The 144,179-nt window shown below is 42.9% G+C and overlaps 1 protein-coding gene and 1 long non-coding RNA gene across 11 annotated transcripts in view; both read right to left on the reverse strand.

Annotated features, from left to right (window-relative positions):
- Positions 1-8,624, reverse strand: part of TSHZ2 (teashirt zinc finger homeobox 2) — a 234,176-nt gene extending 225,552 nt beyond the window's left edge. For both annotated transcript variants that reach the window (XM_075108960.1, XM_075108961.1), the window contains exon 1: positions 7,759-8,624. In XM_075108960.1, coding sequence (XP_074965061.1) covers positions 7,759-7,798 — 40 coding nt within the window. In that variant the 5' untranslated portion in view covers positions 7,799-8,624. The remainder of the gene's footprint in view (positions 1-7,758) is intronic.
- Positions 8,625-25,024: 16,400 nt separating this feature from the next.
- LOC142064049 (uncharacterized) lies at positions 25,025-102,538 on the reverse strand. Of its 9 annotated transcripts, XR_012662966.1 has the most exons (5): positions 102,332-102,538; positions 82,708-82,836; positions 60,065-60,221; positions 27,761-27,965; positions 25,025-26,292 (listed from the first exon to the last, which is right to left on the reverse strand). It is a non-coding gene; the product is annotated as an uncharacterized LOC142064049 (long non-coding RNA). The 9 variants fall into 9 exon arrangements; XR_012662967.1 differs by lacking the exons at positions 25,025-26,292; positions 27,761-27,965 and adding an exon at positions 56,962-59,139 and having other exon boundaries at positions 102,332-102,527; XR_012662965.1 differs by lacking the exons at positions 25,025-26,292; positions 27,761-27,965 and adding an exon at positions 56,962-59,489 and having other exon boundaries at positions 102,332-102,527.
- Between the last annotated feature and the right edge of the window lie 41,641 nt (positions 102,539-144,179).

Genomic DNA, 144,179 nt, shown 5'->3' on the forward strand with positions numbered 1-144,179 from the left:
GCCTGTGCAAAATTGCCCCTTTTCTGTTTTACATGCATGAGTCTTTTGAGAGAGATGCAGGAAGGGCCAGAAAGCTCCTTAAAACTTTATTGCTCTTCATCTTTGTCAGGTGGGGATGTGTATAAGAAACAGCCTATTCTTCCCACTACGCAGTCCTTCCTGCAAGTTTTTTCTTCCTGTTTGACCTATCCATTTTAAGAGTTCCCCAAAATGGGAACGGAAGGGCTGATCTGGATTACTTTTCCCCATATACTCAGTAGTTTTGCTTTTCTATAGGTACCTAGAGCTAAGGATGCCTCCCATAGTCACTAGCATCGTGAGCAACTTTAATGAGCCTCAGTATCACTAGATGATAGCAGTTTACAGAACTCAGAAAGCAATAACATACAGCTATCATAGATACAAGCCATAGAGATGAAAGAAAGAAGTCAGCATCTCATTTGCATTAATACAATAAAAATACAGCATTAATGTTGCTAGTTGTAAATTTTTTTTCAATAAAGTTGAGACTGATTATGTCTGGAAAAAAGGCAGGCTGTGCATTCCTCATAGGTCTTGCAACTGTTTAGGCTTTAAAGAACAGTTTATTAACTTTCTCAATTTAATTGCCACTACAAACAATCTCCACAAAACTGCAACTGAAAGCCACTCCTCAAGAACCGATGGTCTGATTTCTCAAAACTGCTTTGTTTATAGCAATACAAATTCAGAGCTACGACTCACCTAACTGCGCTGCATCATTATCTTACGTATTTTGTTTAGTGGTATTATGTGTATAATTATATACGCAGACACATACACCACTTCATCATCAGAATAAGTCAGAAGTGATATTGCCAACCTTGTGCGTTAAAAAAATCACAATGCACGCCCTCAGAAATCATAAGACTAGCTGAAAATTTTGAGATGTTAAAAACAGTCACTTTGAGAATCACGGCATTTTTCTTCCGGCATAAGAACTCTTAGGCTGTGTGTTTTCAAGCTCCTTAGTTCTCCATGGCAAGGTGTTTAAAATAAATTTTCATTTTAAAATGCATCTTGGGCGCTTGCATGATCACCAGACTCCAGGAGCTGCGGGTTTAAAGAAAATAAACACCTTCGGTGTACACAACTCCAAACATCACAGGAGTTTTAACATTTGGGCAAATCTTGGCGGGATAATCAAATATTGCTCTAAACAACAGAACTTTGCAGCTCATATCAATAAGACTAGCACATCTCTCTCCCAGGCAGGCGTTTGTCTCTCCTTTTTGCAGGTATATATGTCTGCAAACCTGAAGAGGGTCTATTTCCAATACCTTTAGGACTGTTTGCTCTGTTTAACTGTGGAATTTTACCAGTGCTTGGGACCGACGGGTGCTGCATGTTACAAGCTCTGTATTCTTCACAATCTAATCTTGTCATTTTGAAGCTATTGTTGTGACTTTGTTTTTCCTAGGGCAAAGGGGGAAAACATTTCTTTTAAGGGAAACAAAGATACTCTTCATTTTTCTAAATGAAACACTTAATGCAACACTTAGATCACAAGACCAGTTTTTCCACTCCTTTTTGCCTGAAAAACCTCACAAGGTAATGGATGAAAAGCCAGCAACAGTTAAAGAGGGATGTGTAAATCTAATGGGAAACAGTGTGCTTCTATGATGCGTTTCTCCTTGAAACCTTAAAAAATACACCATTTGCTGTCAAGGTATTTCTGAGTCGCAGAAGCCGTTATTACAACATGGTAAAAATGACTCGGTGCCAAGATCCAACAGCCCCGAATGAGAGGTCACCTTAATGAGAAAGAACTGATTTTAGTCCCTAAAACTACACGGAACTTTTAGGCTTCCGATTTGCAAAACCGCCTTCATGCATTCGCTTGAGAGCTGCTGCTCGTGTGCACAACGTAACGCTGTACGTTAAAAAAGGGATTCTTAAAAAGACCGTATCATCTACTGGTATCAAGAAACAGCATTTGATAATTAACACAGAGAATGGAAACGTGTTTGAGAAGTGAAGTTAGCCGAGCAAGCAAAATATCTCAGTCGTACAGGCTTTAGAAAAGAATAGCATGCAACCATTAGTAACACACATTACAAGCAGAACTCTCCCTAGATTTAAGGCTTAATGGTAGAACCTGGTCCCTCTTCAGAGGCAAAATATTAGTAACGAAAACATGTATATTTAATTTCATAGCTAAACAGCCCAGTCTTACAAAGACAGTCTTTACACAGGCCAGTTACCCACTGAAGCAAAGTGCTGAGTAAGAGCTGCAGAACTGGACCCACTCTCATGTAAATTATTGTAATTAAATAGGTAATGAAAAATCACTGCTCTTGCACGAATGAAATGTAAGACTTCAGCTGAGAGTGTAATGTGTTTCCAATTGACTCCTGTATCAGATTCGGAGACAGATGAAAATGTCTCTCTGCTTGCATGAGCACGCTTTAGAGGTAAAACTTCACAAATATTTTCATTTTGCAGAGAAGAGGGAAAGGCAAAGGCTTATTTTAGCAGTAAAGTCAGTAGGAACCCCCTTTTTTAAGACATAGTATGGTACACACATGTCTCAAACTGAGAGGCATTAAACAGAATTTGAATTATTTTACTTTGCCTTTGCTAGTAATACGTCATCCGGTAGAAGGACCAGGCCTTACTCTCCCCTCCACTAGCTGACATGATATTTTTTTTACATTTGAGCTCTTAAGATCTGCACAATAGCTTAACACAATAAGTGTTTAGCCTCTGGTTCCAACTGTAATTGATAGAGTACAGTTCCATTCCCTCTGCTGCTGCTAAGTTGGGAATTGCAGCCACAGCAACTGACAGCTTTTTTTTTCCCCCACGAGTCTGGAGTTGCTCTCTGGGAGTGATGTCCTCATCGGGATGGGAAGTAAAATGAGGGGAGAAAGGCTCACCCTGGCCCAGCGCTACGGAGGAACTCCAGGGACCTCTTCTAGGGGAAACAGTTACTTGACCTGGGTGCTACTAACGAGAGCAAAAACCAGGAGGAAAAAGTGCCGGGAGGAAATACCAAAATCCTGCCGTTTCAAAGAAAATGGGCTTTTCAAATAGGGAAGCGCAGAAGAGGGAGAGCATTTCTGCAAAAGAATTTCTGAGGATCAATATGTTTTTAAAAGTGCTATAAAATTGCGTCATTTACTGATGGAAACATCTTTTCTATCACAGTCACAGGGGCTGAACTCCTGGTGAGCCCCACGCTTTACGTAGTGATAATATACTGTGCTTTGATATGTGAGAGTAAAATTGAAATAAGGAAAGAGTAACTAAAACAAACGTGATTCCATATTGTCCCATTCAGGTCTGAGTTTTGACATGGGAAAAAATTGCATAGCAGCTTCGGGCTTAGTAGCCGATTCCAGAATTCAACGCAGATGGCGACTAATTTTGGTGCCTCTATACTTGCAAAAGTACCTATTTTGGAATATATTTAATTAACCAGGATTTAAAGGCTCCTCTTGTTTGTGAACACCTTGCCTTTTTTGTCATCTGTCAGCATCGCGGTGTGCACAGTAACTGAAAGGTTCTGAGGCACGAGCTATTTAGGTGGTTTTGATGTGCACTTGCTTTTCTGGAGGATGTTTAAACAAAGCAGTGCTGCCATTTCTACAGTTTCATTCAGTCCTGCTTGCTTGGAACCTGCCTCTCTTGCCCCTGTGATAAAGGATACAAGTAATACTCGAAAAGCCACAGCGCTCTTGGTTATTAATACATGTATATATCGCTTCCTTTCATCGCAGAAATATACCTGTCGGACCTAGCCGGTCATTCAGTCTGCTCTCTGTAGACGCAGAATTTTACTTTCTAAATATGTTTCTGTTTTAAATAACCTTGTACTACTAAGGTGCGAACTGCAGCTTTAAAGTACTGACTGTAACCGTCTTCTCTTTGCTGCTCTGTGAGGACTCTTCCAAAAAGAAAACTGCGTTATTCTGCAGCTCCAACACACAAAATAAATGCGACCGATATCTGTTTCTGCTGTACTTTTCCAGAGCTTTGGTTCTTAGATAGCCTACTGGGGCTGGGAGAGAAAGCAAAGAAGAAATACAAAATTGCAGCCGGAAAAGGCGTTCAGTCCAGATCCCTCTTTGCAGGCTTTAAAAAAGCAAACTAGCAATTCATGATCGCAAAATAAAATATGCACATTTAAACAAGCTGCACGGGAAAGGAGAGTTTAATCCAGTGAAATTGTGTTTGAAAGCTATTTCATACCCCTAGGAATAAAATCTGAATAGCAATTCTGCTTTGCTCCCACCCTTTTTCCACCCTTCTGTTAATATATTACCATTTGTTATGGAATCGTTACAAGACTTCTGCCCCAGAGGTGGCTGCATTTCATTGAAGGATGAAGTACTTTCTGGGTCTGAGTCTCTTCTTACTCGCAGGAGCAGGCAGTACTCATTGCAACTGCACTGATGCTGCCAGTAAAGCTATTTTTGATTTGCACCTGAGCAAGAGAAGAATTAGGCCCACAGTTTGCAAAGCCCTTTGTGATTCATTTGGGTGAAAGCTACAACACAAATGCGTTGTTTATTGTAAACACAAGTATGATCCTAAAGCAGGCACTGATATGATGAGCTGTAACTAGCCTGCTTCAAGAATTATCGAAATGGAAATGACAATCTCAAAAAGGAAGGACGATTCAGAAAGATTCGGCCCTGGGAAGATCGCAATGCATTTGACATGGTTTCAGTGTTGATGTGAAATAAAGTGTCTCCAAAAGTGTAATTTGAGATCAAAAACGCCCATCATCAAACACAAACAGTGCCCCATTTATCCAGCTACATCACCCCGTTTCATTGCAGTGGTCTGTAATATATTTCTTAGGAATACAAGGCTTAAAATTAATAATAGAAAAGGACAAAATTGCCATGTATATTTCTCTGGATAGATTCTCATCTAGCAGCAGGACTTCACTTCTGATTCACTCACTGGTTCTCTCTAACCTTTACATTATTCATTAATCAAACTAGAAACCTGCTTTCAAAGTCAGTGCATGGTAGTAATTATTTACAGTTGTGCATAGTATTTAATTTGAAGCAACGACAAAAGCAGGCATGTCCAGAATCATAAGCCTTAGCATTTTTCTTCCGTTGGAGATGAACTATCTAAAGAAGCTAAAAGTTGCAAACTTCTCTTCAATATCTCTGCTGCCATCAAGACAAAATGCAGTGCAACTGATACCTTTGAACTTGTACCACTAAAAATAAATAAAAGGGAAAATTAAGGAGCATATAACGTATTAACTCCTTTAAATAAAAGGAATAAGAGGCTTTGCTCTCAGCCTTGATCAGTGATTCATTTCCTATTGCACAGTCTGTCTACTGTCACTCTGAGGTATTTTTCACCATACAAAACAGAACCTCAGTGCTATCCCTGAAAATGAAAGTCAGTTTTAAGTACTATATACAACAGGCACGTCTGCTCTTTGAAACCCCCCCTGCTCCCCGCTAACACACGAAGCCAACTTCAGAGCAGGAGGACTACTGCAAATGTATAAACCCACTTCAAACCCATTACGCTGGGTGGAACTGGACTGCATTTGCAGTATTTTGCTCACCTGAAACAACAGCGCTCTGAGGACAAATATAATCAAAGAAACGCACCGCTGAAGAGCGATGCACGTTTTATAATGAGAATAAGAAAGGACAGATGTGATTGTGGTCCTTCAAATTTCTACCTCGTCATAAGGATTCTCAAAAACACTGAAGCGTTCTGGATGAAAACATGTCTTACTGTATTCTCAGCAGGGAAATCCCAGGAAACAACAGCCTGGGCTTTGCTCGCAGAGATTTACTTACTCTGTAGCCTATGTTTCTAAAAAAGAGCAGGGTGCCCCTTCTACGAAAAGGCAGTACACGCATTCCAAGTGAAAATTCTACTTTAAAAACAAAATAGAATGAAGCCTCATACTCCTGACAGGGAGAAAAAAGGAGCAATTCTAGCACTGTCACTGTGATGATCAGCATCCATGAAAAAACAGCTATTTATCCTGCAAGTTGAAAACGTTAATGCCTTATTCTGATATCACCTCTTTGTGAATTAAACAATAATAGCAACTCATCAGAGAGTTCTTCCAAATACAGATACACACACACGCGCGCGCACACACGCATTTCTAGCTTGGCTGTTATGTATGGTTAAAGGGGATCTTTGCTTGCCAGGAATCACACCAGCAACCTGCATAGGTGCATTCATTGGTCACATCCCAAAGGCTCTGCCTGCACACCACTGTCCTACGCCTACACGGTACGGCAAAATATGTAAGTTTATAAAAGTTATGCGTGTCCCAGCTTCTCTGAGATAACGTTTACCTTTGAATGAATCCCAAGCACTACTTTCCAAAGTTTATTCAAGTATGGCACTAAACTTGCCCATACATTTTGTCCCACATATAATATGCTACACCCAGGAAATATTCAGAAGGGGGAGGAAAAATTAGTAAACCATTTGTGAATTAAAACCATAAAATATTAGTTTTCTTGAGAGAACTCATCTGATGAAGGGCACAAAGAAAAAAAAAAAAGAAGGGAAAAAACCCGCCTACATTAAAAGCCAAACAAGATAATAATTGTGCATGTCTGGCTAAGAGAATCTAGAGGGCAAGCCTTACGTCATTGGCACTTGGGTTACCATGGTGAGTGATTTATTGATATATATCAAGAATGAATAGATCAAAGGCAGCAAGATGACAGGTGATCAATCAAATGTCAAATCAAAGCTGGCAATCAACTGGAAAGCTGATTTTTCAGTGGGTGGGTCTGGCAGAAGAAAAATGAACTTCCATATTGCGCTTCCCAGAAACAAAACCCCACCACACTATTAAAAAAAAAAAATAAAAAGCAATCAAGCAGCCTGAAAGAAAACTCTTTGAAAAGATTTACTACACAGGCCCACTCGTCTGTTTCTTTTTCTTGGCCCCCAAAAGAAAAAGAACACCCTACAAACGACAAAACAAAACACTTCCAAAGTTGCAAACTATTTTCTTCTTCAGAAAAAAAAGAAAAAAAAAAAAAGAATAAATTGCAAAACCACTTGGCATGGGCAAATATATAAACTCGGCTACAAAACAAAAGGAGGATTTGATTTGAAAATGTGGATTGTCTTCTAACAGTCAGAACGTTTCATTTTATTTCCTGTTGCAATTTTCACCACTGATGATCAAAGGCTGAACTTCCCCACCGGGTTCATCAGCAGAGACAGTCCCTGTACTATTTCAGGCGTACACAAGGCACACACACACACACACACACACACACACCCGGCCAGCACCGCCACCAGAAACACGGCGAAATACGCGATTAAACACAGCGACCCACCTCGCGAAACGCGCGTTTTAAAAACAAAAACCGCCAGGAATGGGGGGGGGGGGGGGGGGGGAGGTCAGAAAATAATAATAAATTTAAAAAAAAAGGCTAGAGCGGGAAGCGAAGGGAAGGCTGCTTTCGGTTCGGTGGGGGCAAGGGGAGAAGGGGAGCCGAGGAGAAGAAAGTTGGGGGGAAAAGTTTGGCCGGGGCGGACGGGGAGCGGGTGGAAGGGGACAGACACACGGACAGCCCGTGTCAGAGCCCGGAGCCTGGCGGGAGGCACCAAAACCGGCTCCGCGGAGTTCGGGAGGGAGAGGGAGGGGGAGGGCGGTAAATAAATAAAGATTCAGCCCGGAAAAGCAAGGGTGACCCTAAATAATAATAAAGATGGGGGTTAGGATTGGAAGGAGTGGAGAGACAGAGGCTGTGTAAGTGGATGGCTTCTCCTTACCTGCAGCCCGTTTGGGTGCTTGCTGTTTCCTCCTTGGCATCGCTCTACTTTCTCCAATCTCACTTCTGTCCCCAGATCCGAGAGCCCTGAGACGCTCCTGAGCCGTGTTCCTCTGCCTCTGCCTCTGAGCTGCTCTCCCCGACACCCCCCCCCAGCCTCCCCTGCCCCCCGCCTTCCCACTCCACTGATAGGAACCTGCTTGGGGGTTATTTTATTTTAGAGATCTAGGTTTCTTTCTTTCTCTCGCTCTCTCTTTTTTTTTTTTTTTTTTTTTTTGGTTGGCTTTTTTTTTTTTAACTGTTGCAACACTTGCTTTGCTTTGATTCAAACATCCGAGCTCAGGAGCAAATGAAAGGCGCCCACAGTGCCAGAGAACGGTAATAAATAAATAACAAAATAGATATGTATATATTAAAAAAGGGAAAGAAAAAAAAAAAAAAGGCAGCTCTGGAAAGACTGTGGGGCTGGCTGCTTCCTCCCTTTCCTCTCCTCTCCTCTCCTCCTCCTCCTCCTCCTCCTCCTGCTGGCAGGGCTGTATGGCGGAGCGGTGCCCGGGCGTGCGGGGTGTGTGCGTGTGCGGAGCGCTGCAGGTTCCGTGCTGTCAGATGCCAGGCAGTGAGTGATGTGGGAGCGGGCGGGGAGGCGCGGGATGGGAGGAAATCTGGCACCCGCGGGCTCACGCACACACACTCACACGCGCGCACACACGCGCGCACACACGCGCACACACACGCGCACACACACACACGCACACACACGCGCACACACACAGGCAGGGCGAGGCGATGCCAGCAAACATCGATCCACTGAGCAAACTGAACATTAACAAACTCCTCCTCCGCGACCCGATGACAGGATGAAATTTACTCCGCGCAGACGGGCGGCAGAGCAGTTTATTAAAGAGACAGGGCCCGCCGGCACCTGGGCCGCCCGCCGCCCCACCCGCCGGGACCACCCCACGCGTGCCCGCCCCCCGCCCCCGCCCCGCCGCCCACCCCCCAAAGCCGCCCCCCCCACCCCCCGCTCACACCAAACCCACCCCCACAGCCCTCCCGCTAACCCCAAACCCACACCCCCAACCTCTCTGCTCACCCCAAACCCACCCCCAAACCCACCCTCCCAATCCCCCCGCTCACCCCAAACCCACCCTCCCAACCCCCCCGCTCACCCCAAAACCACCCCCCAACCCCCCACTCACCCCAAACCCACACCCCCAACCTCTCTGCTCACCCCAAACCCACACCCAAACCCACGCTCCCAACCCCCCCGCTCACCCCAAAACCACCCCCCAACCCCCCACTCACCCCAAACCCACACCCCCAACCTCTCTGCTCACCCCAAACCCACACCCAAACCCACGCTCCCAACCCCCCGCTCACCCCAAAACCACCCCCCAACCCCCCACTCACCCCAAACCCCACACCCCCCAACCTCTCTGCTCACCCCAAACCCACCCCCAAACCCACCCTCCCAACCCCCCCGCTCAGCCCAAAACCACCCCCCAACCCCCCACTTACCCCAAACCCACACCCCCAACCTCTCTGCTCACGACAAACCCACTCCCCAAACCCCACCAATCCCCCGCTCACCCCAAATCCACCCCCCAAACCAACCCCTCCAACCTCCCCGCTCACCCCAAACCACCCGCCCAACCCCCCCGCTCACCCCAAACCCACACTCCCAACCCCCCGCTCACCCCCAAACCACGCGCCCAACCCCCCCGCTCACCCCCAACACCCCGCTGACCCCAAACCCACCCCCCCAACGTCCCGCTCACCCCAAACCCGCCCCCCGCACATCACCCCCCACGCGAGACCACCCCACATATCCCCGTGACCACCCCAGAGAGCCCGTCTCCCGACGGAGGGCGCTGCGGCCCCGGGGGCGGGAGGGGGGGGGGGCGGCTCGTCCCCAGCCCTGTTTCATCTGATGGCTTTTTCACTAGAATAACGGTGTTTTAAGGCAATTCCCCCGCGGGGGGCTGCGGCTGCTGGGGCGTGCACCCCGTGCTTCTGCAGGTGTAAATGCCTGCGGGGTGTTCGGGGCTGGGGGAACCGGGGACCTTCGTCTCCCATCATCTTCTTCCTCACCCCGAGGGTTATCCCCGCGGAGCAGCGGGGGGGGGGTCAGCCCGCTCGGACATAAACGCAAAGTTTGGTGAAGTTCAGGTGGAACCCGAGGCATCACGCCAGGCCCTCGGGTAGCCAGAAAGCCCTGCCCCTCCAGCAGCGGCGGTATGTCGTGCTCAAGCCCCCTCTGCTCTCCCGCTTCCCCCGGCACCCGGGTTTCGGGGAAGCGGGTATGTCCGTCATTGCTCACGACGAGCCAGGTCTCCGTCCTGGCCGACCGCAGCGAGTTCCTCGCCCTTTCAGGGAGCCCAGCAGGCTGCCAGGCCGAGGAGGGGCGGGTGACGCTGCGGCTTGCAACGGTTTTGCTCCCTGAGACACACGGAGGTAGCTTCCCCTGCCCCGTTCAGTCGTTTCGGGGTTTTTCCCACAGCTACTGTCAACACCTTGAGGGTTCAAAAGGGACTTGGGGCTGAGAGGATGGGCTAACTTCTACGCGTTCACCTATAATTTGTATAAGACCTCTTAAAAGTGGGGTTTGCAATACCCCATAGCCTAATCCCAGGGTTCGCTATGGAACTGAGTTCTTAGATACTTTTTTCTGTATTTTGGCATTTGTATCTTTCTAATGAAACTGTTGGATTTAACAGGAATAATTTGCACCCCTCTAAACCCAACCTGTTAGATCGGGCTCTGTTACAGAGCACCAGCAAGACCCACTGCGTTAGAGCCAGTGTCACTGGCGACCTGCAAACGCAGTCCCGCGGCTCCGGCGGGGAATGAGTGTCTACTGGGAGACCCCTGAGTGACCTTTATATTTAGCAGCCTAATAGGAGATTGTGTTTATCAAAGTGTCCACCTAACTGATTTTGCTTAAATTATTTGATAGCCTTCCCCTGTACAAACCCTAGCGATTTTTCATAAGCAATTTGAAAGTATTTATTGATGCAAGCAAATGCTTAGTTTGAAAGATAAAATAGGATACCACTACTATAAAATACTCATTTTTCCACTTCTGCTGAGCATAACTCACTCAGAAGTGAACAGCTCTGCTTGAATCAGTCGGAATTGCCCAGATCTTATACCTGTGTGCAGCACGTGTAAACTCCTGTCGGTGCACGCCGGGGGATTTCTGCTTTGCCTCCGATACGGGCAGGTGTAAACGCGGCGCCAAGAGGGGCCACGGCACCCACAGCATCGGGGCGACCGCCCCAGCGCGGGGGTGAGAAGAAGGGACACGCTATCCGATCTGCTAGTGCGGCACTGGACCTGGGTCAGGTAGCTCAGGGGCAGCGTGGCAAACTAGGGCTTTCTTTCCACGTCTCATCTTGCCTTAATTTGCAATTTTGAGCCCTTCAACTTCTCTGTCCCGGTTCCCAAATCATTAAAAACGGAGATACTTCTGGCTGGTTTTGTATTTCCTCTCCCCCCGCGCCGAAAGATGCAGCACCTATGAGTAGGATGGTTCGTTTATTATGAAGAATTGTCTATTAAATGCTGTTTTAACACCGTGATGTTTTTATTACCAGTTGTCCCCGGCCGTGGGACACGGCGTAACGCGTTGGGACCCTGGCAGGCGTTGCGGGGCGGGGGGGGCAGGTGACAGAGTCCCCTCAGACTTTACCCTCTCCATCCGGGATCTGCTGCTTTTGTGCAAGATGCAAAGATACAAGCTCTAGATGAGAGCAAGGCAGCGGTTCAGCGTAGCCTGGGATCGGCGAGTAGCAGCTATTGTTCTCCAGAGTCATGGCTCAAATCCAAATGCTACACACTGGGTATGGTATTTGTATCAGTGGCGTTTTCAGCCTCAACATGCAAGATGAGAAAGCCACTGTTTTTAAATGGTTACTCCTTTGGGAAGGGGAAATTGAGAAGATGGGCTTCTGAGTAGAGCACTAGTGAGATGGCACCCTATCCTCGGTGAAAAATGGGAGCATTAACAAGGCTTGGTCGAGAGGAACCCTCCAGATTTATGGCTTCCTGTCTCCACCAGCAGATGCCATTATGGCTGACAGAACAGAATGCCTTTCAAGAGGGAACTGGGGTGGGATTATGAAGAAAGGGAAAGAAAGCAAGCAGAATCTGGTGTCCATTTTTATCCACTGGTCAGAATTCGCTGATAGGTTTGAATAGGGCTGAAACTATCCAGCATTTGTGTGCTCCCCGCTTCTGTTATTTATAACTAAGTTGGTGAAGGTCATTTAGCATCTCTCTTAGCACAGGAAGAACCCATAATATTTACTGAAAGCATTTTTGCACACTTGAAAATTAGAGATAATAAAATGAACAGATAGCACTGGAGGCTTCCTTGGCTTATCCAATGGAATAATCTTGATGGGTGCTTAATGTTTACTTTGGAAATGTAGCAAATGATTCTGAAGCTATATTGAATTTTATCTATTTTTATTACATTGCAGAATAATATTTCTCTTTCCTGACAAAATGTTATGACCAGTAATAGCAATGGCAGTTATGCATGTTCAAAAAAGAGTAATCAAATCTCATGCTTCAGGGCATGAGCTGAATTCCCCACTGGGATCCGGAAGGAATTTTTTCCCCCCAAATATTGCAATATACAATCAACTAGGTGTGTTCTTGTAGGTTTTCCAATTTCTTGTTTAGGTGCAGGTTACATGGAACAATAGTGTGACCTGGGATAGCGAAAATCCTCTGTTGCTATAGCCTGGGGGGGGGGGGGGGGGGGGGTCGCTTTGATTTTTCAAAATAAAATGTTTGTGGTTTGGGTTGCATTATTGTAAAGGGAACAGACGTTTTTGTGCACAATAAGGGGCCAAATACACTTCGTGCACTTGACTGCGATAACAGTTCCCGTCGTGAGCAGTCACAATGAACTCAGCTGTGTTACCTGAAGTGCTGTGTCTCACTTATTTTTTTGTCTGTCTGTCTTTCTGTGGCTGCCATGCTGATAATTAAATGCACGGGGGGGCGGTTTGGGTGGATGCTTTCCTTCTTTTTTTTTTCCCTAGAAGTTACATGGATGTGGGTACATCTATACTCATACCTCATACATACATAACTCATCCTGAATGAAATTCATCTCGGAGTTGCTGTCCCTTCCCGCTTTGCCTACCACTTTAGAGAAAGAAAAAGTGGAAATCTGGACAAGTTCTACAAACAAAAAAAAAGCTGGAAATTATCTGGGTTTGATCAATGAAAAATTTTCGATATGTAGTATTATTGCCAGCTAAAGACATCATCAGCTTCAATGTTTACCTCCTTCTTATTCAAAATTAATGGGGAAAAAAATGATTTATAAAAAAATAAAATTGGGATTACAACAATTTTGAAAGAATCAACTTGGCAGGCAGGCTGGGGATGCCTCTCAGAAAGGAGAGTACCTTCGTAAGCTGCCCGGTGCAGCCCTCTCTGCCCACCACAGGATTAACTACACCCGTGTCACTCTTCAGGCACACCTGACCAATACGATGCAGACTCAACAATTCCTCTGGGCAACCTATTCCAGCAGCCTTATCTTTAGAAAATTTTCCTTCTGGTGAACACTTTTTGGAAACTCCTCAGTTCCTTTTTGTGGAGAACAGTTTATTTCCTTCCTCTTTGCAGCAATTTTTAATATATGTGAAGACTTATTACAGTGGATCACCAAAGAACCCCAGTTTCTTCAGTCACTCCTTGTAGGTCATGTTTTCTGGACCTGGCACGATTTCCATTGTTCTGTGGCTGGACAACATATGTTTCGATGTGCAGCGCCAAAAACTGGATGCTGTATTGCGTTTGAAACCTTCCCAGCACCGAGTGGGATTACTTCACATGTCTAACATATGACACTCCTGTTTATATGTCCCAGTTTGACATATGCCCTTTTTGCAACAGCATGACACTGTTGACTCACGTACAGCTTCTGATTCACTGTAACCCCAGATGCATTCTCGCAGAACTGCTTTGTAATCAGTTGTCCCCATCCTATATTTGAACAGCTGATTATGCATCAGTGACAACTTTGCACTGATTCATCTTGAACTGCATCCTATTTTTTCAGACTGTTTCTGTAATTTGTCAAGATCATTCTGTATTATAATGCTGTCTTCAAAGGCTGTTGCCGTTCCCCCTAGCTTGGTACCATCTGCAGATATCACGCAAAGTATTTTCTGTTCCACCTTCTAAGACATTAATAAAAGTATTGGATATTGCTGGGCCCAGGACCCGCTCTGGACATTAATCCAGCCTGACAACGGGCCACAAAGGTATAATTTTTGAATGTGATTTTCCAACCTCTTCCCCTGCAGTAACGTCATCTGGAGGATATCCCGTAGCTCACTTAATGTGAGACAGTGTTAGAAGCTTATGGAAATCAAGATCTATGACTTCCCTGTCCACGAGCTCTGTCACACTCTCATGGAACGAGATTAGGTAGGTTTGACATAGTTTTGTCCTGAATAAATACGTGTTTTCTGTTGTTCATCTTCAAAAACCATATTCTAGGCTCTTTTGGCTAGTTTGGTTATTTTGCTCCAGTACTTTCATATGGACAGAAGGTAAGATGAGCCGATGGTGTCTTCCCACCCTGCTGTCTTAAAGATAGCCGCTGTGTTCGCGCTGGTCTGAGTCTTCTCGAAACCGTTGGTCTTCCACAGGTATTCAGGGATGATCACTGGTAGTTCTGAAGTTCTTCTAAGATGAGTTTAGTGGCCTGACCGTATCTATGTGCTTCCTAAGTGCTCTTGAAATTCTTCTTGCTGTAGCCAGAGCTCCCACTATTCTGACACTGGGCTTGATTTTGTTTGCAATCTGATCACAACTGATTCCCATAGCGAAGATGAAAGCAAAAAAAGGCTTTCTTAGGGTGATCTGTCAAAAGCTTTCTCTCTTTCCTGGGTGACAGATGTAATCTTTCCTAGGACTTCTCCTGCATAGAGAAGGCACTTACCGAACACTTTTTTCTTATGGTGTTCCTTTCTAGTTGTATCTAATTTTGTGACTTTCTCTTTATAATTTTTCCCTCTGTGTTCGTGGTCACTGTAAGGCACTCTTTTCTGCATGTTTTTCACATTAAGACAAATACTTATTTGTTTATAGAATATATATTTGGGTTTTTTGTAGAAATATTCCTTGCCATGCTATACAAGAGTCTTTATCCCTGCTGGGTAGAACAGCAGCACTGGGGCAAAATCCATTTTCCCCCTTTCAGGCATATTTCTCTGCACGTAGTTCGGTTACTCCGGTTTGGTGGGGTGCTAAGGAAGGTTAAATTTCACCTCCTGGGATGAAATCCTGCTATCACTAATAATTTATACTGTGAGTAACAGCAGGCAGCATTTCCAGAGCCCCTAGCCTTCTAATCTTCAGCTAAAGGACTCACCCTTTGGCTGCAAAAAAAGGCATTTGAGTTTGAACTCCCATCTAACTGCAAAAAATAATCTTTTGTGGCCAAGTAACGAGAATTTAAAACAGTGCAATGGTTTGCACAGCTCTGGCTGCAGCTACCTTCTCCGGCCACATCTGTGGTTCATCTTCCATCACAATGTCATCAGCTAAAATATCACATAAGATCTCATTCAGAGCTATACATAAGGCTCACCATGCATTTTTTAACTATGACATCCTATTTCCAGAATTTATAATTCAGTCTTGCAAACCTACTGCAGACTGAAACAGCCTGGAAGCTCTCATTTTAGGAACCGAGTTTTCCTTCTTTAAATCACAACAAATCTCCAGTTAAAAAAAAAAATAAAAAAAACCACACAACTAAAAAACCACAACAATAAACACACCACTTTTTTTCTGAAATGAGCCCAGCAACACTGTAATACCGTTGCCCAACCGAAACAGCAAAAGCAGCTAATTGAATTGGTTTGATCTAAAAGCGGTTCATACTGCAATCCACAAACCTCCTATTTTCTGCAGTGGATTTTTGAGTTAAGTCCCTAATCAGCAGGCACATTGGACTAGTGGATTTATTTGCTTTTCTAAAAAAATAACAACATCCGTAGAATTTTTTAAAATAATAACAGTCAGCTGGAACTGGGCAGGAAATGGACTGTAGTCTCAGAAGAGTCCTTGGAAAAAGACATAACTTAAAAAAAAAAAAGAAACACTGAGAACTGCCATTTTTAGGGTGAAAAAGCAACATCCAGAAGGCAGTGTTCTTCCAAAACATTTTCCCTAAAATATCGTATATCATTGAAAAATATGTTTTAATAGATTTTCAAAAACAATTCGGTGGACGTTGAAATTCTAAAATGGACACGTTTTATGCAATGCCTGCGTAACTGCTGAATACCTTCCTGCAGAGCAGAAGTTTGAAGGTGATATCAGGGTTTTTTCTCCAGCGAATCATAAATTGGCTGTGCGCTGCTGTGACTGGGAAGGCGGGCAATGAGACGCACAAGGGCCGCATTTGGTCCGTTCCTGCGGAGAACCCTGCGCCCGCGTGAAATTCACGCCTAGGAAGGCCTTGCCACTTACAAAGACAGGTAAGTAAATATTGGGATGTCGTTGGCACTGTATTTCTCCCTTCCTTTTAAAGATTGAGTAGCCATCCAAATACAGAGAGCAGATAAACCGTGGAAAGTATATTACATGGCTGACAAAAACAGATAAACATCTCCAGGAAACTTTGGGCTAGAAGCTGCCTGCCCCGAGCAGGGAGCAAGGCGAAGGCATAGATGTTTGGGACTAAAGTTGCTTTTAAAAATGGCTACAGCGGTGTCGATTTGACAAAGTGTGCAAATACCCCTATCTATCTAGATAATTTCATTATAAAGCACCCAGTCACCATGGTATTGGGAGGGATGCTATCTGCTATGCCATTAATGAATTGTTTGTGCACCGTAAGGCTATTCTTTCTTGTATTGGTATGATTATTTGTTATTATCCTTTACAGTTAGAGAAAAAAATTATGCCAGCAATTAGAAAAATTGATATATCTGATATTTTGGGGGCTAAAATGATCTTGGTACTCCCTCAAGCCTCTGGTATCCTGCCTCTGGTAATGGCTGGGGGAAAGGTGAGGTGCTAAATACTTTTATTAAGAACCTGTAATCGTCTGTGTTGCCACTTGTAGTAAACAGTGTCACCCACTGAGCCAGACTGGGATTTGTTTTTAATGTTGAGGAAAGGTAAACGAACAAACACAGTTTACACATACCAGGCACATGTGTTTAATAAATAGCGCAGAGGAAGTTTAACTGAAATGCTGAAGCCACTAAAAGGGACAAAATGCTTAATATTATTTTAATTGAAAGATAACTGTAATAAAACAAACCTCTTATTGATATAAGGGACAAAGTTTTCGTACAGCAAAAAGCAGCAATTCCAGATGAAAAACTGAAGGAAAGCAAAAAAAATTGATATTTTTTTTTTCCTACAGAAGGACTTATAAAAATTTCCAAAAGTCAGTGAAAGCGTGTGCACACCGGGCCGGGAGGACTGAGCTGGCATTTCTGGGTGGGACTCGCCGGCTCTTCTCCAGGTGTTCCCAGTCGGCGCTGGGAACTGCCCTGCCGAGCCGCAGCTGGGGGAGCTCCGCAGCTGCCCTGCCCCGCACCGCCGCGCCTCGGGGCGGCTGCGGGGGCTGGAGCCCCCCTGCCGCTGCAGAGCCTGTCTTGCCCCGCTCGGTGCGAGCCTCCCTCAGGTAAGAGGTTCTTGGGGAGATTTTTTTTGTGCGTTTCCAGCGCAGGCCTGTTTGAACATGTGCCGGGAAGGAGGTTCTCCGAAGGAAAGAGTCTCTGGTTTTGTCTCCCTCGGGGGAGAGCGTAGCCGCAGGCTCCGGTGCCTGCGCCCAGCGTAGGTGCCCATCCTTCGTGCCTTGTCTGCAGCCAACGTGCTAACTTCTTTAGCTTAAAGAAAGCGGAGTTTTATCAGTGAATCGCAGGCAATTGAGAGGCTGATGGTGGGAAGCAAAGAGCAAGCTGTAGAAAAGGCTGAGAGTTACGAAAGAAGCGGCTCAGAATGAAAGTTTTGTGAAAGTCTGAAACGTTAAGTGTAAAAACTGAGAGACAAGGTAGGCAACATCCCTCCTAGCTGGAAACTTAGGAATGGAAAGGAGGGTGTTTGGGAAGAAGAAAGACCTATTGCTCAACAACTGGGTTTGTATTCAAAGTGTCAAAAATAAGAGTGAAAATAAACCTAGTCTTTTGGAGTCTGGAGGCGGACACTGGAGAGGAATAGCTGTATTTATGCTTACTTAAGAAGAATGCTGTGTGCTGCCCTTTAATTAAAAAAAAAATGCTGGGAGTTTTTAAATGTCTATCACTGGTCAGAATACGTTTTTCTCTGTTCCTGCATCATCAGGCATTTCTGAAGCACCTGTGTCACCAGGGGCAAAATGCCTTGGGTCACAGTGTGTTCCCTCACACCTGTTTCAGAGGACGGTAAATGAGTTCTTACAAACCCTCAGCCTCACTTGGGGTGGTACATCTCAAATGCAGGTGCTGGTCCACCCCCCCCCCCAGCTCATGGGGACTGGGGAGACCAAGCGTTAGGGTGTCACCTCGTCCCCCTCGAGAGGAGCCTCGTTACCTGCTCCCGCTTAGGAAACGTGTTCGGTCGCCCGCTGCTGCCTCGTGAAGGTGAGGGCGCTCGGCGCGCGAACGGGCAAACGCTTTCGCGCTCCCGGTACGTCTCCTCGTCTGAAAAAGATGTCTGAGGCTGTTCCGTTTGGCATCAAGAGCCTTCCATAAAAAGCAGGATACTTAGTGGGGGAATGGAACTCGAGTTTTGTGGAACAATATTACAAAAGGAGACATCAAGCAATTTTCATGGAAATTGAATGACACTTTTATGGGCCTTTCTCTACTTCTGCTTTTAATATAAACTGTATAGTAAATACAGGTGAAAAAAAAAAAACCAACCCACCTGTCAAAATATAGCTCTGTTTGGTTACCTCTGTCCATGGGACAATTTTAGTAACCTGTCAATCAATGGGCTGCTAAATAGCCTCTCCAAAGCACAATCTGCTATTTCAGACGACATCAGTGTGTCAATCATTTATTGAATCAAAGCCAAATTTGAAGCAAAGCAAGCCCAGTTTGTCAATCACTTCTCAGTATTCTCTCCACTAACCACCTGACAGCTTTTAACTTTTCACTTTTATATTCCATGCAGCTAGTTAAGATTCTTTCATTTTTAATTGGGCTTCTTTTATGATTGGTAGCTAAGCAACTAATATGTTGTTTTATATGGTAATAATGGGCCCAAACTTGAGAGCTTTCTTGACCATTCCTATTTGTTGTTGGGAAATTATTTTCCTTCAAGTTGCTAAATAGCAGATGTAGCAGAAACAGTTATTTAATTATGGGTTGTCCTGTTGTTTCTATCTATAAACACTTTTGGCACTGTTTAAAAATAAACACTGCATGCGCTGGCAAATATATACCGAGTGATTTTAACTCCTGATAGAGTCCCTTGGAATTTCACTGCTCATTTACAGGGAAAACTGGGTGCAAAAGTGAAAGGATTGCCAAAAAGGAGTTTGGAAAAATATTAGCGAAGGAGAGAGCGAGAAATCTCTGTTCCAGAATCCCGCTAGGCTTTAATCCAACCTGATCAGTTTTCAGTCTTAATTTAGGTACAATTAAATTTCTAGGGCCGAGTACAATGCTCTGAACCACCATCTCTCCAAACAAGCCAGAAGCCCTTCCTGAGCAAGCTGAGCCGGCTCTTCAGTCCGAAACAGTGTTTTGAGTTAATTAAGATTTTTCTGTACCTGAGATGTAAACCTTTTGGGTCAGAACTGGGTCCGCCAAAGGTGACCGCGAATACTGGTGTGGTTTCAGTCCTGTGTCCCCACCACGCGCAAGACGAACGCTGCTTTCACGTGTGTAAAATGATCTTGCAGCTAGCAGTGAATGTTCTTGCCTTTCTATTTCTAAAGACTGTCATCAGTAAAGCCAATGTGTTGTTTTCAGACAGAAAGAATTAACTTTCTGTCCTTTCCATGAAAGGAAGTTTGGAAAAAGAACTATTTCTGTGTCACAGAAAATTCTATTTTAGGTTCAAAAGAGTTTTCTTCATTTAATTCTTTTGCATATCTTTTTGATGGGCTTCTGGCTGTCTTTTGACAGACTGCTGTCATCTGGTTTGATCCCAAACTGTGAAACTCCAGATGTGCCCAAGAACTTGGGAGAACACGGATATAGTTTTGCAAAAAGCTGCAGTAGGTTTCAAGGCAATCTAATACCAAATATACTTCCCAGTCGTATTTGAATTTTACATTGGTTTTTGTATTTGTTTTTACCAAAGACTCAGTAAAAGAGACTGACTGACTGACAGCCCATGAGGATTGACAGTGGAGAGGCAAACAGGGGCTTTGGTGGCGTCTGGAGTGTTAGCATCCAGTCCAGATGCTAAATGTAGGTGTCTTTCCCCTGCCACAAAGCTGAGGAAGGCTCCCGAGAGTGCTGGGAAATACACCGGTACTGTGAGGAAGTGCCTCTCTTAGGAGGGAGGTCCTAGCAGGCTGCTGAGATTGGATAATTAATAAACTAGAACAAAAACCACAGTGCAGATCAACCTTTGACATTTGGTGAGAAGAGCAAGTATTCCTAGCTCACAAACGAGTTCTTAAGGAAGTGCCAAAAATACAGTTTGTTTTTTTCTCTTGATGGGCTTTCTGATGCCTGCCTTTGAAATCAATGGAGCCAAGTAATCATGAATTACTATGAGATCCAGGATGGGCATCTACTGTTCAGTGACGCTCTGACAAACGACGTGTAAGTTTTCCTGACTGCAAAAGTGATTAAGGGATTTTTTTTTTTTTATGGACAGATTTGTACTATTTATATAACTAGATATTAACAAAAGTTTTAAAAAGGTGTTTTGATCCCAGGCTGCCTCCATAGTTTGGCACAGATTGTTAATCTTGGCTCAAAGGGTGTTCAGGCCTGGCTGAACATGATGCTTAGCTCTTCTAGTTCAGGCATCTGAGCAGAGGGGAAACCCACACAACACCCACCTACACAGCACCTGGTCTGTGAATCGGCATAAGACTCTCAATGGAAGAATTAAGATGCACAAGATCATAAATATTATACCAATAAGAGAAGGGCAGGGTCAGGAAAGCCAGAAAAAAGTTGCATGGGATTTTTTCCAAACAGCTCCGTTTTGGTCATTCACATAAAAATAATACTAAGAAATGTCCTTCTGTGTGCAGAAACATCAGTCTGCCTGCATATGTGTTATTCCTCCTTTCCTATAGCTCTTCTTTAGGACCCTTTGGACCATAAGAGATGATGCTGTTAAGTGTATTCCAGCATATAATTTGCCCAGAAGCATTTTTGTGAGATGAAACCTGTTGGTCAAGAGCGACTCCAAAGCACCTACTTGGCTGAAGTTCCCAGCTGGGCAGAAATGCCGGAGCAAAGTCTCTCTGTGTGGATGTGGTAGTTTGCTTGGTCTTTGGTGCATCCACTGGAAGCCAACGACTCACTTTAGTGTCATTGATTACACAGGGTGTGCAGGGACTTAAAAGGTTTATCGAGCCACTCATCCCGGCAAGCTCACAGATCTGGGGGCTGAGTCTGTTCTTCTCTTGGTTAGTGGTAGTCCCTCTCTGAGCTCCTACCGTGGTAAGGTAGACACGTTACCTGGAACTGGAGGGAGAAAGAAGAGGAGTTTTCCTGGATCGTTAATGCTACCTAGTTCTTTATGGCACGATGCACTCAGAGCTTTTAGTGGTGCAGCCCCAGTACTTGGGCTGAGTCTCTGATTCTCCCTGCCTTATACTGAGAATGGTTCCTGTAGTTCATGGCACGGTACCGCTTGTCCCCGAGTGAACCGGGCAGGGGTCGCCACCTAAAATGTTAATATTCACCATTACCTACTTAGCAAGCCCATTTTTCCACCTGTGTGTCAAAAAGTTGATCAGTGTCAACTGCTGCCTTTGTTCACCCCTATCACGGGAGCAGCAGAAAGACAAAAATGATGAATACTTTTCTTAATTGGAAATGGAGGGAGAATTTGCAGAAACAGAATGCAGTTACCTCTGCTGGAATCTGTCCAGGATACTCTGGTTAACACGGCTACCCTTTCAACAACTAAAACGGGAGCTTTGGCTATGCTGAGTGCTTGGATTCTTTAGGTTTACATCTCAAACGCCTACTAACCAGGAGCACAGTGCAGCCCACTAAATCACGGGTAACCCTACCCGTGCCACCGGGGCGTTACTGGGAGTCCGTTCCGCTGCGGAGGGAGCATTTCCAGGAGCACAGAACAGAGGCTCTGGTTACAAACAAATTTTATAATCTAGACTTTATACATTGAACGCTGTGACTGGCGTCATTTAGAAGGACTAACTGCTAAAACTGCTAGCTTTCAAAGCAGAAAAGCAAGGCTTAGCATTGCTTAGTTAGAGGTACTTCTGATGCAAAGTGAGGCTTTCCTTGTTTGCATGTGGAAGGGTAGTGCTCAGGATGGGCTTTGTTCAGAGCGATATTTGTTCTTTAGAACTAGAACCAAGAACAAAACGGGTTAATATGCACATACGCACATGCTATGCTTGATGCCATGTAAGGAATTTAAAACCATGGAAAATCACCCTGAGAGATTTCAAAATAGCAACAAAAAATTCAGATTGCTTAATTTTAAAACCTGGCTATTATTTGTCTTAAATAGCAGACTCAGCTGTGGGCTTTTATAAATCCTAAAAGATATGCAGGATTTCATACACCTACAAAACCCATTTTTTTGTTAGTAATGGCTTTCTGATTAATTGCATATGTTCTATACTCGCAAAGTTGAAGAGTATTTGAGTGCCTGAAATTATGAGCACTTCAGCAAACCAGTGAAGATATCTGCAATGTAAACTTTACACATACATGGTCTGCCCTGCCAATGACCTTAATCTTATTCTAGCAGGGGAACACAGCATGTAATGCAGTCAGTGTTAGCTTTTTCCTGATCCCTTTTCAAGCACATACTAATAACCATGTAAGTGTAGATGCTGTTATGGGCTCAGGTCACTAGAGGATCTAATGCATTCAAATCACTTGACCTCAGAAGAAGGTGGTGCTTTCAACAGGTAACACTTGAAGAACCCACATTTTCTATTCTTTCCTGCATCCTGAGGGTTTTACAACACTTAAAGAGGAATATGAGGGCTAGGGTACCACTGGGATTTCTCTCTATTGACAGTACGGATGCTATGCTGGGGAAGCTGGTTTGCCCAAGAGGACATAAATGACTCCTTGATTTTCATCTGTGCTTGCTTAATAACCACGCAGTGGTTTATATCTCGATATTTTTGGTAGCTGTAGAATTGTGCTTCATAGTAGTCAAAGTGCTTTAACAAAAAATATCTACAACTCTGACTTAAATCATACCTTGCCAGTAATTTATGGAGAGAAATCGGCGTCACAGGTTTGTCTGTGCCTTTCCATACATTGCAGGTTGGCATGGTATCATAATAAATGAAGTATTGAATACTCTCCTGTAGCCAGTCCTGGAGACCTTGAGGTTATTCTTTTTACAGTTTTACTTAGTTAGGTCTGTCCTCAGTTTGGCACGTTGGCTTGGCTGCGTTTTGGGAGAGCCATTCGCTCCTGCTTCCAAATGCCCAGTGCCCTTTTATTCTGTTTGCTGGCACTTGTCTCTTCAAAGCGTTTCTAATTGGGTGGTTTTTAACTTGAAGAGAAATGGTTCCAATATCAATGAAAGAAGCATTATGTATAACGAAACAAGCTTAATGCTTAAATTTAACTACATGCTGAACAGATTCTGCAGTGCAGGAAATGGGCTCCGTGTTGCTGTTGTTGGCTAACTCTGATTCAGTGCTGATTTGAAGGAGAGGAATTCTTCTGTGGCCCGCAGTGCGATCCGCCAGCTTGCAGCTCGCTGCTGAAAGACGCAGAGCGACTCCAGTAACAGTTGCTGCAGGTGTTTCTCGGTGTCATGCAGACTTCTAGTGCTCTCCTAGCAGGGTAACTGCCCGAGGGTCTGTTTGTGTTTATGTTGACAGTGCCCGCTGTATGCTGCCTTGTCCTTATTCTGCTGCTACCTGACTGAATCGTGAATTGCTTCGTAACATCGCTTGCGGTATGGATAGCCCATGTATGCAGAGGACTTCTCCGTGCCTAGCTCTTAGAAAATGGGAATCGGCTATCGGGCGTCGTGGAGATGGGGCTGCGTCGTGTTAGGTACAAGCTGAAGAGGTTTCGGGGTTGCTCTGGAATGTACAGCTGACGTGGGAGCCCTGGGCTGGGTGGGATCAGCCGTGGGATAGTGTCCTCGCTCCAGGGGCAGCTCTGCAATTTGTGCAGGGATGTTGCCCTGCCAGGAAAGGGGGCTCTGGCTGCCGTGTCCGAAACGTGCCCCGCTCGCGCTGCTGTCTGCTCCGTCCAGTGGTGCCCCCCCGTGTGTCGCGGTGCGTCCCCACGCAAGAAGCGACGAGCCTCCCTCCTTTCTTCACGCTAGGGATAATGTTCCCTTTTTGGGGAAAGGGAGAGGAAGCTTTTATTGAGAAAAATGGTCCTTGACTTGAGGCAGGTGCTGCCAGTGTGTTGTGTAGAGCTGGTGTCTGTTCCAATTTTCATAATTGTGAAGCACAGGGTATCGTGGTGTTTGGCATATAAGTGATAACCAAATATTGCTCTTTGCACAACCGCATAGCCTGTCAGCTTGATCAGATGCTGATTTTATTTTTTTCCCCCTGACTCACTTCACAAGTCTCTTGAAAAATTAACTTTTGAAAACATAACTGAATACTTCATAGAAACTCCCTTTATCACTCCTATGGGCAAATTTCATTGACTTGGAATTTAAGAGCTAATTCTGCTTCTTAAGTTATATTCTCTTCAATTCACATTGGCAGCTAATGAAATAGGAGAATGCTAAGGAAATAATTAAATGTTGTGCAATTAGGGCTACAGCGCGTCAGGATACAAATAAATACAAGTCAATATATCCTTTCAGGGATTAAATTTGCCTGTATTTTGTAGCTTTTGATCTGTGTGTACCACAAACTAAAGTCTTTCAGAGCACGATTGCCTGATCCTAGGACCCCGGGTAACTCGCGTGCACTGAGGTACGGTACGTGTCGGGTCAAAAGCTGCAGGGATGTGCTGATTGCAGGCATGAGAAATAATGATCAGAGGAGAGAAAGCAAGGTCCGGTTCTATCCTTGGATTATACTTATTTATTGCAGGTGCCTTTGAGCTTCATATGGGTTACAAGCTTATCCTGAATTCCTGCAAGAGATCGCAGTTTGAAAAATGCGAAATGGTAAAGAAACGTTCAGATCAAATATTCAATATATTTTCTTTTTCCTGAAGCCGGTTGGTGGTTCGGGGGCTGTTTTCTGCCTCTTCCATCTTCCAGAGCACTCTCTGGCCTGCTGGACCGTTGTTTGGAAAGACCTTTTTGAAATAGGGAACAGTGGTGCTCACCAAAATATTATCAGGTTAATTCCAGCCAGGCTAGCTTTCATGAGAGGTCCCTGACGTTGAGCAAACCTGTTTCCTTCGCTAGGATGTGTCAGTTAGAAACACCAACTGCAAGGATTTCTTATGTTCTCACGAAAAAGGAAGGAAACAGCTGGTAAATGTTTCACAGATGGTAAAGCTCTTGGCATCTCTCAGGAGAGGGCCACCCATACAGATGGCTCATTATTTTAACATTTGGATTTTCATCTTATTAAAACATCTTTTTTTTTTTTTCCTGGTTTTATTTAGCATCATAAATTCTCTTACACTTTAGTTAACAACTCAGTGATTTGGGGGAAGTGTGTGCGCTATAAGGAACATCATTTGGCTAAAACACGTATCTGCATCATTATTCTCAGCTCTGATGTGTGGTGAGTGGACTTGAACCTGATTAAAAACACCAAATGCAAGCAAATGCTTAGAAATATGACTTTATCAAGCAAAGGTCAGCTGAGCCTGTGTAGAAGCTGAATTATTCAGCAAATGAAGAAATGTACTGAGTGAAGCAAGCAAACATTTCTATCTTGGGCATTACGTCGATTAATGCTACCATGCTTTCTGCATACGCCATAACAGACAGGCACTGCGTGTGCTGAGTGTTGGGAAATGTGTGTGTTCACAGCGTCGCTAAATGCCAGATACTACTTTTAAAAAGATCTGGTCAATAACCCAACGATACTCAGGTTTTCAGAAATGTTCGCAAAGCGAGGCGTTTGTAAAGGCAGTTCCACCTTGCATTTGTGATGGCGCGCACCATCATAAACGTGCAAATAGATGGTATGTTTAGCATATGTCATACATAAATGCCAGCTCCACACACAGTTCAGTAAATATCATTAGTCCCATTTGGCTTTATGGCAGGGGGAGGGGGTGGAAATGGTGCCAAAAGGTGACAGAACTTGCCCTGTGTGGCAGAGGAAATTGGGGCAGTCTCAAGTTGAGCTTGGGTGTCCTGGCTTTTGGCTTTAGTGCCTTGCCTTACTTGCTCCCCTGATACGAGCTGGTCTCTTCAGTAGCTGTCGCTGTGCACACGCATGATTTGAAGAAGCTGAGGCAGAGACGTTCGGCCCCTTCTGCAACACAAAGCAAGCAATAGACAGGAGAGGGTGCGGGAGAGAGGAGGAAGGAAGAGCGTGTCCTGTGTGTAATGCCAAATCTTTGGCCTCTCTGTTTTCCAGAGATTTTTTTTTTTTAAGTTTCAGCATAGCCTCCCTATGAAATTACTAAAATATAAGTTTGTGGTGTAAATATGGATCAACAATAGCACAGATTGCCGTATGGATCAGTCTATAAAGATTAAAAAGTAGCAATCGATGCATGTCCTACGTCTGCCTTGTAAATCTCGTTATGGTTTCAACCAAGGTATGCACTGCCTTAAATACTCTGGGTTCTCTATGATTAGGCTTGTTCTCTGCAATTTTGTTTTAATTAAAAATTAAATAATCAGGAGTGGGAAGAAAGAAACCCAAGTCGTCTTCCCCATTTGTATGTGCAACTCCCCATTGATCCCAGTAAGTTACATCAACAGCTAAGATTTGACCTGAAAGCTAACTACAGATATCCCATTAATAAATACAGGGGCAGATTTGTAGCATGTAAATCACTGGAGCTCCACTGATGCCGGCGTAGTTACGCTGATTTACATCACCTGAAGAGTTGGCCTGTGGAATTCGCATTCCTTCTGAGATCAAAGATGTGTCAGCAAATGGTAAACTTCATTTGTATTTCTCAGCCTTCTAATTTAAAAATAGCCAAATTGATTTATTATTAAACGGCTGGGCTTTTATGGCGAGACTTCGTATGCCACGTTTCAGCCAGACGCCACTCTTGCAGCCAAGCTGTAAATCCTTCCAAAATGGGGTTTTTAGCTGAAATGCTGAAAACTCTGTAATGCTTGTGGGTACTTCTGTGTCATATTTATAATGGATGGGCTAATCTAACCATAGCCTAAAAAACGAAAGGCCTGAAGGGCTGGATGGCTCGGAGGGCTGGCAGAACTGCTAACTTAAATTCAGTCATAGCCAGAAGTGACAAAGTTGTTACCATTTTTGGAAGCCTATGAGATGAGTTGTTGAGGCCCAGACTGTTTGTTGTCTTTCTATCCTTTGAGAAGTCAAAGAATGAGTGAGCCATGGAAGAGCCTGGTGTTCTAGCTAGCGGCTGTTGACTTTTGGTTTACACGGTGCTGCAGCTGGTACCTTCCCAAAGTCCTGCAAAGGTACCGCAATGGGCTGTGCTCATGGGCTGGGGGGCTGCTGAACATTGAGCACGGAAGCTCTAGGTAGTGAATAACCTGACATGCAATGTTCATCGGCCATGGAACGGCTGCTGTGATATGGGGAGGGGAGTACTCCCAATATCCTTCCTGACCTCCTTCCAGACTCTGCTGTACTGCTTATTAGTAAGTTTTAATAGACGACTCAATTTAGGTGTCTAAGTATTGTAGGAAGCTTATCAGAAGTGCTCAGAACTGTTGATACTACCAGGTGCACAGCAAGCTTAGATTAGACGGTACTTTGGAGCTCGTCTGGTACAACCTACCTTCTCAAAGGAGGCACTAGCTTTGAAGTTAGATCCAGCTTTGAAGTCAGATCAGTTTGTTCAGGAAGCTCAACTGGATCTTTATCATCTCAGTGGATGGAGATTTTGCAGCCTCTTTGGACAATCTGTTTGCATTGCAGTGGTGATCGAGCAGGTGGGAAAGGGAAGGGAAGATATATTTAAGTGTGTCCTTTTGTTTGATTTCCTATGAAAATAAACCAATTGCAATAATAGTACTGGTGGGTAATAAATTTAAGCAGATATCGACAAAAACCTGTTAGTGCTGATGCTATGAGGGATAATGGGACTTCTGTAATTTGGGTGAAAATGGGTAGCCGAATTGAGGGGGAAGAGATCATGGTTGGAGGACAGGTGGTTGTATAAACTCATTGGGTGTAAGGAAACTGGGGAATCCTTCACGGGTGCTCCAGCAGCAGGAGTAGCTTCAGGTGGGTCTTGCGGCCTCTTGTGTTTCAACTGACTACACGATACAAATCCATAAAAAATAGGCTATGTTAGCTCTTGTCACGTAAGTTGTTAGTGTCTTTTTTTTTTTTTTATGTCTTTAATTGCAGTGTTTAGTGTCGATAACTGAAGAGGCACAATCTCTAGCTGAGACTGAAAGCTGTTTTTTTACCATTGATGTCTTTATTTGTGATTCTAAGGTTTGGGTGTACCGTACGCTCTGAAAAAAGGCATAGTGAAAATTAAGTGAAACAGACGGCGAAATAAGGAAAAGACTTATTTTGTCTCTTCAGAGCTTGTATTTACAACAAATGAATGCCACTGTTACTTTCAAGCTCTTCTAAAATGAGTGTTTCTGATCAGGCACAGTAACAGGTATTCTAATGCTCCCCACGAGAGGTCAATCACAAACGAGCAGAGCTGAGAAGAGGCTTGCACTGTACGCGCACGTGGTCCCGTGTCTTGTGGAGGTAGATTGTCCTAGCTGCAAACAGGCTACAGGAGGGGATGGACCTTTATATAGTACAGGGGCTTGTTTTGTATCTGTTTTACCCTTCAGAAACGTGTACCCTAATTCTGTGTAGGCTTAGGTGTTATTTGCTTGCAAGGGAGTGTGGATTGCATCTCTGAAACCTAATGTGGGCATGGGGGCTCTCTTTTTGATCATTATAGGGTATGAGTGTTTTGTAATTCTTCTAGTGCAGAAGAAGCTGTTTGGTGACAGGCGTCAAGTCAAATTCCTGCAAGAGGCTGGCAGCAGAATACATTTGTCTATTTAACTGCATGCAAAACACTTGTCAAGGCAGATTCTGGTCCCCTCTCCTAAGCAGGGACTCTCGCTACCTTGTGTTCCAGATAACCTGGCAGAGAGAGGCTAGTGCAGAAGCACATGCTGAGCTGTTAGCAGGACTCTTACCATGTCTCTGGTTCTGGCATCTGCCAGAGAGAAACCTCGCTAGCACATTGCAACGGGAGAAAAATGAAAGGCAGAAACATTCACATCTGGAGGTAGACTAAAACAGAACGGTCTTTAAGACCCTCTAAAGAGATGACAGGTTGTCTTATTCTTTAATGCACTTGCCACCGTGTCGCCACGTTTGGTAGGAAAACACAGGGGTAAACAGCTTCCTTTGGGAGAGGACAGAGGGTGACAGACTGTCGGAAGCACGGTGTCGGTGAGGCTGCGGAACCTGCGTGGGCAAAAAGCTTCCTTCCCAGGCTTTTGTTCTCAGCTCCCCCTCTGAAGGAGGAAATTAGTCCTGCTTTGTCCCCCTCCCGCTGTACTTGGATGCGATCTAAGGGATTTTATTTGGTGGCTTTGGAATGTGCTATAAACCCTTTAAAAAGTAAAGGTGTGGAAGCATGGGGCTGAGGTTGTTACTCATTATACTACTGTTCTAATTACAGCTTTGTTTTCATTTGGACCCTCTCTGCTATTAAAATTGCTTATCTCATGCTGTGCCCCTCTATTTATACTTGGCATCTCCCTCTCCGTGTTACCCTTCTTCCCATTCCCCCGCTCTCGTCTCCTGCTGCCTTGACTCCTCCGCTTCCTCCTGTGTGCATTTCTCTCTGCCCCTTTGCCAATTCAAAAGCGTTATTCTATCATTTCGAGTGCTTCAAGCTACCTCTGGGGCCGTCTCCTCCTTTAGCGCTGGCTGACCTTTTCTGAAAGCCAGCCTCACCTCTTCAGCATCCAACTTGAGAGGCTAAAGAGACAGGCAGGCTTTGGCACGTGATGGTCAGCTCTGGCAGAAGCGTGCGTGTGCGTTTTGGAAGGGGAGGAGGGAAAGATGGGATGGGGCTGAAGTAGCTGGAAATGATAAACCTGTCACAAACCTCATCTCTGAAAGCTGCAGAAATATTGAAATATCCTGAAGAAGAATAAACCCCCACCCTTGAATTCATACCTTTGTCCAACCTGTGGTTTTATAGAATCCCTGCTTGCTATGTTGTCATGGCACAGATGCTTTGTACTGCCTTTTTGTTCTTGTTCCAGCGTTGAGAAATCTGTGCTATCTTAATTATTAACCTGTTATGCTTAAGTTTCATTACCTATATATTTTTTAATGTCTTCTATTGAGGTGACAAATGAAAGTGGTAGTTCTGCCACTGCTGCAGAGCTTTAACTTCAGACTCGGCACTCGCTGTGTGCCTGTAGTAATGACTTCCATAAAAGTCCTTTGATTGTTCTCTGATGCAAATTGAGATCAGCAATAATGTACCATTCTCTTTATAACAATTGTATACTGCTCAACTTCTTTGGACACCTTATTGAAGCATAAGTCAACATTAGGATAGGTTAATAAATACCATGGTAAAAATTTAAACACTTGCAAAAAGCATTACAACCTTCTGTGGTGCCGCTTATGGAAGAAGCGGAACAAAAATTGTGTCTTTCACTCAAATATCCTACTTTGAGCCCAGCCCCTTTGTGGGGGGAGTGGGGGGGTGCCAATGTGAGATGTGGTGGTGAGGGTGAAAAGGACTCAAACCACAACGGCTAGCTGCTATTCCAATTTGTAAGCCCTCCTCGTTGAGTCAGGGCTGAATCCCTGTGCCTGCATGTCTGCTGGGTGCTTTGAGGTTACAGCTCAGCCTGTTTGCATGTCCACCAGCTACAACAATGAAACTTCAGTGAAAATAAAGTTACTAAAAATGTGCCTCTCCTTTTTCAACTCTTACACGTGTGATGGGGGGAGAGTGTTGGTATTGATGATGTGAGTAAGGAAATGTAAGGTTTTATTCCCCGACTCTTGCAGACGTGCCTTGGGTTTATCACTGAACTCTGTGCCTGTGTCCTGACTGATTTACTCCACTTCCCTGTTACGGCAGAACGTTGGGAGAATTAATTCAGTAATGTTTGTGAAGTGCAAATGCAAAATAATAATAATTATCCTCTTATAGCCCCTTGTTTGTATATCCACTTCCATGCAGAAATGCCCTCAAATTGAGTAAACATACACAGATGAGCATTAAAATAAATCTGTCGGGGAACAGAGACTCGACAGCCGCGTCTTGCAGTGCCCCTTCGTCACGCTCGCCCTTACGCGCTCCACATCCACCAAGGCCGCTCCTCCGCCTTTGGGCTGGGGCAGGAGTCCCTAGCTTCTGTCGAGCTGTTTTCCTTGTCGCTCCGTTCTTTGTTTGCAGAGCTCCTGCGTGCTCGGTAGAACTTAGCCGTAGCCACAGCATCTTGGGAAAAAAAACCCCACTATTTCGTCCTTTTTATGAATGCTCTAAATATAACTATTGAAGCAAAACAATACAGTCAGATAAACAAAGAAATGCAGGCAGTGTAAGCAAAGCCTCTTCAGCTGGTCTCAAGTCAGCCAGTCTTCCTTTCTTTTGTGTGTTTTAGCTAACAGCCCATTGAGCTAACAATGAGAGAAAAGGGAATCAAGATTTAGCGCTACTCTGCACTGCTCTTTTAAAGGTATGAATACTAGTATAAAAGGTTGATTTAAAGGACTTAAAAGAAGGATGTTCAGCTAGGACTGCTGGTTTCCTTGAGTCTTCCCTGAAGAGTACTTTCGGAATAGGGTGCTCAGGGCAGTTGGGCCACCTGTGATGGTAGGATGCATGACACTTCGAGGCAACGCTGCTCTGAAGGGATTAAACCAGTTTAAACCATGCTTATAGTTTTGCTGCAACCTTTGCTTGTATCTTAACTTGCTAAACTGTCCCTGCCACTGTACCCACTGTCGTATCTGGTAGCCACAGAGTGAAGCGGACCTAGGAGGTGACCTGGCTCAAAAACCTGGCCAAAAAGGGGGGGGGGGGGGGGGAATAAAAAGGTTGTTTTAAGTTTCCTGAACTCGTTTGCCCTGCAGCCACGTCGGTAGCCGGGCTACATTGGGGGTGAAGGTGATCTGGAAGCAGAACAAGCTGTTAATGGAAGGGTGCTTAAGCCACCGCTGCCACCAGAAAATTTATGGTGGAAGTGCAACCTCACAAACCAGTCTCAGGGCACAATCTCACTCGCAGTAACAAAACAACACTTTTACAGCAGAATGAGGGACACAAACCTCATTTTCTGATTTCCCCTTTGCTACTTTGATTGCTAGCCCACGTGCCATGGCTTGCTTTTTACAAGGTAAAACTGGGGTTAGAGGGAAAAACGTGTATTAGCTTTTAAATACAAGTAATACTGTTGCATGTTAGCAATGTATTTTAAATTATCTAGTTGAATAAGTAACAAAGGATGTAATTCTGCAGACCATTGCTCTGTGCCGACAGTTCTTGGGGTGTCAATAAAGGGGCGGAAAGTTGAACCCAGAGAGTGAACTGCTGATAAAATACACAAGACTTTCAGAAGCACTAAATATTGGTGGTCTTTTCCATTAAAGTTGGGGAACAGAGTTAGGCCTTTCCAGAGCACTTTTGAAGATCCCGGTGACAGGGCAGCCAGCCCTTCTCGTGCAGGTTGGGCAGCAAGCATGAGTCTGTAACTGTGTTTCCCCTGGAAATCGCTGCCTAAGTGGATCTGATGCATAATACGTTGTAAATAGCAGGTTGCTGTGGCTACATAACAAATGCATTCGATAATTGATACTTTAAACATTCATCTGTTGTCATATTTGGCCCCTTGGAAGCTCTGGCGCTGGGTGGTACTCTGTTGCTTTAGAGTATGAACTTGTACCAGGAGGATAAATCCATAGGGCGTGCCGGTGCCATGCAGGGAGCGTGCTGCACAGTCATACTAAATCATAAAAAACTAGATAACGTATGCCTTTAAATTTCTTTGCTATTTAAGAGCCTAACTCAGGATTTTTTTGAAGTGATAAGTAGGTGATAAAACAGCAAGTAGAGTTGGCTTTGGATGCCGTCTGGCACATGCAGAACGGTGTTTTGTTAGCAAGCACCTGAGCAGGGGTTGTGTTTGAGGGAGACGGCTTCTGCAGGGCGCTGCAGGGCTACCGCAGACCTGGCTCCGAGGTCTGCGCGGCTGTAGGCGGTGACGGCAGGCACAGGGCCTGCGCCTCTGAGAGATAAGGATAATGCACAGGTGAGGCTTCAGCCTCGTTTGAGGCAGGACCCTCTCTAATAGAAACGTGGAAAGAAGGAAGATCCCATTAGCTTCCCCCACCTGCAACAGATACATTCTTGGGGAAAATCTGAGCGTGCTGGATCATGCCAGAGGCGCGTGGCAGTGCCTTGCTTGGAGATTGGCAGAGGGGGATATTGCTCCCGAAAATAGCATGTCTTGACATTATACACAGCAAAGGCCAGCTCTATATTACCGCACAGCAAATGCGCTTGAGTAACTGATTGGCGTTTCTGTAACATTCAACTTCTGTTTTAAATTATACTAGAAGCTAGGGATTTGGGGAACTTGATCCTTTAGGGTAGCTCTAAATATCCCTTTTCTTCTGCCCCTTTATTAAATAAAGGGAAGCTCTCCTCCACGTCAGTCCTCTTTTTCTGTTTGCTGAGCGAGCTCTGAGGCTGGAGAGTGGGGCTTCTTTGGAGCTGGTAGCTTTGTAACGGGTCAAGGGGCACAAGAGAAACCTCTGGCAAATTGCTGACATGGGAGAACTCCTAGGGGCTGCCCATCTGGCTATGGAGCCCATGTTTCTGCACCTGCCAGAACAAGGAATATGCTGGGGTTGAGACAGGAGAAAGAAGTAAATACAGTTGGCAAAACATCCGACACATCAGGAGGGGCATCTCCCATGCGGTGCGTGCTGTGCAAACGTTGGCTCTGGCCTGGAAATCAGAGAGGCATAACTGCTTCCCTGGAGGACTCTGATGCTTTGCTTCACCCTAAACTTGGCCCATTATTAATATCACCCATCTCCCTTGCAGAAATGATCCATTGCTTTCTATGTCATTTCTTGTTTAGGATAATGCCATCTGAGGGGATGGGATGGGCCCATAGTTAGTAGGGCTTCCTTTCTACATCCTTGACCAGCTACATGAGAATGATTTAACTTCCTCTCCTCACACCTGATTTATCTCCCTCTCCCTCTGAATAGAGGAAAGTTTCCTAATCAGAGCACTAGTTCCATGTGAACGCTTACCCAGAGTAGAACCTGGTGTGCGAGCGTTTGCTTCTGACGTGAAACCTGCTGGTTACAGAATTCAATCTAAAATATTCTTGGCTAATCACTAATTCATCTGCTTGCAATTCATTCATCTTTATTTCACCATTTACTTAATGAGTATAATAGGGAGCATCAAAATCTAAAGACTGATCATTTTTTTAAGAGCGAGCATCTGATGATAATTAATTAATAGTAGTGACAACAATAACCTTAATTTTCCAGGTATTCCCCAAAGAGAGCTGTACGTTAATTATACTTGCCACAAGGACAAATTAAATCTCATGGATTCAAGCTTTGGTTTATGGCATTCACTTCACAAGAGTGAGGAGAAAGCTATCTTCATGTAAAAATAATCTGAATTTTTTTTGGAAGCTCCTACAAATGGCAGAGATGAAGAGAAGATAAATAGTGCTGATGATATTCGGGATGACATTGGTAATTCTCAGAGGGACTCCACAGTGTAGTGTGCCAGTGTAGATGTTCTTTGCTTTTATGAAGGTGACAGACTTGACCTGTCATGTACTAGTTACACCCCGGACAGACTAGAAATGTCACAAACTGCTAACAGTTACTACATAAGGTATAAAAGCTTCTCTTTGGAAAGCTGTGGCACTTAAAAGGGTGGGGGGCAAGGCACCTTCCTGCTCCAAGGTGGCTTGGTTTTTTATTTTTTTTAAACTCTCTCCTCCCATATGGCAGTATACGTACCAGAAATTACTGGGGGCAGAAAAGGCAATTTTAGCAAGTTTAAAAATGCTAGATTAAATAAACCAGTGGCAGTTAATAGAGACAGCTTTTTGTTACTGTTTCAAAGGCTTTGTGGGGTGTGGGGCTGGGAGAATTGTTGAATTTCTTACACCTAAAGAAGGTGCAGATATTAGGACGGTGTGTGGCTAATTCTGGACTGATTTACCCTGGTGAGCGTTCACCGTAAGAGCACTTCAGCTGCTGTAACTCGCTGTGCACTGGGCTCCTCCCGCTTAAACTCAAGCTGGTGCATGACTGGAAGGAGTTGGTTACTAGACAGATGTTTATGCCGGTGTCTCGCCCTAGGTAACGCTCTAGGCTAGATATAAGCGCAGCACGTGTGTGCTTGCGAGATACTGGTCCAAGATCTGAACGTCTACATAGGCCTGAATTCTGCCCTTCGTGCCCAGCCTGGTGAGCACACCCATGTGTTGAGCTCCCAGCTCTGCTTTAGACCCACTTCTGTGTTGGATACCGGTGCAGACTCTGTTTCTACAGCAGCCAGAGGCAAATTTTGTTCTTGGAGTTGGTGGCATACCGTTAGGATTTGTGGCCCTACAGCCTTGTTTTGCACTTAGCTGGGGAATGGCCACCATATACAATGTTAAAATTGCAGGATTTATTTTCAAGTTTAAGTACTTTGTCTGTAAAATGTTATATTATCAGGCTTCATGATGAACGGGAAGCTTTTATTTGTCCTTTGCTGGCTGTTTTTATAGAATGATCTAAGGTTAGGGGTGAAAATGAAACAGAAATTATATGGCTTTGTATCGGTGGACGTTTCGTCACAACTTTGTTTCAGCAACCTGGGAGGCAAAACAAACGAGTATCTGGTCAGTTTGAATTCACTCTTAACTTCAGCTTGAAGGAGAACTTTGAAAAGTCTCTAGGTTGTTAATGTTTGGATTTGCTGTTATTTTACATGGCTCTTTGTTTTTAGAGGAAATTCAGCTCGGAGCAAAGCAAACACTGAATCTGGCTTGCCCACCCCAAATATGCAATCGTGTCTTAGTCCGCATCAGAAGCGCTTCTGCGACGCGGATGATGACTGCATGAATCATGCGTTCTTTGTAGGTTGGCGTACAGTGCAAGATGCTACGGTGTCCTAACGCACTGCAAAGAACCGAGCGAGTCAGCTGGCACAACCCTGAGCTGCAGCCCCCGGCTGCTCGTGAGCGCCGTAGCTACCTTGGGTCTCTGTGTGCATATTTGACTGTGATAACATTGTCTGGTAAAGATAAGCCGTTAGACTCGCTCTCAGGAAATTTTACTCATATTGTTTTGATCTTAAAGTCAAATATACTTGGATTAGACCCTTCCGGGGTTGACTTTGGTGCAGTTTGATTTATTACAATGGAGCTGCATTATTTAAAGGTATCGCCTCCAGTCTTCAAAGTCAACAGCTGCTGCATTGGAGGCAAGCATTGGTAATTGATGATTGAAATATTAGCTGGTCAGAGAGGGATGTGGTTACTAAAATATAGGTCAAGTTTGCCCTTGCTTGTTTATACTTCCAGGGAGCTTTTCACTCGCTTATCAGTTGATCCTATTTTTTGCTGGACTATTGAGCAAGCCCCAGCAATATACCAAATCTTGAGCAATAATTAATCTAGTTTAGCTCTTGAAGTAAAAGCTGCCACTTCAGACTAGTGCCAGCCTGAAGCCCGTTGATGCTGGACCCTCCCACTGTGTCATTTCACAGTTGCAGGACTTTAACCTCCATTAAATTGCGGCTTTTTTTTCCTCCGCAGACTAAGTAGTTCTGAGGCAAATCTCATGTTTTTTTCTTGCATGAGTCCCAAGTGAATAAAACTGTTTCTGGCTGTCATTTTTAGGAAGAAAGAATGCAACTACCTCTGTGGGGACAGAGAAATGTTTTAAGTGGATTGTAATGGGAATATCAACTTTAAAAAGATTAAGGAAATTTTGAGAGCCCTGGACAGAAGGGTTTCGTCGGGAACTCACTTCCCCTGTCTCCTGTAATGCTGGGAGACCCTAGAGGAGAAAGAAGGTGCCCAAAGAGGATGGTTGCCGGATCGCTTTGGCAAGGACGCTGAAGTTTCCAGGAAGCAGGTTAGGGATTTGCCCAGAATCAGTTAAAACTTAGGGGTGCTTCTCTGTTTCTGGAGGTTGTCGGAAATACCTGAAGACTGGGCGTTATGAAGTGTTTGCTGACAACTTCGCTGTTTGAGGAATATCCTTCTAGTTGAAAATGCCACCAGCTGAAGTTATTGCAAGTCGTTTTTATCCACATACCAACTAACCTCTACCTTCTCTCACGTATGCTGGCTCGAGTGTGAAATAACCTGGGATCCGATTGCTCTGTCTTGCTCTTGATCTGATGCCGCTTCCGCAACTTGACGTTGCGGAAGCCTCTTGCGACTGCAGTGAGAAGCAGAGCGGTCGTGCTGGGCTTTTTCTGAAAAACTAGGATGTTTCTGTAGGCTCTTCTTGGAGTCGTATACTTGAAATGAAGTCTCAAGGAAAATATGTTCTGGGAAAATAAGTCTGTAATGACTATTAAAGCTGCCTGTGAGGTGCTGTAGGACCTTTATCACTTTTTATGTATAAAAATAGCATTTTTGGAAGCAGAATAGCCATAAAGTATACATTGGTAATGTCAGTCTCTGCTGCCTTGTAATACAAAGCACATTAGAACTGCAGGGAAGCTATGCATAATCTTGACTCTCCCTTCTTTTTTCTTGCCTTTTAAAATAGACACTCAAGGAAAAGAGTCCAGCATCCGCTTAAAGGAAATGTAGAGTTAGTGAATAGCACTGGCTCAGCTCTTAGCACTTTGTTGAAGGTACCTACTGGTCTCAAGAGGCGTGACAAGCTATTTTCATTCTCTAATTTACAGGAGAGATGAAATGTGCAACCCACTACACGTTAGGTAGTGGTGAATCTGCAGTTTAAGCCTTCAGTCTTTGCTCTGCCAAAATTTTTCTTGGGGAAGAAAATTCCTGTGTCAAGACTTTGGCATCGTAGTCCAACTGTTGTTGTCTCAAGAGCGGGTGGCTTGCTTTCTTACTAGCAACACCGTTTGTAGTAGATGCCTCAGTAATTTAGGGATAACGAGGAAAGGAGAAATCATCAGTTACTACAAGCACGTCAAGGTTGCTTATTTTATTTTTCTTCCTGAATTCCACATGTGACAAGCAGCGTCATGACATGTCAGGTCAGGCTGCATCAATCACGTCCTCTCGCGTTACATCAGGAGTGCGGGATGGTGGAAACTGCTTATGGGTCAGACAGGAGACTGAGGAAACAATTTTTTGTAGCTTGAATGGGAGAAAGAGGCTGGGGGAAAGGGAGGAATCTTAAGTAAAGCACAGGATTTTTTTTTTCCCCTGAACAGATGGCCAGCCCACCCACCATCAGGTGAAGTCAGATAGGGCTGGGGATACAAACCTCATCAGATGGATTGTTATTTTATTATGCTGTAAGAAGCTAAGATGCAAAAATGTGCTAGCTTCAAGAGGGAAAGGCTTTTAGTTTAGAGAAGGAAAAACTTTTGATGGAACTCTCCAATTTCTGGGCAGAGAACTCAGTTTGGATATTTGCAGAATTTTCTGAATTTAGGCAAAAGTTTTAGACCCTATAGGGAAAAGAAAGCATCTGAATGGGAGAGACTCCTTTGAAAAGTACTCTTCATTTTGTCCAAAGCCTTTTCTAATATATACAATAATTCTAAAAAGTAAAATATCATTGATGTTGAAATTAACTTATCTCAGTGAAATATTTATCCTTGGAACTTTTAATGATATTAACTTCTTAGGTGTCCTTTCTAGAAGAGACACAATTATGGAAGTTGCACATCTGCAAACAAGAATTGTCACCCTTGGTAAAGCTCTGCTTTTAAAGATGAGCCCATCAGTGGGAACTTCTTGACTTTTGATGCTTCCTGAGAAAGTTTATAATCCCGAAAATGGATGTTCCAGGGTCATTTGAGGCTCAGCTCTGCAAGAGAAAGCCAAGTGTAACACACGGCAAATGTTTGTTATTTCTCTGTTGGTATCTGGGTCACAGAATCAAAACAGATTTCAGCAGATTTTGGCTTTATCTTTTATTTCTAAGACTTTGCTTCCATTCTTGTCAATAGCAGATTTGAATGTCTTTCTGCTGAGGTCTCATTTGTGTTGCTGTTTCGAACCATGGAAAACCAAGCTTCATCCCAACCCTGTTAGGCCAAAATGAAGAGCCTAGTCAGCTTTAACGTTTTTCCAAGCATTTACACAGCAGAATTAAGATAAAAGATCCATCTCCCCATTCTTCAGAAATAAAACCAAGTTGGTTTCTTAGTCAAATATTCCATATAGGCTTTACTGTTTTTCCCTTTTCACTTTAAACTTAACGTAAGTTTTAAGTAAGAGATTTGAAATGGAGTGGTTTAAAAACAAAAAAAACCCAAACCAAAACCAAAATAAAATTAAAAAAAAGGCCCCAATTTAGCCTAACCTTTTATTTTTACTGACAAGTTGTGATAATTCATGCTTTTTCCTCCAGAATATATTTTAATAGTACCAGTTGTGATCCTTTCTAAGAATTCCAAGCAACGCCAACAGCTGCTGCAGTTTGCAAGACAGGCAATGCGCTTTGTATTCTCATGCATCCTTCAAGCTTTGGAGAGTATTGGACTTTTTTTTATATATACTTTTATATGCCAAATATGGTGGAAAATAAACGTGCGATATCAGAATTATTTCAGCAGTTGTTGCCGCTCCATCCAAAGAGGCAGAACACCAACCAAAAAACCCCACCCCTCACTCCCTCCTTAAGCTACTGCTTGCTTGAACGGATTGGGCAGAGCACGAACCAAAGAAAAGCTGTTGGCTCGGAGGCTGTAGTTGGCACAAAGTGGAATTTCTTTTAAAAAGGCTTATTGAATGCCATTATTGGAGGGACTGAAATTAAATACAGTAAGTGCTTAGAATGTCAGCTGGATATAGAACTCCTTAAATGAATAAATTTGATACCTGGGGAGTCAGTGTTGCCCAATGGCCTCAAGAAAGGACAGCTGGGAAAGGGGAGCCGTTAACCCTGTGGCTGTCAAGACAGTCCAGCGACAAGTACTTCGCACAAACATATTTTCAAGCAGAAATCCTAAAAGATCTAGCAGTACTCATATTGAAGCTCTTGTTTCATATGTCTCCTTACCCTACGTAGTATAAATGTATATACCTTAAGCTATATAGCACAGCTGAATCTGACATACCTTGTCTAGACTCAGTAGACTCTGTTTGTCATAATAAATGCCGTTTATTTGAGTTAGAATGAGTTAGCTCTCGAAAGAAAGGAAAATAAAGGAATAACTGAGCATTTCTGCTTTCTTTCCTTCCCATTATTCAGTCTTTCTGCTCATGTAATTATGGCAGGAGTTCCTGGAGCACACCTTGCAACTTCCCTCAGCTCTTCATGTTTGTTTTTGAAATTAATAGTTGTGCAGGGCTTTTTTTTTTTTTTTTTTTTTTGAGTTGAGCTACTTAAATCTCAACTCTGCCTTCTTTACCTATTCTTTTGACCTTCCAAACAAGGTTTTCTTATTTCTCTCCTCCCCTTGTGATCTGACCTCATTAGAAGATAAAGGGTGAGCTCTTCCTCAGTTGTAAATTGGGCTTCACTTGTGCAATGTCAGCTGGCACAGATCTGACTTCTGAATCTTCCCTGGAATAAGACCTGTCCAAAACCAGAGTTCTGCAAAGATGAGATCATCCCTGAATTTCCCCAGCAGAAATGAGAACTGACTCAAACTTTCAACTATGATTAGAGGTGAACTACAGGAGAAAAAACGGAGAACAAGCTAGTTGTGATTGGCAAACACCTGGCTTATTCTTTTAGTCCTATTTTCACTGTCCATAAAGCATCTCTCGGAATGTCAGGTAATTCAAAACAGTGTATCTTAGTTTCTTAAGCTTTAAGTGATTCCTGATATTGAAAGTTACATCTAGTCATCTCTGTATGGGAAGTTTTCCTCAATTTGCTCCCTCTAGAATAAAATGCAGCCCCTAAAGTAGAAAACCGGTGCAGCCTATTGGTATAACATAGCAAACAGAAAACTGCGGTGATTAGGTGGCTTGGTGAAGAGCAACCAGCCAAGGAATGTCTACTATAATATGCTTAGCATGAATCCACAATGGTACTGCAAATAAATTTTAATGAGATGCTCTGAAAGTACTGTCCATAGCCTCATTGGTCAGGTTATGAAAATGATTATCTGAGACAGAAGTGGGGTAACTAGGAAGTGGTTTTGAATGATCCATGCCTGTACGTGCAGATGTGCCCGCACAGGCATGTTTGGTGTGTCTCGAGGTTCTCAAAGTAATTGTGGGATTCAATTATCCTCACTTATTCCCATCCTCTTTTCTTTAAACTTACTTTAGCTCTTAAACTCTGAGTGAATAAAAATGGTATGTGTCTGTCTAGCATTTGTTTTGGGTTTTTTTCCCCTTTCCAGAAAGTATTAGCATTGCAGTCAAGTTTAGAGGATGTTAAATCTTGGCTTGCTAACAGGAGGCTCAAAGATACTGCAATCTGGTCTCAGTATAATGAGCCCCTTTGTTATATTTAAATACTATCATACTATCCTATATACAGCAAAGCATTGGGATGTTTTATATTAACAATGCACCAGCGCTAAAACCTCAGACAACTCTAAAAAGGCACTAATTATTATTATTAGTGTTTTACACTAACAATAAATGTCAAATGGAACCCTGCAAACAAATAGCTACCTGTCACTAAGTGAATGAAAAGCAATCTTAGTAAAGTGAATTAAAACCCAAACAACAGAAAACTCAAGAGGCAGGCGCTCCCAGGGTGGCTGAGCCGGGGGCTGGTGCCGCTCCTCTTGCCGGAGCGGCAGCAGCGTGGTCTTGATTGTGACGGTCCTGATAGCCGTGTCTTGTCTTTGACGTGTAGGGCGCCCGGTTAGCAGGAGGTATGTGAGCTCGTATCGGCTGAAGTGCATCAGCTGTAGGAGAGGCTTAGTCGTGGTGAATGGAAGCTGGGATACCAGTGAGGATTTAGTTGTTATTTACTGTATTGGCTGCAGCGCCTGGGAGTTTTAGCAGTGAAGAATTAAAGTTGGACACTAGAGTATGTATTTGTTGTGGTGACATATTTCTCTTAAATTTTTCAGGGTACTTTGAGCGTGTCTCCCAAAGACTTATTTTTATAAATTGTACGTTTTATTTTTCGATCTTCATGTATCTTTGATATCTGATTGACGTTTTCAGGACACTCTAATCCTGTCTACTGAAGGAAGCTCTCACAGTGGCAGCTCTTGCAATCAGCTTCACAGAGCTCTCCTCAGTCTGTTTTTATGATGGGGATGAGGTCTATGACTGAAGAGCTGAAAGAAATTGAGGTCTGGTAAGTGGCAGGGCAGGTTTTCACAGTGACAGAGTTTGAATCTCACATAGACCTGTTCCTAAAATCCAGATTTGTGGACCCTGAGTCTACGCTCACACCAGCGTGAGTCCGAGTCCCCAAGGCTCGGCTGTGTTGCAAGAATATAAAGAAGGAAGAAACAAGATGAGAATTGGCCCTGAAGCCTTGATTCAGACAGCTTGGAATCGTAGGCAGCAATGAAAGCTTGCACGCTTTTAATATGGGCTATCTAAATAGATCTTCTGCAAAGGGTGAGAAAATGGGGGAGGGTTCAAAAGGCAATGGCTTTCAGAACCAGATCTCCAAGTTTCGTGCCTTTGCTGAGGCAGACCAGCAAGTTGAAGTGGGTGAAAAGGAACATGATGGACGTAAACCGAGTAGTTAGTGCTCAGTAGACTGTCCTGCATCGTGGATGACAGTCTAAATCGGTTCCAGTTATGTTTTAGATTTTCTACCTCAGTCTTTCCTTCTTGTTTTAAAAAGCGAACAAAACCAAAATACCACAGTCTCACAATGTCCTGAGCTGATGCTCCGTGTGAACAGAAACTGATATCTGTCTGCTCACCTACGTATGCAGTGCAAGACCCAACACAGATGAGTGTCTCTCCTTATACATCCTCTTTCCAGATTCATCCTCTTTTTCTCTTAAACTCTGCACACTGGAAAAAAACTTATTTAAAAAAAAAATATTCTATTCATGGGGGTTGGTGACTGCAGCGATCTGTGTTGTGATGGATCTTTAGTGCTTGCCAAATCATTCTTGGTAGGCTTGCCTCCGCTGGGTATGAGTAATGGGGAGACATCTACAGTTCCTCTAAAAATGAAAGCAGGGATTGCTGTGGTCGGATTTGGAAGGGGAAAATGCTACAAAAGTTGTCTCCTAGTGGTTTTTACCATTTGCTGAATACATGGATTTCATGGTGGGCTTTGTAGTGTTTTGAGCTTCAAATCAGGACACATTCTGTCGTGCACAGAAGTGTAGGCTTTCCTGTAAGGATACTGGCAACTCTTGTTTATTTTCCCTTGACCTTACCCAGTGTATGCCTTAAAAGGCCTCAACTGAACATCAGGTAGGACCCATTTTCGACCCTATTCAGATCCTTCTGTTGCAAGATTATTTGTCGAAACTTGGTGTTTTTTCCTGTAAAAGAAGGTCATGGTGAGGAAGAAATGAGGCTTATATTGATGAATTAACTAGAAAAGTTTGATTAAACACAGACTAACCTATCTAAAGACTTTCTAAAATTTGATATATCTGCTGCAGAACTCAAACTGCTGTGATCTGAATTTCCTCATGAATGCTGGTGTGGGATTTGTAACTTCAGTTAGAAAGGGTGAATGCAATTATTTTTTCCAGTAGTTTTTGATAACTTGTAGATGCTAGCTTGGATGTTTGCTCAAATGGCACACTTCTAACTTTAAATCAGAAATTACAAATCCAGAACTGAATGATTTTAAATTTAGTAAGGCTCAGGTACTCGCTATCTATTACAGAGGACAGATAAGATGGTTCTGTGGGCATCTCTCCATTGATACAGACTGAAATCTGGAGAGGGCTGTTGCATAAGACTTCAATTTGTCCTCACCTGATGGAAAGATGAAGGAAGAGGGAATTCATGTGACAACAAGAAATATAGTGATAATGAGAAATTTATAGGAACAAACCTGAAAACAACAGAAGACTGCAGGGAGTCAATGCAATGGGGGAGCAAAACGTCTTTTGCTGGACGTATATCCAGATGGGGGACTTGGTTCACAAAGGAAGAACTCAGCTTTCTGTGGAAGGAAGCTGAACCTCTCTAGCCATAAGCAGAGCAAGGGTGGAAGTGCTGCGCATGCAAAAGGCCCACAAAAAGGAACAGGATCATGCAACCAGCTATGCTGGCAGCCAAGGCAGCAATATAGCTGTAGGTCAGGAAGGGGGGTCCAGAGCAGATGTGGGGTTTTGCCCAGAAATGCTGAGAGTCCGCCAGCATCCCACCTGCAGCTTGAGCAATGACTAATCACAACTAAGAACACAGGGATGTTGCATCCTTGTATCTTTGTACCCTGCTCTGAAACCGGTTTGTGCAGCGATAGGTAGTGAGACGAATGTAAACACTTGCAAAGCAAAGTCAGTGGGTCACATCGCACTGAAAGTGGTTCGCGTTCCCATTCCACAGCTAAATCTGCTTCTTGGAAGCCTCGTGCTCTGCAGACTGAGAGCGAGGCGAAGCTTGGAGATAGACTCATGCAGAGGGTTGCTTTTCAACAGAGATCTCTTTCAAAATTTCCCACCAGGCGTCAGCAGCTCTTTAAGCCATGCTGTCTATTTTGAGTTTTATTTAGATTAACAAATTCCACACCCTCGCATACAAAAGCAGAATAGAGTGAAAACACAAGCTGCCCTAACAGAGCAATATCCAACAAACATTATGCTACTCAGAAATATTTGCTGTACAATCCTCCCCACAAAAGGGACTTGTTCAGCCAAAAGATGTCAGATAGCATCTTGCTAAAAGCAATGGTGCCAGTGGAGCTTGCTTCCAAGTTCATGCAGCTGATTTTTTTCCCTCCGTTTGCTTTATGCTAAGAATATCAGCCATTTATTTCTCTGAATCTCTGAACTTAGAGAAATGAGGTAGATGGACTTTATGCAGGACTGTATCTGCTCGGAAATGGACTCCTGTGAAAACAGAAGATGGTAGAGTGTGCAGGAGAACCTGCTGCTCTCTATTTTACAGATATATTCTATTCCACAGGTTGTTTTATAAATACATGTTGCTGTACTTGCTCATTTTTACGCTATTAGGCCTCCAGGAGCTGATAGAATAGGATTTTTTAAAATGTGCTGTGTGGCAGTGGTTCATTTCTGTAAGATCTGGACAACTTTTGTTCTGAAATCCCAGTGACTTTTGAGTGGCCCGTGAGGGCTTTGAACTGTGAGGACGTGCTTGATATGTTAAGGCAAAGACAGTTTTCTCTATTTTTGTAGGAGGTCTTTTTTTGCGGAAGTTTTGTCTTGTATACAAGTCAGAAATGATGTGATTAGGGTGGATTGACTTTATTTTTACATTAAAAATTGGAGATGAAGGAAGAGAAAAGGAAAAAAGGAAGGATTTGTGAGGTTTTTGATTACCTTTAGATAGATCAAGTTTGTTTTTAGAAGTAGTGTTAAACTTTTGCTAGTGGGGGGAAAGGTAATCCCTCTACTGAATTACCTGTGTGAGAAGTCCAGTGCTGTTTCTTTTGATTTACAGCGAACAATTTGTGCAAGAAGCAGCCATGCAGCATTTTAAGTGGGGAGGACACAGAGGTGATTATACAGAAGCTATTATAAAACTAAGCATTTCAATCTAGTTATCAAAATTCTCATTGTTCCCATCTAAAGACAGACGAAACAATAAATAGTGAGCAAAGAAACCTCAACTAGACCCAGACCATTTCATTAAATAATTTTTTATTTCTTTTTTTGTGTGATGATATTTCAGCTCTTGTGAACTTGCTTAGTGATTAAAGCATATACTTGTCTATCTGCTGACCATAGCAGGCTTCTGCGAAGGTGTTTATTGGTCAAGACGTGATTTTGGATTATAAGCTTTTGCCTTATTTCTTAGATTCTCAAACAGTGTTTAGTGGCAATTGCATTAAAAAGATATATTTTTTTTTCCCCAAGGATATATTGTTTAAGAGGTAACTTAAAGGCCGCTGTCGTTTGAGGGCCAAAATGTCTCTGGTATTTGTGGAACCGCAATACCACTAATTGGGGTCGTGCTTGAGACGGTCGGGGGAAAAGCAGCCAAGTTAATTCTTGGTACGATCTCTGTTATGGGAAGAAGAATCTAATTCTGACCTCGAACGTGATTTTTGTAACCATCTGTAGCGTAACGATGCTGGCACAGCCAGAAGAATCGCTTCTCAAACTCCATGACCTGGTTTGATACATTAGTTTGGAAGGGTAGGGGCAACCAAAGACGTGACTGAAGTTAGTTTTGCAGTGAATCTAGGAGCATTCCTCCTCCCACCCTAAAAGGAAAACATTAGAGGCTCAAACTTCCAAGTTGCGTGCAGTTGCTTCCTCAAAAAGCGCACTCCAGCCTCGCAAGGAAATGCCATCCCATAGGTGGCAGCTGGAGAGTCGTGCAGAAGTGAACTGGGGCGTGGATGATACGAGGATGTCAGGCCCGGAGTTCTCACCGAGTAAATTGAGGAATAATGCAGTAGTTACAGCCTACGCTGCTGTTCCTTGGTTTCTGCTGTCATTTGGCCAAGTTGCAGTCTATATGTCTTAGAGCTGCTGGTAGGATACTAATCTAGTGTAAGACTATCTCATAAGGTGAGGAGTAACCACAGTTCCCAAGACGATGGTGCACCACCCTAGCAACACGCACCTCTTCATCTGGGGCTTCTGGAGACACCGACAAGCTCTATTCCTGCAAAAATACCAATGACTCTGTATTTGCTTATTGAAAGTGCTGAAACCCGTTTCAGCCGGAATCCACATTGAAAGGCAAGAGCTGGCGCTCTCCTATACGTGTTTTCATGTCAGGGTCTTTGAGCTTTTGTCACTACAGGTTTCCAGTGGGCTTAATAGTGTGTCCTCTGTTCCTTCTCCCTGTTCCCAGCTTCTATCAATAGCATCACATCTTGGATTAAGCTGGTTCTGGTTTTAGGTGGCTTTTTTCCCCTACATTAAACATCACGGTTTTAGGGGAACTTGTCACCAGAACCGTCAATTTTGATTTGTATATCAATAGTGTTGTGTCAGTAGCCAGAGGGTATGGCATGGGGATTTCCATAAGCCTTTATTGGTGGTGTTGCTGGAGGATTGTTTCAAATTAGCTTCAACCTCATAAAAGTACAGTATAATGTTATTTCCCACTTGTAAACAAAATGGTGACTAATTAATTATTGCAGTAAGCAAAATTGGATGGTTTGCTTGTCAGAGCTCTGCCGAAACTCTGGAACTCCACAAATGCCTGAATGCTGTAAGTCACCTTTTCCTCACTGTTTTAAGGCCAGATACACCACAGGCAGATTGGAGAGGAGCTTAGAGCAGGAATGAATTTGGCTGTCTGAATATGTCTGTCTTGTCCTTGAAAATCAAGCTATTTCATGCTGCCTCATTTAAAAAGGGAAAAAAAAAGTCTATGGGACAGTTACTGGAGACTGGCTAGTGCCATGAAACTCAGATGCATAACGAGCGACAAGCAACTCCAAAGTTAATTAGTGCTTCAATCTAAAGATTTATTTTTGCTCATTAGATACTCAAGCTGTTTGCGAGATGCAGGGAGCAGATTTGGTTGGAATATAGCTTCACTTTCCTTGGCATTTTTGAAGCCATGAAGGATTTGGGGGTTTTAAATATCAATGAGTATTTCTAGAAGGTTATGAAATACTTGTGATTCAAGAATTTTAATATAGCTTTTTAGGGGATACATTATCAAAATATTTTTGTTAAAAAAATAAAGATATACTTTTTTTAAGGGGGGGGGGGGGGGGAGAACGTTCTACCAAGAGGAGAGTTAGAAGGCCTTTTTAGTTTTCCCTTTTTATGCACTCGGATACACAGCATGTCACGCATGAGGATTAGCAATAGTACGAGGCAAGTGTGCAAACCTTACCGGAACACTAGCGCTTGATATCCACTTTGCATCGGTGCAAACAACTGTGGAAGACAAAGGGCAAATGGAGAAAAAAGATCCAACATAAAGGCTCCAGAGAGCTGAAGGAAGCTGATTAATCTTCTGCTATCTTACGACTTCGTATTAGTAGTTTCCCTTATCACACATATTTATAATCCATACCCCATGTATTTAAATTGCCGCTAACTTGTACTTTCTAAATGCCAAATCCGTGAAGGCTGCCTTGCTGATGTCCCTTTAAAATCAACTTAAAATGACATTGTAATTTACACCACTGTTTGTCACTATTTAATTTTCCCTGCCGCTCCCATTAGTCATACCTGTTCACATCTGTTCTGAATTTATCCCTTTCAATCTAATTTATTATTACTTTCAATGCATGAAAATCCAAACCAGTAACAAATTGTCCAGGCCGTAAGTCCCATCCTCGGGCATGCCTAGAGCCCAGAATTTGTTGATATTTCCCTTCGATATCCTGGGGTGCAGGTGTAGGTGGGAAGGAAGCGCTTTAATCCACTGACCAAAGACTTGAGGTGCAGGGAAGGTTAAGGCCAGGATAAGAACTAGACAGCTTTCTGAAGAGACCGGTCAGCTTTCTTAAGGGAATGGAGGTAATTAATGCATTACACTCATAAACTGAAAAGACCTTCAGGAAGAAAAAGATTTACGGTGTTCTAGATGGTAAGTCGGTGTCTGCTCAACAAGCTCTTGTGAGGAGGCTGGGATGCAGCTGTTGAATCGATAGTTGGGAAATAATTCTGGAAGGCACGTTTCTGAGCGCGAGGAAGGAAAAGCAATAGGAGAGCTATTGAGATGTGCCCCAGGAAGAAAATGAATGTGTCGGGTTTCCCACGAGACAAGAGAAAATCTGCACTGAAATTTTGGAAAAATGGGAGGGCAAGAAGCTGAAGGAACAAGAAAAAAAATCTTGTGGCTGTTAAACTTCTACCGGCGGGGGAAGGGGACACCGAATTGCTTTGAATTTTGCCTCATGGTCATTCATGATCCCATTTGGTTTATGGGATCTGACACGCACTGTAGGACAACAAGAATTTTGAGTCTTCCATATGTTAGTTTTGCAGAATAGCTGTATCCGCTCCACGATAATGAATGTCCGTTCCTGCTTATGTCTCTAAGATCCCTTCAGTCCCTTAAGCGCAGGGCTGTGTCCCAGGGCTGCGCTGGGCAGGGAAACCTGAGCTCGGCACGTGAAAGACCATCAGCTTCCTCAGGAGTTTCTGGAGCTACAGGTTTGACCTTAGTTTCTGGATCTGGATTGTGAAAATAAAACTTGAGGCTCACTTGGGTGAGCTTGCAGGGCTGCACGTTCCCATTAAGGAAGGAGATGGAAGATCCCAGAGCAGGATGGGCATCCTTGGGTGGGTGGGAGGATTTGATGGTGATGTTTGATACGCGAGTAGGATCTGAAGGCGCAGAAGCGCTATTGGAAAACCACCTGGTGACTCTGCTTCAGCAGAATACACTGGATTATTCATTCTGTGGGAAGGTGAAAGTCTTTGCTTTTGAAATTGTGCCTTAGTGAATAATCTGGAACGTTATGAAAACAGTGAATTCATCTGTTCATGAATAGTGTGGATATTTTTGCTTTTGTGCCATACCTATCCACAGCAATATTTTTTGTATTAAATACTATGAATCCACTTCACCTGTCAGCGCTATTCAAAACACAAAATGCTGCATGAATAGGAAGGATGTTCTGGGATCTCTCAGATGATTACTGTTGCTAGGAAAACCACTTCCTGATATCTTTGTGCTCAGTGTCTGTGTCTCTCTTTGTGTACAGCCTTCGGTGACAGGCGAATTCATATCAAGGCACAGGGAAGAAATAGGAAAAGTTTAGAAATGTTTAAAGAACACCGCTTAAAGTTAAAAGGCGGATGTCATCGCAAATAATAGTTAAGAGTTATGATTTCTTTCCTATGTGGGATTATTGGTATTAGATTGGAGAGAATTGCAGTGCTGGTTATGCTGTGACTGTGAATCTGATGCAGCCTTGGGCTGCATTAAAGCTGAAAATTGTTAGGACCTCCAAAATGCAGTTAATGTATTTGGTATTGTAGCAGCAAAGAGGCTTATCCCGAAGGGTCACAAACGCTGACTTCTCATCCCTGTTTGTCTGGTTGGGGGTTTTACTTATTTCGATTATTTTTTTGCAAAGCAAAATTCTGAGAGGTGTTAAATGTTTACATTAGCCAGGGGGGCTTTATAGGGTTGTATTTATATTTTTTTTTCATATGCACTTGCAAGGACAGAAATACTAGTATTTAATCTGCTGTGGTATCATGTGTTGAATGCTAACAACTGTCAGATGATACGAAGAACTAATATTCTGAAAGTCATGGTGTGACCAGAGACCCAGACTTCAATTACAGAAGGCATTGAGAGCTGTACGCCATATTCTCAGGATAGTAATGCTCTGGCTGTTTGAGGCCCAGCCTTTAAGTTGTGCTCTTATGTGAGGGATTCTAAATTGGGGAGCTAGCATTACGCTCATTAAAGAGTAAAACTATGGCACAAAAAGCAAATGACAGCCAGGAAAAAGTCTGCTCCCCAGGTTTCTGCTACCACCGCTCCCTTTGGTACGACTATTGCTGTCTGACTGGATTCCCACACCGGGGAGGTGGGTGTGGGTAATGGTCCCTACTGCTACGTTTTGGGACTTATTGGGGTAAAACTCAACTGTCTGAGGTATAATAAGGACTTAGGCTGGTGCTTCTGGTGGAGTTTGGGATAGTGGTAGCTAATAACATCTGTAACTGGCTGAAAAAATTCTTAAACCCTCTGCCTTTTTATGCAACTCTTTCCTTTCATTTGCTTGGTATTTGGCACGCTCATCGTGTGAGTTTTTTTCTTAATAAATACAAAAAGTTCATAGAAAGGAGTCGTCTGAGAGGGTGTCTGTCTGAACAGAGTAGCCAAGTTGTGTAGGTGCAAGTCAGCAGATGAGCAGAAGCGCTGGGCCCAAACCCTTGATCTTTCCCTGAGCGACGGCTCAGGTTGGCCGCTGCCAACGACGCGCGAGGCTCCTCTCTCGGGCCGGCTGCAGAGCTCACGCTTCTCCGGCCCAGCTGCAGAGGTCTGGACTCCTTATCTGAAACGCCTCGTGTTTCTTGGTCTTTAGAAGCCCCTTGTGCACGAAGCTGGTGCGCTGAGCACAACCGCATCCATCACGTGCGCTTGCCCAGATGTTAGCGCTGATTCTTTTCTATTGATGGCAAATTTGCTGCTAAGCTGTGCTGAATTTGTCAGTTCTACCGGCTGAATAAGATGCAGCTGTACAGGGTAGATTTGGCTACTTGATGGATAGAATAGTTTTTATCTCCTGCACTTGGCTGGAACTAGTGTGAATGTACCATTCCCTCCCAAACTGGATGTGTAGTTGTGCCGCCTGCCCTAAGGAGAACAATGGCTCCCACTGGATGCTTTGTCCTATTTTTTCCACTCTCTAGCTGCAGCATCCTTTTAATAAACCAGCTCCCAGCCAAGTTCAGTCTTTCCCCAACACATTCTAATTCTTTAAAATAGCAGAAAATTTATTCTGTTCTCCTGGGTCTTTAAGTCCACGTTTTAAAATTCGAAGGGAGTAAGCAGAGTATCCTCTACTGTAATACAGCCAGAAAACGGGATATATTATATTTTCTAAAAGGAACTAGCTTAATAGTTTTAATGATTATGGGGGGGGAGGGGAACGCTAGTAGTTATTAAAGGGAAAAGTTTGTGGGAAATAACTATGGATGAAACAAAAATCTTCTGACTTTCCCCATAAGTGTTTCAGTTTCCTTCTCCTTTTCTCTTATTATTTATATTTATTTGTTTTACAGTCTAGTGGACTCAAAAGATAAATTCCTTTATGTGCTTGGTGCTATAGAAGAAACATGTTAAAACATAACTCCTGATTTATCTGTAGTCTAGCAAAGACAAACAAGCAGAAAACAGCAGAGCTGGCATTACGGATGGCTAAATGAGGACCAGTGGCGATACCAACAAGCCTGGGGTTGAAGGAGGAGTCGGTGTTGGAGGCTGAAACTAGACCTTGGATTTTTATGCCATGGCTCAATGGGTCTGTGGGGTGTTTTGTTTTTTCTAAGACTTCTCTGTCTTCCTTTCCCTGCTGCTTTCTTTGTTCATCTTTTGTTCAATTTGTCCATTCTTCTTTGTCGTCTTCAGGGTGCCAGAAAAGAACTAAAACCCCATCAAATAATATAACTAGTTTCCCTGGGATGGCCTAATGAATATGTGATGAAATAATTTAAGTAGACATTTAGTCTCCTAGAATTTCACAGTCTGAATGACTAAATTCCTTCCTTTTTTTTTTCCCCCTGCGTGCAGGAGTCCAAAACTTTTAAATCATTATGTGGTAAATTTACCCCCACCCACCTATTGCTTTTGCTCCCACTTTTCCTTTTTTCTGCTAATGAGTCATGATATGTAATTACCTTCTGTCTTTCCTGCATTTAGTGAGCATGCCAGTGCAGAATGATTTTTAAGAAAATAAAAAAGGCTTTAAAAAAAGACAAGGAAACAAGCAAGCATCCAGGACTGCTTTGGCTCCCACTCACCATTCCTGCTCCTGCCAAGTGTAATGAATATTGCTTTTTCTCTATGGCACTCTGAAGCAGGATTAAGTAAACTTACATCTATATTATTACATTTTAATGAACGCTTGTGTATTAGCGTGATTTTTTTTCTTTAGAGGGCCATCAAGCTTTACTGGACACTTACAAAGGTGGTGAAATTCAGATGATCTGATCTCTCCCTGAAACGCTTTGTCTTTAAACCTATTATTCAGCTTTGCAACGTACACTAGAATGAGCTGTGCAGAATATACTACTGGAAATGAAATGAGCAGAGGCTGCGGCGTCATGTGGGAAGGGCTGCGTGTGGGTCGTGGCATGTTCTGGTTGTGGCCCCCTCTACAAGTGCTGGTGCTGCTTCTGGAAAAACTGGACTCTCTTAGACCCCCTAAACCTCAGCTGAGTTGGGGAAGTGCACATCAAAGTCAAGGCACCTCAGAAGCGCCCTACTTGCCACATCCCTCCGTTTTTAAAGTGTTTTTGCCGTGTGTAGCTGTGACAGCGTGTCCTGAAGAGAGAGGTGTTTAGAGCTGCTTATTAAAGAGTGGGAACCAGAAGTTCGTTGTCACTTTAGGAATTTGTTTTTAAGGATTGCTTCTTCTTACTGACGTGGGGAAGAATGTAAAAGCCAGCGCTCTCAGCCGCTGAATAATAAATGATTGAATAGGAGAAACTCAATAGGGCTTTTTCTGTGAATAAAATGGCAAAGAAGATAACCATTTCTTAGGGATAACTCATCCATTCACGGATAGCTTCTTGTGGTAAATAAATATCTTGCCACCTGCAACTCTGTGCTCCTAAAGCTGTTGTGTAATTTCCAGTATTTTCTGATGGCTTCTGAAATGAGTTTTAAGAAGATTGTTGTTTAAAGTAAACAAAAAGAAAGAAAAGAAGAACTTACATCAAAGATATCAGCATTTCTCCTCTCTCTGCATGTTTCCCCTGAATATGGAGTTGGCAAACTCTCAAATCACTTTATCATGTTTGAACTTGGAAAAATGTATGATAATACCAGCTGAGCTAATATTTAAAGAGCTCTTCACTTCAGAATTTTATTGTCTCTTTCTCAGTTCTTCTAAAGTCTCCTGACAGGCATGGTGGTGAGGCTGTGAATGGCTCAGGCAGCTGAAAAGGGAGGCAGAAAGGTGTTTGCACCCGAACCTGCATCAACCGGGTCTAAAAGAGCCCCTCCAGGATTTCTTGGAGATAAATTTATTGCTGTAGTCTCAAAGTCTGCTTAGTAGCCAAGTCTCGAGCAAAGTACTGCGTACTCTGGCTTTCCCTGCCAGCTCTCCACCTGTACAGGGTCTTCTGGTGTCTGCAGGAACCTGGTCGTGCCTCTGGAGGTCTGGTTGCTGTGCTGAGGCACCGACGGCCACGACCATCACTGGAGTTTGCCGTGTCTAGTTAGGATGAGAAGATCCCTCTTGCACAGATAAAGCGATAAATTCAGAGCGCTTTATTTGTGTGTTCCCTCATCCCAGTGGTTTGGGGTTTTTTTAGCGTGTATCGCAGTGGTAACTTCATCTAGTTGCAGATTTCTGACAGGCTCAAGGAAAGGTGGGAAGTAGCGCTTTGATGTTGAGTGGATGTGCAGCAGGAGAGGGGTTATCAGCACATTAGTGACATTTTATTTTAGACTGTTATTTATGGCTTCCTTACCAGCCTCGTATGTGAGTTGAATTGATAGTAGGAAGAAATGGTGGGAAAGAATAATTCTGAGGATCTTGGAGGTCCTTGGGGGCCTTAGACATTTAGGGCTTGCTTTGAAATGCTCTAAGGCTTACAATGTCTGGGTAGCAAGTGTGGTCTTGTGGCTTTGTTGGACTTTTACCTGCTTTTACCCTATTTGCCATCACACCAGACAATCAAATCAGGCTTTGGCAGGTGATCTCTAGAGGCGCTTCTCCAAAATGCTGAAAGGTTAATATATCCTCAGAATCAAGTGGGCCAGAGCGATAAGGAGGTTTTGGCTTTCCTTCATCTACGGTCTGACCCTGGGAAGTGCTGGGTATTAACTGCCTCGGCACCTCCAGTAACGAGCGCTTTGGCGTGGCTTTGGGACCCCTGACCCTTAGCAGATCCGAGCCACAGGGCTGGCATTTCTGGGTCTGAAGTTGGGGTATGCTTAAGGGTTAGCTTGGTCACCTGTAGGTGAGGCTCTCCTTCCAGCTATTCCGTACTTGAATCTCAAGTTGCGGGAGTGAAACTGTGGCAACATTAAGTGTATAATTTCCTTCCTATTACATTATTTCTTCCAGTACAGGAGGTACCCAGTGTTTGTCATTTAGGAGTGTCATATCATTACATTGCATATTGCAGTGTAATGATGTGAAATGATTAAATGACAAAATGCCAGTTCACTGCCAAAAATCTTAAGTAGCATACTTTTATTTGCAGTTGGGAAGGCTATTATTAATTTCTGTATGGGCTTTGCCAGATGAAATAACATAAGCAGGCTGAAAAGGGAGGTGGGTTTAATTCTTTTTCTAATTTGAACATGAGTAGTAGGAGTGATGTCCACCTCTAGTCTCACTTCAGAGCATATGTCCAGTGCCAGTGGTATATTGCCATGCATTGGCCTAGTCTACTGTCAAATAATGATGGCAGAGATCAAAGAAGAACAGGCTGGCATTTTCTGAGGGGGAAATACTCAGCTTCAGAGAGTGCTGTGTTAAGCAGTGGAAGCTTTTTTGTTCAGTATTGCTTCTTAGTATTAGTATTCAAAAATGGTTTTTCCTAGATTAAAGATAATCTGAGGATGGCACCAAAATTAAATGAGTGTGCCTCTGTTTTCAAAAAAGGATGATGGGACCAAAGACAGCATGGGTAGGTGGAACAGGTGTCTGGAATTTGAAATTGCTATATCCAAGGTGAAAACAGAATTTGGAGGGCTTTAATGTGTTTCAGACTGAAGGAATTGGAAACCTCCATCCCAGTGAGCTGAAATAATCAAGATGGGAAACTGCAAAAGCCTAGCAGCAAGAATTTTTATCTAACGATTTTGGGGCTGCCAGGCTATGTGTAGAGGCTAGCAAACAGTCGCCTCTTTACAAACGGGGGAAAACTGTTCCGGGCTCCATCTGCCTGTCAGTCGGACCCCAATAGCATATGAAACCTTAGAACACATTGGTGAAAAGCCAGAGCTAAATGTAAAACTGGAGAAAACGCAGTTGAGTTTACCAAAGGCAGACTAGGGAACTATCCGATGCCATTGAAGATGTCTCCTGAGACATCCTAAAGTACTTGTTAACACTGTTCTTAGAGGTGAAACCAAATATTAAGATGCAAAGAGCAGGCCAGCTACTGGGATGATACAATAGTCTACTGTATTAGAAGACCTTTGTTAGACCAAGGCTGAGAGGGAATTGGACTGCTTTCTCAAAACAGCCAGTGAGCGTAAGGGAGGTGGAAAAGTGGAAAAGTAAGTGTGTTGGCACAAGAACAAATAACTCTACACTAAAATTAAATTTATTTCAACTGCCATCAAGGAGAGGAGGTTCTGGAACAGCCATTGAATATTAGCAGAGGCCAGAACATCTAATGACTTTTCAGGTGGAGAATAGGTGCAAAAATGGGTTTGCATCAAAAAGGGAAATTCTTATCTTGTAAAGGCAGTATTCTTCAGTACTGCTTAGGTAAATCTGCATGGGGAAAAACATTAGATACCATTGGGTGTGACAAAAAAAACTTAAAATAAGTGAGAACTACGACTGGCTTTTAGCAAATTTCAAGTGGATCTCAAGAGGTCATCTAGCTTGTTTTCTAATGCAAAGGCAGGGAAGCCAGAAATATTCATGTGTCTGGCACTCAGCTTTGTGGGGAACCCTCTGGTTCTTGCCTCTGGAATTCAACCAGGTGTAGCTCAAGCTAGGAGTCCCTAGGCTGAAGTATCAGCAGATGAGTGACAAGAAATTCTGAGTGGATGGTCAGTGGTAGAGAAATACGCCCCTCTCCTCCCTGAGCCTCGCAAACCCACCCTGGTTGCAGAGGCATATCTTAGTCCGGTTTCTGCTCTGACTTTTGCCTGAGGGGAAGAACACTGGGAGATACGTAGGTTAAAGCTGCCACGAGGACACCGTGTGCATGCATGCAGCTACGCATGTGTTTGTACTTCGCTGGATTGGGGCTTTAGCCAACAAGTCCTGTATAGTCCTTTTCATCATCTAGACAGGGCGATGCAGGCTCCTATAAATTAAAACTTAATAAACACAAAAAGCGTTTCTGGACGGTTCTACGCTAAAATCTTGATTGTTATGTTTTGCAGTCTTATTTTGCTTTTGCTTTGTTAATGTAATCTGTGCTCAAAGTAAAAGGGGGAAAAAACAGGCAAATGGTTTTTATTTATATTTTATTAGGTTTCTTTGACACAGTGGAAGTCACTTGTCTGTTATAAAAAGTAAGGTAACGGAAACCATCCCAAAACAATAACAACTTTATGGATTTATAAACAATAGCAGCGTGTTTGCCAAGATGGCTAGTAACTGTTTGAACCTGCCTTTTCAGCCTGACATTTTTTTTTTTTTCTAAGAAGAGAAAACACAGGAGACAAGTTTCTACTTCTAGCACGTTGGCAGAAATACAGAAACCCCATTCTTAATGTGATGGGAGTCATAAATGGACAACTATTCAACTAATAAAACTGTCAAAAGCACTCATTGTACAGGCGGCTAAAAGGTTAGAGGTTCGAAAGGCATTGCCGTGCTAAACATACCGCTTTATGTACAGAGCGACTTCCCATTAATTTATTTATCTAATAGATGAGTTGCAGCGCATATGATGGACTTGATTTTTAGTTACCCTTCTCTAGGTTTAAGCATAAGAACACAAGAAGAAAAACCTTAATATTGTGGATTTTTTTAGAAAACCCAGACACCTTAATTACCTTATACAGTACAATAGCAAGGTTTAAATTTTTTTATCGAGTCTCTTCTCTCATGGCTCCCCAGTGTACAAAATATTCCCTGAAAGCCCTATTGAGTCTTAGATCCTGATCTCACCGCCGTGAAAACCACTAGGTCTCTGAAGCTCGATGATTCACGGTCATTAATTCCTGGTATCTACAAGTGGCCCGTGGCGCTACGGACGCCGCGGGTGCAGGTTTCCGGCATGGCGCCGCCGGCTGCGGCCGCGAGATGCTCGCGCTGAGCATGTCCCGGGTACCAGGAGCTGCAGCCTGCGCTCCCGCGGCTCGTCCCTCGTTCAGCCCAGAGTGCCACACCGTACAGAAATGCTTTGATCTCCGATAGGAAGAAGCTGCTGCTAATTTCAGTGAAGCGATCTAGCGCTGAGCTGTGTTCGCTTGTCTGTTCTGGGATTTACTTCTGGTAAGCGCCTGCCTCTCTCGGCTCACTTTCAGTCATACAAGAATAGAAAGTGTTCAATAACTTAAAGAATCAAAGTATGAAGGATGAGAGAGAACCATTAATTCCTCTTGCCTCTTTTTGGTAGAAATGAATGACACTGACTTAAAGAAAATGGGCCATATCTATCCCTGCCATAATTCTGCCGGTCCTAGTGGCTGTCCAGCAGGCGCAAAGCCGCCTCCCTGCCATTAAGGGCCAAGCCGTAATAAATGGCTTAACCAGAGTTAGCCTTGCTTTGCCTCCCAGTACTGAAAAGTCAGTGCGACACATTTTACAGCCTATTTCACTTTAGAACTCAAAAGGGCAAGAAATGAGACTGATTCTACCACCTTCTGTATGTTATGGCTGCTATGGTGAGGAGGAGAAAAGCGGAGTTAAAGAAAACAAATCTCTCTCCTAAACGGCCTGGTGGAATGGCATTTTATTCCATACAATCCTGCCCTTAGCCAGACGCCTGCAACCCCTTTCATCTATAGTTAAATGAAATCATGGCCATACAGCTGATTTCTCCTGTGATCAAAGCAAAATATTTTATATTGAAGTAGTCTTGGCTATTGTTTTCTTGTTGTTTTTTTTTTTTTAATTTTATTCCAGGGGTTTTGTGACAAACTTTAAAGAAAAAAAAATGTTTTGAGAGGATTTGGTAACAACCTAGTTAATTAACTGCATTATCGATGGTTTACAAAAGGGGTGACCTATGTGATGCATTTCTGCATACTCAATTTTGGCTGTAAAGTAAGTGTAAAACTCACTTTACCTGGAGCTTGTGTCACCTGAGCCATCACTCACTTGCTTATGATTTTTGTACGCTATTAGGTGTGTTGGGTTATAGACACCCGAAACAGCAGGTTTGTATGTTTTGCTGCTACTTAATGGCCTTAATATAGAAGAAATCATTTCAGTAGATTTTTTTGGTACCGATGCCTCTGGCCATCATAGGGAAACAATGTCTCGGGAAGATACTTCACGGAAGGGTGACGTTCTCGCTTCTCTTCAACGGGGCGTGTAGGTCTTGAGTTACCGTTCAATTATTTTTTCTCCGTGATACGTACTTTCATTATCACTTAAGAGTAACTTTGGGTTGAAATGTTCTGTTAGCTGGCAGGTGGCAGTCCCTCTGTCCTAGGTCTTCCTCTCAGAACCGATCTTGCAGCACAAGAGGACAGAAGTCGGGGTTATGTCATGAACCAGGAGCACGTCACCTTCCTGCTCGCTTGGATTTTGGTGAGATGCGCAGAAGCCTACGCAAACCATGAGCTACGGAGCACATACGTGCTTCGTCTCTGTTATTACTCTTAATGCCTCCTCCACTGTATTTTGTGTGCGTACTGCTGCTCTTTTCTAGTATTTTTAATTATCAGTTCATCTTAGGAAAAGGTAACAAATGGGATTATATTCTTCACGGACCCAGATGTGTCAAAAAAAACCCCAAATCAACAAAACAAACCAAACCAAACCAAAACCTGAAGCATCTTTGCAGCAGTACCTTTGTCTCTCTGTGTGTATATATAGATAAAAAAAATAGTTACCGGGGTGTTGATCCATTTTTTTAAAATATACTTATTTATGGGTGTCTGAGATCTAGCATCCCTAAAAGCAATGCTCAACTTAAAGCAATGCATTATATTTGAACACTGTATGTTTGACAATACATTTCATGCCTCATTTCCTGCCAGTTGTGAGCTCTAGTAAACACAAAGAGCAAATTCACATTTTTCATGTCAAAAAGCCCTATAGTTTGTTCCCTCTAGGATATCACTAGTTAAATAGATTTCTGTAAGGACATATTCTGTTCACACTATAATCTGTTGTGACACTAAATCTTAATCCGTCTTCAAGTTTCCATTGTTTTTGTACGAAAAGATTATTTCTAAAATATTTTATATCTCACATTCATTTTCTTTGCTAAGAATTAATTGCATAAGCAGTGGGTATCTGACCACTATTAAGTCTTCTATCGTAACCCAAAATTAAGAATTTAATGTGGATTATTCATAACATCTATCCAGTTAATTCAAAGTAATTTTTCTTTGCACTAGGCAGAATTTACACTTTCTTGAAATGAGCTTACCTCGTCATGAGATCTTGAAAAGAACTCAACCTGGGCTGTTGTAAAGGCTTTGGAACACCTGTGTCGCTACTCTGCTGCGGAGCTGAAGGGTTTGACTGTCCTATGTCATCCATAGGTTCGATCCTGCTCTTTCACAGGCGCGTGTGGCTTTACGTGGCTGTAAAGGAAGAAAATGAATTACTGAGCTTTTTGGCCGCGGGAATGGCAAATGGATGTGTGGCTCTGCTACTAATAGAAGTAGGTAGAGAATTCTGTTCTTGTAGCATTTTATACAAACTTGTCATACAAGCGAGTTACTGTGGAAGTCTGGAAGAGTGGAGAATAAGACCTCATATTTCAGGGCTCTGTCTTGTTATTTTAAATTAGCTCAGCAATGAGCTGCCTGAAGTTTTCTGGCAGTCATAATAAGCTTCTGTGAGAAAGACCTATGATGCTGGAAGAGCTGGGTTTATTTCATGATTGCTTCTTATTACCACAGAATCACTCAGGTTGGAGGGGATCTCGGGAGGTCTCTCATCCGACCTCCTGCTCAAAGCAGGGGGAAACACTTGAGTTCAGTCCGGGGTGCTCAGGGCCCTTCTCAGTTGGGTCCTGAAAACCTCCGGGGATGGAGATGCCGTGACCTCTCTGGACAGCCTATTTCAGTGCTTAATTATCCTCACAGAGGGGCGGGGGGAAAGTTTTCCTTGTATCCATACAGAAAATCCTCTGCCTCGGTCTGTTTCTTATTCTCAAGCTGTGCAGCTCAGCAGAGAGCCTGGGCCCAGCTCTTCTGCGATCTCTTCTTTGGGTGCTGGAGGGCTGCTATTATATCGAGATATATCATTACATCGAGATGTATCAATACTAGCACTAGATAAGACGAGGGAAATTCACCTGACAGCTCCGAGCAACCGCAGTAGATGTGGGGGAACAGTGAGAGGAGCAGGCGTGTTTGAGAGAGGGATTGGTGGATCCTGAGTATAGCCTGGACTGGCTCTGTACATAAACTGGAACTAATGTCTGTCTTAACTTAGAGGAGTAGCGCACTTCTGAGAAACGCTGCCGGTCTCCTTGAACCCTGGCACAGCGCTCGACAAAAAGGGAACACGGTTAGCTTAAGAAGGTGTAAAAAAATGCCTTAAAATTGTTTAACGTGTACACAGTTCAAAACTGAGCAAGAATTAAGTTTATTGGCAAAATAGTAGTATTGGTTTAAATGTTGGATCTCTAATACTTTGGAAGTATGCCTTCAGACTGTCTGTTATTTCCTTGGAAATAACTCGGAAAGCCTCTAACAAATCAGTTTGAAGTAGGCTGCAAAGAACAGCAAAATTCTCTTGCAGGAAGGAGATAACTGTAGCTGTACGCAGGACACAGGAGTCTTTGCTTAAAGTGCACTGCTGATTTTATTTTTTTTAAACATAAATGCAAGCTAGGATAAAGCACATAGCTAAGCAGAAAAGGACCTCTTGGAGTCAGATATTTGTGAATAAAGTGTCGGCTCTAGAAAGGTAATACAAATGATATACAGTCGCTTTGTAGTCGTTGGCTCTTTAATTGAGCAGACTGATGTGTTGCTAGCATAATGGATCTTTGGAGCAGACTGAGAATGAGGTGCTGTTATTTTGTTTCTCAAAGCCACACATTTGAAGTGCAGGTGAATACAAACCATTTAAGAAATAATTGGTCTGACCTAGCGTTGGAGTAGCCATTTTGGCAGCAGTAAAAGGTGTTACTCAGGTGACAGAAGACAATGAGACAGAGATATATAACACAATATTTGCTCAGTCTAAAAAAAGTCAGCCTAATGAAAAGAGGAAGGAAAAAAAAACCCTACAAAAGAAGTCCTATCCTTTTTGGTTCTACTCTTACAGCCTCTGCAGGTTCTTCTGCTTCATTAGCCAAATTTCAATACCTTTCCATCTTTCCTGATTGTTCTTTAAAAACAATCCCCCCCCGGTTTCATTTATCGTTTCTATCCCTGCTAATAAAATCCTTGCCTGTGACCTAGGCAGCTCAAACCCGCATCGCTGCAGCTTCCCAGCTCTCCTTGTTTCACTTCTCTTCAAGTCCATCTGTACAAATACAACTGACTTTATTCCATGTTTTGGCTATTCTGTGGCACCCTTTCCTTCAACAAAACTTCCAGTGCTTACGTGAAATGCTATAAAGCTATTCTTCCCCTTTAAAAAATTATATTGCGAGTTTCCTGGGACAAAGGAGTTTCTGACGAGCAGATGGTTGCTATTAACGCTTTAAAACCAAAAGGTCAGATCCGAGGGACTAAAGCTGATCTCTAGAAGTTGAGAACCCAGTTCCAGGTACTTCTATGTGGACTTTAAAAGGTACTGCAGTGCTTTTTTTTTTTTTTTTTTTTTAATGTGTTCTTGTGTACTGCTGCACATGCAAGCAGCTTCAGATAGGCTAAAGGCTCTTGTCCCTGGTCAAAGTGGCGTGTTCTGGTGATTTAAGGAAAGGATGAAAAGAGTTCTCGGTCTCTCAAAAATCTGCTGAGAATGGGACTTATCAGGAAAGGGTGTCGATTTTGGAGACTCTTCAGTCGGGTGCATTTATGAAGGAGAAGATGGGTAGAAAAAAGGTCCAATGTGTCAACGTGTGAGTAATATACGTATTTGTCACAGCAGGGGTCACTGGCTCAACAACAGAAATAGTCACATGAAGCAATGTAAATGTTCTTGGTTGTTCCTCATCAGACAATATCATTTTAGAAATCTGACACTGATGCAGGCAGTGCAGTGGGTGGGGGAAGGGAGTTCGCTTCCAGACAAGATGCAATCAAAGCATGTGCAGTTACAAAGGGGCTCTTGCTGATAATTTTATCTGTGGCGTCTTCTGCCTGTGGATGTGGAGATCTTTAAAAAAGAAGAGGCAGTGGATTGCTTTAGAATCCATGTAATAATTCTACTTAGAGAAATGATTGAGTGGCAGGCTTGGGTTGATAGACCTAGAACCTCGGGGTCACAGATGCTCTGACTCATGCATAATGATTGCTTCATCTAGTCATTAACGCTCCATTGAACTCATTCGGTTACGTACAAAGTTGGTTTATCAACCCTACTCGTGTTTACCCCGGCCCCGGATGACATTTAGCCTTCAAGACGTTGGTCTTTTAAATTATGTATTTATATGGTATTTTCTGTGAAGCTTAGTGGCTGAAGCCGCTTCAGCGTGGCTGGCCAAATTCATCCCTTCTGCAAGGTCTCGGTGAATGATAGGGTCCTTAATGTGTGAGTTTGGAGGGGAATGATCTAATCGGATGTTACAAGACTTTTCACCTGTTTACCTGTTTTGCCGTCTTACTGAAAGTACGCTTACGAGCGATACGGAAGTGGAGCATGACCTTTAGGAATAAGACAGTAAAACTTTATGGAGTCGATGCAGGCTACTCTGCCACTTGAAAAACTTCAAGTCTTTAAAGAATCCTTGGGAGCAAATGTAATTGCACTTTGATACAAGCCAGTGTTTGTATAGGCAAGTGGAAGCTTGACCATAGCCAAGCAGATTCTCAGGAGAGCGTCCATTGATGCCAATACATTTGGGATCAGGCTTTCACCTGGGGTTCCTGCACACGTAGAAATGGGTGCATTTTGAACATTTTTGACCAGATGGCCAATGGACTTGGGTGTACAATTGCTCCTGGATTGCCTGGTCATGGGAGAGACGTGACGAGCACAGAAGCTTCCCCTAGATGGTCAACACAACTGTGGCATGGCAAAAGATTTGCCGCTACAAGGTGTGCATAGAGGGAAGCCCTGGGCTGGTTGTGCGTTTTTTGTTTGGTGGGGTTTTGTTTTGGTATTTTTGGGGGGTTTTGTTTGTTTGTTTTTGGTTTGGTTCTTTTCCTCCCTGAAGAACTGTACTTGCCACACAGGAACATTAGTTAGTCCCATTTTTTTTTCTGTTCCTCTTGATCCTGTTAAAGGGTGCTTTGAATAGCAAGCTGTCATTATTCAGATTCTTTCAATGTTTTGTATTAATCTAAAAGCAGCACCAAGATGTGGGATTTAAAATCCTTTCACTCACATTTTTAGGATGCTGTAATAAAGAGTTGCTTCATAACATGTTCAAGGTCTATTAAATAAATGCACTGAAGAATTCCTGTTCCTTCTGAAATGGGCTTGTCAAGCTAATCTAATTTCACTGTCTGCACATGGAAGGTATGCTATTTTCTCCTTTCAGTGATTTCAAAAATTAATAATTAAAGTTTCCTATTTTTGCTTAATAATCAGTGCAAATTACTGCACTTTTCTTCCTTTGTGTTTTATAATATTATGGTAATTATTGCTATGTGTACCTGTGTGCATGACACACCGAAAACGTTTTTATCAAATCATTTGAAGGAATTGCTGAGCCAGTACAACTTTGGGTGAGAGAATTTTCTAGGCCCAATTTACTAACAAACCCTGGCACGACGCTTGTTGCAAGGACGCCAGCCTGTCAATGGCTTAATCACGGGGGATAATCCTCATATCTCCTTATCGTACTGTGGCAAACAATTGTTTATGACTGCAGGGAGTGTGAGCTTCCTAATTTCTGAAATACGCCTCCTTCCTTTGTTTGTAAAAAGAAATGGTGCTTGTTTACAGCCTGCTCCTGTAAGGGGCTGAGCTGCTGGACGGGAAGGCACTCGGCAGCCCTTAGGAAGGCTCAGCAGTGTCCAAGACTGGCCCTCCTATGGAGGCGTGATAATCACAGGTGGGTATTTGTCTGAGGTAGGAAGCTTGCTTTATGCATTTCAGTTTTTAACTCACCTCTGTGGAAATACAGCGTTGAAGATACTCGCCACCTCCCCGCCCCCCCGTCGGGAGAGGAATGCTTGTGGATGGATGCTTTGCCTTCCCTTTTCTCCAAATTCTGGGTTTGTGATACATGTACCTTTTCAAAACAAATAAATTCTGCCTCTTTAGAAAATATCATGGTTCACTTCCTTAATTCCTGTGGAAAGGAGGCCGGTTATATAAGACAGTGGATTCGAGTGCTCGTTGCTGAGGGTTTTCACTCCTGTCTTATTCCGAGAGGAGCGGTCAATACGAAGGGTTTAACCAATAGAGAAATTTCCTCCTTGTGTACAAAACCCGGTGGGATTCATGCTCGTGCTTTAGCCCTTTGCTTTGCTGTTCAGAGCAGGGCCGCCACGGTGCAGAAAGCTGCAGCGGCCCTTTCCCCCACGTAAAGGGTGATAAACTCTTGGTGCGTCAACCTTGAGCTCCCCCTGAACCCTGAACCTGGCTACCCTGGGTGCTGCTATGGCGGGTGGGAGCAGGGCTCAGTCCAGCACAAGAGGGAGCTTTAGAACAGCTTGGTTGACTTGAAAACGATTGAGTCCAACCACATCCAGTGGTTTAATTCTCCTGCCTGGGACCGAGTGGTGCCCGATGCGCAGTAGTCACTTGAGGCGCGGCCGCTTGCTGCTGCACGTGGAGTCATTCGCCTCTGATAAAAAAACACAGGCTAGAAGCAAAGGACAAGCTTGCCGAAGCGAAACGCGCGCTCAGATGTGCCTCGTACGCCGTGAGCGCCTCTTTCGGGCGGGTGTGCAGCTCAGCTGGCAACGCCCTTTGCGAAAGGAGTCATTTACTCCATTTTTGAATGAAAGATAAGACACCGTGTGCCCACCTCCCAGAAAGAGCAGTTAAAGAGGCGCTGGGAGAGCCGAGGGGCTAGCTGGCTGTCCGTATGAGCTGAAAAGCAGGGGTGGGGGGGCAGCGCTGCAGAGGCCATGGCAGCTCATCTCTTGCCCCCGCCGCCGCAGTGCTACTCCACGCTTGCGTGCAGCTGCGCTAGCGCTGCGTACGTGACCGCTGCCTCTGTTGGAAGCCGCTTCCTCGGGAGCGCTGCTCTCTTCTGGGGGCTGTAGCAACGAGGAGGGCTCTAGTGAAGCCACAGCGTTGTGCCGTGGGGGCAAATTCCCCCCATCACAAGCTCCTTGGTGATCATGGAGGGGGTCGCTTCATCCCTTTGCATTTCGGTTCTTGCCCGTGGGATAGGGCAGCCAGGCAAGACTGAAATAATACACGTGTTGGAAAGGGGACTTTCCCCTCATACGCCTGACCAATGCCTAACATTCAAGAGCAGGTCAAAATATTGTAAAAACACTAAGAGTAATGACTAATTACAGCCTTCAAGTTCACTTTGGCATTTTTTTATTCCCAAAACCTTGTAATTCTTAAAATATTTACTCTTTGTGATTATAGCGAGGCTATAAAATCCTAAAGCTGGCTACTGACATTAAACATTAGATCCTCTCTCTCTTTTTAAAATTGACCTGTGTGTTTCTGTTAACTGTGCAGTCAGGGAAGCCTCTGCAGAGAAAATATATCGACTCAGGCTGGTCAATTTGAGGTTATTGAGTGACTATGTGTAATCACTGTTTATAACTATTAACAAAAGCCACAGGAGAGCCAAGTGTAACGGCAGCTCAGGGAAGTAAAGGGTGGGAGGAGAATGCAAACTTTCTTTTAAAGCAAGTGACATTTACTAAAACCAGTACCAGTGACAGAACTCAGGATACGATGCAGCCACCCTTTTAAATAACTTCCTATGAAAACTGGGCCTGATTTGAATAGCTGGAGATGAGCGGTGAGAATTTAGCTCATGCCGGCTGTGTTTCACAGTTTGAAAATTAATTTTTTTTTGTTTATTTGATGTCTTGACCAAATGCTACTTTGGTACTGAGTTTTTTTGAAATAAAAATTTAATTGTCAAAGAGGATGGGTGGTGGCTGAAACGAATGAGCTCCTGCCTCTGGAATTTGGTCTGTGTGGATCTTTGAGATCCGGCCGTTCAAGATGCTCTAGTTTATTCACAAAAATAGTCATTTTAAGTACATGCATTTGTGGTGTATTGCCTTACAAAGCTGATCGACATATTCGCAGGGTTTGGCGGAGTGAATTAGTGGACTGGAACTATTTAGGGAAATTTACTGGAGAAAAACTCTTGAAAAATTATGGCTTCCTGTGAGTAAACTTAGTTATCCCTTAGTGTTTCTCATATCTTCCTGCATCATAGCTGCAAACCGGTGAAAACATAACAGCAATAAACTATTTCTTTTCCTATTAAATACCTAGTTTTGGTTTAGATGATGTTCTCTACAGCATTCTCAACCTCTATTTTTACTTGGAGTCTGAAGGAATGTTAAAGTAACTGGTGAGTTTTCATAGCAACAGTGTACTTGGCACGAACAAAATCTGCTGCTGGATATCAGATTAGAATACTGGATAGAAAGGGCAGAGATTTCTAAGGCATTTTTGTAGCAAATGCTGATACAAATTGTTTCTGCTTCAATAGTTTAGTCTTCTGTAGGAAGAGTCTTCAGTGCAGCTGCTCCACAAATACCCTCTTTCTAGGAAGTTTAGTTGGGCACCCTCCTTTCCCCTTCTGATGCTCAGAGGAAAATAAGGAAGGAGAGCCTGTTTGTGTCTGGGAGGGGATTTTTTTTCTTTATTTCTAAAATCCCGAGTTCTGAGAGCCAGAGTGCTGGCTGCTTCAGTGGCGAGCGGTTGTCTACTGGACTTGCACCCCCTCCCAGGGCACGGTAAGGTGATGGCTGTGACATACTCCATTGGGCTGGACACACATTTGTATGCATGTACAACTCATTAAAACTCTTCAGCAGAATTAAATATTTGTATTGTCATAGTGTCTAGGAGCACAGATGGTCTTGCTATTAAAGCTCAAGACTGAGAGCCAGGTGATCTCAGTACTACTTCCAAGCTCTGCCACAAACTTGACATGTGGCTCTGGGCAAATCAGTTGAACACTCTGTGCTTCTGTGCTCCCACTGGTGCAGTAGGTACAGTGATTAACTGCCTGATCTACGGTATTCTGTGACTTAGTGCCTTATGAAGTATTTGGAGGTGTTCAGTTGCAAGCTGATGCAGGACTGCTGGGCGTTGTCGATGTAGTATAAAGATTAGGGAGAGAAATTTCCTTATCTTCTTTTCTCAGATCTGATACTTTGCTATGTCAGAATCTCCAAAGTAGCAGCTGTCTTGAATTAAAAAAAAAAAGCAGCAAGGAGGAAAATAATCTATAGGTAAAACTTCCAAGGTAGCCAGTGTTTAACTCTTCCCATAAAATCAGGAAGAAGCTTCCCTTGAAAGCAACCTGAATGTTTTGAGTTAACCGTAAAATAATATACTTGAAATACTGCATGTAGTGTATGGGTTCAATGTACCACATAACTTTGGTAAAATTCTGTTGAGTATTTTTAAAGATTACCTGTATGTGTAGCAATAGGCTGGGAGTGCTCTGAGAGAGGCCTGTGACGGTGTGGTGCAGAGGTGCTGGTGCAGAGGTGTTTATAATCGCCCACTGATAGGCCTGGGAGATGTTTTTCAGGTGGTTAGGAAGCTCTGAGATTCAGGTTTACACAGGCATCTCTGCCTGTTTTGTGTGCCCAGTTATCGGTTACCTGGCAGTCGTGTGCAAACACTCACGTGTAGAGATATGAAACAAATGTTTTCACATAAAAAAAACACCCAAATTTCATTTATTTGTGCTCCATAAATAAGCACTTAAAATAAACACCGAAAATGCATACCAGTCTCAGACCTCCTCCCTCTGAAAAATCTAGCCTTTAACACAAACCTCTGATTTGCAAATCAGATGCAAGATAGGTTCTTATTAAATAGTTAAATATCAAGGTTTGAATTTTCATAAAAGGGCAATTTCAGACCTCATTTGTGTGTGTAATTATTGTGCTTGTGAGAGCAACCCTGGTAAACGTGCACATAAATGTCATGTCAGGTTTCTAATGGGTCATTGACACGCTCCCTTCCCACAACTGGGTCTGTGGTCTCTGCGCAGCGACAGAGCTGAGGGAATATGTAAAACGGGTGCAAAAAATCTGGCAGAAACAGTTTTCTTTCTTGAAATGAGCAGCAAAGCTTTGTGTACACATCGGCATATTCTCAAGATGGAGTTGCAGCTCTGGGGTCTAAACAAACTGAATCAGTTTTTAAAATAACAGTACATACTAAACCTTGGAAATTCAAATACATCATTTTCCAAGGCTAAAGATTTGGCAAATGCACTCTTGTAAGCCTGTTGTCACTTCCACTTTCAAGAAGGTTTAGAGATACTTCTCATTCCTTTTTTTCATGCTGGGATTTTTTTGTCATCCAAGAGCTGTGAAATACTTGAAATCTGAGGCCGCCGCTATCAGATAATGTACTTTAAGACCCTGCATTAAGGGATCTCCCACATACTCTTTCTCAAACTTGAGAGATGAACGTCATTAAAATGGCCTTTGGTCACACTGGATTGGGCTGGGCAGAGTGATCTGAAAATATTTATCCTGTGCTATGAAAAATTAGAGGAAATACAGCCCGTAATTTGGTGGTGGAATACGTTGCCGGTGCGATGCAACTGATGGCGGCGGCAGCAAGATTCACAGGGGATTTTTGTGATTGTGTGGGAATTATGGCTCCTTGAGAATTACTGGACTTGATTCTAATGAACAGAATAAGGGAAGAAGGAGGGAGAGAATATTTAAGGATAAATCTACTTCTGTTAAAATTCAGGGTGGCACCTTGTGAGCAGGGAGGCATCAATTATTTGTAAGTTTTGGTGTTTCTTTTGCCTTTCTTTGGTTGCTGGCGGGGAGGAGTTCAGGACTGTACAGAGCCAGCACAGTGATTCTCATGCCTCTAAATATAATATTCTGTGATTAAGATTAATCTTGCTTGTATTTGAATGACCTCTCTCCAAAGGTAGAGGGTTCTGGCGATTGTGCTTTTGTGGAGAAGGAATAAATAGCTTCGTGAGATGGCAGTGTGGGTGGAGGGACAGCCGGTATCAGTCTCCTGCAAAAAGCTAGGTAAAATATCAGGCTGAACAAAAGTAGCAGCAGAAGGCAGGATACAGAACATGCTGACAGATATCGGTCAAGAGTCAGAACCCAAGGCTAGGACTTGAATAGACTCAGGAGAAGCAGGCAGGAGGCCAGGCAATGAATAAAAATTAGCATGCCCCATACTGCTCTCCATATTGTTGCTTGCCTGACTACTCCCCCTTCCACCGCCTCTCCCGTATTTTCTTTAACGTACCAGTGGTCAAAGCAAATAATGATATTATGTTTGTAAGGGAGGCCCTTGAAAGCTATTCTGAGACTAGAGTCCAGAAAAACGTAATCTCTGTTTGATTCTTTGTTTAGTGGGGATTCAAATCCCAACTTAATTTAATCTTTTGATTTATCCTGCAGGTACTGCCTGATTATATTCCGGTGCCACCAGTAATAAAAATGTAGGGATTTTCTTATTTTTATTTATTTATTTTTGCTTTTAGCACTTTGAGGACAAAAAAGGCTTAGCAAAAGTCATTATTGCTATTATCCTCCACAACGCATCGGGAGCGAATAACCGCATCTCTGAGCGTGTACCCCATCGCTTCGTATTAATAACATCATCTCAGGGTTACACAAATTCTCGTTCCGCACTTCAGCTAGAGCAGCACAGCGTGTGCAGCTGAACAGGGCTGCCGACTTGCTCCAGTCGCTGTGAGTGGCCAAACCGCCGCCGTTGCTGCGAGATGGCCGGGGCTTCAGGTGGAAGGGTCAGGGCTGGCCGGGTGCGTGGAGGGGGACACGGTGCGCAGGGCTTGGAGCAGTTCCTTCACAGGGTCCTGTGAGACTGGGGGCAAATTACTTAAGGTGCATTTATGAGGCTTTTTTTTTTTTTTTTTTAAGTGTGCTTAAAATGGCTTTCAGTAGCACGAGGACCCCAAGGAAAACAGCCGTCAAAAGGTGCAGGTTGGAAAGGCAAAACAGCAGCAAATGCGCTGCGATGCCAACGGTTGCCTCTCCCGAAACACCTGGGCCCCTCCTACGCGTTCATGTGCCGAAATGAATGGGAATTCCCGTAGAGACCTTTGATACTGGCAGGCAGGTGCTCTGTGCCCAAGCTTCCTACGCATGGGATAGGGAGACAGCGTTCCTCTCTCCGGGAGCCCTTGCAGAATGAGGACAGTAAAACCAGAAGGTAATCGGGCACCAGTTATTGTTGCTGTAAAAGTACCCAACGGCACACCAAAGTGTGCGTTGCCTTGCCTTTCCGTTCCAAGGCTGCTAGTTTCCATGTGCATTTTCTCATGTGCCTCGTGTTCCCTATCTCGACCTTTAAAGCATTAAACACTTTTATTTAATTTTTCCTTTTAGCTTCCCAAACAGGATACAGTTCATTCATACCCTTCAAAAAGTCACTAAAATTAAATTTTTAAAAATCATATTAAATCTTTAATATTCTCCTATGGATGATAATATGCCCAAGCAGACAAGGACAGCATGCAAATCTAGTGGCACGCCTGACAAACATAATGCATTTATATTAAATCTATTGTACAGTAAGAGTTTCAAGACGGCAGTGATCAGAGGAAACCATGCAATTGGATTAATAGATAATTTAGGCTGTAATCCAACAAAGCAGTTAAGCGTATGCTTAATTTTAAGCGTGCGTAGTATTACTTGATGTCAGTTGAGGCAAAACAAGCTTAAAACTAGGCATGTGCTTAAATGTGTTTTGCTGGCTTGCTGACTTAGTCATCTGAACAAATAAGGTTTTTACAGCTGGAAATACGTGAAGGAGCAGAGAGTGTCCATTTTTCCTGTAATCATTAAGAGAGCAATCCAGCTCAAGTTTCAAAGCATAACGTTTTTATAGGGGGTTAAAAAATAGTGCTCGCCGACTGCAGAGGTAAACAGGTTACAAATTATTTATTTTACCTGCATTCCTGGTTAAACCGAGTTCAGAATAATTAGATAACCCTGTAAAACCTGTGACTGGTGCTGTTAATTCCACATAAAGATTTTCTCATGCAATACCTAATAAACGGAGTTATCTTTTAACAAAGGCTTTAAGGGGATTAATATGCTGTACAGAGGATGCACTCTGTAACTCGGTTAAGATGTTTGCTCCAGATCTGAGCCAGATCTAAAAGAAGAAAGAAAACTTCGCTTCCTGAATGACCTTAGACTGTCACCCAGACTTCTCTGTACCAGCTCTACCAGTTAACTCGCTTCTGACGCTTTACAGTATTTGTGGCCTTAATTGAGGGACATAACCAAACAAATTTATCATCGCAGCCCATAAAAACGACAGAATTCATATGGTAGCATTCTTCATTCTCTCCAATTTGTTTCCCTGAAATCCCTGCAGCAATTTATTTGCTGAATATGCGAGTTTTCCTCCTTATGAAAATTACAAATTGTTGTCAAGGTTAACGAGTTAATATTCTCATTCAATATTTATTTTATATGGGGGGAGGGGGAAAGGAAGAAGCACGAGTGTTCTTACACTTTCTTCCACGGCAAAGTCTGGTTTCTTAATCAATATGACAAGGACACTGTCCTTTGGATAATACCCTGAATCATCGGGACTAAAAAATGAGCTTTATTAATCAACAGCCCCTGATTAATTATTATAAAGTGATGCTCATACATTTCTGTACATTTTAATAATTCCTGCAGAAGGCTAACAATGTCCCCAGTGATTTGAAGGCTTTGGGGTTTGAATTTTTCTAAGCAATGTCACAATAAATAGTCCAAGGGTACTACTGCTCGCTCACTAATCCAGTCTGTTTCAATCCAGCAAATGAGTAAAACCTTCTTTTTCCTATTTCCCATCTATAATTCATCATTTGCATACAAAGTAAGAAGCAAGAATCGGCAGTCTCATCAGTTTTCAAAATACCAAGGGACAACCAGGGTGATTTATAACAGGCTACATTATCTAGATCATATAACCAGAATATTTCTGTAAAAACACCCCTATGTAATCTCTCGATAAGAGTGTCTGTCCAGCCGATAAACGTGATGAAGGTCATCGGTCTGGGAGCTCAGTGTAGACCTGAGCAGCCATTAGGTCTTTCTCTGCAAAGAAATATCCCATCCCCAAACATCTACAAGCATCTTCTTCAAATGGCAATTTCAACTACTAAAGATACCTGTATTTAAGGCTCTCTTAGCCATCAAAGAATATAGCCTGTGTGTTTGCTTGCTGCCAGCGAGATGAAAAATATGCCACCTGTTTCTTATGCTTTCAATGCACTTTTGAAGACATAACCTTGCTGAAAGGAACAGATGCGTTCTCCTGGTTATGAAATGATCCAGCCCCAAAAGATATGTCAGAAGGTGACCACAGCTGGTAAGCGTTTGTATTTTAGTTCTAAAGGGCAATGTTTCTGAACCACAGTGCAAGTGCTCAGGTGGATGTATTGCAGATTTGAAGACAAATTAGTGTTAATTTATTGAAATAATGGCAGCATTAGAAGGGCCGGCCATAAAGCATTATCCAGCACCGGTTTTGATCCGTTCGTTCTTTGTACCGGCATCTTACAGTCTGGCTTTCTCTTCCTGTGAAGTATTTGCCCAGCTCTCAGACAGCTCACGAGGATGCTCTTAGAGCAGTGTGGTTGCGGTAAATGATATCAGGCTTCCAAAGGGACTAACCCTTTGGAAGGGTTTTAAAGCATTTGTGTTTTAAAATAATGTGTTTGCACTGGAAAAATTTGGCGGCTTTTTCACAGCCTTCCTGCAACGAATGTTTTAATTACTTGTCAGAGCGCTCATCTGTCCGAAGTCGAGTCCCAGGAATCTTTTGCTGTGAGTTAAAATCTATGTGCAGATAACCCATGGGTTATTTGGTTTTAGCTCCTCGATTTTGGTTTTAATTCCGGTATGTCAATAATGAGTTCTCTCTTCATTTTATTAATGTGAACCACTGAAAAAAATTTCATTGCTTTAGGATGCTCTGCAACAAGCAGTACTCCTGCATTTTGCCCTCTAGAAATATGGGTTCTGATCACAGATAACTAAAATGAGATTAGGATGTTAGCTTTCTCAAGAGATAACAGCAGTCTAGGTCATAAAACTACCATATGGCAGATTTGGCAGCCTTTACAGAGGTCCATGGTTTAATTATCACAAAGACAGATTCAGTTCCCCACTTGCAAATGCCTGGGTCCTCCTGTGGCAAGGACTGGCAATGCAATTAAGGGAAAGCTGTATTGTACTTGGCTGAAACGAGAAATGACCTTACTGTGGCCAGCGCTGTCACTTCCTAACATTTCACTCATGATTAAGTTTATCATTTCAAACAAACAACATAAAATGTCAGGTCTCTGGTCTGTTTAACATGCGGGAGGAGGGGTAGGGAGAGTAGAGAAGCATAAACCATGACTCCGTATTGTACCAAGCCAAACTGGGAAGGTTTTCTTTTTTGAAAAGAATTTTAGAAAAAAAGTGGACAACTCCACCAGAACAGAGCAGAAGCTCTGCGGACAGTGCTGCCTGGCCGGGCAAGACTTTCGGTCGCTTGTGTCAAATGGTTTGGCGTTCCCTGTGTTTCCAGTCCCTTGACCTATCTTCTCTCCCAGAGTAACGTATCCTCACCCGACCACCGCCCCCGGTTTCGCACGCGGCCCCTGCTGTGTTGTTTTTCTGTTAGAGTAACCGTCTCGTCCCTTGCACTTCCCTGTGAGCGCTAGCTATTGTACAGCCACCGCGCAGAGGATTACCCGACCCTAAGAAAAACAGCATTCCGTCTTATTTAAATGGCTCTGGGTCGGTAGAGATCTGTTTGCTCCATACAGTGTCCTGGTCAGCGCGGATAAGCAGCGTAAGGGAGATGCAGGCGACTTCCATCAGCAGCAAGGACCGATCGAGGGCTCGGTGTGCGTGCAGTTGAGCTGTTGCTTTAAATTGCCGTTTCCAAAAGAAGCTATCGGCTTTGCCTGGAACGCGCAGCGGCGTAGCAGCGAGAGACGCGACAACTGTCCCCTTCAAATAGGGAAGAATTTTTGAAAAGCGTGTCCTCGTATGTGTCAACACTTCACTAAAAGTGAACTCGTCGCTGCCTCTTGTGTTAGGGTAACCAGACCGGCTAGTCTTGCGAGGCTGAAGTCACAGGTTAACTCGCACCACAGCTACCACAGTCCGTGTTGTAGTTCTGTGTGCAGCTGTAAGGGTGAGGACACCTCTCTGAAACACAATCACGTTGTAGATTGACATCTTTAAGATTTTTTGAACAGCTGACGTCGCTGAGAGCGAGTGATGCACGTATGCCTGGGTGATATGGGTGCTCCTAGTCGGTAGGGTAAAAGTATTTCTGAATCGAACCAATATTTAATAATATAGAAAAATATTAAAATGCAGAAAGTGATAAATGTTAAATACTTGTAGTGGGGGTAGGGAAAGAATCGCTGAAAATTGAGTTAAAATGTCACTCTACCAAACCTGCTGCTTATTGTGTTTAGTTACATGGCGTTGCATGAGCGTCCTTATGCCTATTGTTGTTAGGAACCACTTGCAATATCTCGTAGTTTTGAGTTGTAGCAACAACTCCATTTCCCCCGCATCTTGGCTAATTTTATGCAAACCCTCGGAGACTAAGTTCAGTTCATAGGCATGTTCATGTCCAATTAAAAAGTAATAGATCTGAAGCATATAAAACAAATCAAAAGAATGCAAGACTGTCAAACCCAAGAATTAAAGCCCCAACCATAAAGGCCACCAAGCTTCATGAGACTGTAGAAAATTATTTTTAATATATTAATCTAATTTCTTTACAATAAACAAAGCGTACTTAAATCCACCCTTGCTCAAGCCAAGGCTATATCAGTTTTCATTACTAGTTTTTTACATACTCAGGGGCTTCTGAAAGCCAGGATTTTAACAAGTATAACAAATGGTATGAGACACACGATTAGACTGGGAGCTAGCATCAAACAATGATATGCCAGTAAATTTTTTCTCACCTATCCTCTCAACTGGTGCTAAGGAGAGGGTTTTAGGGGCTGGAGAAGTGAGCTCCTGCTTGCTCTTGACTGTTCCTTTTCAGGGAATAAAATACATAAAGTCAACGGCCAGAAACGCTGTGGGATTTTAATTATGAACTGTGCTCTTGCTTATTTGCATTTTTAGTGTACAAAGTTTTAAGAGATTTGTAAAGGCGAAGCTGTATTAGGTGGGACATGGGGATAAAATAGGAAGATGGTTCCTATCAAAACCAAGTGCCACCTTTTTCTCATTCTTGCTTTTTCTTTCACCAAAGCACCTGTATGACCAAAGTACCAACGCAGATGCAGCTTCTCCAGCTGGAAAGCTTCTCTTATTCTTATTTATAATGGCCCCAGTTCCCTGTTTACTTGTGAAGTCAACAGAGGCCAAAATCTTTATTAAAAATTTGGTGCATAGAGAGATAGCATTACTGCTTTTAGGTAAAATCTATGAAAAGTAAGAGCAAGATATCAGCATAAAAATCAATGTAAATCTATGGATACTAAAAACTAAAACTATTGGAAAGTAGATGTGTGGTTTACTGCAGGCGTGGCATGGGGAACTGCAGGGAGATAAGCAAACAGCATGCCCCCAGCTTCCGAATGGGAGAAGTATAGGTGCAGTAGGGAAGAAGTGTTCTGTGTCAGGGGTGGAATAGATAACCCACTGAATTCTTCTAATGGTAATCCATGATTTTCTGGTAAACACAAGGGTGTCCTTTTTTTCGTCTCATAGCTCGTGAACAGTTGAGTGTGGCTCCCACCTTTATTTCAGTGGTGAGACATGAAAGGGCCTTATTACATAAATAAGATGAAGGAAATAATGAAAACTGTTCTTCCTGTGTAACAGCTGTATGAGACTTGCCAGGTATGGTCACTGTAAAATACTTATTTTTTAAATGTTACTCACAGAATTTCCACTGGCTGTATTTTTTTGATTATTTGCCCATTAAGATACATGCTTCGATAAGCCACAGCCCTAGTGGCAGCAGCTTGGTTTGACTCTGGAAGCCTGAAAAGTTCACATTTTAGACCCGCTGCCCTCTGTGCATTCTTGATGGGACACTTTTCCCCCTCATTAGAGTTGCTAATTGGCTACAGCCTCTGTCTCTCACCTTTTAACAGCCCAGTTGTTTCAGCTGTTGGTGTGCGTGGTACCGTACTACCAGCAGATTGGTCAAAAAAGGCAAACTTCCTAGAAGAGCCATAAACTGGGGTAGAAGAGGAGGGGGGTGGGGGGAAGAATCACACTTCGCTGGGAAAGGTTTTGAATTCTTATGTGTCAGAATATCCTAATTCAAAACCAAATGGGAATCCACCATTCTAGGGGATTCACACAGCTCCAGGTAAACAACTAATGAGCAGCCTGCCAGTTTCATTTTTATCAAGAGCCCTCAGAGATTCAACTGTGCCATTTCATAAAATATGCAGATGATGGTGGAGGGAGAATAGCAAAGGCTTTGAAAATGATTCACACAACCTAAAAATGATGTTGAAAAGGGAGGAATTAAATATTCACAAAGTGAGAGAAATTAAGGCATATTAACTGTTAGAATGTGGAAATGAAGTGACTAACATGCATAGAGCTGATGAGAACTAGATGATTACAGATCTGTCAAAAGTTTCTAATTCTGACACAGTGTGATGTCGAGGTGCTAGTTGGCTGGTAAGGGCAAAAAATTAGGTATGGGACAAGTAATGCAAACCTGACAGATCAGAGTCAAAGGCGGTAAGACACCGCAGTGATTAACATTAGGCTCAGTCCTGTATCAAGGGTGAACTTTAAGCCTGCAAAATGAATACTAATTATGGTTACAAACAGAACACAAGGGGCTCAATTCATCAGCTATAGAAGGGACAGTGTAATGAGTTAGTTGGGGGGGGGGAAAGTCACCTAGGGCCAAATTCGTCTCACTGCTCAGTTCTGGCTTACACCAGGGATAAATTTGACCCTTGGGACATGAGAGTTGGAAGTTTCACTCTTCTGTAATTAATCAGGGGTGTATCTCATGTTTCAGTTTTGATAGAGTGGAGGAAAGGTTGCTGGCAGACGTATTCATGCAAAGCTGGTGGAAAAGAATAAAGAATAATAATAAAAAAAGATGATTAAACTGAGCGTCCGCACTGGATGAGGCTATTCACGTTGTCCAGCACGGCAGACGCAGTTCAACCTTTCCCAAGGGCAGAGGCAGCCACGCACCGCTGTAAGCGGTACTGGAGCAAGGGGCTCCCCGTGCGCACACAGAACTCTGCGCTGCTTCTGGGCATCACTCTCTGGAAGCACCTTCTGCGGCCCCGGGTGCAGAGGCTCTGGAGGCTAGCGTCCGTTCAGCACGCGGCCAGCAGCACCATCTCCCATCAACGGCGCGGGGAAAGTGTTTGGACGCATTTTGGGCATCCAGTAATGCTGGATCGTTGTGTTCACGTGGAAATGGATTGGCTCCCCGTTGGGGATTTGTATGTTGATGGCCTTTCCTAAGGTTGCCCAAGAGAGAAACAATCTGGTGGCCTGTTCATTCGTTGCTGTATGGTTTTTATTCCCTCCCTGGGCCTTGTATGCATGACTGGTCTGTAATAGTTTGCTGTGTAGTGAAACCTATGCTCAGACCTGTGCAGAGATCTCTGATGGCTAATTAATATTTTCCCTTTTTCCATTGGAAAAAATCCATGTAAATTCTATCAGTCTGAGCCATAGACAAAAATGTACATACAGTTCATACGTGTATCGTTGTCTGCTTGAACACACAGTGTTTAAGCAGCCCTTTCAGGGTCAGGGGTTTGGAAATTCAGGGGAAGTTACACCCTGTAGTCTCCTGCGAATAACCCCGTGTTATGCTGTAAGCCTAGCTTGATACGGAGTGTGAGTTAGCGTCACGTACAGCACTGAGTATACTGAGAATACTTAACAAATAAATACTATTTTGATTACAACACTATCAATAGCATGCTCGATATCTTCCAGAGACAAAAAGAACTTGAGGTATTGAAAAAAACCCCCATGGTAGTTGTGCATGCCAAATAGATGTGGTACTGTGCGTGTGTTTTGCATACCTAATTTCTTGGAGAGCCTGTCCTATGTTCATAATCAAGAGACAAGCATAAACTCAAAGGTCACAAAAAGACTGAGCTTGGTAAGGTAGATGTTCTGAATATATTAGGTATGTAAAGCAATATTGTGGCCCATCCAAACTAGAATTAGTGGTAATTATTATATAATATGTAATGATGGGATTTAAATGGCTAACACATTTTCTCTGCTGAGATCATTTAGACATGATTCATATAAATGATTAAATTAATAGATCTTCCTCTTTTAAGACTGCTAGGCAGCTTAAACTAAATTTCTCAACAGAGACTGATCCCAGTGAAATAATATTAATAGAAAATGGAAGAAGAATTTCTGAGAAGTGGGTAAATACACGCTGGAGTTTGAGGAAATTTCCGTAGACATCTATGCCGACAAAAATACTTTACAGATTTAATTATTCACTAGAAATAACCCATCAAGGACTCTGGAAGGTGAAAGAATAACAAACCTAAGTTTCACTGAAAGAATAGAACGGTGAAATGTACTGGAAGACAGGGACTTAAAGGATCACTGTCTACTTAGTTTAGCCTTAAACATTAGGCTTTTCATAACACTAAATGGTTTTATAAAACCTAATGTGAATAGAAATGTTTTTCTTTTTCTTCTTTTTGAATCAAATTTCAATAAGATAGCTCTTCCCCCCCCCCCCCCCCCCCATTCAGCAGAATCCTCTGCAGTGTTGTAAAGTCACACGCAGGAGCATCGTGCTAATTAGTGAGAACAAGGACAGGAAAATGACTATGGATGGGATTTTTGAAAGAGCCCGAGGGAGTTAGTTGCCCAAAACCTAGCAAATTCGATGGGAGTTTAGCGCTCCGATCTGATAGTCATCTGAACATTTTAGCTTGAAAGTGCCAGTGAAAACAGCCCCTGTGAAGGCCAGTCCTGCGCTCCTGCGAGGAGTTCTGCCTCCTTGGAGCCTCTTCATCCCCGCCCAGCTCTGGCCTGGTTTGCCGCTCTCCGCTCAAGGTTGCGAGGCACAGCCTTTGCTCTCCAGGGTTTTTATGGGCTTCTGCATGCTTCAGCTCAGACTCCGGTCTCGCCAGAGGTCCCAGTATAGGGCGGATGCCCAAGAATGGGAATTTCACAGGGATCGACTGGTTTACTTGCTGCATAGTGCACCAACGCAGAAAAAGAAGAGCGTGGTGAGGACCGCCTCTAACCGCCAGATCCCCCTCTTGCAGGTAGTCGTCGTCCTATCCAGCACATGTACTAGAAGGAGGGTAAGATGAGACCTCCCAGCTTCAAAGCTAGCCCCGGGCATTCCCAGCATCTGCTTACTTTATATTAGTCACAACTAATAATCAGGGACAGAGCTGCAGCTCTGTGCTGTATATCAACTGTTCTGCTGGGAAAGGCCTGTCATCTTTTAGCTCTCTCTTGCTCAGATTGAGAAATTGATAGGTCACCAGTGCCTTAGAGTACCACAAGGAAGATATCATATTTATTTTAGCTACAGCTTTGCATCAGTGCTATCACGCTGTAAAGAATTTCATAAAGCATATTTTGTCTTCAGTTTTTTTTTTTTCATATTGCTTGGAAAAGAACATATGGTAATCCGTATAGTTCTGTCCCGGAGGGTTACCCAAGTGCTGTATACCAAGTGGTCTTTCTATTTTTATTGTCAAATTCATGTTTGTCTCTTATCCTAAATATTCCCTTTTTCTGCTTAGGAGGTTAAAAATACCTGGAGCTGCAAGTCTGGCCTATTTACTACAGAATTCATGAGTCATGCACTACACTGAAGTCTTGAAATATCACAGAGGTATTATTCACACAGAGCTCAGCAAAAGAATGGCAAAACCTGCCCTTCAAGCCTTCAGATCCAAAAGCCAAATGCTTTAGGGTAACAGGTCACCAAGCTTTCTCCCTCAGCAAAGATGCATAAGGAAATTGCTATAAGCCTCTGATTAGCAAAACAACCTCTATCTTGCTCACAGTTGGAGAGCGAGTCCTTCCTAAGGAAACGGTATGTTGTTAGTATCAGAAAGTCCAGCCCGCTTTCCAATTTTGGTGCTATATTTATATAAAGAAGTGATTGTTTCTCCAGATCTCAGTTTCTCTTGCTTCGTTCCTCCGGCCTTGGGTGACATAAAATACTGACTGAATGTCTCAAATATCCTTAACGTCTCTAGTCTTTCAGATGAAATCTCAAGGCGGAAGGCAGCGATGGGATATGCAGACTTTGACTTAACAACGTCGCTGTTGTTGATGGTTCAGCCCACGAATCTGCACTGGAATATGATCAAATGCAGCTTGCTGTTGCAGGAATAACACGAGTTCTCTGTAAACTGGCCTCTCAACTGTGGGTTTGCAGATGAATCAGTTTAGATTCACTTTATCCTGCAGCTGAGACTCTCGGTATGATAGATTAAGCTCTGTTTCATATCATATTATCCTTTATTTATCTTTGTAGCTAAACCAGCCTATCGAGATTTTTGCAAATCATTGGTTGTCATTGCTTGTCACTATAAAGCAGAGCACAGAGAAACTTTGCAAAGTATTTCAGCTGAACCTCAAATAGTCCAGAAGTACTCCAATATAGTCTGTGAAAAACAACGAGAAAATGCTAACTCTTGAAACAGGGTCGTTCAGCAGCTCCCATAAGCCAACCAGAGACATGGATGCTCTGAGATTTAACGACCCCATTGACTGTGACCCCACATTTCGGATGACTTTCCAGCCTTTCTCCCTACTTGGTCACGTCCTAATGTTTTTGCCATGGGAGAAAATGAGTTAAAACAGAAGATCTGCTTTCAGGGAGACAAAATCAGGTTTCTTTGAATAGTTACACCCTGGGTGTAGCTGGTTGAGCTGCCTGAAAAATAATTCTATGTGCATGTGATGAAACATAACTTTTTCTGGCAGGGACAAATATATTTTTTCCATAATATTAGTTGGATAAAATGTTTCTTCCTTTTTCATTTTAAACTACAGACTTTGGCATGTCATACAGCTCTCTTTCTGAGGTTTAGTTTAAGATTGAAGGCTTCTGCAGATGGGATGCTTGCACCTCGGTACGTAAAAGGGGTAGCTTTGAGATTTGTAGAGGGTTTTTCATAGCTTTCTGTTAAATGACCTGGAATTCACAGTTCCTGATGGATGGGGGCACAGCAGACAGAGTAAGCAGACTGGTTTCTATTCCTGGTTTTGCCACCTACTTGCTGACCTGGGGTGATTCATATAAGTTCCCTGTGCCCTTTTATCCTCATCTGTAAAATGAGGATATTGACATTTACATTTCTTTATAAAGTGCTTTTAGATCTATGGATGAAAAGTGCTAAGTAAACCAAAACTCTCAATTAAATTAATTGGCGAGAAGGAGCTAGGTCAGTGTTACAGCAAGGTTCATTTATACACCTCTTAATTTCTTTCGCCCCGTGTCTCGAACCCTATTTATAGTTGGAATTGCTACTATATCCTTTTACCTGTAGAAGTAGTCCCTCTGGGCCAGGCACGAAGCTTGCCTGTGTGCTGGAGAGGAAGAAGCTTATGCTAGTTCCTACACAGATCCAGGAGGTGGACTGAGGGCAGCTGGTCCCACGTGTTCGTGGTGCCAAGCGCTCATACAAGGGTGTCACCCTTAAAAATACAAAGAAAAGTCCAGGGAAATACCTTTGGCGCTGTAGCAGATTGCACACTCAGAAAATAAATTACAAAGCTCGTACATCGATAAGTGAATGTTTGAGCTTTGCTGGTGGGGAGGAAAATAGTGAATATTAGTCTCTTAGTGATCTTTCAAGGTCGTAATTATATTGGTATATGCAAATCCACCTCCTACCTTGGTTCAGCTGCAGAATGAACTGTCTTGCATCTGCAAAAAAGTCCATATTTTAAGCTCCAAGTCCCTGGTCCGTATGGTTTCTCTGGTATTTCTCAACTGAAGGCCATCATTTGTGTGCCTGTGTTCCTGCAGGGAAATACATATGGAAAAAATCCTGTGATTTCATCTTGTCAGTGGTTATTTTAATCACCTGAAGGTTGTTGTGTTCTTCTATGAGATTTTTTTTTTTTTAAATGATTCTGGAATGTCTTGCTACATAATAGTAAGAAAATAGATTATGCATAGAAGCTGGTTTTGTTTTGAAAATTTCGAGAACAGATGCAATCCCGGAGCTGTGATCCCTGCACAGCTCAGAGATCAGAAGTAATAAGAAGCCTCTGAATTATCTCTCTTCTGTTCACAAAGCTTGAACTTAATCTGCCAGACTGCCTATAGCTGGAACTCTGCAGAATACAGCACCAAATATCAGATATGTGCATGGCTCGCTCTGTGTGCAAAGGGGAGTTAGCATTCAGAGAACAAAGAAAGTAGGGCAGGCACCCTTAAACCTCAGCTGGGCAGGTGCTCCTGAAAGTTTCTCAATACAGTAAAAATTAGCTAGAAATTTCACTGTATAGGGAGTAGAAAAAAGGTCTTTGCAGTTTGGCCAGTATTCTCCTTGTCATCTGGTTTTCTATGAAGGTGGGGTAAGAGGGATACCTATCTTAGATGTTTGGCCTTTTGGTAAGGAAATACATGCCAAAATGTAGGGCAATGCCCTGAAGAAGATGATGAGTGCTGGACTGACTAATTTTGACTGCTTTGAGCCCTCCAGAAATTTTAAGACAAACAGGAAACAGCCTGCAATATAGCTATTTTACTTGTAAGTTTTGATTGACAGAAAGTAATTATATTTAATGTTCACACAATTTTAAATAATGTGTTTATATATAATCTCGGGTGTTTTAGGAAGACTGACTTCCAACTGTGCTGGCGGGGGGGGATGTGGGGTGTCAGACAAACAGCGATCAAATGTGTAGGGGCGTGAGCTTGAAGTATGGGTCAAAGACTAAAGACCTAGTGAGAGAACAGTCTTTGTCTTTCTAAAGAGAGTTGCACTTGGAGGAAGAAAAAAAAAGTGCAGAAAAAGGAGGTTTGTTGCAGTAACTTAGAATTACAATGAATTATTTTAATAAGTGAAAACCGACCCATCGGTCACACAAGTCACTATATGGTGTCCTCTGTATTGTCCACCTGCTTTACAAGTGGGTCAGCTGGACAGCGGGAAAGCTAAATTAAAGAAGGCTGTCCCAGGAGAAGACACTTTTAGGGTAATAAGCTAAGATGGACCAATAAAATAGGAGGAAAACGAGTATGAAAAACACAACTCGCACACGGTGTGTCATGAACTCCTGTTACCGTACTGTATTTACAGATCTCTCACCTGGATTCTGAGTTACAGTATAAGGCACTGGCAGCATAAATCTGGTGTAATTCCTCTCACTACGTAGGAGCCAATCTGAATTTAAGCTGGGGAAAGCTGGCTTCCTCTTATTTGTACGATTTCAGATATTGCAGAGTAGCGGGGATGCCCTCAGGAGGTCATTCTCCAAGCAGGGGAAGTCCTACTTAGAGGTGCCGATCCTGCCTGAAACGTGAGACGAGCTTGAATTAAAGCCAAAACAATTCAGCCTCTGCCCAGTTCTCCGTAAAGCAGCGTTCAGCTTCGTCTGCTGAATCAAGCTCCAGCAATCCCCTTCCAACTCACAGAAAATGCTTTCCCTTGCCTTTGAAGCTACCTTTGTCCTTCCTGAGCTCTCGTCCGTGTCTGCAGCATCACCTGCTGCGGGGGGACTCGGTGCAGGTATTTCTTGCCTTGGGAAACACCTGCAAACCTCACCCTGCGCCATCTCCGTTGCTGCCCAGCCATGCAAACTCCTTTAGCAAATTCGATGCAAGTCAGTTTGAACAAATAAGTGCTAGAGACTCGCTTTCAGTCCCATGTGCTGGCTTAAACTAGTGGTAGAGCCAGGTGGTGGTTTCACATTAAACCAGCAGAAGGACAGCAAAGTTGATTTCCCTAACGAGGTACGAATATGGCATTTAATTTCTTTTCCCTTGTCAAGGGGGCTAAGGACAGACACTGGGGTTTTTCTTATTTAAAAACCCCCAACCCTTTGTCATCTCCATGTATGGTGTACTGCCAAACACTGCTGTAATTAAGAATTTTTTCATCAAGGAAAAGTTTTGCAGTAAGGTTTTATTTTCAGAAACACCCTCTTCAGGGTCTTTTGGGAAGATTTTATATACCAAAGTGGGTTGCTGCGCCATGAGCCTGTCAAATGTGGTCTGTTTTTGTATTGATACATCTAATATGTCACATAAGTATTTTAAGAAAAGGAGTAACCCTAATTTTTAGGTATATGAATAACAAAATCAAAAAATAAGGAACTGGGGACAATATTAGATTAATAAATGGCTTTTCAAATCTTAAGCTGAAGGGTCAGTGCTTTTTCCCCTTCTATTAAAAAAAAAGTATTTGAGATCCTGATTGTTTTCTTCTCTAAAAGATCCTAGTCTTAACCCATTTTTCACCTGAATTTTCAGAATTCCTATCTTTTTGGAACCATTGTGCGGAGGACAGATAATTCATGACTTAGTTTGAATTACTCTGTCCTATGTCTTGTAATATTGTGTGGATTAGAGGTTAGCGCTAAGGAGAGGAAAGAGTATCCAGGGGAAGTAGGACAAAGAACCGATTTGCAGCTGAGGAAATAAAGCCCCTGACTTAGACTGGAAGAAAAGCTTTTGGGTAGAGAGAAGAGGGGAAGGTGGCACGCACAGGGGCAGCAAGAGCAGGCCATTTACAACAGCTGTAGTTGCTTAAAGCGTTAAAAGAAGAACTTGCGTGCTGGTCCCTGGAAGCTTGGTCAGATGCGGAGTGAGGCAGTGAGAAACACGAAGGGCAACTATTGCCAGAGAGTAACACGCCCCTCATCGCCGAAGGGAAGGCTGCTATAACGCAGCCGTTAGGGTCTTGTGCTTGGAGCCAGCTTTCAAAAATGTTGAATCTTTCCTTGGCAAGCAGCGTGGCATTCAGAAGTCAACTGCTTTTGCTCCAGTTCAGACTTAGGTGAATTATTACTGAATTTTGGTTCCTCTTTCAGGCACCGTGTTCTTTTATAACCGGCTGCACACCTCCAGCTTGACCACCTGAAGCAAAAAAACCATCATATATGTAGGGTGTCACCTAGAGATGCTGCTCTAGAGTCCGAAATAAGATGTGCTGGCAGAGGACGAGTCAGTGTGCAATGGCTGGAGCGCACTGTGCTGTAATCAGCGTTGTGGGTCCTTCGCCGCCTTCTGTAGGAAATTCATGCGTCTGGTTTGGTGGCGGTGACTCGTGGTGATGTTGTTTGACTCTCGTTTTAATAGAGGCTTCTCAGCTCTGAGCTTGCACTTTCCGGAACGTCAGGTCAGAAACTTCCTCTGCTCCTTTTGCTGTACAAATCGCTCTGGAACTGTTGGTGCTATCCTCACCGAACGTTTATTGTATCCACCTCAACTGGCAGACATAATCCATCTCGGATAAAAACTTTAAATGTTTAATTTTGTCTAGAAAAATCCTCATGTTGTTCTGTCAGCGTAACATATGCTGAGATTTTCTTTAAAAAGACCCATGCTACTCAGATTGTCGTTACTTTTCTGTAGTAAAACACAAATACCAGAATTTCCTTTGAAATTGAGGTGTTACAAGGATTTCTGCTTGGAAAATAGAATATTAATTACCTCTCGACTCTCAGAAGGGGCATGAATCTTTTAAATACCCTCTATAGAAATTCACATACTTTCTAACGCCCTCGGTAAGATTCTCACTCATCTGGTTTCCAGCACCGTCAGGAGAATAGTTTTGCCTTCCCGTGCGCTGTGCTGAGCTGTAACTGGGTGTCGGAGGCCTCCTGTCCATTCGCCGGAGTAGCCACAACGATTTCAAACCCAAAGTATCATCAGTGCTGTAGTAACTAATAGCGCAGAAGTATTTCACGGCTGACACGAGCCTTGAGGACAGTAGGAAGGGATGGGAGGCATGGGGGCTGAGCAAGGAAGACAGAAGTGCATGAAACGTTCCTCACCAGAGTTAGACTCCTAAGGGCCTTCAACCTATTTAAAAAGGATCATCATTCATCAGCACCATCATCATTATCTGCTCGATTGGGAGGAGGAGGGGAGGGGTAATCAGCAAGAGATGATCACAGTCTTATCACTGAGCTCCTTCATTTCAGTGCTTAAACTGCAGGATTCTTTCTGGAGAGATAATTCATATTTTATCATTAAAACTGCTGATCATAACCTCGTTAATATATGGATATTGCTAGCACACACAAAAAAGCTAACATGATAAAATGTAACACTTCTATTAAATTACTTAAACTAGTTTACCTCGCCTCGACATTATTCCCCTCTCTGCCGCTCCTCTGCCATCACAGCCGCTGCTTGTACGTGGCACGCAAAATCTATAAACTCTTTCCAGGAATACAAAAGCATTCTCTATGATGTTGATAAGAAACAGGACAGTCACTCTCCCCTGACATATTTGTTCTTTAAAAACAAATCAATGGTGCAGGGATTTGGCACCTGAATGCAGAACAACGGCTTGATGAGGCAAAGATTGTCTTCATTAAGGACATTAATATTCATAGAGAGTAGAAAATCTGACACAAGAGAGGACTCACTAACCTTTTCTCATATTAGATTTTTACTTCTTAACACAATTACAGTCCGGCAATGACTTAATTAATGCTGCTTTTTGTCAGACTGCTTTAAAGAGCTGTCAATTTGGTCCTGCAGAGGCTGTCAGTGAAAGAGAAAGACAGTCATCTAGGCTAAAAAGACACAGGAAGAAATTCAAACACTTAATAACATTCAAAGTGCTATGCAAAGTCACATATCAACCTGTATTAAGGAGAGTTTTTGTCTTTCCTCTCTTCCCACTTATGCTAATATTTTTCAGGTAAAATTGGGGCTGCCGCCACCTCTAATTCTGAAGTACAGGGCAGAAAACGAGGAAGGAGGTCATCAAACCTGGTGTATTCTGGTTTCAGAATATTAGGGGTATCTCCAGCCCTCTGTGGAGAACAGAGGGACTAAGAACCACTCCAGGAATCCGTATTAAATGCCTGCCAATAAAGGTCGGTCTCTGGTGTGAAAAGGCTTGTACAGTTGCACCTCCCGTTACTCCCCTGGCTTCTAGAGGTTGAAGGAGGATGCCATACTTCTCATTTAAATAAAACACCATGGAAGTAATCCTGCAAGGCTGGAGGACTCGCGAAAGACTGGGGGATGTTTGAGGTAGTTGTGAAGCCGGTTCAAGCCAGCCTAACGAGTGTGGTGAGCCGCAACTATCTCCTGTGGCTCAGCAGGTGAGTGGTAACCCATTAACTTACGGTAACTCGCCTGCTTCCAGTCATTGGGCCTTATTCCAGGGAGCTGCTATAGGGAAATATCAGATGGGGGGGGGGGGGGCGGGTTTGACCTACACAGAATATTACCCTGCAGCACTGGAACCAACCAGCTGTTGGTGGGCTCCCCTTAGCCCAGCAGCACTTCATGATCTGCTTTTCGCAACTGTTTAAGAGAAAAAAAAACAAGTCCATTTGCTCACGTGGCACACCTGGGTTGCATCGTGATGCCCAGACAGTATGCTAAACCCAGCTTTATGGCACATCTAATTCTGTGGGTTTTGTTGACTTCTTTAAGTTTATTTTAATAAGTGCTTTAAGTGAATAATGTAAATAGAGTAAGAATGCCAGCACAGTCCAAAAAAAAAAAAAAGCAGCACACAACAACTCTGTATTTGTTATAGTCTAGAAGAATAATTACATATTTGTAGTAGAAATGCCTGATTTGATCAGCACAGTTTGATGCCTGACTGGAGAATCCTAGTACCCGGGACCATAGGAGTGACGTATTAGAAGACGGCGCAGAAAGTTTGCAGATGGTTTTGATGTTGACTTTCAAATGGGAGGTGCTACTTTCTGTGGTGGGTAATGCTTTTGAAAATGTCCTGGATGAGGACTGTTATCTAAACCTCCTTAGTGATGGGCATATTCCCTCTGATTGTTTCCAGCATTCCCTTCAGAGGTGAAAATGAAAGCAGTCAAGTAAATTGCTGCTAAAACTTTTATTGCTTATTATCTTATTTAAAAGACAAGTCTATTATTCTTGATACTCATGTTGTAAATTGCATTATAATTCAAGTGGGAACTGAAACATCTGTCCAAGCTAACGCTGTATTTAAGGGACTTGTTGGGTGAGGGACCTTGCGCAAGACTTGCCATGCCACAGGCCTCTGAAACACAGCGAAGAATTCCTTCAGGTTGGCGGTCTGTCATTATCATTCAAACAGAGCACAGCTATGAAACTTCTTTAAAATGTTCTCTATTTCCTTTTAATTTTAATTTCATTTGTGCGAAACCTTTCTGATTAGTTCAGCTTTTAATTTAATAATGCAATTTGGGAAGGGAGAGGCAAGTTTCTGTGAAGACATAACTATAATTAAACTTGTAAACTATTTCCCTTATACGCTACTTACAATAAGGCACAAAGTTTCCTCTGAAAACCTAGTATAAAGAAGTCTGGTATTATCTTGGAGAACACAGACAATTGCTTTAAAATTATGCTATATTGAACATTAGTGTGTGTGTGGTGGGGACTGGGTTTTATGTAAATGGGGCCACACCTACAAGAAATCTGTCTCTATTAAAAAAAAAAAAAAAAAATCAAGAAAACACTGAGAGAACCTGAGAGTTGGATATCATGAGTACACATTTTTTCCCCCTGGGGACATGTTATTTGCTTTGCAGAATGGAGTCCTAGAAGACGTGGACTGAACTGAGTTATGCAGTCTTAATATGATTGAAGAATTATCTTGTTGACAAGTGCAGAATTATAGATTTGAATCCATTAGCTAAAAGGGTCCACAAACATTTGAATAATGGCCCTCACGTTTTTTCTATTGGTCTATCAAACATAGAATCCTTAAAAAAAAATAAGAAAAGAAAAAAATCTTAAAATCATGTAGTTACAGTGCAAAGAGACTGAATTAAATTTCCTTGCTTTAAAGATAAGTAAGCTTTTTTAATTTCATATTAGAAGCAGGAGTTTTGGTCTGTGCTTTTACACTTAGAGTTTTATTTTTGGCAGCTGCAAAAGTACAGTATTTTGTAATAAACATAAACATCTTCTACGTAAATCCAAAAGGAAAGCCATGAAATTAATTTGGTATCAAAGGAAGAGTTTAAATCAGCAGCCTTTTAGTGAACGTTACTGTTGGGGCTGGCAATATATTGCAAAAATAGAATATTCCCATATAAAGGGCCAGGTTCTTGTCTGATGTAATTCAGTGTAACTTCACCGCGGCGCCTGAATTCGTATTCAGATTTGGAATGTTTTACCGACTTGCATCGTGCATTTACCGTGTTCCAAAGCTGGCTGTTCCAGAAATATCCTCTGTACGATAAATTTGGGAAGGATGTTTTTGCTGTGATTGGTCTCAGGCTGTAGCTGGGACCCGCCATACATTAGCACGGTCTCAGACATAAATTTCAAGGGAGAGTTAATGAGTGTGTATTCGTGAACTATCCCCTGAAGTGGGAGATTTATGGCTTCACGGACAGAGTATAATCTCCTCTTGTAGATGCAATATCAGTATTCCAAAACAGCTCAAAAAAAAAAAAAAGTGTAAGAGTTTTAGGTTGCATTAGAAAATGAAAATCCATATGGCTTCAGGTATTGTAGGAGATTGCTGCCACAGCGAGACATGGGTGAAGGCAGGGGGACGAAATCTTTTTGGTTCCTTGGTTCTTTTTCCTCCTCATTCTTCTCCCCATCTTGCAGATCTTTTGTGGGTGAGCCAAATGTAATCAGGTTTGGCTCACTTGGAGGAATTAGGATGACTGAAAAGTATGCCAGATTTCAAAACAATTTCTAACAGTTTCTGTGATACTGTGTAAGCAACTGAAAATTGACATGTTGTGTTGTGCCCAAGTCAGCCAACTGCTGTCACTGAATAATTAGATTCTCTAGAAGAAGGGAAAGTTTTGGGTTTTTTTCCCTGAACAAAATTATTAGAAAATAATGTAGTAGCTATTTTATTTAGGGATAGGCTCAAATCCTTCTGCTCTTACAAGCAAATCTTTAAAAATAGTTTGAATCTGGGCCCCAAAAGTATCTTTCATGTATTTTTATATAAAAAAGTATAAATAAATTGTTTGGGCATTTTTATGCCAACATGTATGTCACTTGCACATGGAGGAGTCATTGTTGCATATGGTTAATATTGCTTTTCTAATGAAATTAATTATTTTCAATTCTTTTTATTTCATATGGCACATCAAACCTGTGAATTGATATCAGACACGGGTCACGAGCTAATTGTAGCTCGATCTGCCGTGGAGTTGTGACATTTGTGAGGACAGATATAGCGCCTGATTCCCCAGGAACTTCTACCTCTGCAAACTGACTATGAACGGGGGGAGACCTGTGCCGCTCTGCGGCCTTTCTGTCCCTTTCCACTCTTCTACTCGCAGTACAAGCGGCGGCACATTCGACGGTGAAAGCTCGTGCCTGGTGAAACGATAAGGCAGCGCTGCAGTCAGGCGAGGCGGGTGACAGTCCTGGCCTGGCAGAACCGCACGCGGTGGATGGGCTCGCTTCGTGGCGTTGTGAATAGGGTGGGAATGCTGATCGGGTCTGGAGGGGGAGGCCTGGAAGACCGTGGGCGAGATCCTCGGGGGGGTGGTTGCAGCTTCCATCTGCTGAAGATCTGAATGGGGACTGGAGAGACTTAGCTAGGTCATGGTATCACTGCAACTGCGACGACACTGGAATAATTGAAAAGAAAGGGATTCTTTATTTTCTCGTATTTTTTTTGAGCTGTCTTGCTCCTCGTTCTAGTAATTCTATCAAAAAGCAGCACAACTTAAAAACTGCTATTTTTATCTTATTCCAAGCCTTATCTGATAGCACCTTCTCATCTATCCTTTCTAATTGAATGTGTTCCTTCCCATTGTTGTTGGAGTCACCTTTTCATAAGGATTCAGAGTAGTTCTTAAACCTATAGAAGCACCAGTTGCACCGATATTCTTAACAACAACAAAGCCCAGTGCAAAAACTTGTATGGCAGCAATTAGTGAAAAATATTTTTACTGTGAAAGTATTTTTTTCTATTGGCCTGACTCTCGCCAGGACTCTTTAGACTAAATATTTCAGAACGGTGATGCTAGGGATAAATACTATGTATTTTTAAAACTTCTACTGCATTTTTTTCCCACTAAATTCAGCTGCAAAATTTAGTTAATGGTACTGGGGAGGATGGCAGTAGGACTCTTCTTTCTTCCTTGAAAAACCCACCCCTTTATTTCTTTAGATCCAGCTGTAAAATTCCTCATACTTTTCTGGCACTATTACAAATGAGAGATAAATAATAAACAGTTTCTCCCAGGGCATCCAAAGCTACACGTATAAATCTATATTAAATCCAAGGTTAATGATTGCTTTTCTGTTTTATTGGCTGCGGGGAGCACTTTCTGAAGGAAATCCTGTCTAAGTGGTAAAGTAGCTTTCTTCAGAGGTTCTTGAGCAAAACGAGACATTAAGTTTTGACCATCCTAGTCTGCCACATGTGACCAATGCAATGTAAAAGACAGTAAAATATATTTGTCCACTGGAAAAAAAAAAAAAAATCTTTTTTATTGCCCCCAAATTATTCTATATCTATAACGTCCCTAATTCGACCTGGCCTTGCAGAGAGGAGTGCTAGACTTCTCATTAGTACTTTGCAGTTATCCCTTCCCTGGCTGAGGTGCAAGAAGCTTTAAATCATGTGGGAGAATGGGGAAGGGAAAAGAGAGAAAACAAGCTTTTTGAACCCTGTAATGTAAATTTGCAGACAATTATTCATTATTAACTGCCTGAAGCATCACACCTCTCTCACCTTTGCTGGAATGTCTGAACATTAGGGTAAACAACACACTGCTGTCTTATCATAATGCGGTCTGCTTCACTGCAGCAAGAACTTGTCAGAAACAGATTGTGATGTTGACTTCTCAATAGGGGAAAAAAAGGGCCTAAATTAGACTTCTATAAAAAGAATATTGCATATTTATTTCCACAATAACACCAAGGAAAAACGTTAGTCAAGAAGCAAGCAATTGGGTGAATAAATAAGCTTGTCTTTGTTCTCATCAATTAAGTTATTACATCAGTTGGAAAACCAGTGAATTATAATACAGATGTTTAATGAAACACTGCTGTGCCTATAAGTCAAACTCCTATTTTGTGGTGTGATTTTGGCTGCATAGTTTTGTGTGTGTTAAACCGTATTTATTAGCTGATACCCATTATTATTTTGAGCAAGGTATAATTCAGTTGTCAGGCTCCAGCTCTGGGAAGGAGATTTAATCAGTGAGAGCCCGCTTTGCTGCTGAGCATAAAACAATGCGGGTTTCATGAAGCAATCACACCAGTGTGAAAAAATGGGATTAATTAGTATTGTACAAGAACAGGCAGCATGCTCATTAAAACCTTGTGAGCTGCCTCTTGATAAACTGCCACTTGATAGGGCCGCATTAATGTGACAAGGCAAAGACTTTATTTCCAAATCCTTTCTGATTATATCTCACTTTTAAGTTACCTGAATTGACTCTCTAAGGCTTTTGGAATACAAAGATCAAAATTGCAGCAAGAGATCCCCAAGACACCTGGACAAAGGAGCCATGCTCAGATAGCGAGGCTTCAAAAGACAACTTATTTTTTTGAACTCCCATTCAAACATAAATCAATAGCTGTACAATGAGGCAGCTCCAAAGGTGGTAAATTTGCATTTGCACTCAGCAGGTTGGCCTGGAACTTATTTGACGATTAGCAGCTATCTAATGAATCCCGTATAATTCTGTGCCTACCCGCTCACCGAGTGCTTCGTATGTTTGTCAATATACAAAGTCTTATGAATATTTTTACAGCTTCAGGTGTGCTCCGAGGAAGGGGGAGGAGAAGGTAGGCGCTCCCAGCTGCACATCTCCTCCTTACAGTTCGGGTCGGCCGCTGAAGAATTATGGTCATATTTCTTTCTTTATCCTTTCTTTTAGAAAGGTTCACAAACTAAAAATGTAGATTTCCACTAGTGGATTTGTTTCTACATGACAAAACATAATAGGGGATATGCCTGAATAACAACAGTAAATGTTGGCTAGGATGTATTTTTGATCTTGCGTGTTATTTTCCTTTAGGCGTAATGTTTTATTCTGTCCTGAATTTCTAGTGGTTCTGATGATTTACTTGCACATAATCTTGGCTTTCCCAGCCCTCCCCTCCTTTTTGAGAATTAGTGGCTATAATGAAATTATATCTGAACTTCTAATAGTTAACCAAATCTCTCAGCTATTTCATGGTGCTCCAAGATGCTGACTTTCCATGTAGCTTTAGCTGACATTGTATGTAAGGCAATTGTAATGCAATACAGTTACCTGTCAGCATATATTTGTAGGTGTGGAAAATGCCACTCAGAGAACAGAGATCTCGTATTCCCTGAAGCTTTTCCCAACTATTTTATTTTTAAGCAAAAAACATCTTGTTAAATCTCAACACCCTATTGAAGTAATGTTATCCACCACGAAGTCTGAGTACTCGGTTCCCAATTACAGATTGTTTGCAACTGTACAGGTGTAATCCCACCCACAGCTACCAGCGAAAGGCATCAGACTGGAGGCAAGGTACCTGAGCTGGCTAGATGTGGATGAGTACAATACTTTACAAAGTGACGTGTTGCAATATTATTAATTTAAACCCTTAGATTTCATTGTTGTGATCTGGGCTACATGATGCAATGCAAGATGACAGCCATTGAATTAATAGAAAATGGGATTCATCTCTTGAAATTTCACACAAAATAGAAGCAGGAGACAGACAAAATAAAGGGAGATGGATAGACAGACTGATAATACCACTAATACTTTTAAATTTAAACTGAACGGGTGAGATAATTTTAAAACACTAATGGTATTTATCAACAGTGTGATAGCAGGAAAAAAAAATCACACTCTCTCCCTCTCCCTCTCTCTCTCCCTTTCATTGATTGCTTTGTTGAGCAAGTCAGTGAATATTTTACACTTTGTTTCTTTTATTTTAGCAAATGAACTGCCTCGAGCTAATGTAGTGTAAGTGGAAATTTCAAGCACCAATGTCTCCTGCATGATCCAATAATAGGAACTTTCTTTCCCTCCTAGCTCTGTAACATAGTACAGCAGCAAAATCCCTGATGCCTCCAGGTAGTCACATGCCTGATTTATGATTATAAACTATAGCTCTGGAAGAGGTTAGCTAGGTAGTTTAAATCGTTGCTTTTTCTCTAATGAACTGGGGTCAGAGAGAAAGTACTATATGCAACAGCCTTATCTGGTTGTTACTTATGTCCTACATACTCCTCCTCCATGTTTTTTGGTTGTGATTGGTGTTTTTACATCATTTTAATTGTTAATGCCATGTTAGTAAACCGTGTTACTGAAAACTGTGTGAAATGAGATTTCCTGCTATTATTTATCATTTATTTTGGTGCAAATTGGAGCCAGGTACTTATTTCTAATGTGGTATAGACAGCATCGAAATGGACGAAAAAGACAACGTAAAGATAGGTAACAACCACAGGTAGTATAAGGGGTGGTTTCTTTTCCCAGTAACAAGATGCTGTAAGGTTGAACTCTGTTCTTGTCTGGTATCTATATCAGACTGTTGTACCAGTATCTAAACAGAATTAGATATGTTAAAAGATGCCTGAGATAGGCAAATATAGAAATATTCAAGATATTTTCACAGATAAGTGTGGAAACTGATTCAAGAGTAATGTTGTTAATCTGTCTAGGAATCCATGGAAGATGTGGTTATTGTGTAAACTCAAGGTACCCCTTATGCAGATCAGTCTTGCGCAAATAGGACTTACTCAGCAGATCACCATAAGCCTCACTGACCTTGACAACAGTGCTATGATCATATTTTCATACAAAAAAAACTCTTTTCAGGCAATCTCCCCCCATGGATTCAGCATAGATGGACTTTCTCTGGCACAAGGCCTGTTTCCCAGTTTTCACTTTGAAGTCTGTTACTTATAACCATCCGAAAGACGCTAGTATTTGACCCTCTCTCTGTGCCACTCGCTAGCTTAATGGAGTATCGGACACTTAATGCATGCTCACACAACTCTTGTCATTCAAGTGCATCAGAGCAATGGATCATGTCACCCTCTTCCTAAAGTAACCCATGTTTTGGAATTAGTGAGGTAAAATTCTTCCTGTTGGCAACTCTTCATACCAGAAATACAAAATGAAGAGTTTGGGTAGTAAGTGTATTTCTCCAGTAGCCTTGTAACCCTGCAGAAACATGAAGCTTTGGATGTCTGCATCTAGAAGGCTTTTTAAGCAGACTAGGAAAGGCTATTTTAATAATCTAGTAGTATTTGCATGTGATTTTCTTCTGTCAGCTAAAGCTTCAGGCAGCAGAAGCACATGGATCTGGTTCTTGCCTCTTCTTTCACATCTGAGGCCCAACTTTGATAGAAGCTACACATGATCTGCTGTAGTCCCTGCATTCTTTTATATAGAATTGTTACTCAGCTAGTTATTCCCTCATCATGTACTGTTGAATGTTGCTGCCTACATGAAATTTGATGCACCTGTCCCTTTTGAACAGCATCCTATTTTTCAGACTCCTTCTCTGATTTGTCTTGATCATTTTGAATTCTAATCTTGTCTTCCAACATACTCACAATTTGATGCTGTCTGCAGATGTAATAAGCATAATCTATTCCATCAATGAGGTCACTAATGAAAATATTGAACAGTACCAACCCCGGCCCCCTGTGGAACCGCCCTTTGTACAGCCTCCCATTCTGGCCGTGAACCTTTGATAAATACTCTGAGTACAGTTCTGAAACTGAGTTTGTACCCTATCATTGTTTGATCTGAACCGTGTTTCCTTAGCTTAAGTACAAGATATCTTACAGCAATCAAATATTTCTCCAAAAGTTAATGACATCTATTGTTTTCTGTCCCGAAAACTTCCTTCCCTGTAGAAGGAAATTAGATTGGTTCAACAGCCAGTCTTTAAGTCCAAAATGTCAAACTCCTCTCCTTGTTAGCTTTACAGAATACAGGTAATTTGTTTCAGAGTTTCCCTAGAAATTTAAAAGAAGGAACTCCTTTATAATCTCCAGGTCAGGTCTTTTTCCCTTATCTTCTGTGTTTTGTCACTTCACCCACTCCTCAATATTTCCCAAGAATAACTATTAATATCTCTGAGCTTTAGTCCTTTAAATAACAGAAGATGAGGTAGAAAGGACTACAAACTGGGCAAATGATTCAAAAATATCTAAATTGTCCCCATATTTTCCAACTTTCCTTATCAAAGACTACAGACTTGTGGCGATGCTGTCTTCGTAGTGCAACCCACCCCCAAAAAAATAACAAAAAAAAGTAGGCTATCCTGAGGACATCTGCCAATGGCTTCCTCCACCTTTTTGAGTTGAAGCAAGCTGAAAAGTTAGCACAATCCCACCTCGCTTGGATTTCCTTTCACTAAATTAGAGTGATATTTTTTTAAATGGTTTATGTTATCTGTATCTCAGTTTGTACCTTGGATTTTCTTATTACGTACCTTGGATGTTGCCTGGAGAGTTAGAATATCTCATTAGCTTTGGAGCGTGAGTGTTCCATGTTTTTCATGAGAAATTTTGTGCACCCGATCTTTCTGCTGTGGTAATTTAGGGAGGGTCATTCCACCAGGTGACAGTTAAACAGGGATCCACCTATAACTGCTGCCTTTAGAAGGCTCCAGAACACTTGCCTCTGGAGGTTGAGCATCCTTATTTGCTATCTGCTGTTCCCCTCATTTCCCCCGAGTTTCTGGTGTGAATGTTGGAGACGAGTACCGGGGTTGGCCAGACCTGAATTTGATGCAGTAGCTTTTGTGCCAGTCTGCAGGAAAAGGGGAAATTCTGAAGAGTTGTTCCTTCCCCCACCTTAACTCTTGTCAGGTGGTGGGCTGACACATTGTGCTCCTGCAGAATTACAGCTGCTCCACCAAAGATTCAATTTGGGCCCTCTGTGTAGCAGTGAGAAATATTTCTCTACTGTAAATCACTTAGTACAGAGAGAATCCTCAAGTTGTTTTCATGCACAATCATACAGGGACCTAATTTTCTGTGATGGCTGGTTCAGTTATTGCATCACAACAATTTCTCACTATGGAGCAGCAGGTTTCATTCATTCCATCCCCACCTATAAATAAGGGTTGTGACTGGAATAGGTCATGAGAGTTACTCCTGGGAAGACCACACATCATATTATCTGTGAGGAAAATGCGTTTTAAATTGCATTCTTCTAACTACATCTTGGTTGGTGCATAGTTCATTTCTGAACATGCTAAGCGGCATTCTTAACGCCAGTGATACAGCACAGAAAATGATGATTCAAAATGCTTATAGAAGCGTAGAATAATTTAGCTTGGAAGAGACTTCTGGAGGTCACCTAGTTCGCTTGGGGAAAGTATCAGTTGACACTTGAGAACTGTAACATGCCCCAGGGACTGGGTTAGTGGGAATCTTAAGTGCCAGAACTCTTGGTACGTTGTTGAAATCAGTAAGTTGTGCAATTATTCAGGAAGAAACTTACAGGTGTTTTAATTGACTCTGGTCCATGTATGCTTCCGAGGGGAAAAAAAGGTCTGTTTAGACAGACATTCCGAATGGAAATTCCCAATCCCCAAATTAATAATTATTTTTCAATCTTGGAAATATATTTGCTTGCATGCACTAACAAACTATCCTGGAAATTCTTCAATTTAGTCTTGATATCATAACGACTGTCTCTTATCATAATGACAGTGAAGGAAGACGGTGGAAGATTGCCATGTGTGGACAAAGCAAACGGCTCCGTGAATTAGGCGTGCTCTCCGTCTCTGATTTGTCCTGGTGGGTTTGGAGCTTGTACTTTTGTGCCTTTACTTCTGAAGCTGCCCAGTCACCTCCCCTAATCTGTGCACTGCAATCCACCTGGTCACGGAAAAGCGCAGTCGATGCTCGGAGGGACCTTCCCCCAACCTTTCTGAGGCAAACTCCCCGAGGTGTTGTGTGTGAGCAGGACTGGCAGAGGTATTAACTTGTACTGAGCTCTGAGCAGCACGACCCCTTGTTCCCACAGATTCTCCGTGCAAGCCAAGCAGAGAAGAGCCAATGCTTCGGGGAGCTTGGAAAAGGGGAATAGCCCTCCATAGGCATCCATGGAGCCGCAGAAGCCGCTTCTGCCTGCGTGCGCAGCTGCTGATTTTCTAACCCAGCTCTCAGGTAGGACCTCTTGAGATGAAATATTCGGGAAGTAAGTAAAAATGATTGGGAAAGTTGAAACGGCATACGCAAAGGTAAAATGCAAGCGTGCGCGTTTGTACGTGTTTCCTTGTCGCCAGTTGCGGCGGCGCCTCGATGTCTCTCTTTCAATATGCTCGTATGCGCAAACCTGTCGTGTGATGTGGTTACGTTACCCTTGGCTTCCAGCTGCACTACAGTTCTGGGTACTATTATTTTAAATTAGTGTCTCTATATAATGGTCTGTGCAGAAGAAAAAAATAACACTTTAGCTTATATTAAGCAATCAACGTTCTCAGAACTTCAGCATCTTAGTTATCCTTTATAGTTATCCTTATGTTTATAACGTAAAATACAAATTAGCATTCTCAAGTTACGTCTTTGAGAACCAGTCCTTTTTTTTCCTGAAGAAAAATTTCAGCAGTTGTCATGAAATAAACTTGCGTGTTAATCTATTGTTTCCATCTTGAAAAACGCAAAATGATTCCCTTAAGAAGAAATCCTTACGATACTTACTCGAAAGGAGCTAAAGGAAGACATCCAGAATTTTAACCACTCATGAGTTTACAAGGTAGAGAATGGAGTTGGGTGTCTCTGTCATGTTCTGCAGCTGATGCTACACTATTTATTTTAAGTAAATTTAATAATCAAAGCCATAATCTGTATTTTGATACCGACATAGCCCCTGCCATTTTGACTTTGCCAATCAGCCAGAGTATTTCAACAGCTACCAGAAGGATCGTTCTTGCATGGTTTGGTTACAGAATTTAGCATGTTAGAGGGCTATTCACTCATTTCTGGAATATCAGGAACTGGACATGTCAGTAAAGTATGTTCTCTTAAACCAGAATGACTCATCCGACACAGTATAGTTGATGCTTCTAGCTTTTTATGGAAAATACATTTTTAAAAAGAATTTAAAAAAATCATTCTCCAGGGTAATGTTACCTAGCTAAGGATGCTGCTGGAACTGGAAGATTCAGATACAAACGCTCAAATGTCAGGCAAAGTCTGGGATAAGGTTTGTGCTAGTGGTCAAAGTAACCACCAGGTGACTGAGGTCATCTCTAACAACAAAATTACGTTGCGGATCTCCTGGACTCTGAAGGGGACTCACTCTGCCAGTGTTTTGAATATTAAGGGGGCTGGTGATGTAATATATATTCTGGAACACTTTGTCCACATGTTATCGGAATGCCCGCAATGCAAGAGTTATGGGAAATATATCATCATCCCTAGACTGGAGTTTATACAGAATATTACTCTGCCATAGGATCCCTTTATCTACATTCTAGATGGCCTGACAATGGCTCCCCAAATGCCTGAAGCCAATTTAAAAAGGATACTAAGAGCACTCTAATAGCTGAAGTTATTACTACTAAAGTGTAAATCAATGCTGTGTACTTTCCAAGGAGGAAGAGTGGGTCCGAATGAGCTTTGTCTTAATGGAAAGAGTATTTTAGACAAATTCTGCATATGTGGAGGCAGATTCTACACGTACGGCGCCATAGTCTGCAGGCGGGTCTGCAGACTTCCCCCTTTCTGCAGTGAAAGGTGAATTTACTCAGCTTAGAACAAACCTGCGCTGTTGCTGTTCTTAACGATTGCATTAACCGTGTTAGTTTTGCTAGATAGGCACAGATGTGAGCCTAAGCTGGGCTCTGTGTACGAGGCAAATACATGAGGAGCAAGAGGAGGGACAGAAGAACATGATGCTGCACCCCTTGTCTCATCCATCGTCTGGGTGCTGCACCCGGGCTGGTGTAGCGCAGCGGTACCCAGCCCCGACCAGTCCTCCCCTGTCTGTCTTGCCAGCCTTACCTCCCACCCTTGGGCTCTGGGGCACTACTACGCCATTTCTACTAGCAAATATTTCTTCGTAATTTTAGCAGTGATGGATGGGTCTGTCAGGCACTTTTGGTGGATTGTATGCTAACACCCACCAAAAATATGAGTTGAGGTCATGGGCTGCGCCTACTTCTGGGGCGTAGGTTTTCTCACCCCTGATTTATATACAGCAATCTTATGACAGCCACTTTAGTCAAAGGGGATGTAAATCTTTTCATTTCTGCTCATCTTGAGAAGATTTGGTACTCCGAACACCACAGATTTTTAGGGATTACTAGTGAGGGCCCAGTTCTGGATGTGATCCTCTATCGTCTCCAGTTACCCGCAGATAATCAGATATTAGAGAAGGTTGGAAATTGGTCTCCTATTAATAATTAAAAAAAAAAAAAGTGATAAAAGACTCTGATCTTGCCAGTGTCATAAGTAATGTCACTTAGTAAAGTGACTGGCACTAGCTGTAGGCTCAGATATGCCAATTATAATTAAAGCCATTATTTTCAAATACAGTTCAGTTTATTCCTGGTGAAAAGTAAAGAGAATTTTAGAGTGACAAATCTCTCTGGAAAATGCAAACTTGATGAAAAGGCTGTGTTTTTAGACTACCTGTAATAATTCAGTTTCAGGTCTGAAATGAATATTACTTTAAAACATATTCTTTAAAATGAGCGTTGACCAACCCAGTGTACGAAACAACGTTGGAACATGTATGTGCCTGTCAGAAGCATCTTGAGAAAGCAAAAGCTGACTTACAAGGTAGGAGCGATATTTAGTTCTCAGATCAACATCTGCAGTGTGGTTTTCAGAAAGGTACCGAACCATTATCCATTGCATACCCTGATGCCCATTCAGTTTTCTAGAAGGATATCCAAATTGCCACCTATTTTTGAGTATTAAAACCAAGGATGGTGCTCTAAAAAAATAGAGATAGTAAAGCTGTTTTCTTTTTCAGACAAACGTGGTCTGGTAACAGAGAAGTGTTGATAAAACTGAGGGTCTGGTTATTCATTCACAGCAACGCACACACAGCGGCTGTATTTTGCAAAGCCATATAACACACTGAGACACCAGTCACCCTTGGTGGGTTTCTCCCCTAAAACGAATGGGATTCCCAGAGATGACTGTAGCAGAATATAAAACACAGCCACGAAGTAGCTCCCCCGAGCAGCAGTCCATCCCTGTGAAGGCAGCTTTAAGCTCGGGACAAAAGCCACAAGACGTGGAAGGTGTGCACTATATCAGGCGATACCCCAAATGCTCTGAACCCTCTGCCCTGGGATACGTCCTGGAGGAACAAGCGGTTTGGGGCTGGAGACGCAGCTCCTGTCATTGGCAGCCTGGAACCGAAGGTTAGCTGGCAGATGATGAAACAGAAATTGTGTCACTGACCTTTGCGAATGAGTACGCCAGTCCTGCTCAAATCCAGCGGCAGTTAGAGTTTCTCTTGTTCCGGCCTTCTTTTAGATCCATTGGCACAAGGTGACGGTGCGTTTGTGCTCCCAGGCATTTGTTCAGATGCCCACCCTAGAGCTGGCCACCAGAGATTACCCTGAAACCGACTGCGGTGCAATGATCTGAGGTCTGATGTTAACACAAGGTAGAGATAAAATTCCTGCTTGCGCTGCAGGTGACCGGGATCTAGGCAAGAAAATTTGCTGTAGCTGAATATTTTTTCATTCCCATCTACTGCACTGGGCAGCTATTTCGTCATTATTGTCAGTCTTAAAATCTTGGCTTTGTTTTCTGCCCTGTAACCTTGTGTTGGTGCCCTTTATGTTCCCAAACCCTCTGTTTAAAAGTGCTTCCATCTGATATGATTAATAGCTCCTGCGAGTGATCTCTATTAAGGACTCAAAGCTCAATTTCAAATATTTTTGTGGCGCTTCTGGTGGGCCTTGCTGGGATAAATTAAGCCTATTTTTCCCCTGATTGCTTCGTTGGATCTCTTTGTAACTTCACCTTGTATTCCTTTCTGTTCAATACTTTTCAAAGTACTGAGAGTTTAAAGAGGTACAATAAATCCCAGATCAGTTTTTAATGACCATGGTAAGCCTGCTTGTAATATGTCAGTAAGCTGAGCCTAAAAGCCAATGGGGAATAGGCCATTTCTGCCTTAGTAATTGCCTCCACAGAAAGATTTATAATGTCATTATCTGAATCTACAAGAAATAACTCATAGAGCTGAAATACCCTAAAAAAATATTACAATTCTCTCAAAATCTAGTAATTCATAAATGCTAAATCATAAAACTTTTTTCCAAGATGTTTTATGTTAAAAATAAAACACAGTCAAAATATAAATGTACTTTTCTTAATCAGATCCTTCATTCTTTATGTATCTGTTTTCTGCTCCGTAGTTTGGGCAGGAGAATGGTGCAGTGCACAGCCCAGATCCAGCACCGCGCCGCTGGAAACGCGAGTGCTGAAAAACCACAAAGAGGGAAGAGCATTCCCAGTCATTTTTCTTTATTTGTGTATGATTCCAGGGGGGAAGAGGGTTAGTTAGCACGGCAATAAAATTAATTTTAGCAATAAAAATCTCTTCCCCCCTTCTCCTTCCACCATTTTCCCATGAAAAGCCGCACTAAATGTCCTGATAAATGTACTGCGGTGCTGTCTAAAGCCTTTTCAGCCGGCTTCCTTTGCCCTTAGCATTTCCCAATCAGAAGATATCATTCATTTCTTTCAAAAAGCAGGAAATGTACTCTTCAATTTGTCTGGTGTTTAATAAAGTGCTAGAATTACCATAGCTACCCTCATCCTCTGATGCTTTAATACACTGTGAGATTTATACTAATTTCACCCAGACTAAATTCTTCAGTGCAGGAAGCTTGTACACTTAAAAGGGTGCTGTCAGTGTGCTGCTTCCCCCCCCCCCCCCCCTTTTTTTTTTAATCCTGAGCTCCTATGGGCAAGGACCTGATTTCTGTTTCCCAGAAGATTTTGCATTGGTTTACTTTTTTCATGCTGTTGTTTGCCCTGCGTCCGTGTGAGCTTTATTGTTGCTTCCGAGTGGTTTTGCCATGGCTGCTTTTTTTTAAATTATTTTTCATTCGTTGTTTCAATAAATATTATCCACTGACATCTCTGGAGATGTGTTGTAATGCAGTTGCTTCAACTCAGTTGAGTGGTTCCTAAAATCAGCAAAAGGTTTCTAGTCTGCTACAGCCTGATTCTTCTCTGAAGTACAAATTAAACTTTTCAGGGTCCAATATCTGCTCTTAGACTGTAAATTACAGAGGCTAACACCCTTTTAAAGTGTGGCAGTTCTGTTATTAACTTGAATAGGTCCAGGATTTCATCCCATGTCTCTGTTCAGAGCACAGACATATCTATAAGTAATAAATTATTACTCATTTCGAGTGAGCATTATAAACTTCCAGGTTCTTTGCTTCAAAGAAATGAGCTACCTGAAACAAATTATTTCCCAGTCGGGGCACTCTGGTCTTCATAATGTCACCTGAATCTAAGAGGTCTGTGAAAATTACACTGACACCTTTATTTCCTGAGTTTAAAAATTATTTATAAGCAACCAAATGTGTGCTTCTGCCTCTGGATGTGTATATCCAATTCTTATCAATATCAGTGGGAATATTCCTTTGCACAGAGATCAAAATACATTGTAATGTATCTGTCATCTGTGAGCCTCTATTGGATGCTTTGTAGCTTTACTTTTACATCTTTCCCTGATTTCTGAGGCAAGGGGATGTGTGCTTTTCAGCACTGGGATTTCGGAATGGTCTGTCTTAAGATGATGTGTTTAGAAAAATACTATAAAAATCGGGTCTTCTATAAAAGCTTATTTTCCTTAAAAGCTGCCGCACACTGAGTACTGTCAGATTTATAATTTGAAGTAAACTTGATTCATTATTGATCATTAGCTTTTAAACCTAATCTGGATTGAGATCAGGGGATAGCAACTCAAATAAAAATCTTTGCACTGAATCTAAAAGCCTGCGAAGCAACTGCAGTCGACGCAAGGCGACAGCCTGGGCTGAGCCGCCTTGGGCCGCATGCTTAAACTGGAGGAGTACAAATGCGCTTTCATCGGGATTGTTGATAAGAAGATTGTAGCAGGGAGAACCGAACCGCAATGAAGGATGAAGGAATCAAAATATCCTTTTGCTCCCTCTGTTAGAAACTCATCCTGTAAGAACTAGGGTGAAATAATGGACGGAGGTTGGTCGGGATTAGTCTCTGGTTATGCACTTGGCGCCATGCTTCTTCACCATTGTACGCAGCAAATGTTTCCTGACAGGCTAACTAGCAATAATAAAAGGATAAAGGACTCTGGTGACATACTGAATGTTACGGTTGTTATTCCTGTCCTCTCAACGCGGTTTACCTTCGGCAGCGTCAGAGGTGACTACCCTCGGAGCCCAGGCAAAGAGAGAGAGCTGCTGCTCGGGATAAGGGTGCTTGTAGCTGCTGCGCTCGGCGCTACCGTCCTGCAGCGTCTGCCCGTGGGAAGCGCCGTTAAAGTTTATAAGGTTGTGTAAGTGTGAAGGGCGGGGGCCTGTCCCTTTGCAGGAGGTATTTGGGGCAGGGAGGAATCGGTTTTATGCTGCTTTCTCCCGTCATGAAAATCACCAGTCAGTTAGCTGTTTACATCCTTACTTCACATACGGCACGTTTTTCCATGAGAACTTTCAAAAATGACTAGGGGTGACATTTGCAGCTGCATATATGGACGTTCGCGGGGTCGGATCCACTTGCAAGTCTGGACCCAAAGCGCCTCCCGAAGCCGGGCTGCCGGCTGAGCTCAGAGAGGCGAGGGCTCCTCTCGGCCTCGTGGGGCAGGGGAGCGCCGGGGCTGCGCGCCAGCTCGCGTCCTCTGCAGCCAGCGTGAGAACTCGGACCTGCGCGTGGTGCGGCGGTTACCCGAAACCAAAGTACGTGTCCCCTGTAAGGTGTACTCTGCAGCTCCTAACCAGCAATCGGAGGACAGGCTCGGCCTTATTACAGACTCTTGTGCTGCTGATATTTGTTTCACTTTGGATGAAAAAGGGGATGGCAGTAGAGCTGCAAGCACGAGGCCTAGATGAGAAGTCCCTGACGGTAAGGACTGTACCTTGCCTTAGCAGCATGTTCTTCGCCGAGCAAGAAAAATGCTGTGGCTCCTCTAGGAAGTGCCCTGTTGTTATTCCACATTGCTTCACAGAGGATGACAAGGTCTCAGCTCTCGTGACGCCTGTGCGAGAAGACGGTGCGCGTTTCAGAACAGCCGATCGATGCTTTCATAGCAGTTAAGTCAAGACTTCTTTATTTTTTTCTTCAAAAACAAAAGGTGTTGCATTTAGTAAATTGGATCACTGCTCGTATTATGAGGAAATACCTTGGTCTGTACGACTGGAATAATTAATTATGGGTGAGAAATTTCATCATGAGGCATCCCTGAGAAACGGACAAAGGACCCAAAGAACTAATAAACATACCATCAATTCATTTCAGGTTCCCCTGAAGAGGATAACTCCAGGAGGGAGGCGACTACATAAAATTAGGTTGCTTGTTGGAAGCGTTTAAGCTAGGAAGGAAAGCTAGAGAGACAGACAGACCGTTAGACAGGGAAGGGCAGACGATGTGCACGTACTTAAACTCCTTTGCTGTTCCGGGTCCTACACAGTTGACAAATAGTTTGCGGTTCTGCTTTCTTTTTCATTGTATCATACAAAGATAAACACGTGCAAAAATTTTCGGTGACTAGTTTAAGGTTAAATAACCTTTGAATTATTTAGAAACCAGAACTGTGTTCTGGGTAGCTTAAGGACCTTATTCCTATCTGGCTTCTAATTTTGCATGCAACTTTCCACTCTCAAAACTGACTGCACCAACGGAACTTAAGTTTGGATAAATTACTCTGATATTGGCCCATGTGTAATATATGCTAATGAAATATAAGTGTACAGGTCAAAAGAGAAATATTTAATGGGGGTGTTTACCAATTTGTGATGGAAGTGGAGAGCTCAGAATATACCAAGACAGAGTAGTTAGTGAATCTGTCATACACATAAATCAGCCACACTCCCTCTGCATTTCTAATTGTCTCCCTAAAAAGGTTTTAGTCAACCCCTTAAAATGATGATCACACAAATGCATTTTTATATCGCCTGTTTGCTTTTAGTTATGCAAATTCGTTCAAGAGAAACGATGTACTCAAAGTGCTCTAAAATTTTTAAAACCTACAGATGTCAGTGGTGTGAGAGAATGCTTAAAAAAAATAAAAAAGAAGAGTTAATGCTTTCCAGCCAGATATGGGAATCGATTTGGGGTTCAAGGCTCGTTCCAGGTATAGCTAAAATAGGGCATTGGTCAGGGCAGTGACAGGGGTTGGGGAGAGTGACAGTATTATCGTCTGTCTTTATGGTATTCTTCAGGCATCCCATTTCAACAGTAACATACTATAGAAGAGAATTAAGTTAGACTGACTGAGGGCTCTTTCCACCTCTGCAACATTTTTTTAATCATAATTCAACTAATTTCTTAAAAATAGGAATTGAAATTGACTTTCCAGTGTGCCTAGGTCACGTCTGAAAAGGTGAATCACGCCTCTAAATAATTTAGGTTTAGCCACGGTGGCCAGAGCAATGACCAAACAGCTTTAGAAAACCTGGACCTTCTTTTTGTGGGTAAACAGTGTCTTTCACTGCTCGGGCTTTCAGCCGGCAGGCAGCACCCCGGGGCGGTGATCCTGGGTTTGGCCTCAGGCACAATCCGAACGATGCTGTACTTGGAAAAGAAAAGATTGTTGTATGGTCTGTCACAGTTCAGGACGTGTGTCTTGGAAGAAATCTTGTTAGGCTTGGAGACTTTAAGATTAGGCATGAAGCTTTCAGTCAGGATCTTGTGTATTTGACCTTCACGCTTGTCTTTGGCAGCTGTCACTACAGTAGATTCGCAAGAATTAAACTGAGGGCAGCTCGCGCTGCATCTGGAGATGCAGGTAGGGGCAGGCTTCGGGAGACGGCTCTGCCCGCCTTCCCAAGCGGCCGGAGACGGGCTTCGCGTCGGTCTGAGCTTGCCCACAGAGACGTACCTCCCTATCTGATCACAATGTTTAGCACTGAAAGCCACGTTTAGCAGCGCATCTGGAGGCTGACGTGACTCTTGCTACGCTGAGCCTATGCTTTGGCTTGAAAGGGGCCTCAGTGCACCTGGCGCCTTCCACAAGCACTAAATTAACACACAAATACTGAAGAAGGATGTAAAAATCAAAACTCTGAATATGATACAGTGATTTTATCGAGATCTGCATCGCCTTAAATCCACTACAGAGCTCCCGATCGTGTCAGTGGGCACTATATGGCCCATCGTTTGTCAGACCATTTAAATTCAGTGGCTTAGCGCTTAGTCTTTTGGAAAACATCCTGCGCGCTTTGATTTACAGCACCGTAGAGCTGATTAAAAAGTCACTCATTAAAAAGGTATCTTTTATTATAATTGCTAAATATTTTTTGGTGTGGTAAGTAGGTTTCACCTTTAAAATGATGTATGCGTGCTGGCTCTTCTCCCGAGCTGTCGAGTCAGAGCCACTGGCTCTTAGATTTGTATTGAAGTGGCAGAGGCTTTGCAGTGCTCTGCATTTTCGCATGCTTTCTTTTCTCAGCAGAGGAATATCGGCATATTCTTCTGGAGAGGGTAGAATTTGGAAACCTGGCTTTCACTCCCAGGTACCGGTTTCCTCTCTGAACTGGGAGAAGTTGTTTAAATCCTCCCCTTTCCTTTCACAATAGCTGGAATCGGACCTATCTGCCCTGAAATATTCCAAGAGTCCTGTATAAAAAGCTTTACACAGCTTCCAGCCAGCTGATGATAATAGGATTTAATGTGCCAAACACAAGCTTGTCTTCCAAACACCAAAAGGGAAATGTGGGTGTAATGGTATACACACTCCTTATTTCTGTGCCTACCTTCTGGAGTGATCTTGGAACCTTTTTTTTCCTTCTTCCTCATCTTTATTCCTCAAAATGATGGTGGTTCTGTGCCATGTTCTTCTGTTTACAGCTAGATTCATGGAAGGAAGGTCCAAAATCTTTGCCCAGAGGGTCTGCTTAGATATAAATGGCATCCTGCTCAGCAAGATAAAGCAGCGGCGCAGTTAGACCAGCACATCCTAAACGTTGTAGTCAGCACTTTCTGGTTTTCATTGTCGTCATCATCAAGTGTTTTCTGTGGCAGGGCAGTAAGGGCATCAGGGAGCAGGTCGAATTAAACAATCCTGATTGAGGGTGGGGGGAGAAAACCTGTTAGGACAGTGTCATCACTGCAGTGACTTGCTTGTGCCGCGTGGGTGGGGATTGGGAAGGGGATGGGATGGGGATGGAGATGGGATGGGAAGGGAGGATCACAAGATGACTAAGCTCATTTGAAATAACAAATCCAGCCGGGACTACGACTGCCTGGAAAACAAGGAAAGCAATTTCCCAGATCTGTTACAGGCATTCTAGAGGGAGCCATGTGGCGATGGGCTTTGCAAGGCATGGATGGGGTCTGAGGGCAATCGCGAGAAGAAAGAAACCAGCCTACTCGGTAGGACCGAATCTGGGTTTCCAAAAGGTTTCATGTCGGGACACATCCCTGAAGAAGCAATTTCATAGCTGAGCTGGCATTTTTAACTCATCTCAACTCTTGACTTGAAGTCTGCAGTCAGCCCTACAATATCATCTTCAGAGTAAGATACTGCTTTTCTAGCAGAACAAAAGAACCATTAATGACACCAATTAACCAGTGTAATTCTCATTTACACCTCTTTATTACCTTCCACACACAGTATGTGATACATTATACATCCCATTAATTGTTAACATACACGCAAGTCAAGATCTTTTATTATACTGGGTCATCTATCATTGATACAGAGATATAGATATTTTATAGCTGAGCCAACTAACACTACTGTAGAGCAGAATCTATAACCATTTTCACATCAAATCTGATTGTGTTATTAAGCCCTTTAGAAGTGCTTAGTATGTAATCTGGCCTCCTCCCAGAAGGTATTTTATAGAGGGGAACAAAAAAGTGGGATTTGGGGTAAGCTGTATTCATTCGGTGGTTTGGGGTTTTCTTGTTTGTTTGTTTTTTCTTTTATTTTTAAATTGACATTATTTTTACCATTTTAAAGCTAGAGGTGGAGCATTGTTCTGTTGCACCGTAAATTCCACTTATCTAACAAGCATAATTCTTTTAATTAACTGAAAAAAAACAGGAATTGGTGAAGGGGCAGCACTTAAGCGGGATCTAGGTGGGAATTCTTTTTTAAAGTGCTGAAGATTTTGCTTTTTCGAAAGATAGAAAAATCAAAACTAGAATGCAATAGGTATCATATGCTTTGCTTATTCCCAGCAGAACTCCAGTTATCAAGGAGCTACATATTCCCACAACTATTGACGTTATTTAAAATTTTGAAGCTCGCTTTAGATACCGAGGTCATATGGCTATTCTTGCATACTCTGATCTTAAATTCCAAATGTATTTTTCTCTCTTGCTTTGTAAGAGACCTCTGCAGCCAATAGAAAATTTGTTTGCTCTCTAGAGGAAACATGAAATTACATACACAGGCTATGTTTTTATTTTCTAGCTCTGACCTTGGATTTGATTCCTGGTTTCTCTTAGTATGCGTAGTTAAACCTGCAAGCCTTGCACGCAGCACTCCTCGTCGTGGGTTCTGAAGCCCTCGTAGCCACCGCAGCAGCCTGCGACGCCGGGCGGGCAGAGGGGTTTGTCAGAGCGCTGAGAAGGGGCTCTGCATGCTCTTACTACCTCCGCTGCCGGCCGTCGCGTCCCCACGAAGGCTAGAGCCCAGCTGCCCGAGCGTTCATCCTCCGCGCTGCGATCCGGGAGCGCTGACTAACGGCACCGTCTCCCAGCCAGGACCGATGCGCTGCTGCCAGTCTCCCAGGGAGCTGCAGCAAAGGGGCACTCATGCAGAATGATTTTTGGAAGCAGCTACTAAGAGTATTGCTCCTCAGCTGAGCCTGGAGACAACTGGGCGAGTGCTTTCCTTCTGCTTTGTTCCCGAGAAGCATCCGTTAACAGCGCCCTTCCCAGAGAGAAGTGGGACCTGCTTCTTAGAAACCAAGCAGAGAGAAATTTTTAGATTTGAGCTTGTATCTGCAATCACAGGCAGTGCTGCCAGTTACCTACTCGTGGCTAAAACATCACGAGTGCTGTTCCACTAACGCCTGCAGTAAAAAGCTGAAACGTGGAGTTTAGCAAAGAAATGGTGCAGGCGGTGATTAAACTGGTGGGTAACAGGAGCCAGAGCATCTGCCTCTTGGTTGAGATGGGTGCCCATGTGTAGGCTCTTCCAGTGGTTAAAGGAAATCAAGCGTCTTTTCTTAAGGCCCAGGGAGGATGGAGCAGGCGTTTGGGCAGGGGCGCGTGTGTCCTGCCTGAAAATTTCCTTTTGAGTAGCTGTCGATGGTTGCTGCCCCTGCCAGCTGGCCGGGGCGCGACAGCAGCGGGCCGGTGGGCTTGCGGGGCTGAACCTGGAGAAGGCAACCACGATTTTGTCAGGTACAGTAATTAAACAGAGGAGGAAGGAGAAACCATCACAGTGTTTCAGGAGGACAGGCCTGCCCAGCTGTGCCTGGCAACACCCATAGGGGAGTGCATTTCTTTAAATAAATGCCTGCTTTAGGCCAGCGGGCTCCGTCAGTAATTTAGCACTTATATTTAGCCTTTCCTAAGGAGAAACTCTCCAAGTGATTTTGAAACTTAATTTCAGTGGTGTCTGTGTGATGGTTCCTCTGTGCCTTGCATCTGAGGAAGCAGATGAACAAAAGACACTGGCCAAGTCCATCCGTGGCCGCGGACTGATGCAGTGACAGACAAGAAGGCAGACGTCCGTCTCCTCTCTGCAGCTCCAGGCACTGGGCAAAGCTCAGCTGCAGCCAGTCGGCCACCAAAGAGAGCTGTAAAAGCCCTGCCTGGTGCATGTATTGCTTGTTCACTCGTATGCAAGTTTACTGCATAATAATATATAAAGAAAAGCATCTGTGCATCTGCTGTGTTGACTTGTACTTCTAATACTGTATTTCTGCTTTAGGCATAATTCACAGAATCTGGTGCCTGGGAAGCGTAGGACCTGCGAAATGCTGCAGTCCACGTCTGCTGTTAGAAATCTCTGGGTGGTTCCTCGCGTAGCGCTTGTCCCCGGGCCCCGTCCCGCTGGGCAGGGCAGCGGCAGCCTCACGCCCCCCCGCCGCGGGCAGCGCCCACGTCCTCGGCTGGGTCTGGCCCGGCCTGAGGAAACTGCTTCGCGCTATTCTAAATCCAGCTTCCATTATCTATTTTCCTTAATTAGAGCAAATGAATGCTAATTATTCATGGCTAGTATTTTATCAAAATGAATGGCGGCAGCCGTTGGAGGCTTTGCCAGTTAGACTTATATCTGTTATATACAAAATATCGATATATTCACTTTGTGTGTGCTGTTCTGGTGGATGGTTAGAATGGAAGTGATTTGAGGCTAATGCCTTGTCAGTAAACAATTAAATACCGTTGACTGAGCAGTTGATGACCCTAAAGAGGGAGCACAGTGTTAGAGGGAGAAGGAGGTTTGCATTAGCATAGCCCCTACAATAAATATGTCCTAAACCACATTTAAGTTCACGGAAGCTTACTATTTGAATAATCCCCCAAACATTGCTAGTTTTCATTGTTTTCATTTTATGACTGGATTTCTTTGTTAGTCAACACTTAAAATTTAATTGACGCCTTCACCTGACAAAGCTGGTGCAGCCCCTGACTCTGGAAAGAGGAATTAAAAAATGCTGCTATGATACACAGAGAATAAGAGAGTAAGGCAAATATACCTATTCATCCCTGCCTGGCAGAGCAGTATGTGCTGATCCCTTTCACCTTTGATTATTAATGTTTTCAAAATTAACCTATCACAAAAATAGGTTCTCAGGTAAAAATGCCACGTAAAAGACATTTTCTGTAATGATGTGGGCTGTAAGGTGTTTTCCTCAAAAAATTATGGTGTGTTTTCTAATCGTATCTTGTACTACCTCTGGGCTTTTTAGGTGACTCTTCAGAGCAGTATTGGTAAATTCTTGATAATTTTGTAATCCCCAGTTAAGGAAGAGGAACCGAAGGTGTAGATAAGTTTCTCCAGTCATCCTGGTTCTGTACTGAGATACGTGAGAGCCTGGGAGCGGGTTGTGTGGGTTAACCCTGAAGAGCAGAGCTCTTCTGTTGAAATCACAGTTTAAAATTCTGTAACCACAAGGCAGCCTGTCCTGCCGAGGAAAACTTAAGGATCCTTCTAAGAATCTTCTAAGAAAGCGTTCAGCATCTTAAGGAAACCTAATTTCCTTTGCTGTGGTGTTGGTTGTACAGTGTCATTTTTAGGAGGGATATTAAGGTTCTAAGACAGAAGAATATTATATATAAATACTCACTCTACGGGCTGCAGAGTCTAACAGTTGCAATATGAAATTCATACAAGGATATCAGGCAAATTATAGAATATGAAAAAGGAGAAGGACTATAATTACATGATAGATGTGTGTGTTCTCTAAGTGTGCATGCCTTTCCCTTTAAAAATGGTGTGCATAAAGAAAATCTTGCATTTCATTGAAAACAATAATTATATCACTTATGCTGAAAGCAGGAATACAATACTGAAAGAATGAGTATTGCCTATGAAGAACATGTATTTGATGGCGTTAAGAGTTAATATGTAGAGTAGAATAAGAAGGGGTTTAGCGGTTTATTTTAGTTTGCCTTTATTTCCCTGCCCCTTCTGTAGCACAAGGACTAAAATTCTCGAGGCTAGAGACACTGTTTCGTTAGCGAGGAAGTGGTAAAAGTCATCTTAATTTGTCATGCAATTTTTTGGGCTGGTAGAGTTCACAGCAACACTAATTCTAATTCCCAGTATTAATCCTGAAGTTTCCTTTATTCCCAGTTATACCTTTTAGGCTGATCACAATTTTTCCTTTTCTCTTCTTTACATCTTTCTATAGGAAATAATTGTAAGAGATATCTTACCCTTTCTTTCTTATCTGTCCCTCGGCTGCACTTGCATGTGCTCAAAAATCTTTCCGTGTACATTCATTTTGTCCTTCTCACCTGTGAAACACGTTGATTGCTATTGTGCAAACCCCCTCCGCTGTGTCAGCACGCGGCTGGCGCCGCGGTGCTCGACGCTGCGCTGCCCTGTATCGCGCAGCTGAGCTGCCAGTGCCTGGTCTTTGTCTGCCTGTGTAACTCGTCTTGGTGTCTTCCGTCCTCTTTACCCAATTAATCTGTAAGTCTTTGCCTCACATGCTTAACTTCAGCTCCCTTCTACTGTTAAACATGTCCTATCTCGTAATGATTTTATTTTACTTGATTCTTTTTTTCTAATTTAAAATGCAGAGCACTTACTGTAGTGAATTAAAAGACAATGAAGTCAAACCGTAATTTGCACTTAAAGGGAACATAAATAAAAAACTTTAGATTTCCAGTTGAAATTATTCATTCCAGTTTCTTGCTGGGCTCCAGCCTCTGGAAAGCACAGACGCACCAGCAGCTCTGAAATGCTGTTCCCAGAAGGACTGACTGCAGAAGTAACACAGTTCCCAGAAGAACTGGGCACAGAAGTAGCATCCTTTTATTCCCGCTTAGTTGCTTTTAATCATTTCTGTATTTTAGGGATGGGGGTTATAAAGATCGAGTAGTAAATCCTTGCTGAGCCGAAAGCACCAGGGGCTGCCGCCCCGCGTCCTCCGTCCTGCCCACCCGGCACTCGCGCGGTTCTGGGAGGAACCCGGGCCGGCCCCGCGTTGCCCTCGGCATCCTCTCCGCCTCTGGCGGGGTGGAGGTTCCAGGCTGCCGTAGTGGAAGCTGAAAGAGACTGAGCTTACGGTGTTCGCTAATAGTTCACTAATAATGCGTCTTAATGCCAGAATCGGGGCTAGGGAAAGTGCTGCGGCCTCTGAGCTCCCCTGAGCCAGGGAGGGTCTCTGGCCAGGCAGGCTGCCGGGTTGGCTGAGGCACAGCGGGCTGGGCGGCTCGGGAAACCCAGAAACCCAGCGTGGTCAAGCTTCTTCGATAAGATCCATCATACTTGCATTTCCTCCATTCTATTTTTTGGTTCGGTTTTGTTTTGGGTTTTTTTTTTTTTTTCTGAGCAATCCTCTACACATTTCTGATTGATCATTAAGAGTTGCACCCCTTTAAACTAAAGGAAGCAGTAAAGCCTGCATTACTATTACCTTAGTGTGCACTGAGCCTATTAGCAGCCTTTTTTATTTCCACATATCTGTAATATTGGCCCGAGCCACATTCAGTAGCATTTTTTTGAAACTTCCTATGCCCATTGGTAGTTATATGGGAGTCGGGATTAGCTCCTTTTAAAACGTGTAATAGCTTTGCAAAGAGGAGAATGGGTTGGGAATGTGTCATTTGAGATTTTGATAAAAACCTAATGGGAAATCGGTCCGTGAGCCAACTTGAACGAGCTAGAAACGTAATATGAACAAAGATCAGCAAAGCTCCTCAGGTTGCCCAGAAGTATTAAGTGTTTCATTTGTGAAATCCCCGAAGTCTGCCAATAGTTGAAAGCTTGGCATGGTGCAGAAGGTGCGCTTGCTAAGGCAGGGTTAGCACAGATGGGAGCCAAAGAACTGAGAACGTTTTTTTTTGTCCCCATCTGATGAATCTTAAGGCTCCATTTTTGCAGGTGGATTCCAAAATAAGATAGCAGGTGGCATATTTAAGGATTTCAAAGCCAACCTGCAGTTTTACTGAAGAAAGGTGATAACATTCCAGAAGGGCCTGCATTTGCAGCAAGATCTTTAAGCCCCGTTTTATGTCCTGCTCACCCTAGAGAAGATGGTTTAACCAGAGGTACAATGCCCCTGGTCCCTGTGGGTGCTGCGATTCACAGTACGTGGTCGGTGTAAAGAAACTTCTGTTGCGTGCGCTTCTTGAAATACCCCCGCTGTGAGGAGCCCCGATGAGCAGGGCTGGCTCTCAATTAAGCAGGAAATATCGGGAAGAAACGTAGGTTGAAAATGAAGTTGCTGAGTTTAAAAAAAACAATGCGATGATTTGAATGTCTCCTTCCCCTGGAGACGTTCACCCCCCGCCTGGACGCGGCCCTGTGCCCCTGCTCTGGGGGTGCCTGCTCACGCAGGGGTGGGACGGGGTGAGCTCCAGAGGGCCCTTCCAGCCCCCACCAGCCTGGGATGCTGGGATTATTTAGCAAACAAAGAAAATGCATGGATTCAACATGAGCGGTACTAGTTACTGTTGGAAAGACAGTCTTTTTTTCTTTTTTCCCAATCAACTGATTGCAGTTTTTGATAGCTTTTCAGCCTATTTTGTGTAGGTGAGGTTTTCATGTGCGAGAGAACCCCTGAAGTCTAATAGAAACCTTTTAAGTAAATCTTACAAAGCTCTAATCTCTGAAAAGCTCCCGTGTTCTTCTCCTCTGTTCTTATTTAATTTTTAATAAGAACAATTCCATGCAGCTCTAAAGCATGGCTCAATTAAGAAATATTCCTACCAGGCATCTTTGAAATCTTGGGAGGTTTTTCCTTTTTTCTTTTTTGGTTTTTTTTTTTGTTGATGTTGTTGTTGTTTACCCCTACAAATCCCACGTTCGGTTGGCTGGATTTTAGAGAAGGAGTTTCTCTTTAATTGCAGGCTCCACTTCACACTGTTATTTACAAGTAGACCAAATAACTTTCAGTGTGTCATGTTTTATGCTCGAAGGAGACCATCGAACACATTAGTGCTGTGTTCTGAAGTTACAGGAAGGATCTTTGATCTAATTCCCTGGACATTATCTGTCCAAAAAGTATCTCTAGGTCATGAGAAGTAATTAAAAAAGGAAAAAAAAAAAAGAATTCTGAATCAAAATTTCAAGCCCAGGTATTTTATAGTAATCAAACCTTAACTGCTTTATGATTCACTTTTATTTTTATAGTGTATGGCACTCTTCTTGCAGCTCTGGTTAAGCTTGTATCAGCATTTCCATTATAAAATGCTGCTTTCAGGGGTTTATAACTTTGCTGCAAAAATTTACTCTGAGTTTAAGATGGCATTATGGCCTGACTGGAAAATCATGTTTGTGCAAAATACGTGCCTGCCAATATGCATAAATTTTTTGGAATTTTATTTTCGGCTTTTAAAGCAGATTGCAATGGTAGTGCCTCATCAGAATACGCATTGTTAATGACGAGAGAAGTAAAGCCTGCCTGAAGCTATCTTCACACAACAGTTGCGGCAGGTTTCATTTTCTGGTCCAGTGTTTACTGAAGTCACCCCGGCTCGTCGCAGCTGGAAAGGGAAGAGATCCAAGGCAGACGCACTCGGCTCTTTGTGGACGTTCTTGCTTTTCTTTTCCCCTGCGTCCACGCAGAATGGGCCGTACGAGTTTGTAACAGATCTCATTTTGGGTGGTTATCGACCCCTCCTGCTTACACCGTTTACAGTTGCTTCATCCTAATTAGACTGGCCGACTTCAGGACAAATAATTGCGTTCTGCCGATTAAAAGGGCTGGTGAAGTTTCGACGTGATGCAGGGTCTGTCTTCACTTCCTACGTTGGATAGAGTTGAGATGGGTTGTTACTTTCTGCGTGGCTGACGGTTCCGATGGTTACGTGTCAGTGCTGACCTGGTGTCTATAAAATGCCTTGATGTGTTATCCAGAGCATGAAAAATATAAAAGAACATATGTATTTACCTGTTGCAGAGCAGTTCTGCTCTGTAAAAAGGAAGCAATATACTTTTTACAGCTTTCTAGAAATATTTTCTTTAAAAAGAAGTGGCTAACAGGCCTCTTTTAGGGGAGGGGAAAGTCTGGATGGTGTTTTCCAACCTGAACTCCACAAAATTCAGAGAGATGGCTGAATTGTCACTCTGGTTTGTGGTGTGCGGGTGCCTGCTCTGCCTTTTCGGGAGGCTGTGGGAGAAGGGCTGTGGGCACTGCTCAGCGCTCTGAAATGCTTGGCTGTGGTTACCGCCACGTTGTTTCACTCAGTCTTTTGGTTACGTTTCTTCTCTTTAGCGTTTTCTCATGCCCCCCCCCCCCCTTTTCTTTTAATGTGAAGGTAAATGGCAAAACGCCACAAACCATGGAGATTTAATTTTCTGCGTTCCATTTTATGGTGCGCTTGTACCTTAATGAGAAGCAGCTACACGAGTTATCTTCCCAGCCCCGAGTTCCCAAACGCAGACTTTGCTAAGCTGTACTTTTGGGATCAGATCTTTCCGTTTGTGCAACCCTTCTGCAGACAACGGCCAGCTGCTCTCAGGTGTGGCTCTCTTATTCATCACAAATAACAACATAAATTCAACGTCGGTCAGACTCATTGAGGCATCTTTAAGGGAAAATGACAAAAGCTGACAGGGCACACAGATGCAGGATGCCTTGCAGCGCTCCGAGTGGGAGGAATTCATGAGCTGCCGGTGGTCTGGGTGCCAATCGTCGCCTATCGGTATGCCTCAAAAACATCTCAGGGGTTGAAAGGGAGGCTTGCCGAGGGCCTGGGGACCAAAGAGGCGGAGGGGGGTAAAATACCAAAAAGGGAGGAATTAGGAACACTGTCCCATCACAGAGAGCACAAAGTTGTGATTCAAAGCAGCAAATGATGTTGACTTCGTAGATACCTGCAGCCTGTTGTCTCAGTGAGATTTTCACAGGGGAACCTTTTTTTTTTTTGCAGTTTGGAGATTTTGAGTGATTCTTGCTCTGGTGCCGTCCTGCCCTCCCACCCCCTCGGCTGAGCACCTGCAGGGAACAGCCCTGGGCTGGGGGTCTCTTGGAGACACCCACCACTTTTACTTTGTGAATCAACCCACTGGGAAGACCAGATCCCCAGTGATGCTGACGGATTTGAAACTGTTCTGCAATAGCTGCACACTGGCTTGGTCATTTTTATGGGGGTTTGGATTTTTTAATCTTTTGTTTTTTGATTTTTTTTCCCCCCAATCAAATTGATTTAGCACAAAGGAACACTGACGGTCTGGGGATAAAGAGAAGCTCATGCAGGAGAGGTCTGTGACAGGCCATCTTATTGCAAAGCACTTAGTTGTTAAGGACCCATGCCAAAGCATTAGGTTAGCTGAGAATGAGGAAAAATCATCAAACTGACAAAACTACTTTTAACTAGGACAGGCAAAAGAACACAGGCAACCAGCCCCGCTCTAGCAAGCTTGGAAAGGGCCAAGTCTCTCACGAAGGGGAGAGAAACCAGAAGATGACGCTTCTCCTGGAAACTTTGAAGAAAATAGGCAGACTTCCCCCCCCCCCCCCACTCCCCCACACAGAGGGAGATTTAGGTACTCCGGGTGTATGTGCAGCTTATTGGTTTAAAATCTTTTTCCTCCTAAATGCTTAGTTTCTGCTGCCTAACCAGTGTTGTTATTCTAAGAACGGCGCCTAAGAATCGCATTCCACTTGCCAAAATCCCCTGAAAAGAAGAAACTTAAGTTAGGTTTGCCAAGAACGGTTGATTCATAGTGTGTTGTAGCCCAAGACCAGTCCAGTCGTTGAACGGTTATGAAATCTCGCCCTCGCTGAAGCAGCAGTATCCTAAATCCACGCTGTACTTGCAGTCTGCGGCCGTGACTCCTCTCTTACGTACCCCCTCCCCTTAGCCTGAGTTTGCCAAACTTGTGCAGGGCATCAAACAGTAACAGGTCTCTCTTCATGGTTAAGCTTGAGCTGAATTTTCAGTAGCGATCTGGTAGTTGCATTTGATTTATTATTGGTCTTAAAAGTTTGATAAAATGGAACTGCTACCACACTGTAGTTATAAGTGTTCTGATAGGGACTGGAAACTGTTCTCGCTAATTTGCGATTTACAAAAATGCCCAGACCCCCAAAAATTCCAGTTCCCCAGTACCACGGTACACCCCCTCCAGTCTGCTTGCTCTAAAGAGATATTTATTACACCAGGAAAAAGAGCCAGAAGCCTTTCTGTCATTAGTGAATAATGCCATATGACTCCCTTGTGGTACGAATGCCAGATTATGCAATGCAGGATAGTTATTGTCTCTAAATATAGCATTGTTTGGTATAGAAGTGTCTTTGGAATAACAAATTTTCTCTTATGGACGTTAATATTATACTTTAATAAGGCCAAAATAACTGCAACAAATCTCAGATTTAGCTAAAGGGCATGCATTGTAAATTCAAGTTTGTTACTCTCACTTTCATAACTCACTGGAACAGTCCACTCGGTGACCCTGATTTACTTATCCTTGTCTTATTAGAAGTAGTACAAATACGTTGTAGTATTTTGCTCTGAAGTGGCAAAACCCCATACTTAGCACCATGTAAAACCTTCCCATTGTTTAATATTTTCTGTCAGACTACCACATTCCTTCTGCATAATGGAAACAGCACCCACAGCTAGTGGGCTGCGAATTACCGAACAGTTCATCACTCAAGACTCTCCAGCCTATGATAGTATTGCAAATATTTATATTAGCCGCTTTTGTGCTTGACTGTAAAGATTAGAGATCTTACAGGGAATACTGAAGGAATTACAGCACCGAGGCATGGGGGGGACACACAGAGGATAGATCTTTCCCGTAAAAACCCAAGCTTTCTTTTTCTCAGGAAAAGAAAAAGCATCTTCCAAAAGTCTTTCCAGTTATGAGAGTCTCCATGCCTTGTCGTGGAAATAGCGAGAGCGTTGCTCTGCAGTTCACGACTCGGTTGGATTGCAATAGCGTTCGCTTGCCAGTTGAAGAAGGGAAAGGTGTCCTTGACTCGAACTGAGGGAATTTTAGTGAGGAAGTAAAGGTATCTTTTGTTCTTGGTGTTTTGTTTTTTTTCACAGAGGCAGCACAGTACTAACATCATCCACTATTGTCAGCACAAATATGAACTCTTATTTTCATCGGGAGGTAACCTACTTTTAAAAGAGCACCTTGAATGCTGAATTTTATATTACCTAGAGAAAATCAAGGGGGGAAGAGAAGCTCGCCCGCTATTTCTGTGATAGGGAGAGTGGATATACTTGATGCAGAGAGAAAAGGGGGCTATGGCCAGCTCTGGAGAGGGGATGATGCTGTCCTGTGACAAAAGGAACTGCGTGCATTAGTTACAAGCCTCTCATAGGCTATACAAAACGTATGGATTCCTGCTTCCTTGCTAACTGCCCGTGTTCTGAGACCCTCCTATCTTAGGCTAAAAGTGTGATAGTGGATGCAGTTCAGTAAAGCTTTATAGGAGAACAGCTGGCTAAGCAGGAGAATGCCTTGCTGCAGGAGTCAGGGCCGCCTGGCCACGGAGGCACCCTGCTCCCCAGCAGTGATTGCATCACCGAGGTTCAGGGGAGATGTTGAAAATGTCCTCGCTTGATGTTCCAGGCTGTTAAACACAACAGACACAGAATTAGAAAGGCAACGTGCCCCCTTTTTTAGGGAGAAAACATGCAAACGGCATCTTCGTTACGATACTGAAGGGTGTCACCCGAATGAAAACCTGTGTCCCCCTCGAGCAGCCTGTCTCTTAAGCGATACTGGGGAGCTGGCAGGTGTGTGCGCGTTCAGAGCCACACGCCAGGTCTGCTGGTGTCCCCGTGAGACTCTCGTGGCTGAGCAGGACTGTGCTGGGAAAAAAAAACAAACAGGAGATTTGGAAACAACCGCTTCCTTTTCCTGCAGATACTCAAACATTTATCTTATGAGATCCAAGCAGTAATTTGCAAATGTGAAATTCTATGCCAGCAGAATTAATGCTGGATGGAAACTTGGTTCAAATGGCACATTATGACCATTATCTTCTAGTCTGTGAAATGCTTGTGTCTGAACGGGAAGAATACAGGCAGCTGGCAGAGTCTCTGTGTAATTATTGTTTTATACCATCTCCCTGACTTTACTGTGAAGCTTTTGGTCCTTTGCTGGGATGCTCCCAGCTCGATGGGTGTGCGAGAGAGACGTGAGAAGTCTTTGCTGCCTGCAAATCCGAAGCTCCCTTTGAATTTTGAATTTTACCTTTATGCTCCGGCTTACCCCTGATAGCCGTTCATGAGTCATTCGTTAGTGCATATAACAGTTATCAGATGCCACAGGAGCATGAAAAATTTCCACTCTAATAAACACTATTGTAACTGTCACCTCTTTATGATGTGCAGAAGGATATGTGCACAGGATTGCCAGCTTTTCGTCGGCACGGAGTCTGACACCCTTCTCCGGGGATCTCAGTTTTTCATAAAACTGTCCTCCCCATGAGTTAGCTCAGTGAAGTCAAGACAGGTACAGGGTCCCACAAGAACCTGACGGTCTGCTGATTGCTGCACAGAGACGCCGTAGGATCAAGGTTAATGTGCTACTTTGAGTCCCTCTCTTTAAATTGATCAAATGGAATGATCTGTTAATAGCACAGGATTTTTGACGTTAGGCTTTTTTTCCTAATGTTGAAATAGAGAATATGCCGTCCTTGAGGCCAGATGCACCCAAAGTTCATGAAAAATGCAAGCCCTTACGGAACGGGTTTTTAAGGCGAGGTTTTTTAAGAGCTGGTTCGTCAGATGAGAAGTTTCCTAAAATTAGTGACTGACCATTACAAGAGGCAGCAAAAGGAATTCCAGAGGAAATGTGAAAAATGTGGATGCAGCCACACCTGGAAACGCAGCTGTAGTGCAGGCACGAGTTTGTGGAGGGAGGAGAGAGGTTTGGCCATAGTGCCAGGACAGGAAAATAAGAATCTGAACAAATCTTACATCATCTTAACCTCCCGGTAAACCTTCCCTGCCAGAGAAGTGCAAAATAACTATAGTAAACATGAGTAGCAAAAACAGAGATCTCTTGATTCTGATGTGATTATATGGTCCATAGATAAATCTAGTTCGTATGTTCTCCTCTATGTAGAGATAGAAAAAGTCTCTGGAAAAACTGTCTTCAGCTTTATCAGCACAAAACCCCGCTCCTAACTTGTTGGACCCCTATTTAGCTGTGGGAGCAAATAACAGGGTCTGTAGCCACCTTCACATAAATTGTAAGAGTGGATGTGAACTTTTTAATATGTATGCACGATTTAATGTAGTAGCAGAATTTAGCAGAAAACGTGTGTTAGTATGCGGGTGCACGTGTGTACTCGCGTTAAGGCTGGGTTGAAAAGAACCCTGGAATATAACTTCAATCAATTTTAATTTGCGTGAGGCTTGAAAAAAAAACTTGACAACCGATAGATCCTGCTTTTTACATTGTTTTGTTGCATCTGGAAGACACAAAAATGGTAGGTGAAAATACTAATGCTTACTGCCAACATCTCGAGACCTTGGGCGATTGTCTTTCAAAATACAAGTGTAGCCATTCCCCGTGGATGGGGTCCATACTCGCACGCCCGTTCCCTCAGCATAGGATTTTGGGAGAGCTTTACAGGACAACCCAGCAAACAGCGTAACCTGGCTGGAAATGCTAGTTAGTTGAAAAACTGACTTTAAAAATACTTATCGATGGCTTCCTGTAGAACTAGAAAGATATATTAAGTGGGTTTCTGTAGGTCTAGCGATATTTCATTAAAGATCTGTGTGATGGACCAGAGAGAATGCTTATTACCGTTCCCAATGACACAAACTGAGAAGGGTTGTGATTACGTTAGAAGACGGGATTAGAATTCAAAGCGGTACAAGCGGGGGAAATAACCTGAAGAAAAGGATGACGTCCAAGAAAGACAGATTCAAAGTCCCATGCCTCAGCAGGAATAATCAACTGAGCAAAAAGAAGATAGGGAAACGACCGCTTGGTAGCAGGTTTTGCAAGGCAAACGATTGAGTATGGGCTGAGTGTGAGTCACCGGGGCCACTCTGCAGCAAGCGACTGGGATACGTGGAGGCGACCGCGACCTTCAAGACATGGGAAACAATCCTGCTGCTCTGCCCAGCGCAGCTCAGCCACCTCTGTTTGGGATGCTGTGGTTTGTGCAATGTGGAAAGCAGCTTAAAGAATCCGCCAAAGAGCTCAGGCAGGAAGACCGATGAAATTTAGAGGGTGGGGAAGGATGAAATAAATTAGGGTGGCTTTGCCAGAAACCCAGCATCTGAGTGGTCCTTTTTCACGACACCTGCTTGCTGCTCCTCTCTTTCTTCTTTCTTCCCTGTTCCACAGACAACGTTGTCAGTTTGCTGCAGGGAAGGCTGGACTCTGTTCCCAGTGAAAAAGTTCGCAAAAAAAGGAAGAGGGGAGGTGGTGCTTCTGTTGCCACTCCCGAGAGCGCATTTTACGAAACATAAGGCAAACCGTTGCTTCTGGGTGGTGTGTATCGTATAGCTTGTTTCCGTTGGCTACGCTGCCTTCCGAGTCCTCTCACCAGCCAAAGTTTGGCTCTAGAACTGGATTTTAATATAATAGCTGATAGTTTTATGACCTACAATAACATTTGTAATTGCACACATTAAAAGGCAGGCAACCTCATCTCATGCTTCTAGGTTTTCGAAGGGCATTGGAGAGCAATAATCTTCCTGTTAAAGCCATTATGTTCTCGTGTCGAGGTCCTCACCAGAGGTCCGGGCAGCGCCCTGTCTGCAGGGCCAGTGGCGGGGCGCCGGCGAGCGTCACGTCCCACCCTGGACGCCCCTCGGCCGAAGCTCAGGCTTCCCCAGCCAAAGCTGGCGCGAGGGATTTTCCTTCTATGAGTTTCCCCGGTTGCTTTTCACAGAATCCCAGAATCCCAGGTTGGAAGGGGCCGCAGGGATCATCTAGTCCCACCTTTCTAGGAAGAGCCCAGCCTAGACAAGGTGGCCCAGCACTGAACCCTTCCAGAGCATTTTATAGCCGTAGCCACTAAACACGACAGATGCCTTTCTCTTCTTGCCAGAATGAGCTTGAAGGACTGAAGATATGGTACAATAAGTTGTAAGGATTTGGATTAGTATGTATAGAAGAGCATGCATCGTATTAGATAACAGTATTTCATGACCTGAAAAAGCAGGGACATCTACAAGTTATTTTAGGTTCTAATTTAATGTTCAAAATGAATACGAAACTATTTTGGAATATCAATACATTTTTTAAATTTAAACAAATCTAATTATACTAAATTAAAGATTTATTTAGCTAACTTGGTAATGTTCAATACTTAAATATTTTAGATGTCCGAGATAAACATAATAAAATAACTCTGTTTAATCTACAAATTAATCCAAAAAAATAAATTGCATTTTAATTACATTGATAATGATCAGGCCCAAGTATGATTGGCATATTCCTTCCGAGACAGCCAAAAGGCAGAGAGAAGCAGCCACTGCCGGCCAGATTCGGTTTGTTCCTTACACCACGGGAGGTTTTGAATAATTCCGCTCAGTTTTGTACATGCATTTCTAATTGATACTAATGTAGCTGAGCAGAATATGGCCTTGTACCTGAAACTGGTCCAGCACATTCCTACGCTGAAGATGACTCCCCTAATGAAAATCTGTCTTGCAAATGACTCATTGTAAGAAGACTGCGCTGAAGATGTTGAAAATCAGGATGATGCATGTGAAAATGAAATTAATCAATATGAAGATGAGGATCAGCAGTCTATCACAGCAGAGCTGTTTGATAATAATGAAACTGAGGAAACAGGCACTGCCAGGGAAACACATGAAATTGCAAGAAATGTCAGTGATAATAATGAATTAGTAGCTATTTCCAGAAACCGGAGCGACCGACTTTGCAGACAAAGAGAGGTGCGCTAGGAAGTTGTGATACTTATAACAGTTCCAGATTTGGGGAAAACTTGGTGATATAAATACCGGTACAAAAATAAGCACAGTTATTTCATCTCTGTCTATAGTTACTCCGACCGTGCATTCAAGTAATTGTCGGGTTGGGTAATTTCTTATGCAAATGAACGTCTGAGGATGTTCAGCAGACAAATCAGCCCTGGGTGCGGTAGTGGGATACGGCACGTGCACGTTGGCTTGTTCCGTCCTGCCTCCCTTTTTGGCCCACAGCTTACAAGAGAACGTGTTTTGCCGAAGGTGGGTGGTGAGCCTGGTGTTAGGGCAGGGTGGGAGAGCGCCCGTCTTCCTGGTGGGTTAAAGCAAGGGTGGATGTTGTCAATCATCAGGCCTGTCCGACGGCTTTGGACCTTCCAAGGAGATGCAGCAGTTGCTATTTACTGCCTGTTGCTATAATTTCTGAACCCACAGCTGCTTTCGTAGACTCGTCTTTCCTCTGGGTTTCTTACAGCAGACATTTCTTGGTGGCGTTTCTCAGGAGTTTTATCACGTTGGTGCTGGTTGATAGCTCTGCCTGGAGCCTGGCTGGCAAATAAAGCAGCAGTTTTGACCTTAGCGCCGTTTGATACATGCATATTTACGTTCCCACTTCTTTTGGTGTAGTAATATTACAACTAAAGTGAACAGAGGTAAAAGATAGTGCTGCCCTTGGTAGTTGTCTGCAATGGGACCCCCTGGGTTTGGAGTTCACCCCTTGCATTTTGATAGGTAAAACTTGCAGTTTGCTAATTATTGGGGCACTAAAATTTGACCACCCAGTAATGCTTTTATAAGCTGATGCTTATTTGCTGTGCTTTGCAAATCCATTATGGATTATAACCTACGGGGCTCAGGGACCACAACTTGAAGACCACTTTAGAAGAAGGGAGTAGAGAATAGAGACTCGTGCTTCCAAGCCTGGCATCTCTTGTTTCAAAACCCCTTTACCAGTTTAGCGAACTTACGCATGCATTGCGTTGTATTGGCATACTGGCTGATGCACGGCAAAGGCTCCTTGGACGCCTGGGATTGATGCTTTTTTAATGCATTGTATAAATCTAAATAAATATATATCACAGTAAGCATGGATAAGTGATTGGTGGCAGAGCTCAGGTAGCACTGAATTAAGTTTGATTCCAAAGGAAATTCATTGTAAACCTGAAGGAACGGGGGGGGAAGAGATCAGAAGGGATTCTGGAGATATAAATGCCAGAAGGGAGTGACCTAAGGCCACCACTCAATGTGCCGGTTCTCCTCCACGACGCGCACGTGATTTTCTGTCGTGTCTCCTCTGTCTTTCTGAAATGAAGCCGACAAAATGAGTTTAATTCATGCAAGATCTGAGGCAACCGACAGAAAAGAGCAGCTCAGAGGTGATTTAAAGACAGATGCAGCAGGAAACAAGCATTTGGTGGATGGCAAAGAAGTGGGCAATAAAAGGCTCTGTGGTCTGTTCTGTGCCCTAAGCCGCAACTTCAAGAGCTCCATCACTGCAGCACCCAAGCCCTTCCCTGTGCTTCGTATGTGCTTTTGCATTTCATTTCCAAGGGTGGGAAAGTCCTGGTGTTTCTATTTTAGAGCTGTAGAACAGGGAGGAGCAAAGAAATTAAGGGCTGGGTTTTTTAGCCGTGTAAGTATCTGATGACACAGATTGCATAGGTGGAAAAAAACTTATGTACTGTACCAACATTTTCAGCATTTTGGAGTAGCGTCCAGATCGCCCTTCTGATAAATAGCTCCCTTGTGTCTGGGAGAATTAAATGCATTAGGATAGAATCAAAAATAGCCTATTCAGCAGGAAACTAGCAAAAATTGGAGCAGAGGCTAGCTGATAGGAGACAGCATCGAGAAGCCCCTCATTTCGAATCTCCTCAGGAATGAAGGAGAGGTCTCCTTCCTCTCGAAATGACAGCCTGCAGTAATCTCCTGAGTGTGCCCATGCCATGCAAGGTGCCCTCAGTAGCACAGGGGCACAGGTATAAAAGTTTTTGCTCAGGACAGAAGAGGTAACAAGCTCTATTTCCCACAGTACCTGAAAAAGAAAATGAACCCACACATTTTCAGTTACCTTGAGCGACCTAATGCTAAGATCACCTTCTGTAGCTGTGCCTGCGGTGTAGAGGGGGCCTGAATCTGGGGGTTAATAGGTGAGACTCAGGGCATTCGCTCTGTTTCTTAGAGCTTGTGCAGCAGGCTCTCCACAGAAGGGGGAGTCCCTTTTTGGTACTCCGTAGGGCTAATCCTCAAATCTAGCTGGAGCTGAGACAAAAAAAAAACCCAAAACAAAACAAAACAACCAAACCAAAAAAAACAACCAAAACAAAATAAACAAAAAAAAAACCCCAAACCCCAAAACCCAAACCCAAAGAAATGGACAAAAAGGCTGAGAAATCTCTGAGATATGACAGTCAGAAAATTATTGAATGTTTTTTACTTACTCTTACACATATGGAGCATCCAGGTGTCCTTGTGCCCGTTACAGTGTGATCCATAGAGAGTTACTATCCTGAGAAACGCGGTGTCCTTAGGGAACAGTGACAGATGCATCAGCTCATAACCGTAGGAGTAATTATAATTTACCCATCAACAGACAGATGTTTTATCAGATACTTACTGGCGGCACCTATGTAACTACACTGCTACCCCGTCAGACCTGGGGTCACTGGACGTGCTCCTCAGGCTGGTGTCGTGGCTTCTCCTGCCTTTTAGAGGGCTTTGAAAGGTTTCTGTAACGGTTTCCGAAAGCACCAAAGTGACTTTGAAGCTCAAGTTTCATTGCCTCTCACTGATGTTTTTTGGAAACTTTTTAGCTGTTAGTGAAGGTAATTTATGCTCATTTTAAGGTGCATTTGCACTGCCAAAGACGTATAAGAGAGTCGTAGCTCAAACAAGGCTCGTCCCCTAAATTCTGTCAACTTCTACTTAGACTTAATGGTGCCTGTAAAACTGCTGACCATATCGAGTCCCCTCTCAAAATCCCATGTTAGGAACCCATACGTGATGATTACTCTTGCACATAAGAGCTTCTGCAAGCTTCTATAGATGGGTCTTGTAATAACTGGCTTGGGCTCGTCTCATCTTTGAGCCTCTGTGTTTGAGAGTTCTTAAAACAAAAAATCAAAAGATACTCATGCCTATGTAATTTTAATAGAGTAAATATCTCTCTGTATATTTTGATTTCTTAAATTCCTTTCAACCGGACTGCAGAAAAACAAAACTGATTGTTTATCAGATCAGGTCTTGGAAAATGCTTTCCCCCTTGAGGTCAAAAAAAAAAAATTCCACTATTGTAAGTTATTTTGGCTTCATGGTTCTTTAAATCTTCTCCAACTTTTGCTTCCTTTGTTCTTTATCCAATACCACAAAAATGTAATAACAGCAAAAGCAGACAATACAGATTAGACAACCTGGATAATATTTAAGCATGTGCTCAAGTATTTTCTTAGTGACCTTAAGCACTACGCTGTAGCATATATGGCATTTTCGGCGTGTTGGGTGGAAGCCGTTTTCTGAAGTCGTAAGGATAATAGAGACCTTACGGCAAAACAGGATTTTTTACTGCATGACTTTTTGCTGTTTTCTTGTAGTTAATAAAGTGTCTTCTTAAATTGTTGGAAGTAAATAACAAAAAGCCCTCATAGCTATTTTATGCTTGTGTTTCTAGAAAAAGGCAAAATGCGGCTTTCAGGAAAAATTAGGCATATCACGTACGATTTAGTAAAGAAATATTACTTGACACCACTGTGAGGAAACTATTTTACACTCTTTTCAGTGGGAAAATACTGATTCAGTGAAACCAAAATTTTCAACAAGTGTGTGGCCACTTGATCCTATTTATGGAGGACAGAGAACAAACACTGTTACAACAAAAAAAACCCAAACAAAAAAAAACCTAACAAACCAAAACCCAGCTTTGATGGTTTTTTAAACACAGTTCTCATTTTGTTTTGAAATTATCACTGTTTAAAAGTTGATTTTTGTTTATTTTTATTTTAAAATTACAACTTTTACATACACAAAAACCTGCTTTTCACCTGATTTTGTGTGTGTGTGTGTGTGTATGTATTCTCTTTAGAACAAAGATTTTGGGCTTTGTTGCTAAACAAGATGCAGAGCAAAGAGGTGAACATCTCAGAATTTTCCAAATTGTTGTTGAAAAAGTAAAAAATCTGTCTCTTCTCAACTCTTTTCGAAACCTCCTTTGATCAACTTTCTAAACCTTGTCTGTACAAACATCTGTGTTTTCGATGTTTTTAACCATTGTGGAAAAGTCTGTCCAGCCCTAATTGCTGCATTTTTGTGCAAACTCCCGTTTGTGTTCCCATAGCGATTGCTGTTGTCAGGATTTGGACATCAAAACTGCAAAAACAAAACATGAGACTGGGATACGTGAGCCTGGGATAAACCGGGATGAACAGCTCCTTGTTTTACTTTAGGATTACATGGAAGGCTTGGTTTGAACTACGTATCAGGTTTAAAGACAGTTCAAAGAAAAACCCTTCATCGGCAGAACAGTATAAACTGCTATCATTTTTAATTTTTATTGAGCCCTTTTAGCACCGAAGATGACCATAAGGGAAAAACAGACAAAAATATCGCCCACTGTAATAAATAATTTGACTCAAGTTTCAAGCCTGTTATTAAATGAAACTTGAGGTAATCTTCTAAGCAGAGCTTCAGGGCACCTGTGACTTTTAAATGGAACTATTCTGTTTCTAGGGAAATACATACCTTTAAAAATTAAGCTTGAGGCTAAAAGCCTCAAACAATAAATCTCCCTCCAGCTCTCTTCTCTGGGGACATATATACTATGCAGCCTTCAAGCAGGGCACTTAGCCTATCTTTGGGTGTCTTTTCTCTGGTGTTAAAGTTCTTTTATAAGGAACATCTGGGTACGTCTAGACCTTTATGAGTTTTCAGAATCCAAAATATCTCCTTTTGATATAAGCCCGACTGTTGGCTCTTTGGGTGCTCTCTAAACAGCCACCGCAGCTATGAGGAGCTCAAAATGTCAGACTACTTCTGATGATACGAAAATAACTGTTTAGCCCCAAACGCACACGCAGTTTGCACACAAACCTGTATATTTCGCAAAGCCGCGTGTCCAGTGTAGCGCATCAGACGTCAGTTCAGTGTGGCTTAAGACTTGAAATATCCATTTCTTTGCTTGGTTGGTATTTGGATGCTCAGCGTAAAGGAGTTGTAGAAGATCCCCCCTGAAACAAATGGGTTTGTCTTCTGAGAAACGTTTAAGTACTGGTAATGGTGCTAAACTATTGAACCATGTAGTTGCTGCTGATTAATTTAGCACTGTCCGTTCCGAACACTTAATACGGGAACCCTGAGTGAAAATAATGGCTGTGTAATTAATGCATAAGTAGAAGGGAATGAAAGTAGGGTCTCACAGGTGAATGTATTAGAATACATGACATAAATGTATATTGTGAGGACAGTCTTATCCTCTTTTTTCATATTTTGTTCCTTAATGTTAGATAGCAGGCACGCGGAGTCGGTCTTTTTGCTGCTGCATCATAAATGTTCCAACAGCCGGCTATGCCGTGGCAGGCGCCGCGGCCGCGGGCGAAGGAGGAGCGCTGCGGCTCCCTCCCTGCCTAGGCGTTTATACTACGGCCTCTCGAGGAGATAGACCTCTCTAGCTGCTCTAAGTTTACCTTTCAATTCATTAGGATTTTGGTATTTTAGTCAATATACTGATCGCTTGTACGATGCCCCCGCCTAAACTCTGCAACAAAATGTAAACAACAGAAAGGTATTTAGAAAGCCAAAATAACTCATTATTGCTGGTTATGTGCTCGTCAAAATCCTAAGGGGGCTGTGACCTGATTGCAACTTTCCCCTAGAGCCATACAATAATTTTAGCAGTGAAAGGAAATTTTATGGCATGTAAGATTAGCCCACACTAATGCAAGGTCAAAAATAATAGAATCAATAAGCAAACTCAATACTGTTAACATTTTGAGAAAATTACTACTAGAAAACAATGTCAACAACAGATTGAAATGGGTCTCCAAAGTTGTCCTATTGATTTCCTTTCAGATTCATGACAATCTAACTCTTTTTCCTATGCAATATGGTATCTATTTTTCTTTCTTTTTTTTGTTCTTTGTATTTTACAGCCCATTTTTATTATTTTAGCTATGAACATTTGTTAGTTTATTATTTAAAAATATGGCAAATTTAGTATCTTTGAGTTTATATTCTGGAATAGACAAAAGCCTCTGATACCGTTCAAAAGCGGTTAGAAAGCCTAAGGCTATTTTCAAGTTTTAATTCTGTTAGTAATGCACCAGCACAAAATGTGGGGAGGAGGAGGGAGGAGATTGAAAGCAAGTTTGACATTTGTTTAGAACTGTCAAAATTAAGTACACTCAGAATGAGAGCAAAGTAAAATGCTTCCACATATATTTAAGTATCGCATTTCATATCAGTAACGCTTTGCACCAGCAACTCAATGGCAAATTGATCGCGTTATGTCTTTGAAACGAACAAATTGTAGTTTAGCTTTAAAATAGAGGCTGCAGTCCAGCAGGGACATGGCAGTCAGGTGCCTCGTGCCGTGTTTCCAGTAGGAACGTGCTGTGACCATGAGCGCGTCGCCCAATTTTCCAGTGCCGGAGCTGAACCTTGTGCAACATATGTACTTCTAGATATGCTCAAAAATATTTCCACTCTTGAGCGTTGTTTGAAAAACATCTATTTAATACTGAAACACTTTGGGATTCTGGGACAAATGTTCCACAGACAGTGAAAAGCAGGGGAAGAGCAAGGAAGAGGAGGATGGATAGGCCGCCCTTGTGCCAAGGAAAGGGCTGAGCTGTCTTCTCACCCACCACACCAGATCAGGAGGTTGGGGCTGCGGCCGGAGAGGAGAGAATATTATTCCAGCCCGCATTTGAGCTGGCCAGCAAGACGTAAGAAGGTAAAACAAAGTTTCATCATTAGTCTAGACCCTCACGTAAACCCTCTTCAAGGCATCCTCCCTATTCAGGAAAGCGCTTCGGCTCCCGCTTTCCTTCACACGCGCAAGCGTCAATTCTTTCCACAGCTGAGGTTTATGTCTGTGAAGCAAAATGATGTATTGTGTTATGCAGCGATCTCAGGGTGGGAGGAAAGGTCTCTATGCAAACTGCCCTTCCTGTGTTATTTTGAAGTCTGGCTTTTGCAGGCTTTTGGTACAAAAGAGAGATATCTGCAAATTCCAGAGCTGGGGTTCTCATCCTTTGAAGTCCTAACATCGAAATTATTAAGACCTGCGATTTTAATTTAAATATATCTCAGAATAAAAGTTTTGTATCTAGTGAATTTAGTTTATCTACTGTTGCAGTTGGTTTTGAAAGAGCAGTTTTAACTATGCTCCAAAAACCTATTTTTAAAGACTATTTTTCCCCCTCTAAAAACACCGTATGAGGCTGGAGAGAGCGGTTTTGGCCATCTTTGGCATTTCTGTACCATTTTATTTCATATGGATATACATGAACAGTATTTTGCCACTGTAAGCCAACGTGCTGCTTGAGACAAGGGAAATTTGAACTATAACATTTACCCTTTTTTTCCATATCTGCTAGGATTTTTACTGAATTATTATCTTGTGATGGAACTTATATTTAGGAAAAGCATCCCGTTTCATTGCTCCGTGTCCAGAATGGAGATCAGAACAGGGATTTTATTTTGAACAAATATGGATTCTGATACTTAAAAATGAAAAAAAAAAATCCCTTTTGATTTCTTTCTACTAGAGGCTTCTGCTGTGTTCTGTGTTTAGATTGCTGCTCCCTCTGCATGTTATATTCAATGAATGTTGTTTACTTTTTACCACTGGTATTTTGTGTTGTTGTTTATTTTTTTTCTTTAATTTTCCCTCTTTTTTTTCTACTATGTGATTAATTCTTGCTGCATTGTGTTAACTGGGACTGTGATTCAGACCAAACTGGTGATTTTTTTAATAAAGGTAAATGTGTGTAAGGGACAGAGCTTATTACACGGGGCTAAGAGTCTGGCCTATACCTTGCTCGGCACCAAGCTGGTTTCTAAGGCAAAGAGTTAGGACGTATGTAAATAAAGCCTAAGGACCCTGAGATCCCCCGTCAACCTGCATTTCTCAGACCATTTGTAGGAAGGTCAGACTGTCTGTAGCCCAGGTCAGAGCAGCAGCTGCGATGGTCGATGCCTGTACACTTTGCAGTGCGGTGTGTAGTCGTGTGATTAGGGATGCTTTCCAAGAAAGCACAGAATTTTAGGTCCTCCTTCTTGTGTTCTGCAGACCAAGCCGCAGGCAAAGTTGGGTGGCACCCTATGGTCACTCGCCACTGCTGAAACCGGCTTGTGACGCTTGCACGTGTGGCCGTAGGGACTTGATGTGTTGGCCCCGATGAAGGTGAGGTATTGCAGGATGGCTTGTCTCAGATTCTGGTCCTTTCTGTAAGAATAGCTTATGCTTTTTGTGCTAAGGAGTTATTAGGCAAGCCGTGTGAATGATACTGGGATCAAGTTTTGAAAATCAGACTCACCTCTCTGAGAAGCGTAACTTTGCACCCCCCCTTCCTAGCTGGACTAGAACAATTTCTCCTGTTTTTAGGATGAATGCTCTGTTGCACGCTTATGTTAAATATGATAATCTCTTTACTAGTTCTTCTTTTTGAAATGGCTTGGCTCTCTGAATTGACATTGTGAAATCTGCTTTGCAGCTTTGAATCACTATATATGCTGATTATATATATACTGATATTTTATACTTGTTATAATCACTGAACTATATTTCCTTTCATAAATTTAGGTGGCTTCCTTCTGGGATTGTACCACATCACTCTACAAAGATTAGCTGATTGTTGTTTACAAGCACCCTGAAGCTGTCTTCAGATGTCCCTCTCTTCCTCCCTCGACTATGGAGGAAGGCTAGCTTATAAGCTCCATAGGGTTTAGTTCTGTAGATACTGTTGTGCCTAAATCGGGTAGCTAAAATGAAGCAAATCCAAGGCCGTGTGGCGTTATACGTAATGGACTTTGTGCTTCTCCCAAGTTCAGCAGCTTTGCTTATTTCTCCGGTATCTCACGGTTCCTTTTCTCCCTCACACATAACCCTCTCTGGCTTTCATTTGTAATAACTATACTAATTTTCGGGGGCAGATGTATTGTGCAGTCCTGATGTGGCCATTGCCGTAGCAACATCTGTGTTTGCCACAACAGCAAGCGTTGCATTCCTTACAAATAGGGCTTAGCTTGTCGTAAGGGCGGGCTATCAAAAGTTCATTTGAACACGACGATTTTCTGTACGCTACCAGCTGTTGGGACAAAGGACTGGCAACAGCTCTGCAGAATGGTCTTAGCCAACAAATGGTTGGTGGAGTTTTTGAATCTGATCAAACTTTGACGACAACCCAGAACTTATTTGAAATGCATTTCTTGTCATTGCTGGAGAGAAAAAAAAAAGAAGAAGAAGAAAGAAAAAAAACACCACTGAAGGGAGTTGTCACACAAAAGTGTGTGGTATGAACTCGGGGACCTAAAAAATCAATCATGGCAATTATTTTACTAAATTATTTTAAACTGTAGTGTGTCCAGAAGTCTTTCTGTTAAATGTCTGCTGTCACAGCAACAAGCTGTGCTGTTTCCATCTCTGACCTTTTTCATGTTAAAATGCGTGTCAGTATGTAAAACAGAAGCACTCCACACAGAAGATGACTGTAGCAGTGCTTTGCTTTGCTGCACTGAAGGTCCTGGAGATACATATTTTGCAGGAAATGAGTATAATGGGACAATTCGCCATTTAGTTAGAGGGAAAAAAACCCGCCAACAACAAGCAAAGGTTGCTTTCTTCAACATTTGTTTTGTCATGTTCATTCTTGCTATGATATATTTGAGGGAACGGAATGGAAGACTTAAGTGGCACATGCAGAGAATGGATGACTTGATGATGAAGTGTGAAATGACCATTAAAGCACTGACCGTTTATCCCTAATACTCTATTCGGAGTTGAGATCTAAGTGAAATGAGTTTAGTGGTTGCAGCTGAGTACCTAGTGGACAGGATTCCATATGTCATAGAAATCTAAATCAGCCGGCGCAGTTTAACATCAATAACAGCATCGATTCTGAAGAGGTGTGGGTCAGACTAACGGATAATAATGCTAAGGAGCTGAGGAGCCTCAGCGGAGATCTGGGGAAACAATTGGGACGATTCCAAAGTAGATCCTAGTATTTTGTTTTCAAAATCTGCTCACACATAAAAGTGTGATTTCCTTCGACTCTCTGGATTTGGGTTCTCTGCTTTCAGACGACAATGAGAAGACGTTTGAATGCAGTTTCCTGAGTTGCAGATGCAATTGCAGAAACTGTGAATGTCAGGTCTTATTTCACTTCTGCAGTTCCCCTTTGTACTGCAGAAACTCCAGGGTGAGACCTCCTGTCTAGGCTAGACTAGAAGTTGCGGGGCTCCATCTTTAGCTTATGCAAGTCGGTGCGGATGTGTTGGTTGCAGTGGACTGGTGCCAGTTTACATCAGATGCCAATTTGTACCGTTTGTCTCATGTTCCATTGCTTTGGTGTGAATCTCGCTGTACCCACTGTCGAATGTTTTTTAAGGCTACATTCATGAAAGCTTGTAAGAAATTTTACAATTCCTGAGTCAAGGTGCTATCTGCTTGGGAAATTTTTATTATTATTTGTGCTCTGAGAAACCTACCAACCTTCACCAACACAGATGCTCTGTCATCCTACGCTCTGTAAAAAGAACAGCCCTTCCTGAAAGGCTTGCGACCTCCGTTATAAAAGAACTTCATAAATTTTTCATCCCTAAGGTACCGAGAATGAGTTTAGAAAGTTATGGATTGCAGCAAGAGGAGGGGAAGAGAAAACCCCACCTATCTGGGTCCCAAGAGCAATCATGTACCGTGAGACGCCCGTCTCGGAAGAGGAGGTTTCCGCTCTGAAGATCCTCTTTCTCAGGCCTTGTCACTGGTGGAAGGGAGACTTGTTGAATTGCACCAGGCTGCCCTGCCAGGGCTGTGGAATTATCACCTCTGAAAAGGTTAAAATTGGTAGCAACTCCATGGAATGTGAGGGGCCTTCATCACAGAAAGCTTTGCAACTGAGAGCTAACATCTACCCCAGGAAAGACTTTCTGGCCGGGCTAGGCAGGGTGCTCAAACGAAGAACCGCTGGCACTGTCAGAGTGGGACATGCTCAAACCATCCTCACCCAGACTTAAGGAGCAGGTCTGAGAGTTGATGAACACCAACAACTTCGTGCTGTGACAGCAACTACCGGCTCCTGTCTGCACCAGGACTCCCGAATTCCTGACAAGATAAAGGGGGGGGGTCTGGGGGTGGGGTTCTAGGTGTGTGTGTGGGGGGGGGTCTGGGTGTTGTAGGTGTGTGGGACCACACCGATGTGACCCCCTCAGCCTCGGCGCGGAATAGTTTAGAGATGATATAAACCACACAAAAGTGTTGTAGTAGGGAGCCATACCGTGAGGATGGGAATTACATAGAAATTGAAAAGCACCAAACCAAAGCCTAAGTGACTGTCGCAGAGCTGTTCTCAGAACCCGCATCTGACGGCCCCACGCTGTAGGAACAACAGGCATGTATAGAACGAGTTACATTGGATAGTACAGAAACCAGAAGAGAGCTCTCTTTGGAGGTTCATTGCATTCCTCCTCCCCCACCTATTAAATCAGGCTGATTACAACTGCAGGAGAGTCCCAGACCAGATGTGAACTCTTAGCTCTTCATGCACGGCATACAGTCCTCATATCTGACCAGCCAAAATAGCGTTGTTCCAGCGTAAATCTGCTTCATGGTTTGAAATCAGAAAATTATATCCTTTGAGAGAGATTTTAATTCAAGGAAGTGAGATTTGGTGTTATAGTTTCATCCTTTTGAGACTTAGATTGATGATTAATGAAGAACAGTATATAGTAGTAAGTCACAGGGAAATTATATCCATTCTGGGAAAGAATGGATGGAGAGATATATATATCTCCCCTTGCTCGGGAGTTTATACTGGAAATTTCTAGAAAAATAATCAAATAATATGTAATTATGCAATTTCATACAGGTGATGGCAGGCACAGCAGTAAATGCGCTTTCAGGGTGGTAATCAGAGAGCGGAGAAATTTCGGTGTTCCGCGTTTGTGCAACACGTGACGCACAATGTCAGGGGATTTTTTTTAGCTTTCTCATGCTGTAGGTTGAACTTGAGGGAAGCACGTGCAGAGGTGACGCCCATTCGGGATGCAAACGGGCTGCAGCACGTTTCGTGTTCCCTGAGAACGGAGGGGAGGAGGGAGGGCAAGCAGCTTTGTTGGAATCAGTGGGAAGAAGAACACATTGGTTTGTGCCTGTCCTTTAGTCACGCAGAAGTAGTCACTGAGGCTGATTAATGTACTTGAAGTGAAACAAAACAAAAAGGTCTGTACACACTTGTGAAGTGTTTTACGTACGCAAACGCGTATTAGCTGGCAGCGTGGCCATGACGCCAGCACAAACGTGTCTGAGCAGGTGTGAAGAAACCTGATTCAGATGTGCAGTATGGCTTTTTTTCTTGTTTCGCTTTATGTTGGTTTTGCACTCTCTGGTGAATGAAGCTGCAGCCAGAAAACCCGGTGTCTGATGAGGTCGTGATCATTCTTCTAGCTTGAAATACCATCCCTGTGGGGAAAAAAAAGAAGTGTGTGATCAGTAGCTATGTAAGACCATGGAAGGAGATGCTTTAAGGGTTTGGCTGGAGGAGCTGGAAGCGTTGCTACCCAGGCCAGCTCGTCAGCCCCTTCTCCTGGAACCCCAGCATCAGGGGGAGCCCCATCAGCGGGGCAAGGCCAGCCGGATCTGCCCAAATTCTCCTCCCAAACCACTGAAGCCTGGGTGGATAATTCTGCGCTAAGATAAAGAGTTCTTCCATGATCCATCCTGTCAGTTCTGCTATGGGGGATGTACCTGCAGCAGTGGGGGCTGTAACACTGGTGACTGGCGAATTGAAAGCTTGTTCGGGTCCTAAATAAAGAGGTGTGTGTGTGTGAGATAGTGTAGGGGGGTGTGTAATATCATAATGAATATATTGCCATGTGTGCCATAAAATTTAAACTTAGCAATACATAATGCAGGAGCATGCTTTCTCACTTTATTTCGGTATCTGGAAAGTTTCAGCACTGGCATCGTATCAATAGTTATTAATGCATTGTGAACTAGAACCTGTGATTATTACTCATGCTATCTCATACTTTACAAGCTTCAACTCTGAAGAATAAAATCACATCTGCTTTTGCTCTTCCCATATTTTACTCAATGTTTTAACAGCTTTGCCGTAAATATCTCATCCATTACGATTCAGTTGTGACTGTATCAACTTCACATCTCCTGTTTTATTGCTGTCATTATAGTTAAACAACGCACTGTTAATTCTGTTAACTAACAAGTTCATTGTTCTCAGTAGTCAGCAGTCTCTGTTTGTTGAGTCCACAGTGTTACTGGTTGCAAATCAAACCTGGGGAGTGAGCGAAGCCTTTCCCTTCGTTTGGAAAACGAAGATATGTTCTTTATAAAGGCTGATTAATAAAAGGTTAATTGTGATCCCAGGTAATAAAGCTCGCAGGGTAATTCTGATTTACTGAGAACAAAGCCACTGATATCTGTTATCTTCTACTTCTGTTACAGCCCCCAGATAACAGCAATCTTCTTGTACGCTAAGCTGAGTGTTAGAAGTTGTAAACTTAATGCTGGGGGGGAGGAGGGAACCACTGAAATTACGACTAGAAAGAACATTAAAGAGTAATGGCAAGTGGAATGACCACTGCGTTCATGTTGGAATTGGGTAAGGGCCAATCTTGCTGGGGAACAAGAAATGGTTAAAGGAAATGAATGTCATTAGGTACGAAGAAGAAGCAGAGTTTCTGGATTTATGAGACCTGGATTTGCGCTTTAGGGAAGAATGGAATAAAGAGGGGCAGAAGAGTAGGTGGAGCTGCTGATGGGAGCAGTAGAAAGCGAGGTCAGCCAGCAAGGGAAGAAAACTGAAATTTAGAAGGGGGAGCCACGAGGGAGATAGCATGGAGGAGGAAAGGTAATTAGGAAGTTGAGCAAAGGTAAATGGACAAAAAATTTTATTTTAAAAATCTGAAGGCTTCGCTGTATGTTTTAAGAACTGTTTCAGCCCTGCCAGCGTTCCTCAGGGCAGTACATCTGGCTGCGGGTGGTGTGCAGGAGCCTGCCCGGCTTCTCCTCTTCCTCACTCCTTTCCCAATGCTTGTGCCAAGATGACGGGCAGCAGCGCCGAGGGGTCCGCGCTGCCCTGTGTGAGCAAAGCAACAGGGTGGCACGCTGGTCTGAGGGACAAAACGGAGCAGGGGGCGTGCTAAATGTGCTTCTGAGCCACGCCAGTAAAATCCAGTTCTCCCGCCTCTAGTCCTGCTAGACTTAAAGCTACTGAAATTTGTTGAACTGCTCTAGTTTGGCCCATCACAGACTGAATTTCTGCAGAGAGCGGTACCTGCCCTTTAAGGGTACGTGAGTCAATTGATTTCACAACATGAGTAAGCCTGTCGTCTTTTGAGAAATATGTAGTCATTAGATCTAATTTTTTTTATGTACAATTCCTAAAGGAAAATATACCTCACTTGCGGTTTGAAAGCTGTCTCTTGAGAAATCTTGCATGCCTGGTGATCATTTGAATTCCTTGCAGTCCTTACTTGCTGCCTGCGTGTTAGAAATCATTTTAAATGAATTGAATAAAATTCACAAATGTTATGTGCCAGGGTATGATGAACTCACAGGAAATATGACTCAAATGTATTTTTTTCCTTTTCTTTTTTATTATAACAAATAGGAACGGACAAATACAGTTTTAATGACACATTTCTGAATGAGAGTTTATTGGTGTGTTATCAGCAGGCAGCGTGTAATGCCTCGTTTAAATAAGCTGGTTTACATTTGTTAAATTTCTGTGTAATTATAAATGCATAATAGGGAATAACCACAGAGAGATCAAGGACTGCCCTTGGAATTACATAGATGGATGTAGATGTATACAGTTTTACAATTAAGTCCTTATTTAAGAAATTAAAACTCTTTTGTTTGGGATTTTTTTAACTGAGATAGGTTGGTTTTTATTTTTTAGTCTTTTTAATTTGGGGGGTTGGGAGTGTCTTGTCTTTGTTTTGCTTTGTGGATACAGGCTGGAAGGGTTACCGCCCCAGGCTACCTGCTGCCCGTAAGTTAATGCACAAGCAGGAGAGCTCCAGTATCTGGTTGGAAATGAGCATTTAGGAGGTCTCTTTTCCTTCTTAAGCACCTACGAGGGGCCTAGGATGAGTAACTCGGGCATGTCTTTTAGCTGTTAGAGGGAAAGTGAGACGAGTGCTTTGATGCACTGAAGTCTGGGCTTTGCCTGCGCCCACACGGAGCACGGTGGGACCGAGCACCGGCTGCCGCACCACGGCGCGAATGCGGCCTCGGGACGCAGCCCGCGCCGGGGCGCTGCCGCGGTGGGTGGATGCCAGGTGGCCTGTGCTGGGCACAGCCGAGCGAGCGGCACGGCTGTGCAGCGGGATGCTGGTTTCATTATTTTATACAGATTACGCTACCGGTTACGTCAGTGCAAACTAGGCGTTGTCCTTTGCGTTGTGTGGTTAGCTTTAAAAAGAAAAAAAAAATCAGTGTTTAGGTCTGTTGACAAAGGAAATAAAGAACCTGAGAGTGCAGTGGGAAGTGAGTGTGCAAAAAGCCACTTTTTCCCTTCGTATCCTCTCAACTGTTAAGTTTGTTTTTCTGTGGCAAGCCTGGGACTACGTCCCTTTGCTGGGCTCCGTGTGTTTCTGCAGAATTAATAATTGGAGAGGGAGTCCACTAATTCCCATCTCCCCATTTGAAATGTAGTATGGAGTAATGTACCAAACTAAACACACGATGTATCTCGGCTCAGCAGCAATCATTTTACCTGTTAGTACTACTTTTTAAATTGAATTTAAATGCCGAACAAGAACTGTATGAAACGGTTTGGCGTTTGATTCACAAGGGTGTGTTGGGATCCGCTTTGTTGATGCTGAATCTGCATCAACACTGAAGTTTCCAATAAAACTCGGAAAAACTCGCATGCCCAAGGCAACCTCCACAAGCCTGGGCACCATCTTGAGATGCGAACCAGCTTGGCTCGAAGTTTGATCCGTTCATTAAAAAAAAGCCCTTAAACCTCTTTGGCTTGGTCTGGGGCTGCGCTGTAGCTAGAGGATAGATCTGGGAGCTCTAGCTTTGATTTCTCGCTTGGTTGTAGATTTGTGTCTAAACAGGGGTACGTCATTCAGCCGCAGTACTCCGGGTTCCCCTTGACAAGGCAGTGGTGGTGATGGTGATGATGACGATGATAATGCTTCTCTACTTTATATGCGTATTGGAAGACCTTAATTTCTTAATATTCGTCATCTGTAATGTTCTGTATTTCATCGATGGATGAAGCTAAAGAACAAAGGGGAGAATGGAGAGATTCATACCATTCTGAAGGGAAGGTTACCTAGAGTTTTGCTTCCAGCATTTTAATACTCTGCAAGATTTTAGCCTATTTCACATGAGCCCTTGTTCCCTTTACTATAAAATTTTGTTCCGTGGAATTCTGGGAGGTCCGGTATTCATCTCGGGGAAGGCAGTTCTGAAAAGAAACGTGCACGAGGTGAGAGGGATTGCATATCACAGAGCATTTAGACTGAGCTTTGTGATGTCAGAGTTGTCTGCTGTATAAATATTAAGGGCTGTAACACTGACCTGGAGAACTATTCAGTTTTTATCTTTTATTAACTGACCGAACTAGTCGTGCTGTTTCACTTGACAACACAGGAATGGGTTCTGCAAACATCAGCCGGTGTAGGGTGGCACTTGCTCTCCCCCAGTGCTCCCCAGGCACCCAGGGACAGGTGTGTTATTTGCCCAAAGGCGAGGATAACGCTCCCCACGTTTGCCTAAGGTGGATGCTCGCTAGCAGCTGTGATAAGCTGGTAGGCTTCCACTTTGCTCCATCGATGTAGCTGAAAAGGGTTGACCAAGAGACGTGTCGGTTAGGAGCCGGCTGCAGAACTGGAAGGGTACCTGAGCGATTATCATTTAAATCCACTTCCCTGGCTCCTGGTTGGCGACTACACGTACAACATATTAAACTTTGACGGCTGGTGGGAAGCAAGTGTGTATTAATCCTGAAGTGAAGGTTTAGAAGAGCAAGGATCGCTGTCGCAGAGTATCTGTAGCTGGGTCACAGCTCGGAACAGGTATTTGCCCGTGGTGACCTCTAGAATGGGCGACGCATTGTGTGTTTGGGAAGGTCATTAATCTATGCCAAACACATGATCGCGTGTGAGGGTTGTACTTTGTATTATTTAATTTCATTCCAATTATTCCAGAAAAAAAAAAAACACAATTAAGAAAATGAATAATTATAAAAGTAAGGTCAACTCAATTTTCTCTACTAATGTTTTTAGTTACTGGACTCATTATTGCTAATTTCTTTCATAATCTTTGCCATCTAACCTCATTTGTTTCATTGCTAAGTGGCAAGAAGGGAGCATCATAAAACTTCGGTGAAAACAAAGCAGGAAAATCATGTCATTTTAGTGATTTCCTGAGAAAGTAATTATCTGTTGTTAACCTTTATGGAAAGAACTCTTCTGATCATCTTAAATATAGCTGTTAAATTGGCATCTTTCCATTTCTGATTGCAGTTTTGCAAATTAAGAACATATAGCTAAGTAGATATAGTCATATCTCATAATCCTTTTCTTCTAATCATTTTATTATCAAATTATAAAGTACTTTAAACAGTTTTTAGAACCTAAAAGAGCTGATCCCTATTTACTGTATAATTTTAAAATGTAATAAATTTCATAGCTCTGGATTTTAAACATCTTTTGGCTGAATGGTTCATTTGGGCTCATAGAACTACCTTGTGTTTTTGTTGTAATATTTGAGATCTGAACCAACACAGGCTGAAGCCGATGGGAGGCTTTTCTGTTGATTTCGGAGGGTGGCAAAGGAGATTGTTTCCTCCAGCCTGTAAATCGGTATGCAGGGGCAACTGCCCCACTTTTTGGAAAGCTTATTGAATTCAGTGATGCCCCGTGAGGGGGCCACCTGGGCGCAAGAAGTTGTTAGGCTGAATTCTTTGTCGTGTGTTTTCATGCCGAAAACAAAGAAGCTGGAGGAGGTAACCTTTGAAATAAGATGTGGGTGGCAGAGAGGAAGAGTCAAGTTCTAGTTATTTATTTGCACTGCATCTATTAAAATGAATTCAGCGAGCTTTCACTTAGCAGGAATGTCTGTCATTATGTAATAATCCTCTAAGGAAACTTTAAAATAGAAAAAAACAGGGTTTTTTCTCTTGGCAGAAGGTGGGCTTCAAAGTTTGGGTGTTTTCTTTTTCCATGGTTTTTTTTGTTTGGTGTTTTTTTTAAAGAAATTATTATTACCTGTAAGCAGTATTTAAATGTTTCCACTAGCTACACAATGTCATGTATTTAGACTGAAACTTAAGGCTAAATCTTTTGAGTGGTATTGATATATATGGACAATAAATTTAACAATGCCACATTC

Source organism: Phalacrocorax aristotelis, chromosome 13, assembly GCF_949628215.1.
Source record: "Phalacrocorax aristotelis chromosome 13, bGulAri2.1, whole genome shotgun sequence".
Taxonomy (NCBI): domain Eukaryota; kingdom Metazoa; phylum Chordata; class Aves; order Suliformes; family Phalacrocoracidae; genus Phalacrocorax; species Phalacrocorax aristotelis.